The sequence below is a fragment of the Melospiza georgiana genome, chromosome 16 (assembly GCF_028018845.1).
Source record: "Melospiza georgiana isolate bMelGeo1 chromosome 16, bMelGeo1.pri, whole genome shotgun sequence".
NCBI lineage: Eukaryota > Metazoa > Chordata > Aves > Passeriformes > Passerellidae > Melospiza > Melospiza georgiana.
The window spans coordinates 3537602-3659497 of NC_080445.1; the positions used below are offsets into that span (position 1 = coordinate 3537602).

The 121896-nt window shown below is 50.0% G+C and overlaps 5 protein-coding genes across 10 annotated transcripts in view; 2 read left to right on the top strand and 3 right to left on the bottom strand.

The window, feature by feature from the left end:
• Positions 1-2190, bottom strand: part of WIPI2 (WD repeat domain, phosphoinositide interacting 2) — a 22784-nt gene extending 20594 nt beyond the window's left edge. For both annotated transcript variants that reach the window (XM_058035556.1, XM_058035555.1), the window contains exon 1: positions 2016-2190. In XM_058035556.1, coding sequence (XP_057891539.1) covers positions 2016-2089 — 74 coding nt within the window. In that variant the 5' untranslated portion in view covers positions 2090-2190. The remainder of the gene's footprint in view (positions 1-2015) is intronic.
• Positions 2191-6063: 3873 nt separating this feature from the next.
• MMD2 (monocyte to macrophage differentiation associated 2) lies at positions 6064-23065 on the top strand. The gene is made up of 7 exons (XM_058035242.1): positions 6064-6485; positions 17969-18050; positions 18693-18853; positions 18932-19006; positions 19278-19379; positions 19667-19736; positions 20200-23065. The coding sequence occupies exons 1-7, from the start codon at positions 6439-6441 to the stop codon at positions 20404-20406; spliced, it is 744 nt and encodes a 247-aa protein (XP_057891225.1). The 5' UTR covers positions 6064-6438; the 3' UTR covers positions 20407-23065.
• Positions 23066-25033: 1968 nt separating this feature from the next.
• On the top strand, positions 25034-50578 carry RADIL (Rap associating with DIL domain). 3 transcript variants are annotated; one of them, XM_058035317.1, is made up of 16 exons: positions 25034-25099; positions 28730-28920; positions 31898-32441; positions 37758-38059; positions 39062-39712; positions 39891-39928; positions 40906-41066; positions 41765-41877; positions 43139-43376; positions 43886-44058; positions 44296-44446; positions 44750-44940; positions 45745-46141; positions 46495-46634; positions 47375-47514; positions 48110-50578. In XM_058035317.1, exons 2-16 carry the CDS (start codon positions 28885-28887, stop codon positions 48213-48215), a joined length of 3381 nt encoding a protein of 1126 aa, XP_057891300.1. In that variant the 5' UTR covers positions 25034-25099; positions 28730-28884; the 3' UTR covers positions 48216-50578. The 3 variants fall into 3 exon arrangements, with proteins under 3 accessions (XP_057891300.1, XP_057891302.1, XP_057891301.1); XM_058035319.1 differs by having other exon boundaries at positions 25036-25099; positions 28816-28920; XM_058035318.1 differs by lacking the exon at positions 25034-25099 and having other exon boundaries at positions 28476-28920.
• Positions 50579-50669: 91 nt separating this feature from the next.
• Positions 50670-59875, bottom strand: AP5Z1 (adaptor related protein complex 5 subunit zeta 1). 3 transcript variants are annotated; one of them, XM_058035320.1, is made up of 17 exons: positions 59806-59875; positions 59520-59657; positions 59004-59190; positions 57915-58056; positions 56891-57003; positions 56252-56420; positions 55481-55603; positions 55110-55147; positions 54868-55030; positions 54429-54607; positions 53791-53933; positions 52902-53051; positions 52592-52703; positions 52120-52217; positions 51741-51873; positions 51429-51643; positions 50670-51181 (listed from the first exon to the last, which is right to left on the bottom strand). In XM_058035320.1, the coding sequence occupies exons 1-17, from the start codon at positions 59844-59846 to the stop codon at positions 50917-50919; spliced, it is 2409 nt and encodes an 802-aa protein (XP_057891303.1). In that variant the 5' UTR covers positions 59847-59875; the 3' UTR covers positions 50670-50916. The 3 variants fall into 3 exon arrangements, with proteins under 3 accessions (XP_057891303.1, XP_057891305.1, XP_057891304.1); XM_058035322.1 differs by having other exon boundaries at positions 59520-59599; positions 59806-59851; XM_058035321.1 differs by lacking the exon at positions 59520-59657 and having other exon boundaries at positions 59806-59835.
• Positions 59876-61546: 1671 nt separating this feature from the next.
• FOXK1 (forkhead box K1) lies at positions 61547-117588 on the bottom strand. Its single transcript, XM_058035343.1, has 9 exons — positions 117206-117588; positions 90990-91187; positions 80594-80750; positions 79187-79333; positions 77273-77466; positions 76008-76174; positions 75049-75330; positions 72698-72922; positions 61547-70458 (listed from the first exon to the last, which is right to left on the bottom strand). Exons 1-9 carry the CDS (start codon positions 117586-117588, stop codon positions 70232-70234), a joined length of 1980 nt encoding a protein of 659 aa, XP_057891326.1. The 3' UTR covers positions 61547-70231.
• Positions 117589-121896: the final 4308 nt, after the last annotated feature.

The following is a 121896-nucleotide window of genomic DNA, read 5'->3' on the forward strand; positions in this document are numbered from 1 at the left end:
ATCTGTGGGCCAGGTCAGTCTCACGTAAAAGACACATCACCAAAATTCTCAAGGTGATTTATTCATAAATCATATTTTTAAAAAATATATAATTTATTGACACAATGGATATTAGAATACCAAACACAAAAAAAACCCCACAAACCCAAACCAGCTATCAAAGAACATTTTTTGGTTATTTACAACAATGAAATAGGAAAAGTAGTGCAGTAGCACACCCAACTGAGGAATAAAATCATTGGCCAGGTGTCCCTTTTCTCTCCCTATAAACTCCAAGTCATAAAGGAATCACCTTTATGCTCCTTGAAGAAAGATTTCAAGTTGTACAAGCCAAAACCCACTTAGATAAGTTTATGTTGTATTTGCTTTCTTGTTATTTCTGCCTTGGTTTTGTTCTCAAGCCAATCTGCAACTCTTGTTGAGATTAAGTGTTTTTTTGGTCACAACTCAGGGATCTTTAGGTACATAAAGATCTCCACAAAGCTAAAGTGCAACTGAAAATGCAGAGCTGCCACACTGGAGAACAGAGCTGACCTTCAAAAACTTATATTTGATCCTTATAAACTGCAGAAGAAAGAGGTGACAAATCCCCTAGTTATTATGACTTGGGTTTTTTCCAGTATTAGGTAAAAAATGAATGGTAGCTGAGCAAAACTTGGGCATGTTTTATATTGATAGAATGAGCTCTATATGGCACTGAAAAAATGTCAAAAGCAGTTGCAAAGTCTCTGCCTTGAATCAATATAGGGATAATGATTTACTCCCAAACACACAGAGCACCACTGCTCCCCCATCATTTACCACAACTTATTTACTGCCAGAGCCTCTTGTCTCAAACCTATCCAGCTCCAATTGCCCATCTCTTCACCCCAGCAAAGCCTACAAAGGCAGAGTCTCTCCTGCTGTGATGAAACCGTGCCTGGCAGCCAGCAGAAATAACCTTCACAGCTCCCGTGTGCTACAGGAGCTGCTGACGACAGGAACAGATCTCCCTCGTGAGGACAAGATATCGCTGCTTGCAGAAAGAACGAGTTGTTAAAAACACAAACCCTCCACCACACACGTGGGCTACACTTTGTGATGCCAACCTGAGATCATTTCCTCTTACTCACTTCCTAAAACAAAACCCCTTTCTCGAGTACAAGCTTACTCCCTCCCCAGTTTCATTTCTCAGGTATTTAAGACAATCAAATTCTTCTTTAAATGAACTTTAGCGCTCCAATCCCAACTAATAGGGAGATCCTAAATTAAAAATACTGCTTTATAATACCCCATATAAAAACTAATATGCACTAATTGATCTAAATATGCTGCAGTGATTAAGTAATTTGTGAGACGTGCAGCTTGAGCCATCCCAAGCCCAAGGAAGTGCAGCTTCAAGGATCAGAGAAACGCCTGTTCTCTAAATCAAAACCAAAAGTAACACGGGCTCATAAAAACACCTTCAAGCCTAAGCCTCCCTGCTTCAACACAGCAGGTGCCAATAAAATAACTGTATGATAAGAAAACTGCAAGGAACTTTTGGGTGAAGTCTTTGCACGTCTGGGGTGCACATCAGGCCCTCCTAGGGCTGAACATCAGCGAGGAGCAGCAGGAGCCCTCCTTCCATCCCCTTCCCAGGAACAGCGAGCGATGCTCCCAAGCAGGAGCTCAACTTCCCCCGGGAGGGAGCGGCCACCAGGCTGCCACCACCCCCGAGCCGCGTGTCCCCGGCACGAGCGGCCTGTCCCTGTGTCTGTCCCCGCGGCTCTCCATGGAGCCGGAGGGCACCGGGGGCTGTTCCCGGCCCTCCTCCGTGCGGGGGACCCCGGCCCCGCTCCAGCCCCGAGGCCCCGGCACGGGCCGGCCCCATCGGCGCTCCCCGCCACGGGAAGGGGCGGCACCGGGGAGACCCCGGCGCGCTCTGCCCGCGGCCAGGCCCGCTCAGGGGCCCCCCAAGCCGCCTCAGGGCCCTCCCGGCCGCTGCCGCTTCCCGGCCCGGGCCCCCTCAGCCCGCCCCCCTCAGCCTCCCTTACGTGTTGTCCTGGTTGAAGTTAGCGAACAGCAGATGGCCGCTACCGGCGTCGCCGCTCTGCCCGGCCAAGTTCATGGCGGGACAGCCCTCGCCACCCCCGTCCGGCGGGGGGAGGACGAGGAAACACCTCCGGAAGGCTGCGCCCCTCAGCCGCGGCCCCCGCGGCCCCCGCGGCCGCCCCGACCCCGCCGCATCCCCGCCGGGCCCTTGTTTACGCGGCGGGCGGCGGAGCGGCCCCGCGCCTGCGCCCTCCCGGCCGCCGTACGGCCAGCGCGCCTGCGCGCGCGCGGCGGCGGGGCGCGGGTCGTGTTGCGAAGCTAAGCAGGGCCCGGCGCGGCCGGCGGTGGATGGGAGACTCGGGACGCGACACGGAGCCCCGGCTCGGCGCCTCCCCGCTGTCCCCGGGCTGAGCGCGGCCACCGCGGTCCGGACACGGTGGCTCCGCTAACCCCGGTCACGGTGGTGGCCCCGCGGTGCGGGCACGGTGGCTCCGCTATCCCCGGTCACGCTATTCCCGCGGTCCCGGTTACAGTGGTGGCCCCGCTGTCCCCGGTCACGATGTTGGCTCCGCGCTCCGGGCACGGTGGCCCCGTTCATGCCCCGCGCTGTGCCCGCCCACCCGTGCCTGTGCAGTTCCACTCCGTGCCACGGGATGTCCCCGAGGTTCAACGGATGACTTGGGAAAAAGGAAAAGTAAAAAGAAAGTTGGAGCTGTTCGGGATGGAGAAGAGAAAATTGCGTGGAGATATCAGAGCAGATCTCAGTGTCTGAATGGGCTCTTGGTCAGGATTTGTAGGAAGAGGGAAAGGAGGAATGGGATCACATTGAAAGGGGAAATAGATACACAGAGGAATTCTTTACTTTGATGGTGAGGTGCTGGAACAGGTTGCAGATACCCCCGCCCAGCCTGGGCAGTGTCCAAAGCCAGGCTGAACTGAGCATCCTGGTCTAGTGGATAACACAAATTGCAGGGGGAAAAATGAATACAAAACTCAAACCAACAAACAAACAAAAAAACCAAATCAAAACAAAATCACAAAAAAAAAAAATCAACAACAAAAAACCCCAAACAAACAAACAAAAAAAACCACCCCAAACCAACAAAACAAACCCCACCAAAACAAAAAACCTCCAAAAACCAAAAAACCCAAACTCACACACACACACACCCACCCACCCACACACCCCTAAAATACCCAACAAAACAAAAAAACCCTCACCAAAAGCAACAACAAAAAAAGTCCACTTAGAACTGAAAAAGTCGTTTCTGGAAATGGGATCAACATCAAGGGATTAGTACAGAAAAGGGTAAATCTCACAAATATGAGCCACCAGGTGCTGGGTTTTTATGCTTCTGGGGCCATCTGGCTCCAGAAGGTTCACAAGTGGAGCAGTGTGGGGTGATGGAGCCTCCCCCTCACCAGCCTGCGAGGCTGAAGGAGCTCCAGCTGCTGGCACAGAGACCCCTCCAAATGGCTCAAAGCCGAGTGCCCCAGCTCCCTGCTGCCCTGTGCCCACCCTGCCATGCCCACCAGAGCCAGTCCTGTCCCCCACAGCCACCTCTGCCTCTGCTACCCCTGCTGCCAGCACATCCATGTGTCCTGTAGCTCTTCCTACCCACCCAGAGCTTCTTTTCTCTGAGGAGACTTCCCCTCTGATGGCAGATTTTAATCTCAAATTGTCTCTTTTTGTACCTGTTGGCTCTGGCAGTTCCATGTGCACGTTCCTTCCATGGGGAAATGGGATCCCAGAGCTGCCATCCCTGTGGGTGTGGGGGCTCACACTGTCCACTGGGATCCCCCAAACCCTTCCTCAGGGGACAGTGCACAGAGGTGTCTCCAGATGTGGGAATCCTGTAGGGGATCACAGAATGTCCTGAGATTGAACACACACGAGGATCAGAGTCCAGCTCTTGGCCCTGCACAGACACCCCAACAATCCCCCCCTGTGCCTGGGAGTGTTATCCATATCCTCCTGGAGATCTGGCAGCCTTGGGGCCATGTCCATTCCCTGGGGAGCCTGTTCAGTGCCTGACCACCCTCTGGGGAAAGAATTTTTTCCTACTATCCAAATTTTTTCCTACTATCCCAACTTCCCCAGACAGCTCCAGCTGTTCCCTCAGGTCCTGTCACTGGTCACCAGTGAGAAGAGATCAGAACGAAGGAAGAAAACATCCCTGGTATTCATGAGCCATTCCTCATCTAAAGGAAAACCCTGCAAACTCCACCCTGCTTTGGTGGCATAAAAAAACCCAACTGTATTCAGGGTACCTCAGAATATTGGAATTTCTCCTTACAATTACTCAGATCTTTGCAAGGTGGGGAGTGCACCAGGGATGGGAGAGGAAAGAAAATCAAGTTGGGCTCGTGGGCAGCGTTGAGGAGAGCAGCTGTGCGGGGAGGGGACACATCCCAGTGGGGTACAGGTGCTGTGAGCATGGACATCTCCCCACCCCAGCTTGGAGCAGCCCCTGTGATTCCCTGTCTGCCGGGTTTGGAGGCATTGCTGGGGCTGGAGCCATTCCCCAGCACGATGCTCCAGGCTTTGGTTGCCATAACAACTGGATTCAGGCTTCAAAAATAGTAACTTATTTTTCATTCAATTTGCCTTTTGCCCTCTGAGATGGATCTATTTTGGGATGGATGGTTTGCTTCAGGTGTCCCTTGCCAGCGCCCTCGGCTGTGGGCTGGGGGCTTTGGGGATGGGGGTTATTTTGGTAAATGTGATTTTTCATCTTTTCTTCTTTCTCTCCTCTTCAGGCCCAGAGAACAGGTAGAGCAGGGCACAAGAACCATGACATAGGCTCTGCCAGAGCTCATCGTCTGGGGAAGGAACTTGAAAGAAACCCTTCCTGGCTAAGTGGCAGAGCGTGGGAGAGGTTTTCAGAGATGATCTCACTCTGCATCTCAGCTTGGACCTGCCACTCTCAGCCAGGCCTTGGCTGTCCCAGATATCCTGCTGAAAATGGGGTTTATTTGTTGCCTCGGCACCTCCTGAACCTTTCCTGGTCCCCACTGGTGTCTTCCATCCACAGTGGGAATCGTGCAGGAAGGCTGAACCTGTTGCTGGCTCCTGGGGTGCTTCTGGCGTGCCTGGGGGACACCCCACTATGCAGCTGCACCTGCAGCACCCCCTGAGGGATTGAGCTGCTGTTGGAAGGGCTTGCAGAGGGTGCAGCATTCAACCCCTTGAATGAAAGGATTCCTTCCTTTTGGTCTGCTTTGGCTTTTGGAAGAGCTGTGTGTGCTCCATTTCCCTTGCAAGTGGCCATACGAGCACAGCCCTTCTCGCCAGGATGTCCTCAGCTGTCCCATTGCCACAGCTCCAGAAGGAGAGGGGCTGTTGGGGTCACCAAGGCTCTCCAGATGTTGCTGACCTCTCCTTTCTGTCCCTCAGCTGCTGGCCTGAGGCTCCCTGTGTGAAGGATGACACCAATCTACCCCAGACAAGCCCCCATCACCTTTTGTATCCCCCCCTCTGAGCTGCCCAACCTCAGATGTTCCTCGGGATGTCACCTCCCGTAGGAGCCTGCTTGGAGTGATGAAGAGGAGGGAGGGGTGAAGGCTTTACCATGGAGATGGGCTGATTTTGGGGTCCTTAATCCTTGCCTTGCTGCCGTGCTGCTTTGTCCCCCTTCTCCCCAGCAGGGAGGGGTGTTGGGGTGCTGGAGCTGTGCCCCCTCCCAGGGGCACCATGCAGCGATGGTGGCAGAGCCACCCACCCTAGCCCCTGGAAAATAATGTGAAAAAAATCGTTGAAACCAAATAAATGAACGCAAAGCCAAACAAACCGGCTCCTTGGGGATGGCGCTGCCCCGGGGTGGGCACAGATGCCTCGGGGGGGACCCAGTGGTGGGCAGCGGGGCCGGGGGGAGCAGGTGGGTACCGGGGGGAGCGTCTGGCTGCCGGCGCTCGGCGCTCTCCCCCTCCCCGATGCTTTAATCACATTTTCAATTCAAATCTGCTGCTATTTGATCCCCCGGGGGTGGCAGCGGGGAGGGTGGGGGATATTTTTAGCTGTGCTTAAAGCTGCCGGGGGGCGGAGGGAGATCGCGCAGGTTGCTGTGGCCGGCAAGAGTTGGAAGGGATTCCCCCCACACCCCCCTTTCTTTTTTTCCCTCCTCCTCCTCCTCCTCGTTGCACATCTGAGGGCGGCAGCGGGGCTGGCTCCCCCCTCCCGGAGGTCGCCTTTGTTTTGCCCGTGTCGCTTCTCCCGAGCGGCCGAGGGGGCGGGAGGGGGCCGGGGCTGGGCTGTGCCGGGCTGGGCTGTGCCGGGCTGGGCTGGGCTGTGCCGGGCTGGGCTGTGCCGTGCCGGACCGGCCGCCCCTTCTCCCTGCCGGCAGCCGGAGCTCGCCGAGTTGGTGCCGTGCCCCCGGCCGGGGCTGAGCAGCCGCCGCTGCCCGGGACCCCCATGGCACCGCCGCGATGTTCGTGTCCCGGCTCCTGGATTTCCAGAAGACGCGCTACGCCAGGTAAATCCATCGCTGCGCCGGTCCCCGACCCCCGGACAGCCCCGAGCTCTCCCCGGGCTCGGCTCGGCGGGGATGGAGCCCGAAAGGATCTTGGAGAGCTGCTGTGTGCCTCGGAGCACAGGGCGAGTGCGGGCTCGGCTTTCGGCTACCTGCTTTTCTGCATCCCTAAAGGATTGTCAGCATCCTTGGGAGCCTTTCGCTGGCTCTAACTTCACCGCGGCTCTCCCATGGCAGGATCCTGCCTTCCCGAGGGGACAGACCACCCTAACGCTGGCTCCGAACCCCCATGGAGGGACCGATGTGATCCAGGGTCCCTCTGCACCCCGGTGAAACCCCCTCGGGGCGGCTGTGCCAGCCTGGACCCGCAGGCTCAACAGGGTCCCCGTGGGATGCACGGGCGGAGGATCCTTCTCTCCCTCCATGGAATCCCCAGGGAGCTTTTCCAGCAGCAGCCGGGGCTTGTTTGGAGAGCTGAGGTGCAGCAGGAAAGCTGCCGGTGTTACCTGTGCCGGGAGGATTGCCGGGCACGGGCCAGACGGCGCTCGGCCACACGCGCGGCTGCGGGATCAGGTGTGGCCTTTGGGAGGGAGGTGACACGGGGACAGCACCTGCCCGGCATGAGGCAGGTGGCACCGGCAGCTGCACAGGTGGGGACAGCGGCTGCCGGGGCTGTTCAGCCCTGCACCGAGGACAGGCTGTGCTCCCTGGGGATGTTTTTGTGCCTGTGTAGGGTCCCACGGGCTGGCACAGCTCCTGAGGGCACTGAACTCTGTGCTGCCACTTCCAGATTCCCCGTGGTCCTGTCAGGGGGTAGATACCAGAGAAAAAGTTGTGTGAAAAGAAGCGGTGAGGGTGTTTCTCGCCTGCTCCAGGCAGGATGATCCCTGAGGGATGTTTGTCTGGGCTGGGTAAGGACAGGAGATCATCCCCCGACCCCCTCCGGCCATCAGCTCCTTTCCTTACAGGTGTCCCGTGGGGAAAATCCATGCTTGCATCTCCAAAACCTGCCTGAAACGTGGCCACTTGCTCAAAGACCCTTTTGAGGCTGTAGCTCAAAACCTCCTGATAACCTTTGCTTGGGGGAGAGGCAGGAGGCACCCAGCAGATCTGCACAATGTTCCTGGTACAAAACCCTGTGAAAATGGAGAATTCAAGACTTTCACACCCCCACCTTTCACTCCCCCACCCTGCTGGCATGCAAAGGGCAGAGCTGGGGGAAAAGGAGCTGAGCAAACCTCTGTGCCCCAGAGCAGGAGGAAAACCACACCTGTACCCCAGGGCAGGGGTGCAGAGGCTCTTTGGGAGCCGGGCAGGAGATCAGGGGTTGCTCCATGACATCAGTCTCCCCCAGCAGAGCCCATCTGCCAACCTGTTGCTTGATTTGCCCTGAATCAGCCTGCTCCAGCCCTGTGCTGGTGCTTTCTGGAGACAGCTTGGTCAGTGGGATGGGGTATTACAGGGATGGTGCCCACATGCAGGGCAGGGGTGGTGGGGCACAGGAAGGGGCAGATCCACAGGGAATCAATCCTCCAGCTCTCACTGCGTGCCAGGGCTGCCTGGGGAGCAGCAGGAGATGGGAGCTCCCTTGGCTTTCACCCCAAGAAAATCACCAGCACATGATGTTAACCCAGGGCTTCCTGTATCATCGCAGAGATCCTCTTAGCCCAGTGCTCAAAAATAACAGTGGGATAATCCCAGTCCCCCCTCCCTCTGTGTACACCAGCTCTGCTCTCCATGGAAATGCTCTGCTGGGGCATGTCCCAAAAGAAACCCTAAAGCTGCTCCTTCCTTTGTGCCAGGGATGCTCTTTCAGAGAGCTCTGAGGTGGGAACTGGGACAAGCAGAAGCCAGGGGACTCATGGTGGCACATGTCCTTCAAGGCAGCAGAATCAAATCCTGTGCTCAGTTTTCACTACAGGAAAGGTGTTGGGGTGCTGGAGAAGGCCCAGAGATGGATAATGGAGCACAAGTCTGATAAGGAGCAGCTGAGGGAGCTCAGCATGGAGAAAAGGAGGCTTGGGGGGACCTTCCCAGTGACCACAACTCCCTGAGAGGAGGGTGCAGCCAGGTAGCAAGGGACAGGATAAGACAAAATGGGCTCAAACTGCACCAGGGGAAGTTTAGATTGGATGCTAGGAAAGACTAAACCAGGCTGCCCAGGGAAGTGGCTGAATCACCATTCCTGGAAGTTGTCAAAACCACATGGGGATGTGGCACCTGGGGAAGTGGTTTAGGGGTGAACATGGCACTGGAAGTGGTTTAGGGGTGAACATGGCAGTGCTGGGCTCATGGTCAGACTCCATCTTAGAGGTCTTGTCCAACCTTAGCAATTCTGTGATTCCATCTTGCAACATCTTTTCAGAGAATGTGGCCTTGCTTATGGTGTTCCTTGAAAAAAACAAAACAAAACAAAAAAGATCGAAGTTTTCCTTGTGGAGGAAAAGCCTGGAACAGGCTTCATTTTTCATGTCATTTTATCTAAATTTGAGCCAGGACCAAGAAAGGAGGAACTTGGCCATTGATACACCCACCAAAAGGAATAAATAAAACACAGTGTGGTGATGAAAGACCTGTTGTGTGAGAACAAAGAGATGAAAAGCCGTGATCAATGTGGGAACGTTCTGTGAACTGCCAGGAGAAAACTCAGGGCTGGAGGGACACCAGGCTGCCTCCAAATCCCTCCTGGCCGGGCTTTGGGGATGCAGAGCTGGGGCAGAGGGGAAGGAAGCAAAGGGAGGAGCCGCCACCGTGGTGGAGCAGGGTGCAGGCAGTGCCATTTGAGGTTATAAATGAGAAACTCAGTGGTCTCTGCTCTGCTCTGGGGCCCGGGAGGCTCTTCCATCATTGACACCGTGGGGAAATGGAGTTTCAAAGCTCGGTTGCTGCAAGGCTTTCCCTGTCACTCACAACCATGATAAGGAATATTCATCTCCTGCCCCACAGGGTGGATTTAACCACAACGCCAGCACAGCACCAAGTGTGAGCAGATGAGATTCCTCCTGCTTTATCCAGCCACCACAGGGTTATTCCTCCCTCCCAGCTCACCAAAACAGTGCTGGGTCCCTCCCAGACCAGCAGCTCAGACCAAGCTGCATCTTTATCTCTGGGCTCATTGGTCAGGTTACACTGACCTGGTAACCAAACCCTCCTTGACCCTCACCACCAGCTTTGACCCTCTTTTGGCCCAGTTTTAACTCAAACACGGTGTGGTCCTTCCTGCCCACGTAGCTGCCATGGGGCTGAGCAGTTAATTCCCTGAATGCTTCCCAGATCTTGGCCATGCAGAGCTGTAATTGGAAGGAAATGTGATTAATCAGGGAGCTGCTGTACCCAGCCAGCTTCAGCCTCCCTGGAGCAGCACTGGAGAGGGCTCTGCTGGGAGCTGCAGGGCACTGAATCATCCTCACAGACTGATAGCAGCTCCTTGGGTTTGTCCATGGTAAAGGCTCTAAATCTTACTGTGTTTGCTTGGTTCCCCTGCATGGGTAATACAAAGAGAATGGGAAAATCCACATGAATGTCTCAGGGGCTCTGTGGGGGTCTCTGCAGGTGCATGGTCCAGTCCTACCCTCCCTGTGCCTGCAGTGCAGGCATTGCCACCTCCTCACTAGCACGAGGGGATGGAGGTCTGAACTCTACCCTTGCTCAAACCCAAATCCTCTGAATTTGGGGAAAGGTAGCTGGGAAGACATTTGTTTCTCCCTGCACCTGTAGTTATTGAGCCAGGAGATCTTGATCAGCTATTCCAGCATCCCTGGCCAAGACAGGAAGAGGAGAAGCAGCAGGAATAGGAGGAATAAGAAATGTTGGGGTGCTCAGACTCCAAACACAAGGAAACCAATGCCAGGCTGACAGCCTGGACAGAGCAACCACATTGCAAAGACCTGTTCTCCATTGCTTTGCCATGAAAACATGAGCAGCCCTCTCCTGCCCACACACTCCAAGATGTTTTCCAAGAGCTCTGCTTCCCCCACAGCCCATGTGGGATGGAGCAGTGAGAAGGGAAATGCTTTCAGTGTTGATAGCACAGCCTGAAGCTCCTCCAGAGGCAGGGGCTGCTCACCTTGCAAGCACCAGCCCCATCAGGACCTGTCAGTCTGTCCCCAGCTGAGCAGACAGACTCCCCAAATGCAAAAGGCACTGCTCCAAGAGGTGGGGAGGCCCCCAAAATGCTGGGAAAACATGGATCAGCTGATATTACCAACCAATTCCATGCTGGTTGCTTTGTGGGGCCAGCTTGGCTCAGATACTCTTAAAATGGCACCAGTAGGATTTACCTCAGGGTGTGTAATGGGAGCCAGGTGTTTGGAAGGCAGCGAGCTCTCAGAGCAGCATTTTTGATGGGATATCCACTCAAACTGCCCTGTTCCATCCTCTGCAAGGGCTGGGACACCCAGCAGGGCAGGCTGAGGTGGGGAGCAGCACACTGAAGGTGTGCATGAGTGGGCAAACCAAGCCTTGTGCTTTTGGGGCAAGGACGGTCTCCTGGCTGCCTGGGAAACACATGATCCTTCCCCTCCTTCAGCTGGTGTTGGATATCAGCCTGATGTGATTCTTTGGCACAGTTTGCTGTGTCCAGCTTCACGAGGCAGCAGTCAACACCACCCATGGGAAATTCAAGCCAGTGCCCAGCCCTGCAGGTCAGTGGCTGTGAGAAATGGGGCTCTGCCAGGGCTGGCCTCCCTCCTCCTCCTCCTCCCTTCCCACACCCCCAGCTCCACAGCCAGACAAAGCCATGCCAACAAGTACAACTCCCAAAGAAAGGAAGGGAAAAAAGCACAGCTTATTCCAGCCCTTCACTCCTGAGGGGTGCCTGGCTGCAGCTGCACCAGGAGTTGTGTTTAATCCCCAGAGATGATGCTGCTGCCAGGGCTGGATCTGAGAAAGGCTGAGCAGACATGGCCAAACACACAGATCAGGTCTCTCCAGGTGTGACAAACTCAACATTTTCATGCAGAGGGAGCCCAGAGGGGCTCTCTGTGATAACACTGAGCCTCTCATGATAACACGATGGCACAGGTGTCACGTTCCTGCTGGATGAGTCAGGGACCACTGAGCTGAGCCAAGCAGTGCTGACCTTCAGGAGAATTTGGAGTCAGCTCTCTGCTCCTGTTTGAGTTTGCAGCCAGGTCTGCTGCTGCTGAGGAAAGGATTTTATGCAGAAAGAGATCATCAGGTCAGGGCAAGGAGCTGGCTCCTCTCTGTGCTGAGCAGCAGTATTAGACACAGCTCTGCTCTCTGTTGTAAGTTATACTAATGGAAATCTTACTATCTGCATGCTTGGCTGGTGAAATACATGATTCCCCTTCTCTGCCTTTGCTGTCCAGAGGCATTTACTGAATAATTTACAGATATGATTTGTACTTGAGCAGCATCTGGGAATCCCAAGTGAGAGCCTGGCTGTGTCTCAGGCCATGCTGTGGGGAGGTTTTATGAACCTGGGACTGCTCACCTGCCCATGTATTTCACAGTCACTGTCAGGGTTAGAGGCTGGGAAAGCTCCAGCCCTCAAACTATCCAAATCTTGTGCCAGCAGGCACAGGATCCAGTGGTCACATTCACTGCTGGGGCTGCTGCAGTTAAAGAGGCAGACCCAGCTCAGGATTTATCCCACTGCTCAAGGCAAGGCAGCAAGGAACATGCACAATGACTTTCCAAGCAAGAAATTAATGAATAATAGAGGATTTGCAGTTCTGGAAACAGTCCTTCCAACATTCACCAAACACCTGGGACATCAGAGTCACTTTGTGACTAATCAGCTGTTGTTGGATGTCTCATGAGTACCAAATGAAACAAGAAGTCCCAGCTCAGAAAGTAATTTGGGAAACACTCACCGATCCCATCTGTTGTGAATAAACAAACAGCTCTGCTGTGGTTGCAGGGTCATGAATTACCTTGGAAGACTGAGAGATACCATCTACATAGAGAGCTGGGGAGAAAAAGAAGTATCCCTGCCCACAGGGTGGCAATATGGACAGTTAGGAATTACTGCTGAGTTTCCACCACCAATCAAGCCTTGCTGGGTGTACATGGGCTCTGGTGGGTGCAGAAATGGTCAACGCCTGGCTTGGAGCATCCCATGGTTGTCCCTGAGCATGAAAGGAATTTTGGATGCCCTTGGTACTCAGGGGAGGAGCAGCACAGTCCCTCCTGCACCCTCTGAGGTGTGTCAGGGGTTGCCTCCTCAGGGGACACCTGTGCCTGTGGCTCAGAGCCAGGGACAGCACGGACCTGGCTGAGCACAGGGCCCCTCTCTGAGTCAGCAGCAGCCCTTGCTCATGGGTTCTCAGGGTGTGCAGGCTGTGTAGTGCCAGGGCATGGTCCTCAGCCAGCCCAGGGTGCTCAGAGTGCTGGGAATGAGCAAAAGTGGGATGGGAGGAATGAGGAGATGGGTGATGATTGGATCTGCTGCCCCTTTTGATTCACTTTGTGGAAGCAAGGCTTGCACCAGGAGAATCTGGGTGGGTTACTCCAGAAATCTGCTGGATTTACCCATGAGAAAGGTGGGGAAATGCTGGCTTAGATAAAAACCTTTCCATTTCCTACTCCTTACCCAAGCTGCCATCTCCTTGTGCTAGGAAGTGTGACAAAAAGAAACCCCTGAGCTGTCCTGCTCTGCTCCCCCTCTCCCATGGATGGGAGTCACAGGAGGGGCCCAAGGCCAGGCCTGGCCCAGGAGCTGCTCCAGCCCAGCTCTGCAAAGCAAAGAACCATCTGTGAGCGTGGGAGCAGGCAGCTCTGAGGAATGGGCATGGAAGGGAGGATCCAGCCCCCAACAGGTGCCACCCGTACCCGTGTGGGTGGCACTGCAGATGGCACTCCTGGGCAGTGCCAGCCTTGGTGTTTCTGCTTCCCATGGCAAACATTGCCATGCCAATGGGAAAAGGAAAAGCAGGGTTTAACAAGTGCTCCTGGGCTGGATAAAGCAGTAAAGTCTGGGGGATCTGCTGGGTTCAAGGTGGGCCATGGGGGTTTCCTTGTGCTCCTGCACCTTGTGGGCCCTGTGGTGGTGAGCTGGACACAAACAGCAGCCATGGCAAATGTTCCCAAGTCAATGGCTAGGAAGGAAAAGCAGGATTTCACAAGCTCCTGGGCTGGATAAAGCAGTAAAGTCTGGGGGATCTCCTGGGTTCCTGGGATTTCCTGGTGCTCCTGCACCTTGTGAGCCCTGTGGTGGAGAGCTGGACACAAACACAGCCAGGCCCCAGAGGACTCGGCTAATTACAAACCACACAGGAGCTCAGGGGATTGAAGCCTCTTACCAGGAATGCAGCTGGAGCCTGAGCAGATCCCAGAGCAGAGGCAGGGCCTTGCCAAGCCCCAGCTTAGGGGATGCCACCACAGCAGCTCCCACGTGAGCCCCAGGACCAAACCTGCCATCTGTGCTGGGTGTGCAGCCTCAGGGCTGTCAGAGCAACCGCAGGCCAGGCCCTGAGGAGCGAGAGAGTGAGATCTGCCCTGCAGGGACACGTCTGCTCCATCCCTGACACCTCAGGCATCACAACACTTGTTCTAACAGGGGACAGCCCCAGCAGGACTTACCTCCATTGCTGGTCAACATCCGCCAAACCCTTCCTCTCTGACCACCACCATCTTCCTCTGTTATTGTTAAAGCATCTGTGACATCCAGGCACAAGAGGAAGGAGAAATCCTCTTCCCTTGCAGCCAGACCCCCAGAACTGCCCAGCAGGGAACAGAGCTTGGAGGAGTCTCACCTCCTTGGGCAGGAGGGTGAATGCACAGCAAATCCATCTCCACAGGCTCCAGGCCAACTCCTGAGCAAGCCCAGCCCTTTTATAATCCATTTGCAGGTGAAACCTGTGGAGGTGAGCTGCTCTGGGGAAATTTGTATCACCTGGGATGACCTTGGGCTTGCTGACTGGTCCTTTGTCCCCGTGGCACCCAGCCCACAATGCACAGACACACAGACACATGCACAGCCTGATTCATGGCAGGTGTTGGAGCAGCTCTTTCCAAGGGCAGAAGCCCAGCTCTCACCTCCCCATCCACATCTTGTGGTGATTTTACACCCTCCTCACATTATCCACCACTGGCTTGCCTAAAGGATGTCAAAATTATAATCTTCACTTGGAGAGAGGGGAAAGGGGAGGGAGAGGGACTTGAGGAGATGTGGCAGAGGCCAACCAGGGAGTTATGTCAAAGGCAGGGCTAAATCCCATCTGTACCAAACTGCAGCCTGGCTGGGGTTTCTTTTGGGGCCATTCCCCTCATGTTTGCAGGGGACAGCTTTCCTGCAAGTGTCCCATGGCTCTGCTTGAGTGAGTGTGTGGTGACCATGGAGTGACTGATTCAGGTTCTCTTGGTGCCCTCAGGAGAGCTCAGAGTCCCACATGAGGAATAATTTAACTCTGTCCCTTTCTTCCCTTCTTCCCACCCTGGCAAAGCAAGAGCCAGGCAGATCTGCACGATTTTGGAGGCTGGAATTTTGTTGGTGGACAAAAGTCTTTTAAAAACACAGTAAGAACCCCTAAAGCCATATTAAAAAAACCCACCCCAACCCAAGAGAGTGGGAGAAAGAGCAGGAGAAAGGAGCAGGCCTGGGAAGGCAGCTCTGCACTCTGCCCAGGGACAAGGGGCTCATTGTTTCCCTGGCCAGAGCTGCTGTACTGGCCCTTTTCAGGCTCCCTCCCTGGGAAAGGGGCCAGGGCAAAGCAGGGCAGGCAAAAACCTTGGGATTGCTGTGAATAACCCCTGGGCAGCCCCCTCTTCATACAACAGTTCTATGGGTGTGCCAGGAGCAGCACCAGGAGGAGAAGGTGCCCGGGAACCCTTTGGTTCCCTGCTTCCCACACAGCATCCCTGGGAGTGAACATGATCATGATCCTGCTCTGCAGAGTCTTTGAACTTCTCTGGGTCTTGATTTGCCGTCCTGAAGCACCTGCTGAGCTGCACTGGAGCACCCAGCGGTGTGTGAGCACCTGCTGGTGCCTTCCTGCACCCAACAATCACCAGTGCTGCTTCCAAGTGTATCCATCTGTCTGTCCAGGCTGGAGCTGGTTCTGCACACTGCTCTGGCAACTATCTGCAGGCTGGGAATGCTGCAGGGCTCCCTGTGCCCTGCACCCACGCCAGTGTGCACAGGGATGGCACGAGCTGGTCCATAAAATCCTGGGGGAGTAGGGGAGGAAGTGACCTCTGCACCCCTGGGAAATAAAGAGGAAATAAGGGACTTATCCTGCCTTGCCAGGAGATGTGCCAACACCAGCTGCTCCCATTTCTACAGAGGGAGGTGACCATGGAGTGACTGGTTCAGGTTCTCTTGGTGCCCTCAGGAGAGCTCAGAGTTCTGCAGGAGCCCTCCTGAGGAAAAACTTAACTCTATCCCTTTCTCCCCTTCTTCCCACCCTGGCAAAGCAAGACCATAGGAGGACCACAGAAATGTGCCAAATTAGCCCCAAAACACAATGCAGGTCCCAAAAATGGGGCTCGGGCTGACCCACCAGATCCCACATCCCTGATGCTCCATTCCCACCATCCACAGGATGATGCTTACTGGAAAGCAGAGCAGGAAAGTAAGAGCAATCTCTCCCCAGGTTAATAAAAATAAAGGTTCCTCCTCAAGGCTGTTGTCCCTCTGAGAAAAGCAGGAGTTTGTGGGCACAGCTCTGGGCTGCAGGAACATAAATGCTCTCCAGCCTTGTGACATGGACATGGCTTGGGTGGTCCTTCCCAGCTTCTCTACCCTGTGCCAGAGCTAGGGAGGATATTTACACCCCAGAAAAACCTTCCCAAAGGGTCTGGGAGCCCCCCAGCCCTGGGGAGGGGGCTGTGGAATTGGATCTGTGTTGCTGCTGTGAACAGCACCAGCCAGAGCAGAGGGAAGAGGGAGCGGGCTTTGTTAAAATCAATAAATCCAAGGAAAAGGCCTTGAACGTGTTTCCTCAGCAACTGTGACGTCATGTGGACGTCTGGCCTCCCCTCTTCCCCCTCCTTCTGGTTATTAAAAGGGAAAATAAAGGGAAGCAGACAGTGGAGGGGAGCTGGGGACAGTCTCCTGGCAACGCTGGGGACAGCAGCCTCCTCCTGCCAGGGGGACATGGCTCCGGCACAGGCAGCCCTGCCAGCCCTTGTGCCTGCAGTGGTGGCATGGGGAGGGCATCCCTGGTGTCCCTGGGGTGCAGGTGACAGTGCCCTGGGCACAGCCTTGTCCCCAGGGGTGCCCAGGTTCTTCCCAGCCCTGCTGAGCCCCCTGTGAGCCCCGGGGAACAGAGCAGTGGCAGCTTGGCCCCTCCATCCCCCCCCCCCTTAATTCCAGACATTTTTTGCTGATGAGGACCAAGAATCTCTTGCCACAGTGCCAGAGTCTGGCCGGAGGCAGGGCAGGGGCTGGGGACAGGGCCCCTCTGTCATTGTCACTGTCACCTGCTGGGGCTCCCCTCAACCGCTGTGGTTGCACAATTCCCCCCACCCCAAATCCTTGTCATTTGAGCTATTTAATCCATCCTGGCTCAGTTTTAACAGGCAGTGGCTCAGGCAGGGGGGCCAAGCAGGCAGGAGATGGCAGGGGAGCCTACACAGGCGTGGGTGGCTTGGGGACAGGGAGAGGGGACATTTCCTGCCTTTCCAAGCATCCTGGCCTGGGGCATCACCCTGTGCCCAGCAGCAAGGTCGTGCCAGCCCCTGAGCCCCTTTGCTGGGCACAACTCAGCTGTGAAGGGCTGCAGATGGTGCTGGAGCTGGGGGCAAGCAGGGTCACAGAGCAATTAGCCCAGGTCCTGCCCTGCAGCTCAGCTCGGCCTCCCTGATCTGAGCCACAGCAGGAAAAGTCCTAAAATCCCTGAATTTGAGGAGCAGAGAAGGAACCCTCTCCATTTCCCTGCTCCTCATTCCCTTTGCTAAGGCTCCACTGCTGTCTCCTGCCAGAAGAGGGTGGTGGATGAGGCTGTGCTCAGAGCTGTTATTTATGCACATTTAATTTGTTGTTACACACCCAGAAATGCAGTGGCACTGTTTTTTATCTCTGTCTGTTGGCCCAGCAGGGAAATCGATACATTCCTGTGAACACCAAGAGCAAGCTGATGCCTCCTAAGACTGAGAAACAGAAATAAAGATGCAGGCTTCCAAGGGAGGGCAGTAGGCTTTTCACATGTGTGTTGGGATGTGCAACCCTGGGGGTAGGAGGAAGATGCAGGTGTTACCCAGAAACCAAAGGCAATGCAGGGATACCCTTTTTGGAGCTGGCCATGCTGCTGTGACACGAAGGTGTAACCCCTGGATGGGCTGAGGTCCCACCAGGGCTCCCAGGAGCTGCTTCAGCCTCAGCCATGGCTGAGCAAGACCTGGGCACCTGGGGACAGCCAGATGGACACGCTGTGCCCTGGTGTCCATTCTGCAGGGCACCTGGAGCACCTGGAGCAAAGCTGAGCCACAGTAGGGCTGCAGATCCTGTGCAGGCCCTTCCAGAAGGGTTTTGCTCCATCCCTGTGCCCTGAGTGTGTTTCTCTCCCCACCTCTCTCTGCAGGTTCATGAATCACCGTGTCCCGTCCAACTGCAGGTACCAGCCCACGGAATATGAGCACGCAGCCAACACTGCCACCCACGCTGTGAGTCCCTGTCCCTGGATCCTGAGAGCTCATCCCTCTGGGGATCCACTGAGGAACCTCAAGGGACACCCAAAACCATCTGTGTTCAGCCCTGGGGCAGTCACTGAGAGCCTGAGGCAGATGTGCTCTGTGTGCTCCTGGGGACTGGGATGCTCTCCCTCCTCCTGCCATGGGAATTTGATTTTCACCTCCCTTGCTCTCCCCCACTGTGGCCCCATGTCCCTGGGGAAGCTGCCTGTGGGCTTGGTGGGGCAGGATTATTTTCAAAGCTCCCTGAAAATGGATTGTTTCACAGCAAGAGCTGTGACAGGTGCCCATGGGGCTGCCTGGGTAGCAGTGGGAGGGACCTCTCCCTCCATCAGGGTTTCTTTTGGAGCTGACAGTTCCCACTCTGAGTCCTGGGAGATGACTCAGATTCAGTCATCCTCCTTGTGCCTTCCTCCTCCTCCTCCTCCCTACCTTCTGGACAAACTATTTTGGAGCTGCACCATGCAGGGAGGGACCCTGCCTGCCCCTTAGGGGTGGTAGCTTTGACCAGAAGCTAAAGAAACATCTAAAAAAAAAAGTGGAGGCTCTGTTGTAGCTACTCAATGGAAATGCAGAGAGTCAACAGTGGGTTTGCTTCCCTGCTTCCCCTTCCAGCTCTGGATCCTGCCCAGCATCCTTGGCAGCTCCATCCTCTACATCCTCTCTGATGACCAGTGGGAAACCATCTCAGCCTGGATCTATGGCTTTGGCTTGTCCAGCCTCTTCATTGTCTCCACCATCTTCCACACCATCTCCTGGAAGAAGAGGCATCTCAGGTACCATCCCTGGTTGCTTGGGAAAGGGGAGAGGGTCCAGATGTCCCCAGTGCTGTGACCTGTCTCTCTGTCCTGCAGGACTGTGGAGCACTGCCTGCACATGTTTGACAGGATGGTGATTTACTTCTTCATCGCTGCCTCCTACGCTCCCTGGTGAGTTGCTGCTGGCTGGGGGCCTTCACCTGGCACCAATGAAGGGGAAAAAATCATCCTGGTTCCAACAAAGAGGGTTTCCCCCTCTGGCTTTGCTTCTTCTTGAGGTTGTACCTCACCCCTTTCCACAACACCTTCCCATCCTATGGATTCCAGCCTCTTGAAGTTACAATTTGGGAAGACCCTGTGGTGGGACAGCACAGGGGTGAGGGGCTGAGCCCAGTCCAGGGTGCTGCCCCGGACCCTCCTCACCACAGCCCTGGTTTTGCAGGTTGAACCTGCGGGAGTTGGGTCCCTGGGCGTCCCACATGCGCTGGATCATCTGGATCATGGCGTCCATCGGCACCGTCTATGTTTTCTTCTTCCACGAGCGGTGAGTGCCTGCACCCCCGGGCTGGAGGGCGTGCGGGACCCGGGCCAGGAGCAGGGACTGCTGCCACGAGTTCCTTCCTTCTTCCACGTGGTGGCACCAAATAAAAAGCCAAAAGCCCCAGATGTCACTCCGCAGTGCCGGGTCCCAAGCCAGTCCGCTCATGAGGACATGGGACCTGCTGTGATGGCACTGCCACCCCTTCCCCCGTAGCACTGCTGTGGAAATGTCAAGCATAAAACTCAGCCTCCCTGCTCCAAGCTGCATCTCTGTCTGTCTGTCTGTCGCAGGTACAAGCTGGTGGAGCTGGTGTGCTACGTTATCATGGGCTTCTTCCCCGCCTTGGTCATCCTCTCCATGGTAAGGCCCTACTTGGGCTCAGCCTGAGGGACAAATCCCAGGAGGGGTTTGAAAACAGAGCAATTTGTCTCCTGTGTGTTGGTGCATTCTCCAGGCTCTGTGAGGGACAAAGCCATCCCTGATGTGAGTGGCTCACCTTGGTTCTGCGGGTGCTTTGGGTGCCTGGCAGCACCACGTGCATCCCTCCCAGATCTCCTTCCTGGGCTCTGTTTGAAAATTGTAGGATCACAGAATCATAGAATGGTCTGGATTGGAAGGGACCTTAAAGACCATTTAGTTCCATTTCAGACCATCTAGTTCCATTTCTCCCAGGGCTGCTGGGTCCCTGCTGCCTTGCTGGGGAGGAGGGTGTAGCAGCAGGCAGAGAAACCCAGAGCTGCAGCTGGACACCCCTTCTGGTGTCAGTGGGGTGGTGGTGAGAGGGCAGCCTGCCTTGGCCTCACTGAGCATTGCCTGCCCCCAGCCCAACAGGGATGGCCTCCTGGAGCTGGTGGCTGGTGGCTTCTTCTACTGCCTGGGCATGGTGTTCTTCAAGAGCGACGGGCGCATCCCCTTCGCCCACGCCATCTGGCACCTCTTCGTGGCCATGGGAGCTGGCACCCACTACTATGCCATCTGGAGGTACCTGTACCAGCCTGGGGCACTGGACACCAAAACCTCCCCTCGGTAGAAGCCTTAGAGACGTTGTTTGTGCCACCTGGCATGTGGGGACACAGAGGGCACTGGTGACACAGCGGGCTCGCCCCAAACCACCCCCTCGCCCCATGGACAGCAGCTGTTGGTGCCCTTCCTGCACAGACAGGAGAGCCTGGAGGTTGATTTTAAATGTTCTTTCTTTTTTAAGCTTGGGAACTGTTTATTTTTTTAGGCAAAGGTTTCAGAACACAGTGAGTGACTGGGCTGTGGGTGGTAGGAGTGACCACTCACTGGAGCTTTGCTCACTCACCTGATCTTGAGCATCCCACGGGGCTGGGAACCTTGGCCTCACATGCACAGTTATGACACCCTGGGTTTGGCTCCTGGAGTCCCTAGATGTGCCACTGAGGGGACTGGAGGAGTCAGGGTGAGGGGAGAGCCCCAATGGTGGAGAGGGATGTGGTGACACCCCTGCACCACCTGGTCTGGCTCCTAAATCATCCTGAGTCCTGCCAGCATCAACAGCTCCATCCCAAGCCCTTGAGGGGATGGTCCATACTCAACAAGCCTTACAAGAGATTGAAATTTGAATCTCTTCCAGGGCATCCCAGTCCCTGAGCACTGGGAAAGCCTTTCTCTAAGCCAATATGAAGTGCACAACTCATCCATACACCCCTGGGATCCCCTGCGGACATTTTCTCCCTGGAGTGCTCGGTTTTCCTCTCCAGCCTGGTGCCAGTGGCAGCCTGAAGCACAGCCCAGCTCCCAGGCCCTGCTGCACGTGTGCCTTCAGCAGGGAGCAGAGCTGGGATCCAGCTCCTGGCACCTCCCTGGCTGGGGTCAGCCCAGGAGAGTCCCTTTCTCCCGGAGGGAGGGAAGAGATCCTCCCTGGACTGGGATCACGGGGCTACCTGCCTTCTCTGCTCCCATTTGCTGATGAAACTATTGCTCATCAGATTTAATTCCACTTTTGGAAAGATTCCTGGCATTCCCAGGATTGCTGCAGGGCAGGAATGCATCCACACGAAGCCTGGGTGTGAGCTGTGATGGAGAGATCCCAGTGATGCTCAGTTTTCAGATGCCTAACCATGGAACATCCATCCAGCTGCTGGGAGCAGCAGAATGGCTAAACCACACCAGATCCTGCTCCCCAAACACCCTGGCAGAGCTGCTGGAGCCAGGAGGGTGTGGTGGTGTGTGCTGGGCTGAGCCTGCACCTTCCCCACCAGCCCCAAAGGAATCAATTGCCCATCTCCTCTTTTTGGCCTTTGATTAATCACAGCTGCAGCCTCTGGCACCATGTGGCAAGTGAAGGAGATTTGTGGCCAGCATCCCACATCTCCTGTCTCTCCAGCAGCATTGCAGGGAGCTGAGCAGAGCTGAGGGCCCCCAGCCTCTGGCACCCCAGGCCTGGCTCCCCAGGGCTGTGCCACTGTGCAGCACATCACCAAAGAGGAAACATCTGGATACTCACCCCCTGCTGACCAGGCTGGCAAAAATATCTGCTGGGCTTTCACTTCCACAGGCAGGAGGTTCCTGTAAAAGGCTCTGGGAGCTGCTGTCCCTGGCACCCCAGCCTGGTTTGGGGCTGCTGGGGCTCTGTGCCCAAAGCAGCCTTTGGGCTGGGGCTGCCCTGGGGTGATGGGGTGAAGGAGCTGGAGTGAGCCCAGACTCTGCTGCTGCTCTGCCCAGCCCTGGCCCTGCCACCTGCTGCAGGTGGAGAAGGATGAGCTGTGAGCAACCAGCAGCTGATGGAGCACACCCAGGGTTGGAACAGCAGGATGCAGAGCTCCCAGAATGGGAGATGCCATATTTCCTGTCTGGCTAGTCATTACCCTTCTCTGTGCCTCAGTTTCCCCATCTGTAAAATGGGGGTGCAGACCCTGACCTACCTCACAGGGCTCGTGTGAGGATCCCGTGAAGCACCTGGAGGGCAGCCAGAGCTGCACAAACTCCTGCTTCAATATTCCCTGGCTCTGGGGGAGCAGGTCCCCAGAGCCACCCCAGGGCACAGTGACAACTCCAGCTCTGCTCCCCCTGTGTCCCCAAACACCATGGGGAGCCACACTGGGGTCAGAGCAGGCAAACAGCACTGCCAGCCCCAGGCCAATGTCCCTGGCAGGGCTGAGGATGCCCAGGGATATCACCCTGGGCTTCACCCCAAGGGATTTATCTCAGAAACTCTTTTGCCATTTGTGGTCTTTGGGCCCTCAATCTGTCCCAAGGGCTCCTGAGGCACAGGGAGGTGCCAGAGGACCTTTCTGGGGCTGCTCCATCTCAGTCTCCTGCTGAAAATCCAGGGCAGGACTCCTGGGCAGGAATGGATGTCCAGGCTCTGTTGGACACCCTGCTTTCAGCCTGGATTTGCAGAGTGAGCTTCTCTGTAAGTGAGAGGCTCCCCCTCTCCTCTTGCTCCTAAATCCTCCCCTTGCAAAGCATGGGGGGCACAGAGCAAGTGATTGGATTGTCCTCCTGTTTTATACTAATTTTAAATGACTTGTAACATTCAGGATGTTTCTGGAGGAGGGCTCGAGGGATCTTTTTAGCATCTCATGTTTTTCACCATCCATCCTTGTTCAATCGGTATTTTATATTTAACACAGTATTGGGTCAAATACAAATGTAAGGAAGATAACTCTAGTGGATGTTGTTTCCTGTGGAGTAGGATCGAAATAAAAACTCAAGATACCTCACTCTTGCCTGCTTGTTAAATCAAAATTAGTTTCCCCTGCAGCATCTGGAAATAAACTCATTTTCTGTCTGACTCATCCCACGTGGCTTTGCTGCCTGGTGAGGAGAGGAGCCACTCAGCCACCTGCAGGGATGGCACTGGGGTGCTGAGCACTGACTCACCTTGGTGCAGGGATGGCACTGCCAGCTGCTGAACAAACAAACAAACAAACAAACAAACAAATCAATCAATCAGTGAGTTTGCTGGCAGTGCCCCTGTGCCCTGAGGGGCTGGCTGAAGGCTCAGCAGCAGCATCTCACCACGGCAGCTTCAGCACAGCCTGCTCCAGCCCTTTCCCCTCCTGGTGGCTGAGTCAGAGGTTGAGGCGTGGAGCCCCAGGGCTGGCACTGAGGGGATGAAGGATGCCAGAGCCACAGAGGAGGAGAAAATCTGTGGCAGACAGGGCAGGGGGTAGCACAGCTCCCTGCTGACCCCACCAGCCTCTCCTGTGGGCACTGGCTTCTCTTGGAGAGGGAGAATTTGCCCCATGCTGGAGCTGCCTGGCCTGGGCTCTGCACAAGCCCTGTCTGCCGTAATTACACAGGGCTGCATTCCCCCAGGCTCAGCAGCTTTCCCAGAGAGCCAGGGAGGGTTCCCTGCTTCCAGGGGCAGCTGAACTCACCCCCAAACCTGACCCACAACTTCCACCTCGCCCGTCATCGCTGTGCTGCTGGCAATTGGGCTGGACTGGGAGCATTCCTGACTCTGCTTTGCTTTGGTGCTGTCGTTCCCAGAGGGTGTCTGGGTGGCAGAATTGCTTTCCCACCCAGAGCACCCCTGGACAGGGAAACACCCTTAACCAAAAGGAGACATTTTCACTGAGGGAAGCAGAGCAACAGTGACCATCTCAACCCGAACAAGTGCCCAGTGCAGTAATGATCCATCCCTTACCCCTGCCAGGCACCAGCCTGTGTGCACCCCCAGCAGTCTCCAGGTCAGCTCTGGAGCTGCTTTGATAAAACCTGTTTGGCCAAAGCCAGCCTGTGCAGCTGAGGCGCTGCTGCCTGCAGAGCCTGGCCTGGCTTGCTCCTGGCATTTTCACAGAATCCTAGAATTGCCTGGGTTGGAAGGAACCTCAAAGCTCATCTTGTTCCAACCCCTGCCCTGGGCAAGGACACCTTCCTCTAGACCAAGATGATCAAAGCCACTTCCAATCCAGCCTGGAAGACTTCCAGGGATGTGGCAACCACAGCTTCTCTGGGCAACCTGTGCCAGGGCCTCACCACCCTCGCAGGCAAGAATTTATTCCAATATTATTTATTCCAATATTCCATGTAACCCTGCCCTCTGTCAGTGGGAATCCATTTCCCCTTGTCCTGTCACTCCATGCCCAAAGTCCCTTCCCATGTTTTTTGGAACCCCTTTAGGCAGGAAAGGGCTCTAAGGTGTCCCTGGAGCCTTCACTTCTCCATCCTGATAATCTCCTAGCCTGGCTCCATAGGAGAGGTGCTCCAGCCCTTGGAGCATCTTTCCAGCCTCACTCCAACAGCTCCACGTCTGTCTGTGCTGCAGACCCAGCACTGCAAGCAGTGCCCAGGTGGGATCTCAGAGAGTGGGGCAGAACCCCCTTCCCACATCCAGGCCCTTCCCACATCCCGAGCCTTTCCCAGCGCCAACCCACCCCATAACCTGACCCTTTTCCCAGGGCCAACCCTTCCCAGTACAGACCCTTCCCCAAATCCTGATCCTCTCCCTTATCGCGACCCTTCCCCAGATCCCGATCTTTCCCCCATCCCGACCCTTTCCCAGTACAGAGCCTCTCCCAAATCCGACCTTCCCCTCATCCCTTCCCTCTCCCCGATCCCGACGCTCCGTTCCCGGTGGCCGCGGGCAGTTCCGGTGGCGGCCGCGGGGGGGCGCCGCAGCCGCGCTCGCTCCGCCCCGGCGGGACGGGACCGGCCCGAGGTGGCCGCGCAGCCCCGGCGGCTCCGGCGGCTCCGGGCGGCTCCGGGCGCTGCCGCCGCCGGGGTCGCGCCGAGCCTGCCCCGCTCCGACGGTGAGTACCGGGGCCGGGGGGCGCGGGGGCGAAGGCGGACCCTACCCCAGGGACACCCCTGTCTTAGAGGGGACACATCCCCGCTGTGGCGTCCCCGCTGCACCGGGCAGCAGCGTTTGTTTCTCGTCCCCTGGGAAGCGGAGGCGGGAGGAGCTCGGGGCTTGTCCGGTTGCCGTGGGAGACCCGCGCTGCCCGCGGAGCCGGCGGGAGGGCTGTGCCGGGAGCCGCAGCGCCCGAGGGTCCCCGTCCCGTGGCCGGGCACACGGGGAGCCCTCCCCGCGCCGCCTGTCCCTGCGGGCCCGTGTCCCATCGCACATCCCTTGGGATCATCCCCGTTCCATCCCCCTCGGGCTGCTTCCCCCCACTGAACTCTCTTTGGAATGCGTGTCCCCATTCCGTATCCCTCAGGATCTGTCTCCCCAGATCCTTCTCCCACTCGCATGCCCCTTGAGATTCCTCTGCCCCTTGCACACTCCCTGGGATCCCTCTCCCCATTCCATACCCCTCGGGATCCCTCTCCCCATTCCACGCCCCTCGGGATCCTTGTCCCTTTGCACGACCCTTGGGATCCCACGTCTACCCCACACCCTCCGTGTCACCTGTATTCAGCTGCCTGCGACTGTGGTGGCATCCCAGGCCACGGCAGGGAGGTGCTGAGATGATCTGTGTCCCTGTGAGGCTGGAGCAGTTTCATGCTGAGTTGTAACTTTAGCAGGGAAAACTCAGGGGAGTTTGCTACTTGCTTGGGAAGTGCTTATTTTCAGCTCTCTCCAGGACCAGTTAATTATCGCTGGAAAAAAAGAAATATTATTGCTAAGGTCTTATAATTAGGCAGCCTACGGAGGCTGTGGAGCTCGGGAGGCAGCAGAAAGCAAATGCTTTTTGTGCAGGGTTTCAGGGGTGTGTGAATAGAGCTGCCCGGGCAGAGGGCTGGCATTTGCACTGCTGCATTACCAGAGAGCTGGGGCACGTTGGCGGCTCAAAAGACCCTGCAAAATAATTACAGGGGAAAAAAAAATCACCAAGAAAAGAAAACCTGCTAAAAGGACTCCTGTTGTCCTTGTGGAATCAGACTGTAACAATGTTTGTGGAGTGATAGGTGCCTTTGGGACAAGCTGTTGGTGTTTTTGGGGCTGTTTTCCATCCTGTTTGAGCAGTCCCAGGGGCTGCGGGGTCCGGGCTGCTGCAGGGTGCCTGCTGCTAATAATAACGTGGTAAGGAGTTTACCCGCCCTGATCCGGCTAAAGACGGCACCGAGAGAGCCACGGACATCATCAGCCTCCGCTCTGCCCCTAGATTAGGTGGATAAACTCGCACAGGGCAAGGCCGGGCTCTGGAGCCAAAGGAAGGGAATGGGGGCTCCGGTCAGAGCCGAGGGGTTCGGGCTCTGCCTGGCTGGGGGATGGCATCTGCAGAGGGGCAGGGTTTGGAGCCGAGGAGAGCACGTCAAAGCCACCAGGGCGTTCTCATTTCCTTTGCTCTCCAAGTTCTAATTTGTTCCACATTGCAGCTCCGGCCTCTCCCTCCACTTGCAGCATCCAGGCTGCGGTCACTGCCGCTACTCCGGGGCTGCCACTCCAGTGGTTTCCATTAAAAAAGGCAGAAAAAGAAAAATTTCCAGCAGAGATCTGAGGAAACAGCTTTTCTGGTTCCTATTTCTGGGGTGGTTATAGCTGAAATCTCACCACCCATCCCTGTGCTGGGATGAGCCCCTGGGGAAATTCCAGATGATTAAAAAGTGTTTTAATGGTGTTGTTGCTCTTCCCAAAAGGGAATAAGATGACCTGGTAGCTACAGGTTGATTGGCTTGATAGCATCCCCCCAGGGAGAAGAGGGAGAAACCTGGCTCAGGCTCCAATTGATTAAAGACTTGAACACCAGGAATAAATTCCTGCCATCCAACGTGGCTGTATGGAAAATAACTCCTGGCAAGAAATTATTTCAGACTCCAGCATGAGAGGTGACTCTCTGGCTGTAATACACTTCTGAGAAGCAGTTGAGTTATGGGAGGTGATATTCTTGTAAAAATCTGCACTTTCCAGTATTAAAAAAGTCAATCCAGTCCAGTATTTAGAGCTGACATTGCACAGTGTCAAGAAAGCTGGTATTAAATAAACGTGATCCATTTCCAAGGCAGTTATCAGGGAGATTATCACTGCTGGGCACTGCTAGCTGGTAACATGGACCCGGTGTTTTTATCACTAATCTGGAAGAAAGGAGATGGAAATGATTTCTGGAAAAACCTGGATCTGACCCAGGGCAGCTGAGTGTTAATGGTTTGCACAAATGCGGGTGGTAAGCTGAGTGAGAGAAAGGCATCCTGACTGGAACAGAATGGAACATGGAAATCTTTTACACCCAAAAATAATAACTGTGGCTGTACGTGGTTTCCTGTCCCTAATCTGGATGGTAAATTTTCAGCTGGAGCTCCCTGCAGATGCTGGGAGAGGCAGCACAGGGGCAGCAGTTTGGGGGGTGGCTGTCTGTCTGTCCTCATTTCTGCACTGGAGAATTGAAAATTTTCAGGATAATGTGAAATTTGGCTCTGGGGAAAAAAATAAATAGCAGTTATTTGCATTTCTGGTCAGAACCAAATTTGGGCTTATGGCAGCCAAATCTAAATTTTGCTTCTCAGCAGAGGAGATGTGGAGTCTGAGGGGAAGGGACTAAGGGGCTGCAGAAGGGGTCTTACAGGTGGAGAGGAGGGGGCCATCTAGTGAGTCCACCCATAAATCAAATCAAAGAGGAAAGAGGAAGGCTTGGCAACAGCATCTAAATACTCTCACAGAGGAGAAAATACCTGTTAGCCAAAATCTTTTTAATTGAGCAGAGAAAAGATGGCAAGAATCAATATCTGGCAGCTGAGGGCAGGGCAGACACACTGGAAATAAGGCATAAATATTTTACCAGGAGGAGTAAATCACTGGAAGAACCGTGGAGCGGCAGAGGTGGGGGCAGCACCTCTTTGCCTTTTGCATCTCCACCTGCAGAGTTTCTCCCACAGCCCCAAGGCTGGGCCAGCAACAGGGACTGGATGGAACCACACCAAGGCCCTGATTAGGTGATTTAATTAGAGGATGATGCATTTATCTTTAATCATGGTGGAGCCATGGAAAGGAGTAGCTCTTGTGCTCTGATGGCTCTCCCTGAGGAACACCCGTGACATCCCTGGTGGCACTTGGCAGGTGCCTCTTTTATCTTTGTCTCTGGCCACCAGTGGTTGTGCTCTCGCAGATCTGCGGTGGGAAGGTGAGGGGACAGTGCTTGGTGGCTCTTCTTGATGTCCAGCAAACCAGAGTGAGATTCAGGAGAGCAGATCTCAGTGAGCATGCCAGCATGCTGGGGCTGCTGGGGGAAGGAGCTGCTCCAGGGCTTGCTTGGCCACCTGTGAGTCAGAGCATCCCCAGCCTGGCATCCTTGGGGCCACGTGTGATTAGGAGAAAGACATAAAGGTCACAGGGCTGTTGCTGGTTCCATCTCCTCCCCTTCTCCTTTCCTTTCCTTCCTCCTGCTTCCTCTCCTCTCCTTCCTCCTTCTCTTCTCTCCCGGTCTCCCATCCGATGGGGTAGGTGCTGTTGGTTATAGATGTGGTTCAGAATCCCACATGCAAACATCAGGACCGTGTTGCAGAACCTCTGAGCCTTCCAAACCCACCACACTGTGAGCAGCTGACGTCCATGAGCAGCTCAGGACCTCTCCTCCTCTTCCTGTCTCAGAAACGTCACAGACGCCTGCCCGGGATGGTGCACAACGAAGGGCAAAGATCGTTTTGAGAAGGAGGATGAATGGAAGGGAAAAAGGCACGTGAGAAGGATGGCAAGGTAGGGTCTGAGCGCTGGCTGGGGGCCCTGGGGAGGAGCTGCTCACCCGTTCTGGGAGCAGGAACCTCAGGCTTGCAGGAAAGTCCCCAGTGGTGGCTGCAGAGTCACTCGTGGTGGTGGAAGGACACGTGGTGGCCACGTGAACACCGTGGGCATTTGTCACAGCCCTGCAGAGCTCAGGCAGAGCTGGCTGTGGAAAATAGCTGCTTTTGGTGTGGTCGGGCACTGCCGTGAAGAGGTGAAGGATCTTGCTGGGAGGCAATCCCAGGGTTTTTACTAATCCATGTGTACCCTTTAGAGAGAGAACGTCACTGAGGCTGGAGAAAGGGACTCTTGGGAAAGTCTGGATCATGCTGTGTCCTTCCAGGGAACTGTGGAGTGAGAAAAGGGCTCAGCTGGGCTGGGGATGTGCAGGAGCACGTGTCCCACTGAGCTGCAGGAAGGTGGGACACTCTTGCTGGCTTGTCCCCAAGCAGCTGGGGCAGCTGGAGCATCCCTGCTCCTGCAGTGGGGCTCAGCGGGATGGCACGTACCAGAGCTTTCCTCCTGTACCAGAGCTTTCCTCCTGTACCAGAGATTTCCCCTTGCATCAGAGATTTCCTCCTCACCAGAGATTTCCCCTCGTACCAGAGATTTCCTCCAGGGGAGATGCCCGTGTCCATCGTGCCTGAGCTCACGGATGTGGGAGGAGCCCCTTTCATTATCATCTTACCCCGCCCATTAGATCCTCAGGGGGATTAGGACGGGATGTGTCCTGCTGTCTCCAGGAGAATGTGATTTCTCAGGTCACCCAGGCTGGTGCTTGGTGAAATCACACCTGTGCTGCTCTAGATGCTGAAAATTGGGGTGACACCTCCTCCTGATCCAGGCTTCTGATTTTTTTCCCGGTGAAAAGTCTTTGCCCCTGAACTCTGTAGGAGCTGCATTTTATAGAAAGAGTAAAAATATAGCTGAGCTATAAATAACACATTCAAAACCAGGCAGGGACCTGCAAGGAGCAAGGATGGTGTGTCTGTGATGTGGGCTTGGAGGAATGATTTTGCCACCAGCAGATGGTGAAAGTTTTCCCTTTGTGCTGGGGGCAGTTCAGGGTGGAGGAGATAAAACCCACAAAACCAGTGATTTGATGACAAAGCCTTCTTTTGCATCCCTGATGACAAGGTCCTGCAGGGACTCTGGGGCAGTTTTCCTCGTGGCCAATGTTAATGAGGGCTGGCAGGGCCGTGCTGGAGCCTGGGGCAGCTGTTCCTGAGCCTGACTGTGCCAGTGCCCTGACCTGCTCCCCAGGTCGGCGCTGCCAGGAGGTGTCACACAGCAGACATCAAGGGATGTCCCCAGAGATGTCCTCAGCAGCTCTGGGCTCAGCAGGAGAGGGAGGAGCAGAGCCCCAGCCCATCCCTGCCTCAGTTTCCCCATTTGCAAGGTGGGAGCAGGAGCAGCCTTACCTGAGCCTTACCTGAGCAGGAGCAGCCTTAGCTGAGTGAGTTGGGGTGAAGTTCTGGGTCAGTGTAAAACACAAGGTCCTCAGCCCTGCTGTCCTGCCAGGACTCCTGCCCTTCAGCACTCCAGAGGTCAGTTTTGGAACCTGCAGCCTGGGGACAAGGACAAACCCCAGCATTTTCACAGTCCTGGTGGAGCTGGGAAAGGGGAAATGGGTGACATGGGGTGCAGCAGGGTTACACAGCTCCCAGCCACATCCTTAGCACCTGGTGCCTCAGTTTCCCATCTGCAGCATTCCCTGTGTCTCTGGCTGTGGGATGGGGGGATGCACATCCTGCAGCAGCCCTCCATGCACGGCTGGGAGCTGCTTTCTGGGTTAGAAGGTGACCTCTGCTTCCATTAGCAGCAGGGACGTTTTTCTCTCCTCTTTTCTCCTGAATTAGATGGTGGCTTGGAGGCTGTCCAGGCCCAGCATCACTCTGCTGACAGTGCTGAGTCTGCTCTGAGGCACGGCTGTGCCTGAGCCACTCGGGGCTGCAGCTGTGGAAGCTGCTGGCACCTCACCTGTGCCCAGCCAGGGACACCTGGGTCACCCAGCTGCTGCATCCAACTGTGGATGGGACATTTTGGGGTTCCTCTGTGTGTGCATGGGGTCCCTGCATGTTATAGATCTGGAGGAGAGTGAGAGCCCAGTTCTGTCCCAAGCAGGAATGCTCAGATTGTCTTTGCTGACCCTGCCAGCAGCTCACAGTGTGGCTGGAGGTCACCAGCACCACCCAAGCACCAGGTGATGCTGCAGCCAGGATGGGGACAGTGACAGCAGGCAGGAGTGCTACCCACCTAAATCCAGATCACTCTCTGTGGTTCCTGCTCCACTCCAGGGGATTGAGGAGCACTGGGAGCTGCCACATGGCCTTGGCCACATCTGCTCCAGTCACTGCCCACTCGGGGCTGCCCTGGGCTAAGGTGACAAGGGCAGCCTTGTCAGTGATGCCACCCTGGGCCTGAACGTCTTTCACAAACAAGCAACAGCCGAGAGATTTGCCAGAGTCAGGACATTTTTAGAAAGGCTAATTAGAGCCCATTTTCACCCTGTGCCTCTCGCTGAGCAAAAGCATTTAGCAGCGGCCTCAGAGTGAGCGAATTTGCACTTGAGCTTTCCGTTTCACCTCTAAAAAATGGGATTGCTCCATAAACTCGTTAGTGAAAGTAACTCCTGATGCTTTGGCTGCTGACCAGGATGGGCCCCGCCAAGTCCCGCTAGGCTCTGCTCTCCTGCTCTGGGTAAGAGGGACCTCTTGATGGAGAAACATGGGGCCTCTCCAGGCTGTGTTTTCAGGGACAAATCCATCCAGGGGTAACTGTGCTGGTGCCAAGGAGCTTGGCTGAGCTTTTCCTCTGTTGTTTTGGGTTACACAGGGGAAATGACCCTCCTCGATCTGCCACCTCGGAGGTGACAGCAGCTCCTCTGTGGCCACCTGCTGCACATCCACCCTCCAAACCACTCACCTTGCCCTTCTTGCTGTTCCCTGCCCAGCTGTGCTTCATGACGACCTCCCCCACCATGTTTTATGGGCCGTCCTCCAGCATGGCTCCGCCGTCCAAGAGCCGCCTGAAGCGCCAGAGCCGCCTCTTCTCGCAGGTGCTCTACCGCACCCTGAGCTACAAGGACCGCGGCTCCGCGCCCGCCGAGGACGACCCGGCCGAGCTCTCCACCCAGCTCTCGGCCCCTGGCATCCTGAAAATCTTCGGGGGCAACATCTGCGCGGGCACCAACTACAAGAGCGTGCTGGTGACGGGCAGCTCGGGCGCGCGGGAGCTGGTGAAGGAGGCCCTGGAGCGCTACGGGCTGAGCCAGCTCAGCGCCGCGCAGTACGCGCTCTGCGACGTCATCGGCCGCTTCCAGGGCCCCGAGAGGCAGTGGCAGACTGAGGGGCTCAGGGTGCTGGGCGACCACGAGAAGCCCCTGCTCATCCAGGACCTCTGGAAGCCCAGGGAGGGCTTCTCGCGCCGGCTGGAGCTACGCAGGAGGGCCGAGGTGGAGGAGATGGCGGCCAGGGATGTGGACACCACCACTGCAGGTCAGAGCTGGCTGTGGGGCAGGGAGAGGGGATGGGGGGCACCCCCTGGAGCCCTCCCACAGCAGAGGCTTTCACATGTGGTGTGGGTGCAGGGGTGGTGCAAGTGGGACGGTGGTCGTGTTTTAGCGGCGAGGCTCCTGGGCTGAGGCAGGCCTCAGCACTCTCCTGCCTCAGTTTGGTATCTGTCACCTCAAATATTCACCCCAGCCAATTCAGGGGTTAATAGCAAACCCTGCCCGTGGCTGGGGAGCAGCAGGCAAGAGCATCAGTGCTTCCTGCTCTTCCCATCAGTGAACAAGCACCATGGCATCCCCAGCTTCGTGCCTGGCTCTGCCCTGCTCTCCTGTCTCCCTCTGGGCATCCCCCAGGCCTGACACCCCGGGCAAATCTGCAGGAGCAATTAAGGAAAATGAAAAGCTAATGAAGAGAGAGCAATGTAGGGCAGGAGAGCTCCTGCAGCGGTGCCTGATGGAGGCCAGGGCTGGCAGGAGGAGATAAGTGCATCATTAGGAACCAGCAGCAGTAATGAAGCTTTCCTCCTCTCACCCTCAGATAAAAGTCCTGTGAGGATGAGGGCAGAAAGTTTTAAAATCAGATTTTTACTTTCACAATGTGCTTGCAGGGTCAGACCTGCTGACCAGGCCCCAGAGGTATCAGCCACAGGGTTTTGCTGGGATGGGCCCCAGCAGTTCCTCACGCCTGTTGGGAAGGGCTGTTACTGTCAGAACGAAAGTGGTGGTGATGCAGGATTACTCTGTGTGCTTGGCAAAAGAAGAGCCAAGTTTCTGCCCCATTAGCAGCAGAACAAATGGCCCAACCTGTCCCACACCAGAGGGACACAGTTCCTTTCCCACCCATCCTAACAAAGCTGGAAAGAACCCTGGAACACAGGGAGGGAATCCAGCCATGGGCACTCTGGGCAAAGCAGAGGCAGCTGGAGCCTGCCCAGCTGCAATTTTCAATTGGGATTTCACCTGGCGCTTGAGGACACAGGGCTGCTCCATGCTCACCATGCCCAGTCTGGCTGCTCAGGGAGGGGGTGCCACAGGTGCTCCCAGCTCATTGCACAGACACAGAGGTGGCTTCTGCCAGGGCCTGGCCCAAGGAGGTGGATGGAGGTGGATGGAGGTGGATGCTCTGCTCTTCTCTCCAGCTCTTCCTGCAGCCAGGATCAGAGAGATGTGAAGCACTCTGGGAGAGCAGTGATCTAAAAACAGCTTCAGCTGAATGGAGGGAAGGGCAAGAGCCCAGTGAGGGGTGCAGGGCCATGTGGCAGCTCCCTGCCAGCCCAAGGTCACATCCACAGCCTCACATCCTCCCCTCGGATGCAGAAGGGAACTTTGCTCCCATGGGCTGGATCCTGGGTGGGCTGGGAGTGTGGGAGTGCAGGGATCCACCCAGGCAGGGAAGCAGCAGGGTCTGGGCTGCCCAGCATGGGAGCAGCACTGGGCTGGCCTGGAGCTGCACCCTTGGGTCATTTCCATGGAGGAGCAGCTCCTGATGGGATCCTGTGCTCTGGATCAGGAAACAAGCCCGTTATGCTTTCGTTATCACTTCATTTGTTTCAGCACTCCTGGGTGGGGCTGTGGAAATTCCCCATTTTTTAACATTTGGGCATTTTCCAGAGCTGACCAAGCTCTTCAAAGGCAGAAGCTGCACCCACAGTCAGGCTGTCTGCTCTCAGGGTACACAGCCCATGGCTGTCTTACCTGGTAAAATCTCTCTCCTGCAGCCCTTCTCTTGGTGGCACCAGGGGCTCTGTCACCAGTCTCACCCTGTGCTACTGTGGGGTTGGGACCACCCTTTCCCACCTCATCTGCAAACTGCCAGGAATGGATGTGATTGATGCAGCACCCCAAAAAGACCCAAAACTCCTGGTGAGGGGGGTATTGACCATGAGTGCCCTCCAGCAGGGTCACCCTTGTCACCAGGCTCAGGCTGGCAGAGGTCCCCTTGCTGAGCTGCAGCTGCCTGCCCACGGTCCTGAGGCACTGGCCTGGAAAACACGACATCTGTGCAAAAGTAAAGGGACTTCAGGCTTGCAGCTCCCCCAGAGAAAAGCAGAGGAATGCTCAAACCATCCCCAGGGCAATACCTGCAGGCCCTTCCCCACACGGGGCATGGCTGGAGCAGCAGGACTGGGAGCACTGGGGTCATGCAGGTGCATCCCTGGCTGGGGGAAAGGCTCCACATCCACCCATGACCTGCTAGCAAATAGCTTAAGACTTTTATCTGCTCACTTACCCATTATCCTAATTAGTTTATTAGCTGCTTCCCACTGGGGAGGACAGTGCTGGCTCCTCTTGGCACTAATTAGCAGCACAGGTAGAGGCTCTGTGCAGCTAACGAGGCAGCCCCTCTCTCCCTGTGCCCCCAGCCTGCTCCTTTGGGGAGCACAGAGTCATGGAGATGTAGGGAAAACACCCACAAACTGGAGGGTGCTGCAGCCCTTGGCATCTCATTGGCATTCATTTTCCAAAATATCCCCATTTTGTACCAGGTCCTGTCCTAACTGGAGCTTTCCCAAAGGGCTGGAGGCTGAACTGCACACGCAGCTCCAAAACCTTGGGATTTAAGCCTATTATTCTAAAAGATGCTCTGGCAAGAGCCTTTGAGGATCTGGCTTTGATATACCTTAGCACCACTGCATCCAGGGAAGATTCCCTGCAGAGTCTGCAGAGCAATTACATTAGGAAGGACCAGCCTGGTCTTAGTCCCTCCTGGGTGCATTCAAAGCATTTCTTCTTTCCTGGGGCCCATGGAATTATTTGTTGATTTATTTCTCAGCCAGGAAAAGCCAACCTCTTTCCTCAGCTGAAACAGAGGCAGATCCCAGCCAAGATCCCAGGCTCCACAAGTGAAAGTTTTTCCCCTGGGCTGCAGGATGGGTTTAGAGGCAGCAGCTTGGTGGGGTCTGGGGATGCTGCCCAAGGGGTGCCCAGCTCTCCCTAAGGATGAGATCCAGCCCTGTGTTAGGATCTGATTAGAGAGAGGTGCCTCTGCCTGAACTGAGGTGCAAACGACACAAATGCTGAAGTAAATAATACAGATTTTATTAGCAATCAGTGTGAGGTAGCGAGAGAGAAAGAAAGAGAAGAGAAGAGAGGGGGGACAGAGACAGAGCTCTTGTTTTGAGCTGGTGGTGTCTTGTGTTGCTGGTTGTGAATCTCCCCTGCCAGAATTGCCTCTTACCCAGGCACAGCTGATTCAGCACAGTTGCTTAGTTGCTTCCATTAGTTTCTTCCTTATCTTGGGAGTGCTGCCAAGTGTCCTTGTGGCCTGTAAATTCTGTATTCTTTGTGCCCACTATCAGTGGTACATCCCTTTTCCCAAGCCTTTTTAACCCCCTAGGCCTGAGATCACTGGAGCTTGTCCAGCCCTAAACTTTAACAGGGCCTAACACTCCAACAGCAGTGCCTCCTTTCTACAGTCCAAGTCCTGGCTATCCAGGGAGGAATGAAATATTTGGGGATGCTCTTTGAATCCTTACGTGCTGTTCCCATCCCAATCTCCATGTGGGTTCAGCAGCCACTGGCTCTGCACTGGAGATGTTCAGGCTGAGTTTTGGGTGGGATAACCTGCACATTCTTGGGAGGACAAAACAGTACCAAAGGATGAAAAAACCTAACCCAGTTTTATGGAGGGACTTTGTTATGCTCAGGAAAAGAGCTGTGTTTATCTTTCCAGCACAGCCCTGGGGTTGGTGGGAGCCTGTGACGGGGGCAGTGAAAAAGCAGCTTTTTCCTACACAAAATAAATACAGAAGCTTCCTTTCCCCTGGATAAGGGGCTGGTGAGGGCCTGTCTCTGCAGGCAGTGGGACCCCAGTGCTGGCAGGCCCTGCTCTGTCCCACTGAGCTCCAGCTGCTCCCCAGGATCCAGCCCCACGGCTCCCTGCCTGCTCAGCCTGCTCTGGGATCTGCATTGTCCTTCATCCTCTGGCCCATTTCCATGCTGTGGGTCGGGGACAGGGCTCCTGGGGGGAGCTGAGGTGTCCTGCAGACACGTTTGGGGTGGCCTTTGGCACGCCCAGCAGTGTGGTTTGTGTGGGTTTGTTGTCCTCCCTGGATGTCCCATCCGTGCCGTGGCCGATTGCCTTTTTAAGAAGGACACAGGGCACGGGGCTGCTTGGGGTGGCTTGGCTGTGCCCTGCCCTAATCCCAAGGCATGTAAACAGCAGGGGCTATTTTCTCCCTGTCCCACCCCCCCTCCCCATCCTCATCTCTTTGATTTTCCCAGCAAAGGAGTGCTCCATTTAAAACAAACAAACAAAAAAATGTATTTCAGAACCAGCAGCCCATTCCTCACCAAATAAGGCAGATGATTTTTTTTTTTTTTGGGTCTGAGATTGTGAGTGTCCCTTTAAGCAGCCCTGGGCACCAGGCTCTGTGCTTTGCCGTCCCCAAATCCCGCTGGCTGTCCCCAAACCTCGCTGTCCAGAGCCGGGAGCAGGGCTCTGGCTCTGGTGCTGCACCGACAGCGCTGCACTGCTGCTCCTGCAAGCAGATCCTGTGGGGTTTTTCCCCTCTCTTCGTCCTCCCCGAATGCCAGTGACCTGCTCCCAGGAGGTGCCCAGCTGAGGTACGAGCATCACCCTCGGACACACAACTTCCAATTTCTCCTGCAGAGCTCCAGCGGCACGGAGGGATCCAGCGGGACCCGCGGCTCTGGGGCTGCTTTTGCAGCTCGGCCCGGCCTATCCATTCACTCCGGCTCCTGTTTGTCTCACGGACAGACAGCTCTGCCCGAACTGATGCTTGGGAGAAGTTAATTACGGCTTGTTCCTGCTGCAGCCGGGCTCCACTGCAGCTCCCGTGCCTGCCTGATGCTCCGGGGAATTGGGGGGGTCCCTGCGGTCCCCACTTGCTGCTGGCTCCCGACTGCTGAAGGGCTGAAAGCCAAATCCGGGCTTTTTTTTTTTTTTTTTCTTTTCTTTTTAGCAAAGATTGAGTGAAATTTCTTTTTAGCAGGGATTTCCTCTCCCCCCAGCCCTGCAGTGTGGCCGGGGCGGATGGGGGATGCTATGGACCGGCTGCTCTCCATCCAGTGAGGTTTGGGGGCCAGGGAGGGCAGGGACACCGCGTTTTAGCGGTGCCATTAGGACACTAAACTCCGCGCCGCTGTTTTGGCGTCACCTTTCGCGGAGGGCAAAGGAGCGGGGGACACCAGGGCACGGCGGGTGCGCAGCGCCGGCTGCTCCATCCCCGCTCCGAGCCGCAGCATCCCTCCAGCAACACTGGGGTGCTGCGGCGGGCGGGGGTGCTCCGGGGGGGCTGCAGGGGCTGAAGGCGGCTCTGTCTCCCCCCCATCCCCGCAGGCATCAACGCCCAGGCGCGGAAGCTGCAGCGGCACCGGGCGCGGGGGGCCCGGCGGGCGGCGGGCGCGGAGCGGCGCGGGCCCCCCCCGGCCCTGCGGCGCAGCCTCAGCGAGACCAGCCTGGGGAGCCCGGCTCGGCGGGCGGGCGGCGCGGCCGGGGCCGGCGGCGGGGCCCGGCTCCAGCGGCACTGCTCCACCCTGCCCGGCAGCCCGGCGGCGGCGCGGAGCGGCGGCAGCAGCATGCGGTACTCCCTCTACCAGTCCCCGCACCTCCTGCTCCTGCAGGGCTACAGCCAGCAGCATGTAAGCACAGCACCGCGCCGCCTCCTGCGCACCCCCGGCACCCCCGCTTCCCTCCCAGCCCCCCCAAAGCCTCGGGGAACGGGGCTGCTTGCATGGCCGGAGCTGCTGGGGTCGAGGGAGGTGGTGGTGGTGAGGATGAGCATCCTTTAGGAAACGGGCTTGGGACTCGCAGCCTTGTCCTCAAGTCTGTCCCCGGCCTGTCCCCAAGTGCGGGGAGCGCGGAGGTAGGAGCCGTGACCGCCTGCAATGCCCCACTGGCATTGGGATGGCACTGGCATTGAGGGATGCAAGGTGATCCCCGAGCAGCATCCCTGCCCCGGCCCGAGGGGGCACCGGTTCTGCCCCGTTCCCCATCCCCGGTCCGGCTGCTTCCTCAGTGGCAGATGGAATCAGAGGCTGTGAATAGAACAGCGCAAGGAGAACTGCAAAGGACAGGGTCGGCTCTTGCAGTTAATGGCTACTTTGCGCCCGCTGAGTGTCGAGCTGTTCCAAGTTTTTGGCAGGGTGACACCGGCACTGCGGCCATCCCATTAGTGCTGCTCGGGAAACTGAGGCACGGGCTGGTCCCCTGAGCTGCCCCGGGGTGTGCAGGCAGGCTGCAGGGAAAGGCAGGGACAGGAGTGGATGCTCTGTCCCACTGTCACCCCGGGCAGGGGGTGCAGGCATCGCTCCAGTCTGGGGGGAAAAGCTGGGAAGAAAAAGCAGCTGCAGAAGGGATGAGGGGGAGAGGTGGAAGGAGGGCTCCTTCTATCCAAAGCAGCCCCATTTACTGCATGCCCAAAGTCATTGTACCCATTTATTGCCATGCCCAAGGCAGGGATCACTGCTGTCCTGCTTGGCAGCGAGGAGAGTAAAATAACGAAATGTAAATGTGCATGGGGGACAGCTGGGGACAGCGAGGGGACAGCTGGGGACAGCGGGAGGCTGCAGCACTCACTGCATGGCAGCAGGAGGGTCCCGTCTCCCCGTCCCCGGTTCATGCTGCGTCTCCTCGCTCGGCAGGACAGCCTGGTGTACCTGCTGAACCGCGAGCAGCACACGGTGGGCCAGAGGACGCAGGCCAGCAAGCCCAGCATCAGCCTGTCCGCCCCCGACATCCTGCCCCTGCACTGCACCATCAGGAAGCTCCGACCTTCGCGGCACCGCTCGGAGGAGAAGCTGGTGCTGGAGCCCATCGCTGGCGCCGCCGTCTCCGTCAACTTCTCCGAGGTGTCCCGGACGGTGGTGCTGCGGCACGGGGACCTGCTGTCCCTCGGCCTCTACTACCTGCTGCTCTACAAGGACCCCATGAAGGCGCAGCCGCTGCCGGCGCAGACCCTTCTGAGGCTGCGGGCCCTGCACCCCGAGGCTCCGCACGTGTGCGGGGCGTGCGGCAGCCTGCTGAGGGACAGGGACCCCAAAAAGCGGGGCCCATCACCCGGCGGCGGCCCCAGGACGCCCCGCAGGAGGCTGCAGCTGGAGTTCGAGCCGGCGGCCGAGGATGTGCTGCTGCGGCGCATCATGAGCCTCATCGAGCCCGGAGGGGACGACCATAAGCTGACACCTGCCTTCCTGCTCTGCCTCTGCATCCAGCACTCGGCCACCAACTTTGAGCCGGGAGACTTCGGGCAGCTGCTGCTGAAAGCGGCCAAAATGATCCAGAGGACGGTGTGGGTCAGTCGGCGGTGGGACGGGGTGTTTTGGGGTGGGGGTGTTTGGGGGTGTTGCTCAGGCCCTCCCTGGGGGCTCCTCCTCAGCCTGGTCCCCGTGGCAGTGAGTGCTGATGGGGGTGCTGCTGGTGCCACCCCATCCCACGGGTTCTCACTGTGCTTTCCCTTCTCTCCCTGCCCAGGAGCGGACACGGGAGCTGGCTGAAAAGCAATCCCAGCAGTAAGTGTGACCCTCCTTGTTTTGCCTCAAAAAACGGGGAGAATTCAACCTGGTTCTTCCTCCATGAGTGAGGGCAGTCCGTGGCTGTCAGCCAGTGGTGCATGATGAGTTTTCCTGCTGAATCCCACACATTCTGCTCTCTGGTCCTTTAACCACATGCCTGCAGAGAATCTGTGGATTTGGAAAAGCTCAGGAAGGAATAGGACCTGCAGCAGCTCTGGGGTTTTCTGGCCGAGGCTTTGCACTTGTGGCTTCACCCTCGAGTGATACAGTAGGAATGTTCCTTAAGTGTGAGCCTGACCTTCCTCAGGCTGGAGACCCCTCAGTGGAGCTGAGATGGAACTGGCACTGCATGTGTGCATCCAGGGGTGGTGGCACAGCGTGTCCCAGTGCTGGGAGCACCATTCTGGGACAATCACAGTGGTGCAAGGAGCTGTCTTCCCAGTCACATCCAAAATCCCATCTCTAAAGCAGTTAGTGCTTGCTGTGAGCTCTCCTTTAGGATAAACTTCAAAGATGCTTCCCAGGCCCTTCCTATAGCAGGAAAAAGCAGTTTAGCAGTTGAGAAATTACCCAGATGCTTTTTGCTTTATTTTTGAACAGCCCAGGGCAGGTGAGCTGGGTTTAACTGTCCAGAGCTGGCAGGAGCAGCACATACCTCTGGGGAAGGGCTGCCTTCAGCCATGAATATTTAGTGCAGTTCATCTGTATTAGGGGGAGTCTCCCCCAAAAGTGGGGCCCCACAAAGGCCAGGTGGCCTTGGTCAGCCTGGTCCCACAGGGTCCCCTTTGCCACCCCTCAGAGCAGAAACCACTGATTTTTTTCCTTGTAAAGGGTCTTTCTAAGGGGAGTGCTGGGCTTGGGGTGTGGGGATGTGAAAGCTCTCTGGCATTGCCCCAAACTGGCTGTTTTCTCCCCAAAAGCCTGAGTGGGGATGCTGAGGGGCAGCAGGTGTAACAGCTTCTGTGTCTCCCCAGCCAGGACCCTGCCACCCTGTCCCGCTTCACCATCACAGACCTCCTCCCAGACCTGCAGCACATCATCTTCTGGATGGCCAATGCCATCGAGATCCTCTACTTTGTCCAGCAGAAATCACCCACCTACATCCAGAGCATGGAGGAAGAGCTGGACATCAAAGGTAGGTGTGGATGCAGCATCCTGCCTGTTTTCCCAGCCAGAGCTGCTCTGCTAATCCCCACTCACAGGTGGTGGTCAGTGCCCTCGAGATGCTCCATTAACCCTCCATAATCCTCATCAGCAGGGACATCTCCGTGCTGTGGGCTGGGGAAATCTGTGGGAGGAGCAGCCTCACATCCTGCCCTGGTGCTGCCCAGCTCCAGAGCCAGGTTGTGCTGTGTTCACACATGAGTATGATGAGTTTTCCTGCTGAATCCCACACATTCTGCTCTCTGGTCCTTTAACCACCATGCTTGCACAGAATGGGTTTGGAAAAGCTCAGGAGGGCATAGGACCTGCAGCAGCTTGTGGTTAATGCCCTGGGGGGGCTTTCTTCACCCTGGATTTGCAGGTAGCCCTCAGAACTGCTCAGTGGTGAGCCTGTGTTAATGCCAGCAAAAGGAAAAAAAAAAGATAGAAAGGTATTAAACCAGCCTCAGAAACTTTCTGGTCTATGCAAGAAGTTTAAATGTTCTTAGGCCAGGCGGGAGCTGTGGGGGACAGCAGGTGGGAGCCCCCCGGGCCAGAGGAGCCTCTTTGCCCTGTTGAGGGATTCCATGGGGATGATACAAACCTGGAAATTCTAATTACCCACCCCTTGGGAGTCTGGGGGCCTTGCTGCAGCAGGTTTGCTCCCCGATGCTCCTCTCCTCCCTGCAGGCTCCAAGGAATCTCTGTTCTCCTCGACCATCACGGCCAGCGAGGAGGCGATGACGGTGCTGGAGGAGGTGATCATGTACACCTTCCAGCAGTGTGTCTACTACATCTCCAAGGTACAGCACGAGCATCCCCAGGGCTGTGCAGGAGGGCTTTGTTTTAAGCTTTCACTCCTTGGCAGTTGCACCACGCTGAGGTGTTTTCCTTTGGGCTGAAGTTCCCCGAATTTTGGTCGCAGCCCAGGAAAAGTATTGAATTACTGCGGCGTGTTTCCTGCAGTGCAGCGGCGCGGGGGAGGCGTGCGGGGACGGCTGCTTGGCTCGGCCAGCGCGGCATAATGCTGTGATTCAGGGCGTGATGGAAAGGGATGGAAAGGGATGGCAAGGGGCCCCTGGCCCGGGAGAGCCGGGCGGCAGCGGGAACAGAGCGGGCAGTGTGAGGCACAGAAAGGCTGCCCTGTGCACCACGGCTCCCTGCCACCGGCACGGGGCACACGGGGCTGCTGCTGCTGCTCCTGCACCGCTCCCAGCAGCGCCTTCCTCCCCTGCGCCCTCCTCCCCTGGAAGGAGTGAGTGCGAGGCACTGCTCTCCCATGTGAGCAATATGGAAAATCATCCCCATCGATCCTGATTCCTGTCACCTTCGTCACCAACTGATTGGTTGCTGCCCTGGTTCGCATTAAGTTTTGCAGATTTTAGCTGGCGTCACGCACCATTTCTTCCAACTGCTAAAAGTGACCAACATTAATTTTTATAATTTTTTAATAATATTTATAATTTTACAATACTTATAATTTTATAACAGTTATAATACTTATAATACTTATAATATTTATAATTTTTATAATTTTAAACATTTTGCATTATTTTTATATTTTTATAATATTTCTAATTTTGCAATACTTATAATTTTATAATATTTATAATTTATAACAGTTATAATACTTACAATACTTATAATATTTATAAGTTTTATAATTTTAAAACTTTTGCATTATTTTTTATATTTTTAAACTTTTGCATTCATTTTTATAATTTTTATAATATTTATAATTTTACAACACTTATAATTTTATAACAGTTATAATTTTATAACATCTATAATTATAATTTTATAATATTTATAATTTTTATAATTTTTAAACTTTTGCATTAATTTTTATAATTTTTTAAACTTTTGCATAACTTAAATAATTTTTTAAACTTTTGTACAACACTGGAGCCCATGGAGGCGGGGGGTGAACAGGAGCAGCCCCTTGCCGGAGCAGCACTGGCAGGGTTTGCTTGGCTTGAGGAGGTGAAGGAAAGGCTTGGCTGGTGCAAAAACAGAAAAACCCCAACAAACCGAGTCAGCTGTGACCTTGCTGCTGTCCTGCAGTGTCTGTACGTGTCGCTCCCGGCCCTGCTGGAGTGCAACCCCTTCCAGAGCGAGTGCCGGGAGGGCTGGCGCGGGACTCCGCCCCTGCCCGAGGAGCTCCGCAGGGTCGTGCTCATCTACCAGGCCGTGCTGGACCTGCTGCACCAGTACGAAGTGCACCCCGAGATCACCTCCCAGATGTTTGCCTACCTCTTCTTCTTCTCCAACACCCTGCTCTTCAACCAGCTCCTGGATAAGGGTCAGTCCTCCTTGAATTGGGCAGCACATAGGGGACTGAGTTGTTGGGATGATCTCCAGTCCATCCCAGTGCCACCTAGAGGGGTACAGGAAGGGGCTGGAGATGGGCAGGTCTCAGCATTGCTACAAGCAGGCCAAGCACAGATCCAGCTGCTGGCCCCTGGGTCCCCATTCCCAGGAGAGGCAAAACCCCACAAGGATCCCATCCCATTCCATTGCCCCTTTGAGCCTGAGTAGAGGAGGCTGAGGGCAGTTAATAGGGGCAGCTCATTAATAAACTGCAGCAGCCTGAGGTGCTCATTAGCCCTCAATAACACAGCTGCCCCCTTGTAAGTGCCAGCAAGACCCAGCTGCCACCAGGAATTACAGCCACAGGATGCTGGGGACATTAACCTGGGGCAGGGGCTGGGGGACAGGGGGGCTGTTCCCTGATATGGCTGATGGATGCTTTCCCTGATATGGTGATGGATGCTTTCCCTGATATGGCTGATGGATGCTTTGCCTCCTCAGGCTCCTCCCTGGGCTGCTTCCACTGGTCCCAGGGGGTGAAGCTGCGGGCCAGCGTGCGGCTGCTCCTGGAATGGCTGCACGGCGCCGGCTTCGAGCAGCTCTCCCAGCAGTTCTTCTCCAAACTGTCCAGCGTGGCCAACCTGCTGGCCATGCCCGGCTCCCAGCTGGTGCAGGTGAGGGATTCCAGCCCAGGGCTCGTGGCATTGGGATGGGCATGGGCAGGAGAGCACCTGCTCAGTCTAGGGGGTCCCTACACTGATGTGCCCCTTTTGAACCTGCCCTCTCCCCGGGTCTGTGGTGGGCAGTACCCAGGAGAGGATGCTCTGGTTCTCTCCATCTTGCCCGAGCTCTCCCTCCTGTGCCCCTTGAAGCTCCTGCTCCCCTCTGCCATGTGCTGTCCCCTCACACAGATGACCTGGCCATCCCTGCGAGCCGAGTTCCCAGCGCTGCGCCCCGCGCAGCTGCACCGGGTGCTGAGCCAGTGCCAGGCTGTGATGGACGTGGGCTGCATCTCAGCGTGGCAGCCCAGTGAGGAGGAGAGCCCAGCCACCTTCCAGCCTGGTGAGTCCTGCCCAGCCTGCTCCACTCACATACAAACCTACAAACAGGTCATTTCCTTCCCCTTCCTGGTGTCCTGTAGTACCTTCAGCAATTGGTAATAACCAGAGCCCCAAAATTCAGATATTGCAAAGGATGCAAAGTGCAGGAGCCTTTTTCTGCTATCCCAAGTGAGGGATGCTGCTGGCTCAAGCTCTCTAAATCCCTGATCCCAGCTGGGAGACTGCACATGGCTGAGAGCTGGGAGGCAGCACTGGGGTGCAGCCTGAGCCAGTGCTAACCTCCATCCATCCCTCTGCCTTTCAGATGAGGTGCTGGAGTCCTTCGACAACCACCCACCCATCATCCTGCCCAGTGGGGGCTTCAAAGTGGACCTGGAGGTGGAGACATTGGACGACAACATCTACAGACACCTCCTTTACATCCGCCACTTCCTCTGGAGCCTGCAGAGCAAGAGCCCCCACAGCAGTGAGGGGCTGGGCTCAGCACTCCCTAAGGTATCCTGTACCCCACGGGGGGGTTGTTCCTCTCCTGGCTGGGCAGGAGGGGCTTGGGTCCCTCTGCAGACCCCTCCAAACCCAGTGCCAAGGGCTTGCTGCCCTTGCCTGCAGCCTGGAGCTGTGGCAGTGGCCTCATGGAGAGCTCCTGGAAGGATTAGTGCTGCTAATCCCCCAGCACGGGGGGCACGGGAAGCTGAGCTGGAAGGACAGGATCTTCCCAGCAATCTCGTTAGGGAGGGAGGGGAGATGTCTGTGGCAGTGCTCCCCATCTCCCTGTGTGTTCCCTGTTCTCCCTGCTCTGCACCCTGCCCGTCCCAGCAGCCAGGCTTGCACAGAGGTGCTAATTAGCTAATGCCTGTAAAGCACAGGGAGGGTGATACGTGCTGTGGGTGCTAAGCTCAACTGCCATGTGGAAGGTCCCCTTCTCCTCTCCCATCCTGTCCCCATTCCCTGCAGCACTGACAGGCCCTGCTGCCTCCTCCTGTCACCCTGGGGCCACATTGCCCAGCCCTTGTGGCACAGGAGGAGCTGTGCTCCCCAGTGTCCCATTCCAGTGGGATGTCCCAGCAGGGACATGACCACGAGTCCCCTTCTGGCTGGCTGTAAACACCCCCAGCACAGCCCTGGCCACCAAACTGGGCTGTGGGAGCTGTGCTGGGAAGTCAGGACAAGCCTGGCAGTGTCTGGATTGCCAAGGCTTTGGATACATCTGGCAGCCAGGAGAGCAGCAGGGTGCTGGGGTCCAGGTGGGGAGTGACAGTCACACACAGGGGGTCCCATAGCATTTCCCTCCTTCTCAAGAAAGAGGCATGCCCGACGCCGGAGGTGCTGGAGGTGAGCGAGGCCCCGGTGCCCACCCCGGGCAGCACCATCGCCATCCAGGAGGATTTTTGCTGCCTGGGGGGCTGTGCTGAGCCACAGGGGAACCCCAAACTCTGCCTGGCCACCAGCACCTGCCCCTGCGAGCCCCCCGCCAGCGAGCCCCAGCTCCAGGAGAAGCTCCAGCAGCTGCAGCTGGGCAGGAGCCCGGTGCCCAAGGGTGGCACGGTGCCCCCAGACCCCTCCTGCCTGCTGACACCACCCACCACCCCCCTGAACTTCGACTCGGGCAGCCCGGAGTCACCGCAGGGCACCGGCAAAGGGCTGCAGGACACCCGGAGGAACGGCATGAACGGCACCAAAGGCAGCACCCCTGAAGGTACCGAGAGCTGGCACTGCCCCGGGGCTCTGGGGCTGGGCAGTGCCAGAGCTGCCCCAGGGCTGTGGGGCTGGGCTGGGCAGTGCCAGAGCTGCCATGGGGCTGTGGGGCTGGGCTGGGCAGTGCCAGAGCTGCCCTGGGGCTGTGGGGCTGGGCAGTGCCAGAGCAGCCCCGGGGCTGTGGGGCTGGGCTGGGGCAGTGCCAGAGCTGCCATGGGGCCGTGGGGCTGGGCTGGGGCAGTGCCAGAGCTGCCCTGGGGCCGTGGGGCTGGGCAGTGCCAGAGCTGCCCCGGGGCTGTGGGGCTGGGCTGGGCAGTGCCAGAGCCCTAACCCAATCTCTCCCTCCTCTGCCAGGCTGTTCCCCGACCCCCTATGATTACCCCACGCCGGAGTCCTCCAGCCGCAGCTCTGCCACCGATGACTTCTGCTACGTCTTCGTGGTGGAGCTGGAGAGGGGACCCATCGGGCTGGGGATGGGGCTGATCGACGGCGTGGTGAGTTCTCAGCTGATGCCCTCACACAGTGGAGTGGGATGTGGGATGTGGTTTATACCCCCAGAAAGGCTGATGGCTTTCCATGGGAGCTTGGCTGCTTCTCCTGGGGACAAGGAGGCACAGAGGGATCTCGCAGTGGATCTCTGCTTACAGGTCACTGTGCTGTCTGTGCAAAGTCCACAGCTGTCCTGCAGCTGTGGAGAGCAAACAGGCTCAGCTCTCCTGTGGAAAGAAAATGACTCAGCTGAGGTCTTTCCTCCACCCTTCAGTGGTGGCAGGAGAAGCAGAGAGGAGCAGGGAGGCTCACAGGGTCACAAAACAGCTCCTCCTTTGCATAAGGAGGAATCTGGCATTGTGGGGTGGACCATGCTTTTAAAAGGCCTTTCACAGCTGTGCTGTTGGTCAGTAGGGAACAGAGCATCACTGAGCCCTGTGAGCAGAGCTCCCATCCCAGCATGGCTGCAGGCTAACAGTGCTTTACTCTTAATTAAATTGAACAAGAGCAAGTTGCCCCCACCTCTCCTTTCTGTGTACAAATTAATATAAAACCAAAGGATCATATTTCCTTCCTGTTATTGTTAGCACCACCCTCATCATATTCCCAAGCATCTCCAAGATCCCACTTGCCATCAGGCTTGGTGGTGAGCCCTGGGGGAGTTACCCTGCCTGGGGAGGCAGGCCTTTTGGGACCACAAATCTTTGTGTGCCTTTTTTTGCTCACTGCCTTCCCCTGCCACCAGCACACCCCTCTGTGCTCCCCGGGGATCTACATCCGCACCCTGATCGAGGACAGCCCCGCAGCTGCCGACGGCAGGCTCTCCATTGGGGACAGGATCCTGGCTGTCAACGGCACCAGCCTCATCGGGGCAGACTACCAGAGGTGAGTCCCACCTCAGCAGAGGGCCTGGGGTGGCAGCAGCACTGGAGGAGTCCCTGTCAGCTCTGTTTTGCTGTTTTGCTCCAAGAGTTGCCAGCACTGCAGTGCTGAGGATGCTGCGGTACCAGCGAGCTGCAGGGAGAGGAGTGACCTGCACAGGACATCAGGGACGGGGAGAGGCTGTGGGTTTGGGGAGGGATTATGGAGCATAATCCATATTTCCCTCCCCAGCAACTGGGGAGCATACATGGGAAATAAATAAGAGCTCCAGAGATGAGTCTCAGCAATGTAGAGCTGCTGCAGCCCCATCCCACCCCAGGTTTGCTCTCCAAGGTGGTGGGATGAGACAGCTCAGAGGCAGAGCCCAGGTGCCCACAGCACAGGGCAGCTTTGGGCTTGTGTGCCCTCATCCTCGCACCCTTAACCTAGAGGCCAAGCCCTCCACAAAGATACAGGCAGGAGAGGAACAGCCCCTGCTTGTAGCCCTGAGCAGGCACAGGTGACTGGCAAAGGGGGGTGTTTTGTGAATGCCCATGACTGGGCAGGCTCCTGAGGGGCTGCCAGAACTCACCTCTGTCCCTGTTGCTGCTCCCTGCAGTGCTGTGGATCTCATCCGCTCCGGGGGGAAGAAGCTGCGGTTTCTGGTTGCCAAGTCGGACATTGAAATAGCCAAAAAGATCAGTTCCAGCTCCTCTTCCTCCTAGTCCTTGTGGAACAAGGATCCTGCAGCAGCTTGTGGCTACAGCTCTGGTTAAGGCTGACCTCAGGGAGCCTGGAGTGCAAGAGGGAGGACCAGGACTCCACAACAGCCCTCGATGTGCTTTTGGACACTTTGCCCCTGCACTGCAGCAGATGAAAGGACATGCAAGGATGGTGCACGCTGCTCCCACTGCACTGCCTGGGAGCATCATTCCTGATCCATTGCCCAGCCTCACCTCATAGCCAGTGTCATCCTTCTCAGGAGCTTTCCTGTTCCTTTGTCCCCTCTGGCAGGGGGAGGGAAGGGAACGCTCCCACCATGAGGACTTGTAGGCAGGCTCCTCTGTTCCTCTAGGCTGGCAGCTCTGTGTGATATTTTATGCTGACAGGCAGAAGGCTTGAAATACCTTTGGGTTTTGAAGAGAACACATGAGGCAGGCCTGGGCTTCACTGTGGCAGTGGCCACCTGAGGTGCTGGCACATCAGGCTGGAGAAGTGTGCCCAGCTCTGGGGGTGGTGAAGGCAGCACAAGCACCCAGGAGTGGGATTCCACACAGGATGCAGTGCCAGGAGTCAATTCCCCTGGTGGGATTCCACACAGGATGCAGTGCCAGGAGTTAATGCCCCTGGTGCCATACACTAGCTCAGGTGCCTTTTGGCTGCTGGGCTACAGCCCTGCCTCAGGATGGGAAGCAGCCACAACAAAGGGCTGACACCACCAGCAGCTCCTGAGTCCCAGGGAGAGCTCCCTGCAGAGAAGGACTCCCTTGCCCTTGCTCTGCAGATTTACTGCCCAGCTCTGGCACCACGATCCCGGCTGAAGGCCACCAGGAATGATGAATGTCCCCACAGAGGGTTGGTGCCACCAGGAAGCTGAGGGAGCCCAGCAGCACTCGGCACTGACACCAGCCCAGGCAGACAAGGACAGCTCAGCTCCGTGTCCTGCTCCTCCTGCTTCCATTGCAAGGCCACCCTGCTCCGTGCCCTGCTCGGAGCATCTCCCGGGCGTGTGCTGCTGAAATGCCGACAGGTGGTGATGGACAGCACAGATTCCCTTTGGGAGGACTCGTGAAAATGCCAGGAACCGCCCTGCTCGCGGCTGCCGACCCTGCTGTGAGCTCAGCCGAGGGTTCAGCTCCATCGTGTGGCTGCCCGGGCCCTGCACACCCGGCCTCCTGCTGCCTCTGCTTTTAGCACCATTAACGGGATAAACCCGACCTGATTTCCACATATAGACAGATACTGAGACCTAGTTTAGCTGAACCCTATTAAAACAGCCTGCAGCAAAGCCCTGCATCACACCCTGCACGGTGCAGGCTCTGGCAGGGGATCAGGTACTCACATGGCATCTCACAACAACAGTGCTGAGGATTGTGATGCTAAAACAGGGCTGGCTTTATTTACACCTCACTGCTGCAGTTCTGGTTCCTGTGCTTGGTCTTGCACGTCGCAGGAGGAGATGTCAGAACGCTCCATGCAAGGGAAATGCTCCACTACTGGATTTCAGTGCAGCCTGGCCTGCTTTTCTAGGCAAGATGGACCAGGCACCTTCTCTGAGACACGAGTGCCTTGCTGCTCTGCTGGGCCACGCTCACAGCCCTGCCCTGGGGTGCTGCCCCAGCAGGGACTGGGAGCAGTGCATCCTCCTGCCACTGACTCAGCCTGGTGAGCAAAGGCTCAGGGCTTCTGGTGATTCACTTCACTTTCAATCAAGTAGGTATGCTGGCCTGTCATCCTCCACAGAACTTGAAATGGGCTGCCTAAAGCCTCTGAGCAAACTGCATGCACTCCTTACTCCCCTCTGCCCCGGAGCCAGGGCTTGGGGTGAGGCTTGGTTTGCACTAGGCAGTGCTGGGGCTGCATCCTGGCACGTTCCAGCAGTACCAGTGCAATCCACTGAGCACTCCTGGAGCTGGAAAACAGCCCCAGAGCTGTGTGTCACTCACAGTGCAGTCAGGCATTGAAACAGACTGTAAATAAACCCTGCTATTTACTAGTGTGCATGAGGGCTGGCTTCTCCCAGGAGGAGCAGGGGATGGACTGACTTCCCTGTGTGTTAATATGTACAGTGAGATGTGAATAAAGCTCTGGTGCAGATACTGAGCACAGCATGGCGCCTGTCAGACACGGTGGATGTTAAGAAATGCTCTGTGTCAACAATAAACTGGATCAATAAACCTCTCTAAGCCCTGCTCTGGCAGCTGCCTCTTGGATCTCTCCATGTTCACTCCAGTGGTGAGACACAAGAGCAGTGGGGGCTCCCAGATGTGATGGAGCCAGTCCTGCTTCCTCCAGCTCAGGCCTTTGCCTGCTCTGCTGCAAGAGAAGCAGCATGTGCAGGTGTAGTGAGAGCAAAGGGGAGGGGAAACAAGGCAGAGAAAGGGAGGGAACAAATCACATCTCCAAAGGGACAGGGTGTGCTGGCAGGGTATTAATGCACCATTCACTCTCCTGCAACATTTGCACAAATCCACCAGGATTTCAATGCATACTCACCACGAAGGGATAAGACAAGCTTAGGAGATAAAAAAGCAACAGGCACTAGGACAGAAATACAAACAGTCTTAGACCAGAGGAGCAGCCTCAGCTCTCCTTATTCCTGTTCTCTGTTCCATTCACAATCATTTGTTCCTCTTTTCCAGTTAAGATCAGGGCCTCAGCCTTGAGTGTCAGTGTCCAGTGAGTTACTCCAGAAACCTCCTGCCCTCACACTGGCATGGAGCCTGCAGCAGGCTCCAGGAGCTGGGTGACCATCCTCAGGGCCAAAGGGAGAGAGTCATTCACCTCCTTCTGAAACTGTGTGCTGGCCACAGGTGGGCTGAACACAAACTGAGCCACGCTGGGCATTTTCAGCAGGTTCATGAGCTCAGTTGCACGTATAAGGATCTCCTCAAGGTCTTCCTCGCAGTAAACAGAGGTGACAGCAGGGCTCTGCACAAATGTCCTCATCTTGGACAGGAACATGGACACTCTGCAGGAAAGAAGGACATGGATATAAGCTGGCAGGACCTTTTAGCCCAGCCAGGTCACTACTTCAGTGTGTAAACTCCAACAGACTAGTGCAGGTGACAGAGATGAATCCCACTCCTCCAAACTCTGCCCTTCCACAGCTCACCTCGGTCCTTTTTCAGTTCCATGACTCAATTATTAATTAACACCAGCAAAGCCACATTCAGACCCCTGAGATCTGCGCGTTTCAACCCTTTGCCGGTGCTCACCTGGGGATCAAGTCCTGGCTGCGGGCTGCCAGCTTGGTCAGGGTGGCCATGAGGACAATGATGGCTCGGGGGGCACAGCTGGGGGTGCTGGCCTGTGGCCTGAGCTGGGTGATCTCAAAGAGCACGGCCTCCAGGGTCTCGAAGAAGCGCGTGATCTGCTCCACCGTGCAGCGCTTGTCGTGCGACACCGACAGGAACTCGCCGACAGCCCACGCCTGTGCCAGGCCAGAGGGGAGCACAGGGAAAGGGAAATGAATCATTTTCAGGGAACAGAAAATCAGGTGAGAGTGCAGCTGGAGCAGCCCCGCTCACCATGTGGGTGAAGATGGCCTCCTTGCTCTGGATGTTGCTGACTGCTCCTGAGAACTCCAGGATCTCCGTGGACAGCTCCACCACGAGCGCAGGGCGCAGCCCGCAGAGCATCGCCAAGTTTGAGCCCAGCACCCTGGGGCAGAGACAGGGGCACAGCTCAGAGCAGGGCAAGGTGGAGATGCCCAAGGCCAGGAGGGGCTGGCAGCACCCAGCCACTGGCACAGGGCTGTATCCTCAGGATGCTCCCAGCCAGGATGAAGGTGCAGCCCCCATTCTGCACCCTTCAAAGGTAAATCACAGTGGGGACTGGGTCAAAGCTGAAAAGGCTCCTCCAGGAGGAAGGGCTGGGAGCTGGGCTGTGCCTCCTGTCTCCTCTCACCTGTACACATCCTCTTTGAACGCTGAGATCTCATAGAGCTGGTCACTCCTCTGCAGCAGCAGCACCACCAGCTGGTTTATCAGAGAGCCATCTGCAAACTGAAAGCCAGCCCTTGTTTCAGCAGTACCTGTGACATCCAGCAGTCAAGCCCCAAAATAACCAGCCAGGTGAGACAGCTGGCAGAGAAACTGCCTGGTCTAGGAGGGGAGCAGTGCACAAAACAGGTATCAGGCACTCCCTGTGCTCTCATCTCTGTCCTTTACAGCTGGCTGAGAGCACAGAATGAACCTGACACTGCTCCACAGAGCTTTTCTGTTTTTCTGGATCAAGTGGCCAGCTCAGTGTTGGTTCATGCCAGTTCCAATCCTACCCTCCTCTTTCTCAGAGTGCAGCATTTTCCCAATTTTGCTTCTACAACTGCAAGAGATCCCTGAAGCCCAGCTGGGAACTGAAATCCCCTAGAAGGACCTACCTCTGCCACCACCCTGAAAAAGAGCTCCAGTAAGACAGGGACAGTCTCTGCACACTGCACCACCCTGGGGCTGCCAGCCAGGGATCCCAGCAGCTGCCGAAGTGGAACCAGACTGTGGGCAGAAGAAGAGTTACTGCTCAAGGTTTGTTCCCAGTTGCCCTTCCCTATTCCCCACAAGGCCTCTGAGTGCTGCCAAAGCTGACAGAGGGAAGAGAAATCCGCCTCAGCCAGCTCAGAGCAGCTGTGCCTTTCCCAGTAACCCCAGTGCTGCCTCCCAGAAGGCTGAAGCACACTCCAGGCAGGCTCCTACCTGTCTGGAGCATCCTCAGGAGCAGACCTGCTGCGGAGGAGATACTGGAACATGCTCCTGTAGAGGGGATGGTGGAAGGCCTCCAGACACGTGGCTGGCTTCCCAGCTGGGTCAGCCCCAGCCTTCTCAGAGGCAGGAAGAGCAGCTGCCCTAGCAGGGAACACAGAATGTGCTGCAGTGTGAGAATGGGCCAGGGCAGAGCTGGGATCCTGAACACTGAACAGCAAGTTGGTCTAATCTCTGCCTTCCAGAGAGCCAACCTGATGAGCTCAGGCCCCCCATATTCAGGCAGCAGTTCCAGACTTGCTTCTGCGTCAAACCTGGGAAAGGGGAAAATGGCACTCTATCCCTCAGTCATCCAAGCCCACCAACATCTAGGATGGCTCTCTTTTCTAAGCACTCCAGAAAGAGCTGTAATGTCAGGAGGACAAGGAAGAGCAGAGGTACAGCCAGTTCCATCCTACCCCATTTTCATGGAAACTCACAGGTCCTAAGATCTCAGGAAGAAAATTCTTTGTGCCTCCAGGAGAACAAAGCCAAAACCAGGGCTAAGAGCAGGACAGGAAGAATAGGATTTCACCTCTGTATTGAGGTGGTGGCTCATGGAAGCCTCAAACATGTGGCAATGATTTGGAGCTGAAAAGGGAGAGGGGAATGGCAACAGCTCCCTGAGCCCCAAAGACAGTCCAGGACTGAAATGTGAGAGCTGGGCACCTTCTCTTCCCATGTACAACACATTACAAGGAAAACTGGGCTGGCATCTATGCAGCCTTGTGTTAACCTGACTGCAGTGACTGCTCTGTGCCAGCTGAGGCTCAGGAGTGTGCACTGGGCTTTGGTCAGTGCTAAGATGCTGATTAACAAGTGAAAGGAAGGGAAGGTGCATTACCTCAGCTGGATGTCCAGAGCTGCTGTCAAACAGGGCAGGTCAAGCAGCAAATGGAAGATCTCAATGGCTGTGCCTGGATCCAGCAGAAATGGGAGAAGGTCCACAAACTCAGAGATTAGAGATGGGCTGTTCCACGCCAGAAACTGCAAGGAACAAGCACAAACTGCTGCACTATCCCTGCTACTCCATCACACACCCTGACAACTCCACCCTGTGGACCAGATGGGATGGGAAGGGAAAGTCACTTCTGAAAAGCAAAACCAGAAAAGTCTGAGGGTTTGGTCAAAACCCAGGAGCTGTTAGAAGCTCAACACAGGCCTCTGGCAGCTGGTTCAGTGGCTGGCAAGCTGCAGCTTACTAAACTTTTCCAGAAACAAAGTGCTGTGTCCTATGTTCACTGTGCTGCCCTGCCCTCCACAGTCCTGCCAGCCCAGACTCTTCTCTCCTGGCAGTGCTGAACACACTCAGAACCCTCCTCCCCTTCAAAATCACACTTGTTTTGTAACAATCCTTGCTTGTGCTCTCCCTAGCACTGCCATGAAGGCACATGGAGGGCTCTAGGGTGCAAAAACAAAGTTCTAGGGCACAGAAGGGGATGTGAAACAGGCTCTCCCCTCTGCTGCTCCAACACACAGTACCTTAAAGAGATTTGGGAAGCTCTGCCTGAATATGCTGGAGGAGTCTGTGAAGAGCTGGCTATTGTCCTTGCAGAACTGGACAAATTCAAAGGCCAGTGATGGGTTGTGGAAGAGCTGAGCTGGGATATCACTGAAGAGGTGTTTGTAGATGGCATCCGAGTCCACAGCTGCCAGCTTGCCTGGGAGGACACAGCACCCTGCTGAGCACAGCCCAGCCCAGCCAGCAGCCCTGCCAGGGCTCCAGGGGCTAACAGAGATCTGGGTTACGTTCCCCTAAAGAGCAGGGGACGCCCCAGCTCCTGGGGTGGGATCATCCATACCAGAGCACAGGCAAGGTGCAATTACCAACTCTGGCAGGCAGCAAAGTGCCAGGACAAAAGGCTGTGCTGGAATAGGCAAGACTGGATTGTGGAGGAGGGGGTGGGAGCTGAAGACTCACTGTGGTTCAGGAAGAACTGGGCAATTGGCAGCAGTGCCCTGGCATAAGTGGCATCCCCACAGATCCTGCTGTGCAGGACTTTCAGGAAGGGGACAGCACGGCACACGTAGGAGGAGTCCTGTTTGCAGATGATGTCCATGATTGTCACTGCCTCAATGAGACACTGCAGGAGAGCAGAGATGAAGATTGGAATGGGGCAAACCACAACTCCCAGAGCTTGAGCCCCACCTCTGTGTACTTACAGCTTTTTGCAGGTCTCCATCTTCTTTCTTCAGGGGTCCTGACAGAGAAATGAGTCCAAATTAAGCTTTGAGCCCACACAGGAACATGGGCTGTCAGCTTGAGCACTAACCCTGGCTTCAGGGCAGGCAGGAACACACACAGATCCTAAATTCAGGCCAATGAGAACCAAGTTTCACAGCCTCCCCTGCAAATCAAGGAGGCACAACATGACTGTTGCCTCCAAATCCTTCCCAACACCCCAGCTCAGGGCTGGTCAATAACTTGTCTCAGCAGCTGCAGCAGGCCCTGTCCCTAACAGAGGATTCCAGGGGGTGAGATCCCAGCCCAAAGATGCAGCAGTGTTTCATTTCCCCTCCCTGGCAGGACTCACGGCGGGTGCTCTGCTCCACCAGGCGCTGGCAGTACTCGAAGGCTTTGTCCCGCAGGCGCTCCCTGGGCGTGGCTGCAGCAGGGACCAAGGATGTCACAGAGCTGTCCCCTCCTGCTGAGGCACCTGCACAGTGAACAGCACACGTGTCAGCTCGTCACAGGCCATGGCACCCACACAGCAGCCCAGCAATTGAAAGGCAGCTGATTGTCCCCAGGGGCAGAGTGAAGAACAAAGGGAATGTTACAAGAATATTAAGGAGATGCTGTCTCCCATCACCCAGGCTTTCCTTCCTAGGAATCCATGGGGCTTTGTCTGAAAACAGGAGACTCACCCAACAGGTAACTCCCCAAGGAAGGATCAATCAGGAGGTTTAGTGATATTCCTTCCCAAACTTTCCCTGCTCCTAGTGCAAGATCTCTGAACTCTTGCCCATATTACTGCCACTCAGAATGAGAGGATGGTTTGGGCTGGAAGGGACTGAAAGCTCATCCAGTTCCAAAGCCACTGCCATGGGCAGGGACACCTTCCACTATCCCAGGTGGCTCCAAGCCCTGTCCAATCCAGCCTTGAGCACTTCCAGGGATGGGGCAGCCACAGCTTCACTGGGCAGCCTGTGCCAGGGCCTCCCCACCCTCACAAGGAATAATTTCTTCCTAATATCTAATCAGTTTGAAAGAGAGGAGATTGCTGGGTTGCTGGTGTACCCACCTCAGATGGTATCTGAGAGCACACAGCCCTCTTGGGGCTGCAGACCACACCTTCAATCCCTACCTGGATTAGGGGTGTCCAGCTCCTTGCCCCCATAGCACAGCAGCCAGTTTCTCAGCATGGAGAAAGCCTGCACGTTGAGCCACTGGTCCTGTGTGTAGTGCTGAGCCACTGAGAGCACTGTGAAGAAATCTGTGGCAACAGCACCATCCACCTCTGTGATAGGAGCAGGCTGAGAGAGAAGATGCAGCAGGTCAGAGCCCCAGGGAAAGGCCAAGTGAGAGGGCAGGGAAAGCCCCACTGAGCCCATGGAGACCAGCAGCCCTTGTTTGGGGCCCTGCAGGAGGGCAGGCATGCAGAGAGAGAAAAGCCAGCTGTGCTGGACCCTTCTCCCCAGCTGAAACACTCAGCTTTGACACTGCTCTCATTTGCACCTTCAGCTCTGAGGTACAGGGTCACTAAAAGACTCTTCTCTAACAACTGCTTCAAGGATCAAAGCTCTGGGTCTACAGCTGAACTCCTAAATCTCAGAGCTGTAAATCCCCTTTGCTTTCCTATGTGTCTCAACCACATATCCCACAAAAATCTAGCAGCACTTCTAGACTACTGTTTTCCAAAGGAAGGTGATTCTGGGAATCCAAACCAGCAGGTAACAGACTAACAAATGCTTTTGTGAGGTCACCATGGCAACTCAGCACTCACCTGTTTGGTTCTGGGACTGGAGAAGAAGCCTCCAGAGGGTTGAGCCATTCCTTGCTGAATGCTTGCATACCTCAGCCAGTCAGCCAGCTTTTTACTGACAACATTGGTCTGTTCTGGACAAGGGAAGTGACAGGGTCATTGCTAGATGGGGCAGAGAAGAAACATCTGCAACATGTCCCTGTTAACCCTAAATTGCTGTTCTTTTTCTCCAGGCTGGATCACTCTCTGACCCAGCAATCCATAAAGAAACTGGTACCCCAAGGTGGATGTTCTACACTCCTCATACCCCCTCAGCCAGGGAATGAGTGCTGCAGTCAAGGACTCTGCTACCAGATCACCCAAGAGATACTTGTTCCTTTGTGTCCATCCACAGCTGCTGTTAGGAGGAATGTACAAAACCACTGTCACATTATTCAGGCAGTGTCTGCCTTCAGCTCTGCAGCCAAAGCACAATTCCCTCCCTGGGAACTCACAAAAGCTGGGGCAGGTGATCCCTCCTGCTCTGGCAGCCCATGCACCCAGCCCAGCATCCTCCCCAGAGCTTCTCTGGCACTGCATGGAGCACACAAACCTCACAGGAAACTCCCAGAAACTCTTGCTTACAACTCCCCAGCATTTTAAGCCTGGAATGCTCTCCTAGGTTAACTCCCCACTACCCACCCAGTGCTGCCCCTCTGCTGAGGAGCACCTCTAGTTCTTCCTGCTGCTCTCCTGCCCACATGCACAGGCACATCTCTGTTTCCTTCTCTCCTGGCTTGATGCTCTTCAGGATAAGCTACAATTTCACACTCCTGCTGCATGTGGAGACCTCAGCTAAAGCACATGTTCCTGTTATACAAATCCATGGCCAGGATTTGACTGAAGGCCCAGTCCCAGTTCTGTGGGGTGGAATCCATCTCACCCAGTAAGTTCCCTTTCCTCATAGCAGAAATGTCACTTTTAACAGCAGCTTCCAACTGAGAGCCTTCTGATCAGTACCCAGACCACAGCCAGGTGGCAATCTCAGCCCTTCCTACAGATTTACCTTCTGTTAGGGATCCTGGGGAAAGGCTGGTGACATTTGCCAGGACAGGAAGAAGGAACCGAGCACTCTGACCCTCGGGCAGTCTTCTTTCAAGGCCCTGCACAACACGCTGCCCCACAGCTGCCACTTCACCCCTACTGCCCTGAAAAATAAAGCAGAGGGAAAGATAAATAATCTACCATCACCAGAGACCAATCTCCTCCATCAGGCATCAACAGCAAAGTCAAACACAAAAGGAACTGACAGCACAGGGGATTTTAGCACATTTTACAGAGATTTTCTGCAATTTGAATTCACAGATCCCAAACTGTGGGGCTGCTTATGTGTGTTTTTATACTGTGGAACTGCAGGACAGTCCCAAGGCTGGATATGGGAGAGAGGAGCTCTGTGAGGCAGCACATAAATAACACACTGCTGGTTTCTGTTTCATTTCCTTTAGTTAAGCAGACTCAGATGAACATCACAAACATTGGAGAGGTTTCTAAGCACACAGTGAAACTCAGAACGAGAAGTTTCACAAAAATATTTTACCTGTAACAGGCACAATACAAGTAAAAGGAGAGGAAAAAGAGAAGTTTGCAGCTTGTTCCCCAGGCAGCACTCAAAACAGGGAGATCCTCATGTTTGCTTCTCTTCATGGAGAATCTGAACCTTTGAAGTGTCATTTGCTTTTACAGTTTTACATGTTTTGTAGGTTCTGTGTATGTTCTTTACATGTGAACATGAAAGCCAGTATCATAAGCAGAATATCTAAAATCTTCCCCAGGTTCAAGCAACCCTGATAAGAAATCTATTCCAGCAACCAGCTCTAAAGGGTTCTTTTTGCTTCCAGGACCTCAGTGACCAAACATGAAAATTTTAAGCATTGTTTCTAGTTAAGTGCTAAACACAAAAATTTGCTACTTTTTGCCGTACAAAGCAGAATAATGAGATCCCTTAAATAAACATTGAAATACCTCTGCTTTTTTCTACACACTTACAATTGATTTTCACTCTCCTTGAGCTCAGGGAGGAGCTCAGGAGCAGGGAACAATCAAAAAGCAAATTCATATTGACAAGGGAAGATCTCTGATTTGACAGGTCGTTTACCTGAGCCAGAAGGACAGAGGAGACCAGGCTCAAGAGCTTTGTATCTTGAATCTCATCACAGGAGAGGCCAAGATCGTTGCAAGGTGACATCTCTCTCAGGATGGCAGCACACAACACCTGAATCTGCTCAGGACTTTTGGGTGAGCACAGCACTGTCTGCAGCTGCTCCACAAACTTGCCATCGAGCCTGCAAGAGTCACAGCAAACACCACTGCAAGGCAAGGAAAGATCCAGATGTTTATTTCCTGTGTATTTTTGGCTTTGGGATGATCCCCTTGACAGTGACTAATGCCACGCATCACCTTCATTTCTGAGTGAAGCCTCAGCGACACCAACACTTGTTAACCTTGCTGCAAAAGGAGATGGGCACTTCTGCTTAGCAAGGAAAAGAGGGGCTTTGTGTTCAACGAGAACTTAGGGTTTTCAAGGCACCGTGTTATTTTAAAGCCCTTTCTTTCTGGTTAGAAGGTAACGCTCTGCACCTCGAACGACCGGGCGCACAGGGCACTCACTCACTTGCGGGGGTACTTGGTGGCGGCCACGCTGAGGTGCAGCCTCTGCAGCCCATCCACGGCCTCGGGGCCGGCCTCGGGGCCCTGCAGCAGGGCGGACACACGGGCGGTGAATCTCCGCAGTTCCTCCTCCTGGATCTCCCTGCGGGCCGGTCGGGGCTGTCAGAGCCCGGGCCCCCTCGGGAAGCTCCGGGCGGAAGGGTCGGTACCCACCGCCCGCCCCCCCGGTCCCGCCAGCACCCCCGCCCGGCCCGAGGGCTCCGTGCCGCTGTCCCTGTCCCCTGTCGCACCTGGCCTGCCGGAGGAAGCTCTCGGCAGCCGCCGTGAACATCCCGGCCCCGCCGCCGCCCGGGCCCGCCGCGCCACGGTACGCGGCCAAAGCTGTCCCCCATGCGCGGGCGGTACGCGCGCGCCGGCTCCGGGGGGACGCGGCGGCTGCTGCACGAAGGTTCCGCCCGGCGGGAGGGGCTCGCAGAGACGCGGGGTGACCAAAATCCGAGCTGGGGGCTGCAAAAGGACTGTCCGAGGGGCTCTGTTGTTATCTGCAAAAGGACTGTCCGAGGGGCTCTGAATTATCCCCCACCTCAGGAGACCGAGAACAAGCTGAGTGCTGAGGCCACCCCGCCCCAGGCACTCAGACCTACGGAGAATATCATTACATGGCAGAGATGAGAGCTGGGGCTTCTGCAGGAGTGATGGTAAATAAAAAACAATAAATCTATCAGCCTTTCCTGCAACCTGTTCATAAAACAGCTTTCCAAAACAGTACGAGATGTTAAACCAGCTGCTCAGTCTTCAGCACTCCCAGAAGTTAAAAATCCACCAGGACCTTCTCTCCTGACTGCCAACACAGCTGGAGCTGCCAGCACCTCGCTGAGCACTGCCCTGCAAGGAGGAGATGCCAGGGGATGGGATTTGGCACTTTGCCTTTGGTAATTCCCTGCCCTGTGCTCTCCTGGCATTAAGGCTCATTAGCACCATGCCTGGGCAATCAGCCAGCAGAGAGCAGCACGTGGGGAGCCAAAGGCAGGATAATGTTAAAATACACCCCCAGAAAGGGCTCTGGATTAATACATTTGCTCACTGTGTACTGTGTTATTAATTTTTTAATTAGTCAGTCAATTAAAAATAATCCTCCCTGTAGTAGCTGAAGGGAGACTACAAGGAAGAGAGGAACTTTTTACAAGGGCATGGAGTGACAAGACAAAGGGGAATGGCTTCAGAGAGAGGGCAGGGTTAGATGGAAGACTGGGAAGAAATCCTTCCCTGTGAGGGTGTGAGGCCCTGGCACGGGGTGCCCAAAGCAGCTGTGGCTGCCCCTGGATCCCTGCAAGTGTCCAAGGCCAGACTGGACAGAGCTTGGAGCAGCCTGGGATAGTGGAAAGAGCCCTTGCAAGGACTGGAATGAGCTGACTTCTAATGTTCTTTCCAATCCAAACCATTCCATGGTTCTAAAATTCTATGAATTACAGCTACTTGACACCAATTGAGGCCTTAAAAGATATTACTGTTTAATTTTGGAGCTAAGAATGTTTAGTCAAACGCAGAACTTAAATTGCAGCTGCGTTAGGAAGAAAAAGGAGGAAAAGTCCAACTACAAGACAGATAAAGTATTGTTTTCTGATCTCACAGGCTTAAATGAAAACAATTATTATAAATTACAGGGGAACACACTGGAATAGTTTAACTTTCAAAATAACAATGTTTCACTTCATGACAAAACAAAAGCTGGAGCTGGAGGAATCCTTTACAAGCCCCAGGGGAAGCATCACAGATCTCAAACACACAAGTCCATATGTTCACTCTGCTGTGAGCCAACAGCTGCCCAAATAACTGACAAGGGATCAAAAGTGGGGAGCCTGAACTCCAAACACTGCAAGGTGTGCACATACACACTTCCTTCCTACAGGAAAAAAAAGGAAAAAATATTAAACACACTGTCCCCTCACTGCTGCAGGAAACTCAACCTCCCTGGGATGTTACACTGCAAGGAGCCAAGTCTGGCACCCAAAAACAGCAAAGCAATTTCAGGGCGTTTTCTCTTTCATATATAATTTTATTTCTGGTTATAGAAACAAATGCTAAGAGGAGAAGCAACATTCCCCAACCACATACATCAAATTAAGGTAACAGAACAGTTAAAATAAATGAAAAAAAAAAAAAGTAGAAATTTAAACCTTTGTTATAGCTTTAAAATATTAACGTTCTCGATACATTAGAAATCACATTCAGATCTCAAATTACTTAAAAAAATGTATGGCTCTATATTAAAAAAACAAACAAACAAAACCACTGTATCCCATCTGAAGTGGAAATGCAGGATCCCACACCCTGCTGGGGGCCAGGGCTGCCTCCAGCACCTCACAGGAGCAGCAACATGGCCAGAGAAAGAACATGAGCTTCACATCCACTGCCCCTCGGGATACACACCTGCTTTTTAAAAAGCACTGATAACGAAAACAAGTCACAAAAAAACCCCAAAACAACTTTTGATATCAGCTGTAAAAAAAAAACAAAACAAAACAACCCCACAAACCCCAAAACATCTGGCTGGAGGTGTCTTGCACAGGCAACACCAGGAACTGAAATGCAAGCACGGCTTTAGTTTCCCCTTTCCATCACCTTCTTATTTTATAAAATAAGTGCCAAACCGAGGTGAAAGGGGTGAGGCTGGCCCAGATCTCTGTAGCAAACCCTTCTGTGAAGCCACTGAGGTATTTCAGATTCTCCTCTCAGCCTTCCCCAGGGACTTGGGGGGAATGAGCATCTGCAGAACAGGGGGAAGAGTTGGACTTTTCTGAATTTGTTTTTTATTAGAGCAATTATTCAGGGTTGGATGTGAATTTCCAGCTTTACCATCCGTTGCTCACTCACAGCTTTTGATTTATGCCTAAACAGCTTTTAACAGTCCTTTGGATAACAGTCCTTTGGATAGCTACAGACTCTCAAAATGCTCTTTTTGGCTACGTGGAGGTTGGCTGGCAGGCTGGGCAAGGCCAGCCCCCTCAGCACAAACAGCATGTCCAGAACCCAACACAACACATGGTCTTATAAGATTTTCATGTTTTAAAGCCATTTTCTGTATCACTATATTTGACTGAGTTTGGTTTTGCTTTTGTTTTTTTTTTTTTCTTTTTTTTTTTTTTTACATTCTGTTTTCTATTAAAGCAAAAAGATCTTACAAACAATACTCTGGTTCCCTCTACTTCAAGCCCATTTGAGGGAGAAAAAAAAAAAAAAAAGAGAGATTAAGAAAGTTTAGGTTTACAGTAATTCAATTGCTACAGAGCCAACTTAGCAGCCTGCCCACCTCCCCAGAGCAGCATATAAATCAGCAGAACATCAGGATGTTCTGCACCAGACTTTTAGCAGCAAGACAGTGAAACAGAAGGGATTCTCACTTTTTCTGCTCCATTTAAATCTCATTTTTCTTCAGCTAGCACACATTTCTCCTCACCGTTGCCCTTAGCTTTAAGGAAGGCTCTGTCTCAGACTGCTTTGGGTGGAAGTGAGGTGGGGTAGAACAGGACAGAGAGGTCCAGATCACAGCATAACCTGGCAGCAGACACAACCAAATATTGGGCAAGTCTGGGCTTCACAGGGGCTGTTTTCTGCTGGATGAGGAGGAAAGCTGCTTCCTTTCACCGCTCCTATCACCAGCCCTGTCCTCCCTGAAGAACTGAAGCCCCATCACCAGGCAGGGATTGCTGAGGTGAAGCTTTCACTCAGATCCTCACAGAGAATTTCTGGAGGAGCAATTTGGATTAGGAAGTCAAATACCACTTGCTTTTATTCTCAAAAGATCCAAGTGGTTCAAAATACACCCTTCTGTGAATTTAGTGATCCCTGTGGAATTAAATCACAACTGAACTTTGGCCAGTTCAGTAAAATTTACTCCCTGTGAATGGAAACATTAGAAAAACTCTTCTGTGCTTGTTTTTAAGGGGATATAGACACACCTCACCCCAAAAAGAGACAGAAGCGTGACAGAAGGAAAATAATCTCACCACAGAGGAAAAGAAACAATTTTCTAGTGCCCCAGTGTTAGCTTAGCCACCTGACAGAGAGGAATTCCTCAGCCTTACAGCACCCTCGTGGGCCCCCCATCAATCTCCCCTGTTAGAAATCAGGTCCCATTACTGACAGAGCAGAATCTGTAAAGAACTCCCTGATACTGCATCCAGAGACAACTGCAGACAAGAAAGGATTCCAGCTTTCATTAGTGCCATTTGGGAGGGGTTTCTTGCCAGAAAAGCAGCGTGGGCTGGGGTTGCTGCAAGCAGGACAAAGGCAGAAGCAGGGATCCTGCACAAGGAAGATGCAAGTACCAACCTGCCTCTTCTGCTCTGTGAGAGGAATGAAAGCAATCACTGAAGTAAAGCTGCTTCCACTGGCTGCTCACATTCATTACAAAAATAGGTTTATCATTCTTTCAGAGTCAGTGCCTGGTGCAGGAATTACCAACACACTGTATAAAAGTCTGTGTAAGTACCATTCAAAAGAAAGAAATAGTCATGGACCATTTATATATCTATATTGACACACACGCTCACACACTCACACATTAATAAATATAAATTTTATGTCTACACAGATCTAATTTAATATTCTCTGAAAAAAAATATTTAAAGGGTTTCTTCCTTAGCTGCCACCCATGAATTGTCAATGGTTTTTTTTCTGTCTTGAGGGCAAAGGGGTAGATTTGGCACAACTACCCTCATGCTCTGAAACTTAAAGTGACACATAAGGAGAGGACCAACCATACATTCTGAAAGGTTTTAATTCAGTGTTGGTAAATTGAAAAGGTATCAAAAGAATTTTCCAAACATATAAATACAAATGTCACAAACTGATTCAAAATTTGGAATTTAAATATAGTGCTCCAAGAAAACCAAGTATTTTTCAAAATGTCTTGCTCAGGCCAAAGTAAAATGCTCCCTGGTGTATTGCTGCCTCATGAAAGACACCCTAAAACAGAGAAAGCCCACAGAATTCCCACTGCTGGTTATGGCATGGGAATCCACCCAAAATGCATGCACAAACATGTGCACTGACCTGCAAACAGCAGAGAGAGGTGCTGAGCTAACACATCCCAGCCCAAGACTGCCAGGCAGCCCAGAGAGAGATTCCCCAGCCACATTTTGATCAGATCAACATGCAAGAAGGCATCACTCCAGCAGCCCCATGACCTTGTAGTGTACCTGTTCTCTGCAGCACAGCTGGCTCCTGTGGAAGCTACACTTTCCAGCAGTAGTGTAATGCTATAGTAGCAGCAGCTTGGGCATCATTTTTCACACAGAAGGACACAAAAAGTTCTACAACAGATTGTTTACTCGTGTAACTGCAACCTAACATGAGAATCCTAGCCAGATGCAGACCTTCAAGCAATGGAATTAAATTAGGAGTTGGATTAAAGGACTGTGGAGTTGACAGATGTAACTACAAATAGAGGGGGAAAACTGATGAAGAGCAGAAACAGGAGCTGCCCAAGAGACTGGCTGGCAAGAGAAGACAGATCATTTGCTGCAGGATGGCATCTGCAAACTCAAAAACTCAGTGTGCAGCAAGGGCAAAATTATGAAGCAAATCCTGTTCCTTTAGAGGTTCATTCTTAATGCCCTAGTCCAACACTTATTAGCAGCAGGACTTAAAAAACCCTCAAAGATTTTGCAGTAGGTAGAAACTCAAGGCAGTTTCCACACTGGATTGAAACTATCACTTGATAAGATTAAGCACAGGTATCTTTAAAAGTGATCAGGATCCTTCAGTGCTGCTTCCTGCTCAAAAAGACCCAGGCTAGGACTGTTCCTTGGAAGAGAGGGACAACATGGTTGCATCTGCACAAATGCAATCCAGTTCACTCTGTGATTTGTTCCTTACACTTGTATTGCAGCAAGAGACCAAACAGGTACTGGGCCGTACTGGCAGAAGTGGAGCTACCAGGCCAAGGGAAGGGATTCCTTTTCCAACCCTTCCAGCATTCACAGATCGTGTCTGCAGCACTGTCTCTGCCTTTGGGCTCCCCAGCATAATTCCACCTGATGGACAAAAAGAGACCAAGACAACCAGGCTGGTTCAGCCTTAGGAGAAGGAAGCAAACTGGAAAAATCTCACTGGAATCTTCAAGTTCCTATTTGCAACATGCAGAGGAGGCAGAGCTGGGTTCTCCTCAGAGGCAAGGAACAAATGCAGCTGCATGGGAAACTCTTCTTATGTTGCTGACAAGTTTTCACCTTGTGTGGTGAGAATGGATTCTCTAAGGAGAGGTACAGAACTACCACTAGGTGAAATCCAAGATCCCCAAATCCAGGGAAACACTCCTCTTTCACCCTACATTTTGACATTCACTTACACACTAGCATGCACCAGTGATACCAAACAAATACCCCCTTCCTGACACAGGTGAAAAGCTCCAACACCAACAGAACATCCCCAGCAGGCAGGGAGAAGTGTTCCACACCACACTGCAAGGAGTTCAGGTCAGATGCTACCACTTGCTTAGATACAGCTCCTTAGCCTTCTGTGCTCCAAATCTGATTCCATTGTGGGCTTTTCACTACTGAAAAAGGATATAAAAAAAGTAGAAATTAACTCTGAATGACAATTCTAAGTCAGTACAAAAGACCAAACATGCAAGATCAAGTTTACTCCCCCTAAAATCTGATGCTAGACCATGACATTGATGGCAGAAGCACTGTAAGAACTTGAGCTGTTATTTCTTTCCTTACAAAGCTTTAAGATGTCTCTGAAAACACTCTCCTGATTATTCTCTGCCCAACAGTAACATGTCTAGAACAGCATGAAAATTCATACAGGGTGACCAAATTGACCTTTCTCAACCTGTTCTGCAGCTCCAAGTATTCCACAGGTATTTTCATCCTTGAGTCCTCAGGCAGAGCTTAATTCAAGGTGCTGCTCCTGTCAGTGGATAAAAATGACTGGATATGCTACAGGGGACAGTGTTAATGGTATGGGGGAGGGAGGAATATGAGAAGGAAAAAGAGTTGAAAAGAATATATGAGCTAATCATGAACTTCAATTTTGTGCTCAGCACTGTGCTGTGTTATCACTAAATCAGATTAAATTGATCTTTCTCTAAAAAGCTTTCTGTATCATAAGAGCCAAGGTCAAGACAAACAACATGGAATTCCAGTGGAATAGAACAAAGAACAACTGCATTCAACTCTTGCAAACTGGGGCAAAGAAAGTTGCTATGAACTAACTGTGATCAAAGTAAAATTAATCAATGTCATTGCCTAAGGTGAAAAAAAAATCAATAGGGAATGGTGGAAAGTGAATTCACACATGAAGAACTTGCCTTTACAGTTTTCCCAGGTCCAAGTTATTGCAGTTTAAATATTCAATATGCCTTGACCTTCATTACACAGAGAGCAGAAAATGCAGTGAAGCCTCCACCTTCACTTCCCCTCAAACCTTTAGTTAATGTAAACAAAGATGAGATGCAACTTTTTAGACAATAAAAACAAGTCAGATTATAAATTTAAAATAATCTGAGTACTGCATATAACCATTAAGGTAAACATTTTCTTCCTAGTTGAAGACTTAATTCTACCACCACACCTCTGCAGCCTGGAGAATCAGGACTGGTATGAAGAAAGAATGGTGCTGTCATCCAGATTGATCAGTGCTGAAAGAATTCATCTGGAGGCCTGAAAGAAGATGTCTTCATCTCATATGTTCTGGATGAGGACCACACTTTTCCACAGCTCTCAACACGATTTAGCAAGAAAAGATATTTTACCTGGTACCAGGCAATGTTTAGCCAAACCTACAAAAAAATCTGCAAGTAGCAGGACTGCTTCCTACAGCAGCAGAGGGATGCAACAGACTGATAAAGCAAAAACCCCCTGACAGGGTGAACTGACAAGCTCCAGACATCTCAAGCAGAAAAGGTGAACAGAACAAAGATATTTGCTCATCCTCAACTCCCATTTGAACCAGCAGGCATTGTGAGCCACAAAAAGAAGAGACAGAAAGCGTTATTCTGTTCTAAATACTCAGGAGGCAGATCTACACATGCAACCTGAGGATGGACTTTCAAGAGGTATCTACAAAGCAGCAGCTTTATGGTGGATGAAAACATTGCCACTCAGCTGATGTCCTTCTATAGTGCTGGATTAGTTTACAGAAGTTCAGGGCTTAATTATTTACTCTTCAAGAGAAAAGCATCAGCAAAGAAAAATCCACAGAATCTTGGCAGCTCCACATCCTGAACAGTTTTCTGTTGGTTTTTCATCTAGCTCTGACTCACCCAACATTCTGGAAGCCCAAGGAGTCCTGTGCTTCCGGAGCGCTCCCGAGCCCCGCGGCTGTTTCGCAGGCGTGCCTGTACCTCAACCAGCAGTCACCCGAAAGTAGTGATTCATCACAGACACTGTGCTGCACTCTCACTTGTGCCTTCTGCCTAGAAGTTCATTTTATTGACTCCTGGCTTTGAAAAGGCTACAGACAACAGAGCTAATCTCTGTGCTTTTCCGCTGCGCCACACCTCACCTTCCTAGCGGGAGAAGGGACAGCTGGAGGCCAGCCTGCTTCAATTACTTTGTGGTCTCTAACAATCCTCCTTCACAAAACCATTTCAAAGTACTAAAATCCCATCTAATAACTTGTCACTAAGGGCACACACCTGAATTCTGAAAGCCCAGCTGAGATAAATGATCTGCCATGAATATTTTATGTGCCTCTCTCCGCAGAAAGTAACCGCAAATCATGAGAGCAAGAAATTCTTTCCTTCTTTCAGTAATATTTCTCACAAAATAATGGACTTGAGAATTAAACATGTCTGGATTTTATTCAAGTGGTGGGACTTGGTTATTGAATAGGATTTGGCAAAGACAAAGGAAACCTAGAAGGGAACAAGTGATGCCAGCTGTTACCTTGTGGATTTTCTCCCCAGATTCCAGCAGGCACCAAAGGGCTGTGCCTTGCCCCTAATCCCCATGGATATGCTGACAGTATCACTTACTGCACACTGGGGAGGGCTTTTTGCAATGTTTCTGCAGTGGAGTTTGCCTGCCTGCCTATTCACAGGACAGCAAATCATTACAGATGGGGGATAACCCACCAGAGGCACAGCCCACCACTCTTAAGTCTCTCTTGCCATTACCAAAGCTTTAACATTTGCTAAATTAAAAAATCTCTGCTGTGCTGCCAGAAGACATGCTAGCCAAGGGGACTGCAAAGGGTGTGAAGCCAAAGGGGTTTGCTGGAGGCTACAGGCAGGGGTGGATTTCTTTGCCAGGTATAAGATGTCAGAAGTCAAATCTGCCTTCCCTGAAAGACGTCCTTGTTCTATGCGAGGAGCCTGGAACACAGTTTGAGTAAAGGCCTCCTCCTACTGGCCAGCCCAAATGCTCCTCAAGGCAGGAGAGATGGGAGAGGGAGCCAAGCAATGAAAGCAAACCTCCAAATCAATTCTGGTAAAACTGTTTGAAGAGCTCCAGTGAGTTTTGCCACATGGAAAATAAAAGAGAAGTCTTTTGCCTTGGTCTGCTACACCCTGCCAGAATTTGAACGAACCACGGTATGACCTTTGCTGCCTCTCATCCAAGCCCTAAACTTCCCTCTCCAAAGAGTAACAGGAATTTTGCTGTTAGCCATGAAAGAGGGTCAGCTCTGACCTCCTGACCAGGGTCCATCAAGCTAAGGACCACACCACCACCCAGAGGTGAAGGTGACAGCTTTAGTGCAGAATATCAACAAGTATTTTCTCAAGTTCACAAAGACAGTGGCCATGCCTTCACCTGCAGTGCTAATTTCAACAAAAGCTGGTGCTTCACACAAGCTGTGATCAATCAAATGCACACAGAGCCTCCTGGAGACACCCTTCCCCATGGGATCCTCAGGCATCAAGATACTTTGGCTGTTGTCCAGAGCAAGTGATGAATAATTGTAAGAAATTATTTGTAAAGATACAAACCCCTTTGTTTTTAACATCTTTACAGGAACCAAGTTAATACAGTTCCTCTGTCATCCTATTCTGCCTCAGAGGGAATGGAAAGAAATTTAATCTGGAAATCCAGGTGGCTGAGCCCAGTAACTCTTCCTCCTGAATGCCCACATAAATAAACATTTATATTCAGAATTTTCTATTTTAAAAAACCAGAATCATTTGCCTTTTTTTTTTTTAAGCTTGGTACCATGTTTCTTTAATGTTGTTGAGAGATACTGCACCCATCTTTCAGCATTTGATTGCCTTAGGTGACCTTTTAAAATGGTCCTATGGTTCAAAGCTCTCAGAAGTGTGGTATTAAGGCATAGAACGTGAGGAGTTTTCTTTCCAGGGAGCAGACTGTATTTGTATTACATTCTGAACTGCAAATCCCATCCCCTTGGAGCCAAAAGGGGAAAAGATAGTTAAAAATATCCCAGCAGTCATACAATCAGTTGTCTGTATTTTTTTTTTTGAATCTTAAAAAAAAAGAAAAGAAAAAAAAAAGAAAAAAATTCCCATAAGTAGAGACAGAACAGAGTTCCAGATATGGGTTCTTGGGAGGGATTTTCCATTCTTTTTGGCACCTTGTGATTATAACAGCTGTTGTCCTCCCATTGCAAAAAATCTGCCTTTAAAAAGAGCTCTTTATCAGCTGTGTTTTGAGCTGTTACAGTTGTGGTTGGTTTCCTGTGAAAGCTGCTTTAGGGCTCCTGCCCTCCCATGCCCACCCCGCCATCGCTCCAGCTCCTCCCACCGCTTCTTCATTCACTGGTTGCCTGTCCCTGTGGCACTGTGGGTGTGATGACAGCAGCCTGGGCTGGCCCTGCTGCACTGGGCTCCTCCAGCCGTGCTCTCTTCACCTCGGGCTCGCTGCTGGAGGCTGCTGCTGCCGCCGTCTCTTCGGTCCCTGCCTCGCACACCCGGCTCACCACAACAGGGCTGGACGAGCTGGCCTGGGCTGCAAGGAGCTGCAGAGGGTTTGTGAGAGCTGGCAAGGAAGATAAGAAAGAGAAGCACAATTAGTGGGGTGAAGCAGAACAAGTGTTTGCTACTCCAGGCAATGCAAGAAAAGAAAATCCCACTGTTCAATCCAACAGCTGGCACAGGGTCAAGTGTTGCTTCCCAGGGCATTTTGAAAGCCTGGCTTGCCTTGTCATTCCCTCTCCCTCCACAACCTCAGCTTTTCAAGTTTACCAAACCAGCAAAACTCCTCTCACAGGAGAACTTCCGGCTTCCCCTGCACTATCAAACAAAGCATTGCTAGCTAAGTATTCAGGGGAGGATCAAGCTCTAGCTAAAATTACAGCACATCTCTTTGAGAGGTAGTTCTGATTGTAAGTGGCCAGAGAATTTCTCATGAACTCAAACATCCATGTGCTGGGCTTTGTATTTGGAGGTTTAGAGGCTCTCTTGAGCCCTGCTCACACAGGAAGAACAAACCAGGCTGTTGGGAAATAGAATCCAAATATTGAGTGTACTGACGTCCCACTTGTAAAAGGGGCAGGAAAAAGCTTACCCTGGACAACCACATGTGTTCCCATCAGAACTGGGATCAGAACAAAGGAATTTCTGGCTTCCAATCTTCTATTGCATTACTGACACAAGGTCTCACCCTCCCATTAATAAAAGTGGTAAGAAAAAACATTATTTAAGTAGCAACCCTCTGTAAAAATGTCTACAATTCCTAGTTCCAGACAGAGAATGTGCTTACACACTGACTTTGGCACACACCACTGCTTGGAAAACAAAACACATGCAGTTTTTGGACTCTGCATCAATCAGAGAGGAAGCCAAAGGGGACTCAGGAAACAGCACATCCTCTGCCCTCCAGACTCATTTGCAAAGGATGGAATGACTGAACATCAGTGCTGTGTTCACTGCTAAATGCATGAAAAAGGAGCCCTAGGATAAATAAACAAAGCCAACAGAACAAAGGCCCTCAAAGCCCAATAACTTCTACCAAGGCATGAGAAGAAAGCTGTAGACTATCAAGAGGATGAAGGGATAAAATAGGGTATAGATGAGGGCAGTCAGCAATTACAGCTTAGTGACTTAGGGAACCTAAATCATGCAATTGAAGAGAACTTAGTACAGATGAGAGTCAAGAGACTCAGGCTTTGTTTTGTGAACTAGAAAATTTACTGCCACTTACAAAAAACCTCAGATGCAACTGGAATACTTCCCATTTGGTGAGAGATAAAAAGTCTGGTGAGATTAAAATATTTTAACATAAAAATGTTAAATAAAAAACCGTCTGATTCTATATTAGACAAATGCTAATGCTGGTTAGCAGAAGCTTGACCTATCTGATCTATTAATATCGTCTAATAATTGGAGAAAAACCTTATCACTGTATTTTTTTCATAGTTCCAATGAGATTCTTGCAATTGAAGAGCATGCCAGGTGATAACCGTGAAGAGATATGGCAAAAAAATCTGTGGAAACATTCCTACCTTCATGAAAGGCCTCCAAAGCCCAGCAGTGCCCTTCATTTCAAACTCCCAAAAGCACCACCCTGAGGCAACAGAAGTGCTTGGCCTCTCAGAGAAAAAAGCCATAAGAAACCTGGATATTCCCATCCCAACTGAATAAAATCTGAGGTGCTGAGCAAGCAAGAGGAGGCTGCCAAGACATGGCTTGTATGGAATTTCAAAAAGCCATGCTTGACAAATGACTAGAACACATCCTGTGTATACAAAAATCCTACTTTCATTCACCTGGTGAAACAGATCTTGTTTCTCTCAAGCTTTAAGACTGTAATATGGGAAAGTATGTTATTTTCTTTTTACTTTACCGAGTCATGTTTCACAAGATCTAAAGAGCACCATGGAAATTTTATTATTTGGCACGCTGCAAGCAAAGGCTGTTGGTCAGAAGAAAATAAATGAAAACAGGCTCTCCACAAGAATCACTAACACTTTCAACAAGTAACCTCAAGAGGTGGAGAGTTTCAGTACTAACAACTGCATAGCCAAGGGCAAAGGAAGGACAGTGTGCAGGGCTTTTCCCCCAGGAAAGGCAGCAGAGTTGGACAGAAAGGAAGGGAACCTCCCACTGATTTACAGCTCTAGAAATGGAAAAATTGCAATATCTTTGAGCTGGACACATGGAATAAATTGACACACAGAAACAAGAGGAGAAAACCTTGCAGCTTTACAGCCTGGCTGGGGCAGGCAGGGGCTGGCAGGGAGCAGGGGCAGGCAGGGGCTGGCTGGGGGCAGACCCACCGTAGGTGCTGCCGGCGATGCTGTTGGTGGGCACGGCGTGTTTGCCGTTCTGGGTCACAGCTCTCACTGGGAGCTGGTGCTGCCCCAGGGCCACGGGGGCTGCCTGCTGCAGGATGGTGACAGTCTGACCAGGGACACCCTGGGCCATCTGGCTGGCCACTGTCTGGATGACACGGCTGGCCGTGGGGATGGTGGCAAACGCGATCGTCGGCTTCTCGTCCATGCCTGCGGGAGGGCAGAAAGAACAAGGATCAGTCACTGCCCTGGCTTAGAGGCAGGTTTTATTCTCATTAACCCAGGGATTAATGAGAATTAATTAGCAGGGATACACACCCCAGGATTACAATACCTCAGGCACCACAGAAGGTCAGGGATGGGTATTTGGAAACATTAAAATATTCTCTATTGTACATTTACTCCATCAATATTAAAAACGTTTTTCCTACAGCACAAGCCACAAGAAAAATTGAAAAAAATCAAACCCATCAATTTGACCTTTTGCCCTAAAAAGGCATCACCTCCCTTATTGGCACATCACAGCTGTGATATGGACAGCAAGCACTGCAAATCTCATAGCTTACTTTGCAATTTCAAACAAACCGGCCTGACTTTCAATACCACACAGCAGGAGAAGGCATTAAGATCTTAAACAATGCCTGGAGCCAAAAGTCTGCAGCAGCTTGCTGTCAGGCCTGCAAGGAGGCTGATTTACAAGGAAGTCTTCCCACAATTGCCAGCTTTTGCTGTGGAAGTACAGAGAAAAAACAGGATGGAGAAAAAATAAAAAGGAGAGCAGAGTTTCTGGACAGAGGTAACTGCTTGAGAGCACTAAAGCACTTTCCTCACTTCCCAGTATAAGTAAGGGGTCAGTTCAGCAGGTATGCCACAGACACAGGACAGCATCCTGCCAGGCAGCAGGAAAGGAGAGGAACCACTCTTCCAGGGGCTCTGTGGGTCTCAAAGGAGAGAGGGCAGGAAGCACAATCTCATTAGCCCTGTAGGAAAAGAAGGCCTCTCCCATTTGAACATTTGCACACAACAAGAGGAGTTGGATGTGACATCAGCACTGAGGTGAAACCTGCAGGCAAGCTGATGGCAATGGGGAGAGAAAAGGCAAGGAAAGTAAGGAGCTCAGGAAGGAAAATGCAGCAAAGAGGGAAAGTAGAGACAAGAAAAGGATACAAGTGAGACAAGCAGGGAAAGAACAGGCAACAGCAAGAACCAGGGGATGAAAGAAGGGAGCAGGTGACAGGCAGCTGCAACTTAGTGCTTCAGGAACATGCATGGGATCCAGACAGGAATTTCTACAGAATGCAAGTGAAACTCAAGCAAGATAACCAGTGCTGAACTAAAAATGCCAGGGGTCCTGCTGCTGCAAGAGGGGAAGCTCTTTGTCATTTTTGCCTTCCCTTAGAGAGAGAGAGACCATTGTCCCTCTGCCCACATAAAAGCAGTCACAGAAACCAGCCTTACTGCTGCTACAACAGACACTGCCCTTGCAGCACTAAAACCTTCTGAAATGGGGAGCAGACAAGGTGTTGTCTAGATCACAGCAAGAGAATATTTAACTCACTAAATCCCCCAAGGCTGGAATTTCCAGTTTTGGGACAAAAAAAGGGCTTTGTTCTAACTGGTTTTTGAAGACTGCTTTAATGGGGCACTGCCTGCACTTCCAGAAGCACATGCTTTCCTCTAGGAATCCAGGCCTGCAGAAAAGAAGGGCTCAATCATTTATTTACAAAACCATCCTGAAGCAGAGCTGCAGCCTTTCCCAGGTTTTGGCTGGAAAGTGCACATGCTTTCATAGCCAACACACAGGCATAATGCTGGTATTGGGGATAATTACAAAAGCATGGAGAGACAGGACAAAGGGGAATGGCTTCAAGCTGAAACACCAGGTATAGATGAGATATTGGGAAGAAATTCTTCCATGTGGAGGCCCTGGCATGGGCTGCCCAGAGCAGCTGTGGCTGCTCCATCCCTGAAGCGTCCAAGGCCAGGTTGGATGGGGTTTGGAGCACCCTGGGATAGTGGAAGGTGGCCCTGCCCATGGCAGGGGGATTGGAATGAGATGATCTTCAAAGTACCCTCCAATCCAGATAATTCTGTGATTCTATAGTAATAAGCAAATTTTAAGCACTGCACATTTCTCAGGCTCTGAAGTCTGTTAGTTTTGTTCCTCAGGAGACAAGGGAACACAGTTGTTCTGCTCTCTGGTGGAGACAAAAAATGGATGAGCTCTCATTTGGTTTAAGCTTTACCTGGAGAAACATCTTTTTTAATGGCTCAGTGCCCAGTGAGTGAAAACTTTCAAGACTTATTAGCAGAGTAGCAAGGGAGGTGAACGCTACCTCGGTGGTCAGCAGCTAAGTCCAACACTGCTCCTGCAGCTTCATGAGCTCCTCCTGCTGTGCCCTGGTTTGTGAGGATGTATCCATTTGCAGAGTTTGCAGAGGAGGTCACCACTCGGACCATGGTGACAGTGGGGGCTTGCTGAACGACGTGGATTGCGTGGCACGGGGGCTGCTGGGAGGTCACTATGGATGCTGGCATGTAGGCCACTGGCTTGGCCACCAGGGTGGATGGTCGGGGAGGAACAGCCATAATCACAGGCTGGGCACTCACTGGAGATCCTGGACAGAAAAGAGAAGCACATGCTAATAGGAGAGGCAAAAAGACCCCCATTTCTTTCATCTGTGCACTTACAGCCTTACAATGCTGCAGCATTAGCAGGAATGGAGGTAGAAACAAGCAAAAAAAAAAAATCAAATCTTCAAAAATACCACCCTCTTCTGCCTCTTCACTAATGTACAAAACCCCTACTTGTCACCTGAGCACATTTCTGTGAATAAAAACCATAATAATCATAAGAAAATACCCCAAACCAAGCTTTCTTTAATGAGCTTTGCCTTCCAACCTCACCCTACACCCCAGGTCAGCACAGCTGACAAGCAGATATTTACCAGGTCCTGGACACAGCACCAGAGCTTGGTGTAGCCAAGCTGATCTTATCCAGAGGCTGGTAAATGAGAGAAGTGAGCTGTGTGTTGCCATGGCTACTCTGCTGTCAGATCTTTACAGCCACCTAGCTCAAGGTGAGATCAGCTGTCTCTGCACATTCTGCCCCTCATCCGAAGAGGAGTCAGGAAAATGGTCTGAAGTTGTACTTGCACCATCAGTCTCTAACAACAAAGTGGAAAGAGAGTCCTGGATCCTCCAAAAAACAGTGCAGAAGCCTTCCTCTGCATGGTGTCCTCAGCATGGCACGTGGGGCAAGTGAACAGCAGGCCCTGGAACAGGAGCTACTCACCGGGCGCGCTCTGGGAATAGCGATACTCTGGAACTGAGGCCAACTTAGACCCAAAGTCGTGATCGTGTGGAATGGGTGAGCCCTCCCGTGACAGGCACTCTGGAGTCTGTAGGCCACTAGAGTGAGGGGACAGCAGGCCAGGGTGAGTAGGGGAGGCAGGAGCACTCCTGAAACACCAAAACACAGCGTTGGCAAGTGCAGATGTATTTTGACCACGAGACAGCAGCAGAGATCCAGAGCTATGTCCAGGAGAGGATTCTCTAGGAAGGACAACCTTTCCTCCACACCACCCACTGCAGTCCTGCTGGGAAGAGCTGAAAGGTACACAGGGACCCCACAAACACTCCAGATCCAAATATTGTTGTGTTATTCCTTGCTGAAGGAAACTGGACCCTTCAGATTTCATTGTTAGACCCACTGCTGACAGGAGAATCCCCAAATGCTGCATGTTCAGAGCAGTTTTACAACTTCAAGTCATTCTCAAATAACCTGTGTCAGAGTTTGAGAGTGGCAGGGAGAAGAAGAAAGATGGAAGCAGAGGCAAATGACTGGCCCTGCATATGCTTGCAGAGCAGTTGCTTCCCCTTCTCCCTGTTGCCTCCCTTCACAACCACTTGGTTCCCATCTCTGGTCCCAAACACGTGAGGAATTGTACATTTCTTTATTGACAAATCAGAATAAAAAGCTGAAAAATTCTCCTCCTGTTTCCCCCACATTTTAACAGAGAAAATAGGAGGTGTGGGAGGAATGTTCCATGAAACAGCTAGTGCTGAATTCCAAGTCTCCTCACAGCTACAAAGAAGCTGTCATTGCACAAGGCAGTGGAGCTGACTGGAGCAGCCACACAGAACTCCTGCTGCTCCACTGCTGACAACCACCATCAACCTGATCTCCCTATAGGAGACTGTTTTAAATACCACAGAAGTTATTCCCACTATGATCTAATCCACATCTAAACACAGCTTTCCTGAAATCAGAGATTGGCATCTGAAAACACTCAGTCCAGTGATAACTGCTTTGAATTTCTTTGAAATGATGCCAAAACAGATACGTTATTTGATGCATTTTTGTAGTTGGCTTCTGGATTTTTTTTCTGTTAAACACTTAAGAAGTCAGAACAATTTTCAGATTATGCCTCAGGACTAACTATATCACCTCTCAAACTATAAACAGAAGCCAAGTATACTCACTGTACTTCAGGGGAAGTTCTAGTTTATTTTCTTTGTAATGAGTTTGGCAGAGACATGAGAGGAAATTGAAGTTACCTGGAGGAGAGAGGCCCAAAAGGTGTTCGGAAGCAGGACACTCCTCTTTGCCTTCTTTTTCTAAATGCTTGTTCTACAAGTTTGGCTTCAGAGGCAGGGTCAATCCTCCAAAAGGAGCCTTTTCCAGGCTCCTCTTGGGAGCGTGGGACTTTAATAAAGTAACGGTTCAAGGAGAGGTTGTGCCGAATGGAATTCTGCAGGAAGCACAGGAATGAGCTGATTATTTTGCCACGAAGTAACAAAGACAAATGAGTTGCACCACACAGCTTGGAAAAATAAATCCACACTGCCAGAATCAGTGTTGAAGGTAGAAATAAGTCACTCAACTCACACAGCTCCAAAGTCACAGGAGAACAGCAGGAGGAACCTGGGGGAAAGTGTCAGAATTTCTCCTGACCAAGCTGAAAGATAATTTTGGTTGGTGCCAACCATTATTTAAATACATCTGGAGCCAGAGCAGTGACTTCTCTGTGGAAAGCCATGAAAGCAGAGCTTTTGCTGAGGCAGGGGGAAATCACTGTAAACCACATCAGAACTCTCTCAAAAGACAGGCTTTATTCTTGGCAAGTGGAAAAAGTTGCCTGAGCCTGTGCTAACTGCTCACCTGCCAAACGATTACCAGGGTGCCCAAACATGCCCTAGAGGACACTGTGTCTCACAGTAATCACAATGCAAGGCAGCCAACGTGCCCTCAGCAAGCTCTGGGAGGAATCCACGAGCTCTGTGGCAGTCTGCAGCTCTCTGGATGATGACAAGACTGTTTATCCTTTCCATTGTAACAGCCCATCTCTTACAGGGTGCAGGGCTGCCTTTTGGGCTGGGGAAGGGCTCAGCAAGCCTCTGTGTGCACAAACTCATCCCTCTTCCACTTTCAAACAAAACAGAAGCTTTTCTAGCAGGTTTAGACAATCTCTACACTGGTGAAGCCCTACAATGCCACTGGAGGGGGGAGAAAAAGGCAACTCCACTCCCTGCTGAAATGCAGCTCTCTGAAGCAGGATGCAGCAAGTGGTTCACAAAGCACAACTCTGCTGAGCAGGTTAGGGCAGGAAGTGAATTCCACAATTAATTACAACTGCAGGGAAAAGCCAGGGAGGCAGAAATGTATTTATTCCAACTGCACTCAAAGTGCACCAAGCAGTGCTGCTCCTGCCAGTTGCACACAGTGAAATCAGCAGCTGCAAGAGCCTTTGCAGCTGTATTAGTGCATTACATTCAAATGGCAACACCCATGGCAGAGGTGTGATGCCAAGAAAAAGTCTGAAAGCAGGTGGAGTTGAGGTTCTTGAACCTTTGGAAGCAGCCCTCAAGTGAACACTGAAGTTTGATTTAGCATGTGTTAACTACATCCAAACTCTCCTCTGAAGCTGGTCAGGTTTCCTTGAGTACCACAAAGAGTCCATGGACTCCCATTTTCCCAAGTTCCCACTCAAATTCAGAACTTGCAAACTGTGACTTAGGCAGTGCAGCTGATACACTGGGAAAACAAAACATCTGTAATGATTTAAGGTGCTATGATTAAAAACTGGAGCCTCAGTTTTAGGCTGGATATCCTCTGCTTGGAGAAATCATGTCAAAGATGAGGTGAAGGATTAAGCAAATATCTGGGCAGAGGAGTGACTGATAGCAAGGATGTAGGGAAATAAAATACAAAATGAAAGACATGACTACAACATTAAAAGAGGAACTAGTGAGCCCAAGAGTAACACACTACATTGCCCTACAAAGTATTCAAAAAAACCCCAACAAAACTAATCACCCACAAATGAACTAGTCAGTTTGTGTTAAACAAATTCACTCTGGGAACAGTCAAAGCAGCTCTATTCCCAGTGCCCCAAATCTTTAATAAATGCATTTCAAAGCAGATAAGCCATGTCAAAGTAGTTTAAAAGCATGTCAGTGTCAAGAACTCACCTGCCAGCCTTTGTCAGCAGTCCTGTAATATGGATAATGCTTGGTAATGTGGGCATAGATCCCACTTAGTGTTAATTGCCTGTCCTGTGCTGAAGATATAGCCTGCACAATTAGCTGAGCATAAGAATAGGGTGGCTTGGATTCATCCTAAGCAAGGAAAAAAACCAAAAAAAATTAGTTACTAACAAAGAATTCCTACAATGCAGTGTACCACAATCCAAACTTAAAAAGCACATTGGGCTGTAATTTTCACTGATGCCAAGAGAGCAGCAGGGCAGCTAAGAGAGCATCAGCTCTCCCACTGCTGTTTTATGCTGCCAGCACCCCATTTAGCACAAGCATTTGTGTTCAAACAGAGCTACAGGGCTGAGTCAGATCAAAGTATCTCCTTCCATCTCCCCACAAACACACATAAACCCCAACTTCAATCTAATTCCATACCCCACTGACTGTCCCACACATGCCTGCACCAGCACAAGGAAAGGGGTCAAGACAGGCAAATGGAATCAAGAAATAGAGTACAGGTACATTCACTGCTTTCTGTGCTCATGAATTAAAGCCTTCAGTTCTGCCCAGCTGCAGCTCCACTCTGCTAGAAAGGTTTGAGGCTGTATGTTATCAGCCCTCCTCCCAGCAACAAGCCCAACATGAAACCTGATCCCATCCCTTCCCTTCTCCAGCAGGATTTGTTTCATTCTAGGAACTTTAATTTGTTTGCTAGATCTCGTATTTCCAACTCTTCACATTACTCCATCAAGAACAACCCTTCTTGTCTCAAGGGAGAATTAACTCGACAAAAAAAGCCACCTAGTAGTGTGCTCCTCCACCCAATCCCAAATCAGGTGGTTTTGGATATGGAACTTTTAACTTTGATCTGAAGATCAGCTCACCAAAATTACATTTTATCACTCTAACCAAGTTATTTTTTTAATCTAGATTCCACTTGCCACTCTCCTTGTTTAACGCCTACTTGACAGGCCTTCATGTTTGTTTTAAAGTCTGACTACAGACTTCTCATGACAAGGATCTGGTTTCTTCCCCTGCTTCTGCTTTCTCCAACTGTGTTTTGCAAAATACCATTAATTAAAAGAAGAAAATGAGATGCTGAATTTTATGTGCCTCTTTATGGGATCTTGATTTATCAAATAAGCAAAAATATTATTCTTGCTTAAACACTTCGGTGAGTGATTTGAATACATTTTAGGCAGCTAAACAAGCAGAGACTACCACTAAGCCAAGCACAGCTGGAAGGAATGACCTCCACCCCCTGCAGGACACTGTACACAGCACCCTTATGGCCAGAGTGTTCTCAAACCCCTTTAAACTCTAACCAGGACTAGCAATAAAGCCCCAGGCTTTAATAATCCTCCCAAGGAGCAGTGCTGGGTAAGAAATGTTTGTGTGAACCTTTGGGCTGTCCCCGCCAGATGCGTCTGCCTGCTGCTCTGAGGCTGCCTTCGCCGCATACTCTGCTGCCAGCTGCAGATCCGAGGTAATGTTGTGAACAAAACGATATCCTGAGGATCCAGCACCACGTGGACTGGCTGGGCAGGAGTTGGGAACACTGGAGAGGCAAAAAAACCCCAAAATAAATACAGTTGTTATTTCATTTATTAGCAAGGCATGCAGTTGTTACTCTCGGAGGTACAGTAAAGCTCTCTGGTCATGGAGAAGCAGATGCAACTTTTGCCCCTGTGGCTTATCCAAAGCCCAGACAGATTGAGAAAAAATCCACCAGAGATAAAATTGGAATTTCTACAAAATCCTGACACTCCCTGCCATATACACGTCCTGCAATCACGACACAGCAGCGTTTCAAAGTATTAAACAACTCCTTTGTGTTTAGAGAAGCACTTCAAACTTCAAACATACAGTGTATGAGGGATGAATATTTAAGTAAATGGATAGTTTGTTATTATGACTTGTTAAGGAACAACACACCAATCTCCTTGTAACACAGATCATAGTTCATCAATCCTTCTAACAGACACTTCTACAGCATCAGAGCTAAGGCACCCAGGGCAGGGATCTGCCATGAAGGTCCCTGACACCACATCTGAGCTCCACAAGCCTTTCCCTGACACCAAACAGCCGGAGCCAGGCGTTTCCTTGATTCACCCCACACCCATGCAGCCAGCAAAGGGGAGCTGCACCCACTGCCTGCACACAGAGGCAGCCCAGCATCAGTTCTGGCTGGAAAAGGCACATTCAGAGTGGCAGGGCCACCACAAGATGGCATTACAGGAACGGTGACTGAGCACCACAGGCTGTGAAAGGTGATAAAATGCTACAAACACATAAAACGGGGCTATAATTTGCAACATCACTCAGGCACACAGAAATGAGTGCTGCAAGATGAGAACTAATTAGAAAGGCTTGTCCAGGGATCACACGTCCTTGATTTTTAGGGTTAGAAGAATCAAAGAATGGTTTGGACTGGAAGAGCCCTTAAAGATCACCTTGTTCAGCCCCCTGCCATGGGCAGGCACACCTCCCACTGGACCAGGTTTTTTCCAAGCCCCATCCAACCTGGCCTGGAAGGATGGGAGGGGAGGGATGAGTCTGGAAAGCTGAAGTTCCCTTTCTGTGTCTCTCCCTGTCCTGTGCTGTCCAGAATTGAGGGACTCAGAGCCAGAACAGCAGGATGCACAGCCAAATCCCAGGATTACAAATGTCTTCTAGGAGCAGAGAAACAGTAAACAAGAAAGCAAACCAATACACAGAAGATTTACATAGCAAAACAAGCAGTTCAAATGGTATGAAAAGATGCAAATTGAAGCTCACAGCTGGAACTAGAATTCAGTAAAACTGGCATAAACAATCCTCTTACTGGTGAAATGCCCAATAACTGACAAACAAATGCTGACACTCATCACAGCACTGCACCAAATGCTGTAGGAAAAACCCCTGAATATGGTCCCTTCCTCAAAAGGTGATCTCACATACACACAGGGATGGAGAGGAAGCAGTGAGACAACCCCTGTTTGCTCAGTGGGCAATACCTTGGGTGCAGAAGCAATTTGTCAGTGTAAGGAATGAGCACTTCCTACCACAGTCCAGCCTGTAAACTGAGAAGTGCTGCTACTCCTTGTGGTGTCTCTGCAAATGGCTGCAGTGCTGAGCTCAGCACAACCCAGACTGGTTTCTTTTAAAAGTGAATTGCAGAATGGGGGAGGTGGGGGCAGAGAAAAGCCAGCAGAAATATCCAGCAACAACAAACCTTTGAAACAGGGAACTCAAGCCCTGTACAGCCCCTGGTAACCCTTTCAGTGCCCCCCAATGGGGGGCATTCATGGGTGATGCTGTTCAGAGCACAGCAGAAGGTAAAGCCTTCAGGTAGTGCAAGGTATAAAATGTTGATGAGCCCATACTTACAGATCTCCCTTTGCCAGAGATAAAGGCATTTCTTGCCCAGCCTTTCAAACAGCAGAGACCTATTTGTGCAGGAAAATGAATGAACATTTCCTACTCCAAGCTTTGGAAGTGGGTAATACTAAACCACAGAAGACACTCTTGATGTCTTAGTATTCACATGAGGAGCTGGTGTGAATTTAATTATTCTGCTGTCATTTTTCCATAGCTTCTTCACATACACACTTCTTATAATGTGCAGATAATTACAACTGAAAGCCATTTTCATACATGAAACAATGACAAACTAAAACCACAGTGATTCTTTTTGTGTTTGGCACCCAAGCAATTATTGTTACACACGGGGTAGAAGTGGAATAGGATGAAACAGCTTTCTGATTTTGTTATTTGTCTGCAGAAATACACAAACAGCAAACCACAGAGACAGCAGCCAAAACTCAGGACAAAGATATGGAAGAAAGAAAAGTTCTCCAATAAATCCATGCTCTGCAGAGCTGTATTTCTCGCTTTTTCTTTTTAATAAATACATAAATAAAAATAGATAAAAGAATTTATTCCTTTATTCAGGATCAGCAGAGCAAGCAGCTCAGTTTTTGCCTCTCCAGCTGTAGCATCTGAATTTCAAGTATGATCTCTTTCTAAAAAAATAAAAACAAACAAAGCAAAAACCAAAGGGAGAAACCCATTCCTTGCAGGGCTGTGATTCTCTGGAGTGTTGACAAAGCCCTTCCAAACAAAAGTGTTAATAACTTGTAGAAAAGCCAGGCTCTCCCAGCAGATATTCACTGAAGAACAGGATCAGGATCATCCCCTAAAGAAGCAGCTGCCCCCTGGGACCGCCACAGTGATACCAAAGATTTGGAAGAGATACTAATCTTTTATCAGAATGAAGCCCTTTTGTCCAGGCAGATCTGCTTCCTTTCAGCCTGGATCAATGATCAAATCAAGAGATGTGGGGACAGAACAAACACCAGGTTCAGGCACTCCAAGCACAGACAGGGTAACACATGCTGCTGAGTGCTCAGGCTCTCAGTCAATCATCACAGCTCTTCAGAGGGGAGGCAGAAAGAGCTGACTACTGGAAAAAACAAGGAGACACAATCTGTTCCCCTCCCAACATGGGACAGAAGGAGTGAAGAAACAGTTTTACTAAAAATACCCCTCTGAGGGTTAAGTTAAAATTAAACATTAGTGCAGTCAAAAGAAAACAAGCAAACACAATGCAGTGACATCAGTTTCCTGGAGTTCCTGGAATTCTCCTCACCACCCAAAGCCAGGGGCTGGCCGGGGATGCTTGCATGTACTCACACCCCCTTTAAAAATATTATGAAACAAAGAGTTTTCCCTACAAACACCTGTTTGTGCTATAAAGCAAAAATCAACTGCAAGGATACCAATAATGATTTGTTGCATATTAACATGGCATCAATACTTGGCCATAACTTGATCCATGTTGATACTATAACCTTTCACTGAGAAAAGCACCCCTAGGTCTGCAATTTCACCCTGCTCTGACATCCCACCACACTGCTGTGATCCATGCTCACTGTCCAGGCTGGCAAACTCAGCTTACAAGCAATCCAAGTTAATTTGGGTTAGGCTTGCTTGATATTGAGGAGAGCATTTTGGAGAGGAACCAAGTGTTTTGCACCACTGAAAGGCACACAGAGCATGGAAATAACCCAGCTGCAGTTACCCACAATCTTAATCCTATGGTACCATGGTTAATGCCCCAAGTGCCAGAGATCTTTGATATCCATTGAGGATTCAGCATCTCAACGTGAAACAGTGACTGCAGGCAGCCACTGAGCCACAGCTCTCTAAATACCATGCTGAGAACTCAGCTTTAGAATCAGACTACAACCACGTGCTGAATCACACCAGTCCTCTGCAGCATGTTTTCCATTTCAGACTTAACCCTTCTCTGGCAGGAAGGCCAGCAAGATGAGGGCTGAAGGCAGTGTCTGCAATACACTCACCCATGTAAGTGGCAGGATGCCTTTAAAACACGGGGCTTGAACGTTCTTTGGAACACCACAATTCACTTTCAACTCCTGCCAAGAGGAACCCAGCCTGCAAGTTCACAGCACTTGCTAGCAGCAATTAACTCTAAGCTGCTGGAGAGTGTGTACAATGTGCTGCACTGCTATTGGAATGTCCACAATCAGTTTGTTTAACCAAAGAATCAGCCTGCAAAAATAGGGCGTACCACTGTGTGCATGGGGCATTCCCACCAGGACACTCTGTGTTGCTTGTCTACTCTCATTAAAGGAAAAAAGAAAGGAAAAAGGATAGAGCAGATCCAGAGAAGGTACTGACAGGGATAAGCAGGATGATTGGAGATATGGAATGGATTTCATACAAGAAAAAATTGTTAAAGACAGAAGCTGAGGTGCAAAGTGACAGAGCTATAAAAACAAAGCCAACAGGAAGTGTTCAGCTCTTGGCCTCTTGCACCTGAAGAGATGGTGAGCACAAAATGAAACCAAGCAGCACTTCCAAAACAAAAGAAAGTGCTTCTATTTCTGTGGCTACACTGTGGGGTGACTGTGGGGTAAGACAGGGCTGATGAGAAAGTCTGTGTGAATGGAGAAGGCCAGAACACAAATTCTTGGGGAAAGGGAAGGACAGAGAAACCATTTAGAAGACAGCCATAAGTCCCTGGTCCAAGGCAGTCTCCTATCCAAAAAAATGGAGGCAAACTACACCTAAGTCAGCATTACTCTGGTTTTTATGTTACACAATCCCCAAGATATCCATGTCTGAGGCAGAACACTGCTACAGGGATCTGTTCCCTGGGCACATTGAGATTCTCACATAAAGATTTCCACAGTCTCTCAATACTAGGCACGTTTTATGGACTAGGCAGTAATAAAAATAAAAATGAAGCAACAAGTACTTACATTATTTATTTATGGTCATATTACAAGTCTGTGAACAATCTGGAAACCAAAACACTCCCAAATTCCAGTGCCAACTTCCCCAGAAGGAGAGGCAGTAGTACAATGCAGGAAAGTCGCCCTATTACTCAACTGAGTGATCAAGCTATGGAGGCTAAATTTAAACCAGGTATATGGAAAAAGCACATATCCTCTCTAAGACAAAGAGGAAAGATTACCTGGGGTCCCATAAAGAATTGTTCACCTGACTCGGAATCTACACTGCTAAAGAGGAACAAAACCAAAATTGCTGGTTTAGGATATGATATGCACATGGTAGTGCCTTTGAAAAATTCCCATGTGCACATTTGTGATGCAGGTAAAAAACACAGCAGGGATAAGAGTTACAGCCTTGGCAACACTGCCAATACACAGATTCCAGTCTGAATGGGCATTTTTAAAGCCCCTGTTGGGTACAGAGAAAAAAAAAATAAAAAAAAATCACCATTTCTTATAATCCTCCCCAGTCTGTTCCTCGAATGCAAGCTAGAAGTGTGTTGCCCTGGGCACAAGGACTATGGTTAGAAAAATAGCACAAACCTCTGACAACCACAATACTCCATAAGCCTGCAAAAAGGGGCATGAAGATACAGGGACTCTTTTCATGTGCAACAAGCAAGAATCAGGTCAAAGTACAGCCCTTGGACTTGCGAAACAAGCCTTTCCACGATACACCAATCAGCAAGAATGGCTGAGAATCCTCCACTGCTCTCACCTTCCCCAGCCCAGCCCCAAAATTGTAACTCAAAGAAAGGCAAGTCCTTGCACGTTGCATGTTTCAGACAGGTTTCAGAAGCAATCACAAGTGGTGAGACTGCCAAAACCAAGCTGGATTTTGATGTGAAAGGAGAAATCTGAGAGCTCCCCTGCCTGCTTAATGCTGAAGAAAACCAAAGCTGTCGAACAAGCCACAAGTGAGAGAAAGTGAGCTATCCACGAAAGGTGAAATTGTTATTACTCGTCAGTGCTCCAGTGGTTCCCCTGGAAAGGAAGTGACTTCACTCCAACTGTGGATTCAGTGAGCATTTCATACTCATTGGGGAAGAGGAAGTGCTCCTGTAGCTGGTGACATCTGCAACCCTTCCTCCAGCACATGGCTTGGCACATGTCCTCTAGCACACGGTCCATTATCTGCAATAAACATGCGTAGGAGCTCCCCAGCCCAGCACAGGCTGCTGCCTCTCTTATGTGATGTATATGCATCATCCTCCTTGGCTTGTGGTTTGGAGACTTGGGTGATTAAAAATAATCACCTCTCTGTCCAACCGTGGGAGTTGCCTGAGCTGTGCATTCTGCCTGAGTGCAGGAAGTAATGTATAACTGAGATGATGCAAAAGAGCCTGCAAAAAACCTGCCTTGGAGCTCTTCAGCAGCGCTTCAGTTCAATGGCTCACAGAGCTCTGGGAAGAGGCAAAGCCTCAACGAAATGGAACAGGGAATATTTATGCATCCTGCTCCAGTGAGTGAAGGCATCCACTGAAACGAGGCTTCATTCAGCCTCCCCTACACAGAGCAAACGTGCAAGTGCAGGCTAAATCCCAAGGGTTGTGAAACAGCAGTGCATGGCTATCCTAGAGCCTATAAAAAAAACCCCTCCTTTTTCCCAGCCTAGTCTGGATCAAAGCAGAGCCATGGAACATGGCTCACACACACTCATGTCATGCTTTATGGAATAAGAGCTCAATACATAATTTATCTACTACACACGCCTATGAAGTAGTAATTACACTATGCATGCATAAAAATCAGACAATGAATTTAAATGACCTGTTAAAGGCCACAAAACAAGTTGGTGGCTAAGTCAAGATAATTGCAGTTACCTCTGAGTAATCCACTATCAGAGCATGCAATGTGCTACTGAACTCATTTCTCTCAGTGAAAAAAGGACCATATGAAACCAAACAATTCAGCTGACACCTTCTGGTTTACTAATCAAGCTTATAGAACAAAAGAAGTTGATCTTTCATTATTCATGCCATTAACTGCATTGCAACCTAGTTATCAACCCTTCTAGTAACAGCCAGACATGGGCAGGCACATTAAGAGCTAACAGTTAAAATACTAATCTGGCTTCACACACAAATATGTACCAGTCTAGCTGGTAACACTGACCCTCACCAGGCACTTTTCAAGCAGTTCTCACAGGACCCTAACGACTCTTACTCCTACACGTCAGAAAACTTTTTTTGCTGATAAAGACTTTGTTTGTGAGCTAAGAATCCGTGACCTTTCTGTGAAAAAACCCAAACAAGTACAAGACAAAACGTTCACGCCCCAAGTTATTCTAGTGCAGAGATAAGGCAGAAGTAGCAACTGTAAAATGTGAATAATACTACTGACCTCCAGAGTAGGACATTCAGTATTTCTATACTGTTGTCTGTGTGTGTGTATATCTCACTGAGAACATGTGTAGAATAGGGAAGCAATTAGAAAGAAAGAATTTAATTTTCACAGATATTAAAACCACCCCAGCTCTGAGGGGCAAGGATGCAGAAAGATGCTATTTGGTAAACTGAGTTAAGTTACTGCTACAGGGCCATTAACAATGACTAGACCATAGTAAAAAGGAAGCTAAACATGGTAAATCTAAACTCCAAGTCAGTAAGACTTTGAGACCAGGAATAGAGTCCTGCATCACACCTTGTCTCTGTAGACCTGATAATAATCCAAGCACAAGCCACTCTGTGGCATGGGTTACAACAGAGTCACATATATGCAGATATTGTGCATTTATCACAAAATCAGGCAAAGTGAAGTGTTTGCAGTACAGGTGAGAAACTGTGTGGAACCACTGTCACTCAAAGAGGAGCCTCCAAATCCAAGGTGCAGAAGCTTAAAGCCATGTACTGACAGACAGTTCCTTAACTCCTGAATTTTATCTCCAAAAAGTAGAGCTGAATTCAAGCAAACCCCACATGATTTTCACAGAGCTTTTCAATGCCTTGAACCTATTGAGGAGCAATTCAGTGCTACTCTGCCCTTTCATATGTTGTGCAAAATGGCAGGCTGCTTCTACTGAGCTCCTACAACCACAGTGGCCTTTTCCTTTCTGCAAAAGGAAAGAAAAATGCAAGTCTGATTTTTTTGAAAAGGAGTTTTGAACTCAAATCAGGAACAAATAATCCATGCCTGCTTGCAGCCCTCCCAGTATGCTGCCAACCAACATTTTCCCTTACAGCTGTACAACAGCACTCAAAACACATCCACACACAGCCCCTCCTGGAGACAAAACACCTAGCTGAGAAAACAGCGAGCACATTTCTCCCCAGGAATAAGCAGGAATCTTGCTTTGCAAAGCTGCTGAGGGTGGCAGGTTTGGTTTTGTTTAACTAAAGCTCATTCCCTCTCTAGGCACTGCACTTTGCAGAGGGAAAATAAATAGGCTGGAAAAAGCCCAGAAGCTTGCAGGGGAGAACGGGCAGGGAAGCAAGCTGCAGTGTAAACAGGGAGGCAGAGCAGGGCTGGGGGTCAGCAGGGCAGGGCTGGATCTGGGGGGGAGAGCAGGTACAGCCCCTGCCCTACACCAGGGTGGAGGCAGGAAAAAGGGGCCAGGAGCCACTTTCCAAAAAGGAAATTTCACGCTGCCCAGGATTTCCAAACTGCAATAATTTTCCATGGGCCAATCAGGGAGGAGCAAGGCAAACGCACCAAATTAGGAAAGTAAATACTAGAAGGGGGAGAGGAAGGAGGAGGAGGAGAACCCAGCAACCACCTCCCAAAGGCAGCAGTGGGAGAGGGGTCTGAGTTTCATGCTGAGCCCCACCAGCCCTCCCAGCTCTGCCTCTGGGAAGGAGGAGAGGACACTGTGCCAGCCTCACCCAGCGCTGTGAAGCCACCAAGAGAGCAGAGAGCTGCCCTGGAAGTCAGAGGGCCAGAATGCACAGCTACATGCTCCCAAAGGAGCATTCCCTTCTCAGGCAGAAACACCCAAATCACTTCCCAAGCCTGGCCCACAGGGGAGAGCTGCAAGACCCTGCTGGGGGAGAGGGGAAGGCTGAAGGGGCTGAGCAGGGATGTTTACAAACGTGCCAGTCCCTCCTCTGTAAGAGGAACTAGGAAATGAAAGGGCTTCAGCAAGCGAAACCTCAGATGTCTTTTGAGGTTTTCTGAAGACTTGGCTGGCTCAGCTTCTGCTCGAGACAAACGGATGCAATCATTAATCATCCTCAGTAAACACTGCGTTAGGGGCTGAGCACAACTCAACACTACTATTTCCACTTTCTCCTTATGCAAAAGAAACATTCCCAGGGAATCAAATATCAGTTGCAGGCATATGCCAGAGTCAAAAGATACAGCCTCTGTTAGTAACACAAACCACACTGTGCTGCTTTGCACAAGATGACTGAATGGAAACTAACTACCATATGTTGGCAAAGGAAGCATCCCCCTCCCCTCCCAGCAACAAGCTTCATCTAAAAAGAGAAGGTTAAATATAAACCAAAAGCAGTGCCTGAACAGAGGACTAAAACCACAGCCACCTCCAGCCCCCTCTTTCTAGAATATCTGCACTGCACATCTGTGCAGCTCTGTAAGGCGGTCGGAAAAACCCAAACAAGCCTCTGGATCATGCAAACCCAAACCAGCTTCATTGTGACTCTGAAGTCTCAGTCTCAGCCATGCAGATTTGAATACTACTCACTGAATTAGTGCTGTCAGAAGAGATTTGCATATTATACCTTTTTACAAATGTACAGACAAGAAAACAACCCAAAGGCTACTACTATTACCAGGCACACTCTTGCTATTTTGATGCCCACATGTTTTAAAATTCTAATGCATCATCCTATACCATAAAGTCTGCTTTACTTTACAAAATGCATGATACTTCAAGTAACAGATTTAACTTTAAAAGATTTCACTGAAACTCTGTAACATCAACTCTTTGCTGAAGAAGAAAGAAAATATTTCATACAGTAACTTGATGTTCATCTTATTTCTAATGCACATCCACTGATCAGATCATTTACAAAACAGGATACTCGCCCAGATGTACATTTAGATTGCTCCAGCCCCTCAGTACATGGTCAGCATCCTACCCCCATTTCCTTCCACTCCCAGGAAACCACGTGCCAATGGCCACCCCGTCCCTAACTTCAGATAACAGCAGCACCACCCAGCAACAACAGAATATTGCTGGGATAAAAATAAAACAGGCAGTCTTAAGATAGAAAGTATATGCCTGCTTTCTTTTCTCCACGCATATAGGTAGCTCTCAATAAATATTTCTAATTCCACTGCCAAATATAGACTCTATATGTAACTCTATAGTGTGAAACCAACACTCAAGTTTACCCTTGAACCCTCTGTGCTCTTAAACAAAATCCTTGTGCCCTACTGCTGGCCACCATAACGTTTTTTAACAGTCTCCCATCATTTTGAACATCAGAGATTTAATTAGTTATTTTTAATGGGGCATTTCTTGCACCAAGGATACCGAACAAAGCAGAGCAGACAGACTGATGTCAGAGAAGACATTTTTGAGAACATCTTACCTGATAGTGCCTGTGGGGGATGGGAGGGGGCTGACCACGCTCCGGAGATCCGGCTCCGGGATGTGGATCTTCAGAGGTGATATCTGAGGGTAAAGTGGCCGAAGGGGATGTGTTGAGGCTTCCTCTTTTACTTCCTCTTTATGGTATAAAGATGTGAACTGGATTTTTATAACCGTGCTAGGGAATCGGAAAGTACATCTGGAAGAGAAGGAAAGGGAAAAGTCAGATTCACACATGATACTGAATGTACTTGAGAGGTTTTATATGCAGTTGAAGCATCATTAATTAATTCAAAGTCCAACATTCTTTACTGATCCTTCTGCCTCGTGTCTTGGGCAGAATTACTGATCATTCATAAAGCTCTGTAAATACTTCACAGTGAATCATGGCCACCTAGAGATGAGATGCAAGCTGAAGATTTGGATAAATTCAGTGATTTCCTCAAGGCCATGTATTCAATCAGTGACTAAGCAAGATGCACTCCTGTAACAACAAACTCTTGGGTTCCTGCAATGTATCAAGGACTAGGATCTATTTTTTTATTAGCTCACTGTACCTATCTCAGCAAGATCCAAGTCCCTAGAAAGAATCAAACCACAAGCAATAGGAAACAAAACAGCCATAAAGTCCAGATAGAGCAAGAAACAGCCTCCAGGTAAGATCAGAGAGTACTATTTAAAGACTTGTCTCTATATATTGTATAATTGATATCCATTTATATTTGTGCACATGATTTTAAAGGATCATCTAGCAGGTTTCAGATTAAAATACATTACTTTCGAAGCGCCTCCCTTTAGGGTTACAGCTAGCAGGTTTACAACAGGGCCCCTGCAAGCCTGTGGGGCCTCATTCCTTCTCTAAGTAACATTTCTTCCAAATTGTTATTTAGGAAAAAAATTAATCACACAAGTGCAGCCTTCAGGAGATGCTTGGAAATTCAAAAGGAAATAAGCACTGACATATTCCATATTTGAACAGAAAGCTTTCTAATTTACAGTGTCTACAATGAGCACAGGGCTGTAAGAGTGAGTGTTCTGCAATTCTTCTTATTGCACTTTAATTAGACAATCATGTGCAATCAATAAAAGCTTTCCAGGAATCATTTCACTGATACTAAGGTTAAAGCAGCAGGAAATAAAAACCAGGTTTCACCGTGGGAAAGGCCAGCAGAGCACAGTAATTGTGCTGGATTCCAGCATCTTGCCTACAGAAGGAAAGAAAGGGATTTGGGTGGTGTTGTTCTAGCACTGTGAGTGCTGGTGTGGGCTGAGCAGAATTCTTTTAACCAGCACATTATTGAATCCTGCCAGGTAACCAGAACAAGGTGACAAGCAAGTCAATCTGCACCTTATCTTAATGGTGCTATTGACAGAAATGCAGCTCTAAAACACACTCACTTGCTCTTGGTTCTTTGGCACAAGCAGATTGTGCTGTAAGGTAATGCTCAAAATTATCATTCAGGCATGGGCAGCTCATTCCCATCTCCCACCCCATCTCTCAAATGAGCTGGCTCAGCATTCAGTGGCTCTGCTAGCAGGAGTTTGCATTGCATTTAATTCACTTCAGAGGTCCTGCCACCTGCACTCATTAATGCATTAAATAAGAACATCATTGCTGGCAATGCAACCTAATTGTGTTTATCTAACCCTTCTAAACAAGGTTCCCTGCAGACTCAACATGAAGGCACAGCTCCAAACAGCAGCGTCCATGCCTTGCAGTGTCTGCCAGCAGCAGGCACCAACCTCCTGAGGTGAACCTGAAACAAGGATGTTGAGACACTGCCCTGGATTTTAAGCTTTGTACTGCGACATGGATTTGCTTAAAGAGAAAAAGCTCAAAGTCCATATATTTGCAATGAGCATCACATGGACTCAGGCTCAAAACCAGTACAAGCAAAGCTTCATCATTTCTCAAGGCCTTATCAGGGAAACCTAAGCTGCCTGTCACAGAGTGATGGAATTCTCTGCTGTAACACCAACTGCTCAGCATTTTCCAACACCTGAGTCAAGGACAAATCAGTCCCTGCTCAGCAGTGCAATCCCAGCCTGCTGCAGATCAACAGGCCTGACTACACGGAGCCCTAAGGCAGTTCTGCAGCACGGCTGAGGCCAGGAGATCCCCTCTGCAGCCTCAGAGCAGCGAGGAGCTCTATCCCACTGCCACTCAGGTCTTCCTTTTCAGAAGGAGCCAGCAATGCAAGATCCATATCTCCTAAATTGCTCTGAGGTGATGGTAAAGTAACTCCTTAACTCCTTAACTTTACCCCACTGATGCTGCAGCAATATAATAGATAAAAAGTGATAGCTGCATCCAAACCACTGTGAGAGGCTGTCCCATCAGCCTGTGAGTGTGGGCAATCTCAAGAAAATTGTTACTTTTCCAAAATCATGAGTGAACCTGAGAAGTGAAGTCTAAAGTAAGGCAGTAACCGTGCTGCCAAGGCCCATCCAGCCCTGCTTTCCCTGCCAGCCTCCCCAGAGCCAGCCATGTGATTTACCCACAATCTCAGCCTGCAACCAGGCACAGAAACACAGCCCGGGCTGGGCTGACTACACCAGCAAACAATTCCATGGCTGCTGAGATTTTGTTTTTAGACAGACAGGCTTCCCAGTTCACTGAAGCAGAACCCAGGATGTACAAGCAGCTTTTGTGGATTATGGTAATGAGCATGAACATGGCCATTTTGTAAGAAACCAGTCCCAGGAAAACCAGGATATATGGATATATGCAAGGGTGTTCACAGCTTTACTAAGTCCTGCAGCCTGCTCTGTGCTGGCTTCAGTACTGACACTGCCTGCAAAGCCAAGCTGGGGTAACATGGCTGTATTTAAGCTTTTCCTGATGTAAAAACCTGCGACCCAAGAAATGGAAATGCAATGCAAAGCAGATTGTAAATTCCTGCGGAACTCCTCCCTTCCCCCAGGGGTGAGAAGGTGCCTGGGATTAAGGTTATTGTTCCAGTCTATCACAACCACCACAGCAATGCAAACAGGGCCACCAGCACAGCCCAGGCCACTGCTTCAAATCCACACAGCCTAATGCTGGGGAACCGTGTCACTGAGAAATCAGAAAAACATGATTTTGGGAGCATCTTGTCACAGGAAGCTCACTTTTCACACCATTGAACCTGAATGCAATTTTAATAAGCTTTCCTATTGTTCCCTTAATTACCCTCTTTCCAACCAAGAGGATAAACTTTAATTATATCAGGTAGTCCTAATTGGGAGTGAGGCACATTAGTGCAGGACTTAAACCTCTGAGAACTACACTTCTACAGAAGATAAGCAGGACAAGACAGACAACTCAAGCAGAACTGAGCATGCAGTCCTTCAGATTACTGTATATATTTCAGGTTATTTAAACGGAGTTATACTATTTGATCCATGTTGCATGATTCCTATCAAAGATGCAACAACAACTTTTACTCCTGCTTAACATTTTCATTATGAGAAAAAGATCAATCTGAAAGCAAAGATTAGACTCAACATAAAAAGCATAATGAAGTTAACTGGCATTTTCAAGGGTGCCCAAGAGACAATTCTTTCACGCACCTCTGAAATTTCCAGCTGATTAGATGGATGAATTAATGGTCTGCAAAATCTTTGGTCTTGTTATGGGCAGGAGGAGCCTGCCTCAGTTACAGATCTGCTGAGTTTACTCAATAATCTGCTACAGACAGACAAGTGCTGCAATCAATGCCTGGCCACAGCAATCATATGGACTGAAATCACATTTACAGTAAGGCACATTCATCAGTTCCTTGTGGGTTCCAGCTTCTCTAGGATGCCTTGCAAGGTAGTGAGAATAGAAAGCTTTTCTCTTTTTTTTTTTTTTTAGTTTGTGTTAAAACTAAAAACACACAAACAGCCTCCTCAACCTCCACAAACTGGCACAGAAATTCTTGCCTTCTTGGACTACAGGCAGGAGAGAGTCACAGAAAATGGATTGTTGGCTCCATGCTGCCTGCTGGAGTGCACAGAATCCATACAAGTGGCTGAATGCATGCTATATATACATTGGAGACCAAGGGGGAGAGGAGGAGTGCACATTCCACACATGGCTACAGTCACATAAAAGATGTTGCTAGAATTTTGTTTGCTTGTTTTACACAAGACAGATTTTTCCAAGAGTTTCCTGGGTGAGCTCCTCCCACTGACAGCACAGCAGCTCCCATGCTATTAGGCATCCTTCATGTGGTGAACCAGTGACAGTGACCACAAACATTTCATCTGCATAAAGTCTGAAAATAAAGTGCTAGGAAACACTAGACTTTACATAAACAGTCACCCTACAGCAGACTTCAGGAAAGATGGTTAGGGGAAAAAACCCAACAAAATGACTGCATCCCCTGCATGGCTCTATTAAGAGCAGACATTTTCCTCCTCCTCAAAGCACCTTTTACTCACAGATGCAAAGGGAATGGAGATGCATTTGCCAAAACATAGTACCAGGTTCAATAGAAGCTATTACAGTCGCTGACTTCTTTGTTAAACCACCCTGAGTTCTGTTAGCACCAAATGACTTCTGCTAAGATATGCTGCATGACAGCAAGAAAAGGCTATTTAAAGATTTTAAAAGGAGGCAGGAAACTGTGCTGGATTTATGCTTTTACACTCACACTGAGGAAAAGCACATTGACAAAAGAAGACAAATCATGAGAAAGCCAAGGTGAAACATATATATAAAATATACATATAACATGCATATATAAAACTTGGAATTATATTTATATATACTGTTATATATATATATATAAACATAATGTAGTATGTTATGTTATATATAAACATCATTCCAGTTCATCATGCAAAAGCAATAACCAGAAAAGTAAGCTGGAACTACAACACATGTGTTGTAATCAGCAAGTTGGTACCATCTTTGTCTACTTTATCTCACCATAATTTATGAAATCCTGTTATTCCTGAATGTTGGGGGTTTAACTGCACCAGGAGCATCTGTGGTAGAGTGCTGAGATGCAGGTCGAGCGAGAAACATTGTAGGAGGTGCTCTGTTAAAAATATCACTTTTTACAATTTGAATCAGACAGCACCACGGGCCCCAGGTTTCATTCAAAACCTGCTTAAGCATGACTGTCTGCAAGAGCCCTTTTCTTTTTCAACATGCAGATACTGTAACCACCCTGCTGACACTCAGTATCTCAAGCTTTCCCTCCATCACCCTGACTTGGCATCAGCACCGGTGTGACCAGCAGGACCAGGGCAGGGACGGTCCACACCTCAAACGCTGTGTCCAGCTCTGGACCTCAGTTCAGGGAGGAATGGAAGGGCTGGAGCGTGTCCAGAGCTGGGGAAGGGTCTGGAGCAGCACAAAGTCCATGAGGAGCAGCTGAGGGAGCTGGGAAGGGGCTCAGCCTGGAGAAAAGGAGGCTCAGGAGGGACCTTCTGGCTCTGCACAGCTCCTGACAGGAGGGGACAGCCGGGGGAGTCGGGCTCTGCTCACAAATAACAAACAACAGGACAAGAAATGGCCTCAGGTTGTGCCAAGGGAGGTTTATATTGAACATTGGGAACCATTTCTTCACCTAAAGGGTTGTCAAGCACTGGAACAGGCTGCCCAAGGCAGTGGCAGAACCACTGTCCCTGAGGGATTGAAAAGATGAGTCAATGTGGCACCTGGGGACATGGAGGGATTTAAAAGACCTATGGATGTGGGACTGGGGGACATGGAGGGATTTAAAAGACCTATGGATGTGGGACTGGGGGACATGGTTCAGTGGTCTAAACCTGGGGACATGGAGGGATTTAAAAAACGTGTGGATGTGGCACTTGGGGACATGGTTCAGTGGTGCCACTGGCAGTGCTGGGAGAATGGTTGGACTCAGGGATCTTAAAGGTCCTTTCCAACCTAAACAATTCTGTGATGTGAGGGGACAGTAGTCCAACTCTTGAGGATGGGGCAGTTATCTCTACAATCAGTAAATACCTTGGATTCAGCAGAAGTGGCCAGCCAGAGCTCTAATCACAGCACATGTCATGATGATACAGAACTGTGCCATTACTGGCTAAAGTTTGACCAAGAGTGCCCACAAAAACCCTTGTGAAAGTAAAAAAAATCCCAAACAACCCTCATGAAACAGCTGTTTCTCTGTTCCCTGTAATTTCTCTGAAAATCATTAGTTTTGTGCCAATAACACATAGCTCACCCCAAAGAATACAGCACTATTTCCATGCACAAAATTCCAAAATCATGTTGGGTTTCTCAGAACAAGTGAGAATTTGCTGTCAGTCATCTCATGGTCAGACTATCACCCTTACCAGCTATTTCAAGATACCTGACATAATTCTATGGAGGGCAAGATGGACAATTGTCACCCTTTCAGTGAATGTGTACCATAAATACCAACATTTCAGGCTACAATCAATGTGCAGGTGCTGTACAGAGCAGCCATTACAGAAAACTGCCCAATTACCTCCTGTAACCCATTTTTCTTTCTCTTCTGTAACCAGCTAAGCAAAGAACCACAAGCCTGCATCTATGAAAATCCTAAATCCACTCCCTATTCACAAAACCCTTTGAAGCAATGTGAAAGGACGTGCCTTGGACAACATAAAAGACTCACCGGGAAAGTTTAAGCACCTGTGCATCAAAAATGAAACTAAATTTGGTTAGAAAAAGATAACAGTTTGCTTCACTTAACTAAACATATATCTAAGCCCTGAAGGTCTGCCCACAGAGAGATAAGCAGACTGAGATAAGAATTATTACCTGAGATTCTAATTTCTTCAAAAACAAGGCTCTGAGAATTGCTGTGACCTCTGCAACAGCTGAGCTGGGAGTATTTATTGACCAAGACTTGTTGCTTTGTGGTGCTGCACTCTGCCCAGGGACAGCAATGCTTTTCAGAACTTCAGCTTTTCTATAGCACAAAACCTCACTGCATCAACTAGTACAAAACAAATCACTTCAACTGCAAAATATTGAGAAGGATGTCTCCCATTTCAGTAAGTAAAATAACCAAATTAATGTTCTCTACCTTCACGAAAATAAAATAAACCCTTACATCCCAAGGGGAATAATCAACACAAGTATTTTGCTCAAAATGATTATATTGCTTGAATTAAGCAGCCTGAAGCAGCAAGGTGGGCAAAAACACGAGTACAAAAACCACCTTTCAATCACAAGTGAATTAAAATGAATATTAGTTTGAACAATTGTCATAAAACCATACAACAAGCTCTGCAAGCTGTGTGAGCTGTCACTGGAGATTAGGTACTATTCACCCCTCCCTTGCAATAAAATAATAATAATAATAATAAAATCATCCAACACTTCCTGTTCCACTCCCTACCCTACAATTTTTCCCCTAAACAGCTTAGTGAGCAATTCCAGTAAGAAGCCAGTTATATCACCCACTTGGGTAGTGCTACCTCCACCAAACAAAAAACTGCACTGAGGCTACAGAGAGTTCTGGAGGAAAGAAGACAGATGCATTTTACTCCTTTTAGTCTAAATACACATCACAAGCATGTGCCTATCACCATGGTAATTTAAGAGTCACTATAATGCTTTTCCTTACACAACTCTTTGGCTATGGGACACAGACAGTGTAAGTGCCAGAGTTTTGAGAGTGCTTGGTTCATTTTGGAGATTACTGCAGTCTAAAAGTAAAGGGTTTTCAGCATTTGCTATTTCCCTTTCAACTGTTCTCCTGCTCTGAGCAGTTTAAGCAGAGAAATCATATTGAAGACCTGCCCATAAAGTCCTTTATCAAACACACAGAGAAATACCTCATGGTTGGTAAAAATCACTTGTATACATGAAGAGATAAGCAAAGGGTCTGCAAGTAAATGGTGAAGTCCAGAACCCACATTTGTTCTTCCTGTAATGAATCAACTCAATCTGAAGAAAAGCAAGACATGCACTTGGCCAAACAGCAGCAGGATAAGGAAATAAACTGCAGAGCTGCCTGCAAAAATGCCTCTGGCATTATCCACTATTGTTCATGAGAGGAAAAGCTAGAAAAATCACTGTTACTCTTTGTAACATAACTGACAGAAAACTAGATTTAAAAAACACTGAGATCATCTGCAAATAAAGGAGCACAGTGATCTCCCCCACTGCTCCAATGACAGAGCAACCCATTGTGATGTTTGGTCATAATTAATCTGTAAGTCACCACATGAGTTTAGATCTGGAGGACTGGTTCCTAACCTCAGAGTTACCCTGAGCTCACAAAACACTTGCCTTGCATGCTTTGCAGCACACTCACTGTATTTAATATGTGCTGTCATGTTTAACACTGCAGATACACAAAGGAGTTCATCTGTCAGCCAAGACTGAACCAGAACTGCCTGTGTGCATATGAGAGTGAGCTCATGTTTGAAATAATTAGTTCAATTCAAAGACAGTGGTCTTACTTCTACTTCATGAATTTAAATTTTCTTCTGTAGGGAATTTCTTAGAGAAAAAGTTCCAGCAATTATTTCTCTTGCCATGTTCCACCAGATGCACAAGTAGCTGAACATCAGTGTTGTGGGATCCCTGGCATTGCCTCAGGTATTGTTCCTGTGCTAGGAATAATGTAAATGCAGTTTTAGTAAAGACAAACTCACACTGAAGTCATCAGGAACTCCTCATATCCAATTCGGTGGAATTTTTATTGACTACCCTATAAATTCCAGATTACTGGAAGGATTTTCTGTCTTTCCCCTGAAATACATCTGAGTTAGCTGGAAATCCTAATCTTTCCTGGACTTGCTGGGATGAGTAATGGGAAACTGGGTAAAATTCTGTGTCTCACATGGATGGCTCACTGGTTTTGTCTGCCTTAAAAACAATCTCCCCAAAGAGATATCAATTGTATCACTCAATCTCATGTAGATTTATTTTAACACAATCTAAACCTGATTCTCTGCTGTGAGAGGCATTTCCTTCACTCCACCACCATTTCTTCTCTTCTGCCATTTCCTCTCAGTCTCACCCTCGTGCCAACAGTACCACCCCAACCTCTGCACAGCAAGGCAAACCAGGTGATGGAATATTCATACATCTCCTTTTTGGTGGGACTAAGTTGCCAGGCAGATCAGATCCCTTAGCTTGCCTTCCAGATGGCACCACCAGCACAGAGAAGGTGGAGGGAAAAATATCAAGCAGAGAAAGGAGAGAAGAAGGTACCAGCAAAAATGTTGCAGGTTTGTCATGGACTATGAAAAAGACAGAGCACGTAACCACAGACTCAGATTTAAGCATCACATGATCCAAAGACTGCATTCTCCTTTCAGAAAACAAACTGCAATTCATTCATTTTGAGAAAAGCTCTGGTCTTTATCAGGCAAATCACATCAGCCACATGCTGATACTCTCAGGCTGGAAATTTTCAAAACTTCCTGAATCAGAGAAGTCACCATTTAAAAAAAAAAATTCAGCCTAATTATTTCAAATCCCAAGTCACTCAGCTGTGTTCAAGGGGACAAAACAAAGATCCAGGATGTTTTCTGCATTCCAACAGGAGCCTCCCGTGGCTGTGTACCCATGGCAATCCTCCCATGGCAACTGGCAGGGCCCGTCTGCAGGAGCAGGAGTGGGTTTGTGCTTATCTCAGATGGGATACACAGGCTCTGCACGCTGAAAAATCAATGCTGTTTAGAACCTTTGTGCTTCCTGAGCTTATTCACTGAATAACCTTGAGAGAGCAAGTGCAGTAAGATGGCTGAACAAGGATGATGCTTCAGGAAAATTCAAAATTGCCATTTCTTGATCACGGTCAAGACCTTTTCTTTATGCTCCTTGTTACTGTTTAGCTGGAATTGCATGCACAATAAAGGGTTTTTTCCCTTAATGAGAAGGCACCCAGGTTACACTGGGATTTGCCTAACACTGCAGATCACCAAGCTTAAAACCAGGTACCCAACACAGCCAGACAAGATTTCAGATGGGCAAAGAGCGTGTGCAGGCAAGTGTATCTACTTAAAACAAATACTACCAGCAGCATCAGGCAAAACCACAACTTATGAATAGCTACATCTCTTAAAAGTACCAAGTAAATTAGCTGTAATGAATGTTTCTATTGAGCACAGTTGCACAGGGCTTCCCTCTATGCCATTTCATCAAGGTTCAAACAAATTGAGAAACACTTCCACACAGAGGCAGATTTTCAAGAAGACTTTAGCAGACTCCTTTTGAAGACAGCAAAGCTCACAGCAAAGTTTGGCCAGACTCTGGGATTCTTCTCCCTGCCAGCAGCAGGCACACACACAGATGTACAGAGAAAATATCTGTGATCCCTGAGTCCCTGCAGACATCCCCTGACAGCAGCACTGCACTGCGCAGCCCAGGAAAAGGCAGCGAGTGAAACTCAGCCAAGCAGGTGCTGGGGGGGAAGGAGCATAAACACCCCCAGGCTGGTAAGAAAAGCTAAAAAGGAAAAGAGATCCCAGAAGCACAAGCCAAAGAACTACAAAATGCTGGTTTGGTTCATGTATTATCTTCTTTAAAGCACGCAGAAGATGATGAGCATTTTGGTTTTAGGCTCCAACAAATGGATGCTAAAAGTAAAACCTTTAGGAGGGTTTGCTCTGTAGATATCGTGCTGTGAAGATTCAACAGTCATTTTATTCTACACATCTTTCCCACATTTTCTTATCTTTTTTAGCAACCCTTTCAATTGCTGTCAGAGAGCTAATGGATAAATTGAGTTAATTTTTCATTCAAGTGAGAACATTGGAGGCTGCTTCACACTGGAGAATTAGCAGTGAAGATTCAAGAGCTGTATTTTTGTATATATGTCTTTATTTTACATTCCTTACATCTCTTTATTAATGTTCTGATTTCACTCTTTGAAAATTATTTGAGACATCAAGCACAGCTTCACTTTCAGATTCTCCCCTTTGAGTAAAACAGCACAGAAAAGAGAAAAAAAGAGCAAACCAGGTAAGATATTATAGGTGCTACTTCTTCAGTGTAATGAAACACTGCAACAAGGTCAGGGAATAAATTCATGGAGTATCAAAATAGCAGCTCACAGAAGAGCAGGGGAGAAACTGCCAGAACTGCTGAGAAGGGTGTTTCAATCTGCTAATGGAGAGCCAGCAGGAATAGCAGGAGGCTCCCTCTGAAGTTGCCACCCTGCCTGAAGATTACCATTATTGACAGGTTTTCTCCAGATTCCACTATCCTCAGCTTGGCAGGATGCATCTTGTAATAATCCTGCTCATCCCAATGCCAAAATAACCCCAACTAGAAGCTGCTCCAGTCTTCTCCAGAGAGCCATCAAAGTGCAAATGGTCAGGAATGTGCATTTTCAAAAATGAATTTTCTGAAAGTTTTTCAGCAGCAACTATAAGCCAGCCCTAAGTGTCTGCTCATTCACCTTATTGTCTGCAAAAAAAGCTGAAGGGTATTCTCAAAATACCATCACTATCACCAGTTATTTACAAACTCAATCCACACCTGACTAGGATTGATTCACTTATCTTTTTAAAACATAAAAAGCCTCAACTACTAAAACTTCTATTAAAATTGATCCAGAAAAATCTTGACAATTATTTCCAGACAAATTATGAGCATGCTGATGTCAGAAACCATGGTATAATCAAAATAATGTAATAAGTAGGCTTTTATGACAACACCATTAAGGTGAAGGGTGTTGAAGCCCACCACAAAAGTCACCTCTGAAATACTGATGACAACACAACATGGTTATTACTGGGTGCCCATCCACTGGGCAGAGAGAAACAAAGAGGTGGTGCTGTAATTGTACCTCCCTCAGCTTCACATTTCAAAACATTGGAGTCAGCTTCAAAATATGCCATTCATTCCAAAGCAGGAGCACTGGGCACAGGGCTGGCTATCAGAACACAAATTCCTGCTCCCTTCCCAAGTGCTCCTGTTGCTTTGCACACCAGCACACTGCAGGTCAGCAGCACGTAGGGCAGATTTCATGGAGTACAGCCAGGGAAGAGCTACCTCAAGTCTGCCAAGGTGCTAAATGTAGGAGCCTCAGGTCTTGCCTACACCCACAAAAATCAGCTTTCAGATCAAAATAAATTAATCTGCATCAATGACATCTACCTTTTGATCAATATTGGGTAGGGGTTTTGTTTGATTATTTTTATTAAAGGCTCCCCAGGGTGAATTCTGGCCCCACTTCCAGCACAGCATTACAGAAGCTGCTCTGTTCTGCTGTCTAGTCCTTACTATAAACAACTTCATGTCTCTGAGCACAGTTAAGTTACAGTGAATTTTTTTTCTGTGTGTCATATGGCAAACCACATCTTCACCCAGCACCACACTCTGCCAGACAATTCCACCCTCTCATTTATTCTGCCTTTCAGCTTTTCAGTGCTGAAAAGCCCTGCAGTTGCATTCCCAGGGGTGTTAACAGACCTGCAGAGAACATTTAGTAAGATGTCCTTAAAGGCTAAAATTAACCATAAAGCTGCTGTTTATTTTGAAGCCTGGGAACAGGGAGGTGTTTTATGTGTCAGAACGAGTGGCCTGACATCAAAAACCTGATATGAAAGTTTGCCACCGAAGAAGTGGGCTGGCACAAAGAGCAGACGAGGCTTTTATTTAAATGAAGTTGGCTGCCTGCACCAGAAAGTTTCACTATCAGCACTGCAGATGCCTGATACCATCTGTAACACACAGCAAGCCTATTATGTTATTTTGTTGTGTGTGTGGTTGTATACATAAAAATAAGGAGAGTTAAGAGACTTTATATAACACACAACAGCCCGTGTACCATGGCTGCTCTAATCAGGTATTCCAACCTGTGGAGGTCTAGATCCTATCTTAACCATTTCTGTACCAGCCAAGAAATATTTATCTTCAGAGAAAACGTAAATTACGTGCAACACGTGTGTGTATCTCATTTGTATAATCAAATCTTAGAAGTGCAAGAATCCCTTTCCATGTTAGGCTGATCAATCTGTTGATTTTTTACTATTTTGTCAATATTATGTTTTATTTTTTTTTCCTAAAACTTAAAAATTATCAGTATCTGTGACTTGAAAATAAATAACCAGAACTTAACATGCTACATATAGACACTCCAAAAGCTAAATAGTTATCTGGTTTGTACATAGCTAAGAGGGGCCAGGAAACAAATTGTTTTAGTTCCAAAAAGGCTTTTTTTAAATGAAATCAGTCTCTTTTTGACTCTAATATTTCTGTATTTTAATTTATTTTCCTAAATAATACTGACTTTCCAATCTTCCATATAACCGCATTGTTTTTCAAGATGTCTTTTTTAAAGGATTACCACTTAAAACTCCCGTAGGTCACACCCCCTTTAGCATGTTTCAAATCCTGACTTCTCCCTGTGGAGACCAGCAAGCCTCTCCCACCAAGAGAAGAATAGAGATGCCCTCCTCAAGAGCCAAGGGGTGTTTCCAGAAGGCCAAGCTGAAGGGAAAGGAGTGCATCACCGACACAAACCGCCTTGCTCGAGCTTTTACTGTGTCACACAAAGGGAAAAAGGCTGTGCTGCCAGGGATCAGGCCCCTGGCAGTGATTTTGGCCAGCAGCCTCTGGGACACACCAGGGCCATTGCACAGACACGTGGACAACGTCAATAACATCACTATCAGCTGCAAGTAGACACAGATGACCAGCCAGCCACTCCCTCCTCCCAGCCTCCTTTGTGTCAATAAATCTTACCCTGGCTGTTTGAGCAATGTTTAATCATAAACAGTTGGGAACATGCTCCAGAATATAAACAAAGGTGAGTAGGAGAAAAATGGAGAGTGCAGTACTGAGAATCACTGGCCACTTGCTGCTGAGCCAGGTAACAGAGAGCAGAGAAACAAAGAGCTGCTGGGGAACAGCACACAAGCACCTGGTGCTCATTTAAAGCAATGACCATGCAACAACATTAAAGTATCCAGGACTGCAGCCACGGAAGGATTTCAAGGACTAAATGCATTAACATTCTTGGTTCTCTTAAAAACAAACAAAAAAGCAAAAATTAAATTGCTTAGAACACCCACTCAGATGCATGGAAATAAACTACCCTCATTGATCTCATCCCACTGCGATTTACAACAGTCATCTTGATTCCCTTCTGTGTTGCTAATCAAGCTAAAATTAACTCCTCTCCTGCTCTCCTGCTTACCACACATGCTGGAGTGACAAACATCAACACAGGGGCAGCAGGATCAATTGTTTCTCTCTACAAGTGCAGCCCACCTTGCTCATGTGGTAAATGTGTATTTAGGATTTACAGGATCTCTCTCCAGGGATTTTAACCACATTTATCATGGGGCTGGGCAGCTGTTTAGACTGGGTGACAGAATAAGTAGCTCTACACTTCAAACACTCCTGAACAACTTCTAGTCATTACTGGCCTCTATGGAACTCTAAAATAGGCTGCAGGGAAATGGGGATTTCAGTCCTGTTCAGCCAGTGTCCATCCTGGAAGAATCAACATCACACTTCTCACTCCTACTCTGACTAAGAGCTGAGATGTGTCTTAAGGCAGCATCTCCACACAGCCCTGGAGGACTCTTCATTCCCAAAAGTTTGGGGCTTATTCAGAGGACACAGAGTTTTGTTTATATGGTTGTCACTCTAACAACACTGCTAAAAACAAATATCATATCTGAGTGTTCAGTTCTAAAGCAGCTTCATTTTAGATCCCAATGTTTCAAGGGAAAAATGCCAAAGCAAAACTAAATCCCAATCCTACCAGATAACAGCCATTAAACAAAGCTGAAGTACACATCAAATTGGCAGGACTGTGGAGTGGAACAGAAGTTTCAAAGAGAAAAGCACTCCATGGAGATAAATATACTTCAAGTGTGTGCTTGACAGCATCCTAGGTTTTATGGTATTGGAAAAACACAGCACAGTGATAAACAAGGTTAGTCCATCCACCCCCACGGTAACTAGTGACCCACTAAGTAAATCCAAGTGCACAATGAAAGGCAACTCTTATGAAACAATGCAGGATGACATTTAATTCTGAGTTCTGCCCTGGCCACCTCATCCTGCACTGATCCTTCCTCAGACATCAAGTTCTGCACTGTAAGGCTGAAATGGCAGACACTGCACAGCCTTGGGTCAGGAACACGTTTTGCTCAGCCCTTGCAAGGGCTCAGAGGTCTGACGTGCAGGATTCCTCATTTCCCACTTTCCCCAGTCCTAAGGGAGCTCTGCCAAACCACAGCTCCCAGTCCCAATGACAACACGTAGCCCCTGGCTGCTCCAAGGCTCCTGGACTGTGGCTACAATGGCAGCCCCAGGCAGTGAGTCCGACACTGCTCTCCAGAGATGGCACAGAAACACTCAGCACCAGCTCTGGAACACACACACACATACCCATTTTCTGCTGCAGTGAACCAGAAAAGGCTGCCTAGCCCCCATTCACACTCAATTTTTCCCTGCTCCAAGATAAACCTTAAGATAAGAGCCTATGTCTGGCTTCCATTCTACCACAGCAGAGACCACAAGAGTGACTCAGCCTCCGCCACCACCTCTCATTCCTTCCCTGCTTCTGTGAAATTCAAGAGCCCTTCTGAGAGTCTTTCCAAGCCTCTGCTGGTCCCACTGATCTTGGTTAAAATGAAAAAGGTCAATATTAACTATTTTCCTTCTTTGCTCATCTTGGCAGAAGCACTCAACTATGTTTCCCCCTCAATCATAAACCACAATTAACACCTACCTCAGTGCCAAAAAAAAGCCCCATCTGCACCCACGTTCAGAGGAACTTCCCTATACCAGCTTCTACACAGAGTTCTGTTTTCAATAAGAAATTAAACAGTACACCTAGAATTAAATATGTACTGACAGAATGGAACTAACTGCAGGGCCACAGTTGGCCTCTACAAGAAGCACTGGTTATTCATTTCCATACCTCACTCAATACCAAGAATTTTAAATCTTTGCTTAACTGCCATGGAACTTTCAGCTGGCTGCAGATCCTGCCCCTTTCACCACACAAGCCTGGCCAACTTCAATTCTACCCCCATTTTCATCCTAACTCCCATTTCCTCGAGAGGACCCCTCCTTATTACTACAAGCATCCAGACTCTTGGGGAATTTTTGCACCCTGGAGAATAAGGGGAAATTAACTGTTTTAAAATAGCAGTTCATAAAAATCTCCTAATAACCTTTCCAGAGAGAGGCACTTGTTTCAGCATCTTTGCTGGATACACTAGAGCAGTTTGATTCTCATGTAAAATCTCATTTACAATGCCATCAACTTTCTTCTAATGGGCCATTCATCATAGCAGGGTTTGCTATCAAGTAGCCAGCCCAATACCTTGAAAGGTCTCACACAAGTCATTTAGCACACTCACCCTTCCAAAGCCAGGGAACTACCTATAAACACATTAGGAAAGGCTGTGCAAAACAAAATCACCTCAGTAAAGCTCAGGAAAAACCTCCTAATTTCCACATATATATGCCAGAAAAAGCCTGTGTGTGGGATGGTACTAACCTTTGAATTCAATCAGGCTCTCTGAGAGGGCTCGAACACGCAGAGCATGACTGTGATGTATTTTCCTTTGAGGCTGGTTCAGTTCATTTAGAAAGTGATTTGGAAAAGCTAATGTACTATTTATGTATGTTATAAAAAACTACCCATATGGAGTTAAAACTTTGCAAAATGTTCACATAAGTCCGTTCCACTCCCTCTGAAGACATTTCACAATCCATTCAATACCCAGTAGAGGAAGCCAGGATTACTGTTTTAAAACAGCTCTGAGGGTAGTTTAAATGTTTTAAAAGCTGACAACTTCTAGACTCAGAGCCAAATAAACATTTGGGGCAACAGTCTCTTACACAAGTGTCTACAAACTGACATCCACCTGCATCCTTCCAAATACTGACATTTAAAATGAAGGATAAAAGAGAATCCCAGGATAAAAGAGAATCCTTCCCTCCTACTAAGAAAGAGAATAATTTTACTATGATTCAGATGATGATGATGTACTGAATTGGCTTGTGAAAGACCACCTAGCAGGACGTGGTTAAGATTGCAAATAATAAAAACAATCACAAGATTTCTAAGGTATTTTAAATTCTGGCAATAAAACTGTGCTGAGGGGTTTAGTCCTTGAAAAGAGTTTAACCAACTGTAGTGACAATGACTCTTGCAAAACACAGCACATGTGGAAGTTGTCACCCCAGTGGTTTCATTATTTTTAAACTACAAAAATTTTGGAGAGTTATCTTGTCATATTAATGGCATAGTTTAATGCTCCCTTTGCTTCAGGAGAATATACAGAATTAGGGAAACACTTTAGTGGATGTACCTTACGTGGAAGATTTATATGAACTTCACAGTTTGCAGTATCAGCTTTTTGGGGAACAGAATTCTGGCCATTTTCTGCTATAGGATTTGAACAGGAATTCTCATTCTTGCAATAGAGAACAAAGCAGGAAGAAACTGAGAAGAAACTGCAGTCTCTTGGAGAAGAGGAGGTACTCACTTTGTGACAAGAGACCTCACATTCAGAATCAATATCCACCAAAACAAACTTGTTTCCCAACTTCATTCTGTGGCTGTTTGCAGCGATTTTTACACAATTGTAAACAGATGATGTGCAAGTCTAAACTACTGGATTGTGCCTATTTTCAACAGCCAGTCTGCATATGCTTTGTTTACACAACATACACACAAAAAATGATAGCAGCTCTTTTACTGAACCACTGGCCATCAGGAATTTTCTCCTAGGAATTCCTATGCCTGAAGGAAACTTCAGTGCTTGCCTTAATATTCCATAAAGGCATTAGCAGCAAAGCATGTGCCAGCCTTTGACTTCCTTTGCAGGTCTTCCCAGGACTAAAACAGTTTCATTATCTTGTCTCATTAGACAGTGTCTGAGGGAGAGACGGGAAAAGAAGAGCTATAGTAATTATCCAGCTGAATGGACAAGGCAGAAGGAGGCAAAGCCACCCAATTGCCAGGCTTGTTGAGAGCCAACACCCTTTACACACGGTGGGCAGGCAGCCACCAGCACCACGTTACAGCAGCCATGAGACAATCACAAAAAGGAATGAGATCAATAAATAAATAGCAGTTGGAACATCTCCCACACCAAGAGCCTACCCTTACTGGCTTGGGCTACGCCTCAAACTGAACATGAAAACCAAAATCATTTTTGGCCTACCCATCAGGTAGAGACAAAATTTGCTTTCTGTTTCTAGTCCTTTCCTCCTCCCACACAATCAGGATTCCGAGCATGTAAGAGTCCAGAGTTCTTATGCCCTCGAGAGAGGAAAGGCCTGAAGTTGCTCAAGAACAATTCCTTTAGCAAGTGCACAAACTGGCTCTGCAGGGAGTCCAGTCCTGCTTAGACAAACTGTTGGTGGCTGCTGTATGTGGCCTAAAGGGAGATAGAAGATTAAAACAGTTTGTGTGGGAAGATTTCCCAAGGCTCTCCTTGAAGTGGCACGAAGCAGAAAAAAGGGGTACAGCTCCAAGGTTGTATTTCAGAGAGAGGGGGAGGGATGTCCTTTTCCACAGTGCTTACACCACCTCTGCAAGGCTTTTTGTCTCCTCATTCTGTCCTGAAAGCTGGAGTGGATTGTACTTGCACATGAAATCAGGCTCTTATGCTGGAAGATTCCTGGGGCAGGATAATAAGTGGTAACAATGTGCTTAAAGTTTCCTTCCACTTCTCCTCCTATCCTAATCACACAGCATATATTAACAGAACCAGACAAAGACTGTCCATCTTTGCTCCTTCAGCTAAGGCAGAGTTCCTAATTAACTTGTACATTATTTCTCCCCAACTGTCAAGATGTCCTCAAAGAACATGAAAATTACATATCTGGTACATTTAAAGGAGGGAGGAAAACCACCAAAGTAAATTGCACACGCACAACAAAGGACAACCCAAGAAATTAAACTCGCTTTTAAGTTACTAAAAATAGACAGGATGGGAGGAAAGGGACTATCAATCAAATCTTAGAGTTGCTGAATATTCAAAGAACAGCCTTGTAATAGACTGCTCTCTTAAGACTGCTTGAAATTTTTATGATAAAAAATGCAGGAGGACATGAAAAAAGGAGCAGAAGGATAACGAAGAGCAAAATACACATGACAGAAGTGGATACAGAGTATTAATTAGGCCATTAAGATACTTAAATGTTTTACTGTCCAATAAAATATGTATTTCATAAAAATTAAGTGCCATGCAGAAGGAATGCACACATGCATTTACTGAGCTGTTCTGAAGAAACCAAATATGTGAATTACTAGCAAAAAACATTTGTGTACAAGAGTGAATAGACATCAGTAAAACTGTATTTGTACTATGAAAACAAAGAATATACAATTGGATGGAAATTTTCACTCACATTTACTTAAGGGAAAAATTCATCTGCTCTATAAGCATCTCATCAATCTGCCTTTATGAGGAGTCTGCAGTCAACTGAAATAGGGAGACTTATAAATACTTGAAACAACAGTTCAGTGATTAATACTGAATTATTGACTGAAGTGAATGCATTAAGACCAGACAATAATTTGTACTCACAATTAGTCGATTAACCACGTCTGGAAGTACATCAAGATGCCTTTCCATAGCCCACATTCAGGAGACAGAAAAAAAATACTTCAGCTTTTTCATCTTGCAAATTTGTCAAAGAAAAAAAATCACTGCAAAAATGACACCTCCACATTTTTTCTGATTTCAGTTTTGCAGTCAGAGCCCATCAGCCATTTCAGATGCATAAAACAACATTTTAACCTAAGTTTACCTGTCAGAAAACACTGCACAAGCTCAGGGGACTTCTTAGGCATTTGCTGCAAAGCATATTCAACTGTAAGAGAACAAAGACCTTCAGTACCCAATACCCTGTGGATATTCTTTCTTTACAGTGGATATTCTTTCTTTACAGTGGATATCTCAGTCATGAGTCTTTCAACCTCAGGAAACTCCTGGATGTACAGGGACTGAACCAAGGATAATGAAGCAAAGCTGGTGTTGGGCATGGCTACGTGTGAGAGAAGCCTCTGTGCTCTGGACAGCTATTAAAGAAAAGGAAATGAAAGAATCTGTACTAAAAGCAAAGGAGAAATTTTCTCCCTTTTCATTAACATCACCAACTCCAAAGCACATGATTTTTCTTTTTTTAACCACAATTCCACTTGGATTGGAAAGGAAAGCTGTCTCATCCACATCCAACCAGCAGTGAGATGAAATTGGTCTGTGAAGCATTTCTGGAGACGGAGCCCCTCGGCTCTGATGGCAGAACACCCAGACCCTGCTCAGACGCTGAGCTGGAAGGAACTCAGTAAATCACCACATGCCAGAGGAGCTGATACGGAGCTGAGTGCTAGCAGAGATCCCCCCAGAACAGGAAAGCCAGCTGGAGGGAACTGTCAGCTCTCTGAGTGGTTTAACAAGCACCTCACCAGCCTGTGTCCCCTGTGTCACCCCAGGCTGTGACAGAGCAGCCCCAAACCCTCGCTGGCTCTGCTCTCTGACATCGCTGCACAAACTCCTCTCAATAACAGACACTCATTACCACACCTGGGCCAGCAATAAGCCTTTATTTGCATGGCATAAGTGGCAAATTCAAGTAGTTCCCTCTTCTCTACCAACATCCTGTTGCCACATCCACTCCTCCAGGAAACTGCAACACCGAGAGAGAGAATTTGGTGTCGCACAGAACGGCTCTGGTGCCAAATGGCCAGTGGAGCAGTGACTGGGAGCTTGCTGACAAAGACAACAGGCACATCAATCTGCTTGTCATTTATGCCCTCAGTTATTCAGTGCAAGGCTGCCTATCACGTTTTCTGGAGAGGGAGGGTAAAAAACAAAGCAAACAGCATTATTTTGATTTGTTACCAGGACAGATGCTCTACTGTGAGTATGCTCACACAGTTGGCACCAAAATAACTTGGATATGAATTACTACAGATTTCATCATTTTTATTCCCCATTTTCAGAAAGCAAAAACTTTCACACTCATTCATCCTCTAGATTGACATGAAAACAAAATAGTACCCACAGGAAGGAATCCACAGTCACCTAAGGATACATGCCACGATTAAGAGTTTGCTAGCACAAAGAAGTTACACCAGCACAACTTGAATCCACATTTATGACTTTATAGCTGAGACTCCACACAAAACTGTACAAGACAAGTGTGGCATGTTCTCATTAGATTAATCTTTTCATAATCAACACATCAGCTAAGCTGAACCAAGCCTGGTTTAAAAGAATCCATAAGGACATACACTGAGTTTTGCATAACCTTAGTTTATATTCACAACCTGACTTACAGCGCAGCTATTTTTGAATCAACAAATTGAGCAGCAGTTTCACATGAGAGAAACTTTCCCTTAAACGTTTAATATAAGTCATGACAAATTGAGCTGCTTAGCCAAAAATTATTACTTGACATGAATTCCATAATTAAAATCAGGTAATCCTTTATCACATCTTGCTGTGCAACAAAAAAACCTGTTCTCAAAGACAGTCTTTGAAATTAAGTAAGAGCATGAAAAATACAAGATGAAGCACTAAGAAAGCAAATCTTTAAAGGGTTTCCAGCAAGAGTAAAACCACCATCCACAAGCTGTAGCACGGCAAACAACGTATTTCAAACAAAGAACAAAAACACGAAAATTGCTGCAAACGCAGATAATGCAATATTTAAAAAGCAAAACTACCTGAGGAGTTACCAGAGACAACATACATATGCAGCACTTCAGAAACAACTAGTTCTGCAGTGGTGGTTCTGTGGTCACAGCGTTTCCTTGGTGTGCACACAGGGTGTGCAGCTGCCCCAGCTGTAAGGACACCCTCCCCTCGCTCGTACCCACCGTGATGGCATCGCTGCAACCACAGTGAGCTCACCAAAACACTGCACCGTGCACATCTCCATCTCCCCAGAATATGGCATCTTTCAAAACTCGAATTAGTGCCTGGAGTTTCTGGCTGTCAGACTGTGCAGCCACATCCCTTAAAAATTGGATCCAATTCTCCATTTTCTGGTTGCTGAGACACCCCCACTACCCAAACACCAAAGGGAACCCGTGTACTCACCATATGAAAAGATTAATGCACGTGTAAAATTCTGCAGGATCAGCACCTTGGTGTGTGGTCAGAGTATTGGACTATTTATTTCTGTCAAGTTTATTGAGCACCTAGAAAAATCCTATTATAAATAAAGCAGCATGCTCTTAATAAAACTTGACATGCGTGGTAAGTTTTCAATTTATTATGGGGCATATATACATAACGTTTTTATTTTAACTCAGTGTTTTAATTTGATTTCCTACATCCATATATTTACTTCCCTTGAATTTATTCTCAAGCTAAAAAAGCTCTTCCATTTATTTCCAAAATGCTAAAAAAACTACAGGTTTAAAAACTTGTTTTTATGCTTAGAAACCTCATACTGAAAGAACTCATTTACACTGAAAAACACCAACTTCAGGCTCCATTTATTATGCTACTGCAAAAATTCTAAATGGTCACAGCAGCAATAAGCAAATATCCCATGAAACATTCCCAGACAAGCATCATTTTCCAATCTATTGAGCAGTTCAAAAAGCTCAAGGGCTATTATCAGGCTATGCTCAAGCAACACTTGCAGGTTTAGTCAATAGAACTTTTGTATTTAGGAGCATCTGAAGACCTGACTCATAGCTACTTAAAATTCAGGTTAGCAAGTTAAACTTTCAACTGCTACAGCTCCTTCTGTTCTGGGGGACAAAATAAATAAATAACTAAACAAATGCTTATTTTAGTTACTGAAGTGTCTAACTTATTACTGCCAATTATTTTTAAAACAGAGTCAATTTTGAAGAAAACAAAGAGCAAGTTAATAATTCATCATTAACCTGATCCTGTAAACACCTGATCACACCATAAATTTGAAGAAATTACTGTTTTCAACAGGAAAAAAATACTGCACTTAATGGTTCCTGCTCTATCTCACACTTTTGTTGGTATCAAGAGTTTTTAAAACCTAGTGCATATTCTACTGGTAGTTTTGAGTTCCTCTCTTATAGAAAAATACCCAGATATTTATCTACAGATTTCCAGCTCCCATCAGCACAGCTAAAAAAACATCACAAGCCATAAAAAGAGCTTCTAACAAATCCTTAATTTGATTTGAAGCACTTATTTTTGATGAAAGTACTTCCATCATTTCATCTTGATTTATATTTGTAATGTCTGCTGTAGTGTGGCACTTATTAATTAAACTGATTAAGGATCTTCAGCTGTACCATAGGCCCTCCACTTTCACCCACTTTGCTCCTAACTGTCATTAACCTCTAGGAAATGTCCTCTTTGTTGGTTATTACTGTTTAATTACACTGTATAGTTATGTCATCACATCTGTGAAATACAACCTCCCATAACAACACAGCTGTGGAATATGATACTCCTGCCCAGCAGTAAAATCCTGGTTACAGCAGAGAATCCACACACACCACGTTGATGGAGGAAGTGATAGAAAGCTTTTCAAAAGCCCTTGATTTTGAGTAGGGCTGTTGAGACAGGAGGTAAGTACAGCCTTCAAGAGAGGTCTCAAACTCCCCCTCTTTCCTCCCTTCCAAGCCCTCCTGACAAGATCCTCCACACATTTCAGGAATTACTTCTAAACGTAGAAAACTTAGAAAAGAGAAGTTCTACACAGAAATAGTAAAGTGAGAAGGAACCTCAGAAAACAGAATTTATGAGCTCATCATCTATTTTTTGATGAATAGTATGAACTACAACTGAAAGACACTTTTTCCTGGAACCCTCTGCTTCCATTCATGATCTCATGATGCACAAGCATTTCCTCTGCTTGTAAAGTAACAGCAGCAGTGACTGCAGTGGTCCAAAGAAAACAGCACTTTGTACATTTCTGCCATTCTTTACAGGTGTGGGGGGGAAAGGGAGGACAACCACTCAAACAACTGGTTTTTAGAATATTGCCAGTAAGAGCTCCCCACATCACAAGGACTTCTCTCTAAAACATTGGATGGGATGGTCACTAAATCCTGATATTGAACATAAACTGTACATTCTGCTGGTACGCGGAAAAGGTGTGGCTGTATCAAACACAGCAGGAGTGTTACCATAATATGCACAAAACATTGTGTAAAATCTGTGTACTTACAACCTGTCCTCACTTTGTCCTTCTTCTGACAACATTAGCTGGCAGTAAGCACACAGGCTTCTCTACAGGAAAGAAATGGCACTTTGTGTTTACTGGGGAGAGATTTTTGTGTGTGTGTGTGGAGAGGGTGACTGGGAGAGAACTGCCTGATTTTTCAAGAGTGGAGATAATGAGATAACAGCAGACAGTTTCAAGCCTCAATCAAGACTCTGTGTGCCAAGCCTCAACAAGATTTTCTTTTTCCTGGTCTGAGTTAAAAACCCTTGACTGGCCTGTAAGGAGTTGTTTACCTGATAGAAGCAAGGGGGCAAATTCCTTTAGATTGATGCAAAACATTTTCCTACTCTGGAAGTCAGAAAGGGAGGAGCACCAAGTTTATTTATGTAGCTCAACCAGCAGCCAAGCTATGAGGATGCCTTATTGTGTAGAGTTCAGAAGTGTACATTAAACTCCTCCCTATAAAGCAACGCAGAAGGAAAGTTGCCATTCCCACTCCAGGAGTCAGGAGCAAAGGGGAGAGAAATAAGCAACGAGGTTGCTGTTTGACATAGTTTTCTGTCACAATGCTTATGATTAACCAAGTGAAAAAACAGAATGACAGGGAGCAGAGAGGTTGCACAGATACCAGAGCCAGAGGGAACGACAACAGAAGTGCCCAGGGCTTCGGGTGGTCTTGTTTTACAAAGCCAGATTAATTAAGCAGACACTAAAGGACATCTCTTTTAGAAAATGAAACACGTTAGAAACCAAAACGCCTCAGAGAGTGAGCAGCTAGGGAGCTATAAGTAAATTACTAAGTACAAAATGAAGCAGCCTGCAGAGGAAATGAGTAATTAAAAAACCTCCCCTGAGCGACAGGCTGGCGAGAGAGGGATAACTCCAGGACCCTGGTGCTGGAGGTAAACAGTACCTAAGCCAAAAGTGACAGATGAAAACAGATGTTTTATACAAACAACAACCCCCAGTCTCCTGCCTTTACAGTGCACTCAGAGATGGCATTAGGCACAGTCAGTCTGGAACAACCTGAGGAGATGCACACAGGAATTACATCACCCACCCCTATCACGCTGCTGCCCTGGGGTGAAGCACTGCAGTCACTGGACAGCACTCAGCAACCATAAACAATGTTTGCAGAGGAAGAAATAGAACAACATCAACCTCATTCTTCTTGCTGCAAGAGAATTAACAGAGCACAGACCCTGGTGGCACAGCAAACCCTTCTGCACCCCTCTCCCATAAGGAAGCAAAGTCACCCTTGGGCACCTTCTGTCCTGGTGAGCAGCATCACTCCCAGCCTGGCCTGACTCCTTTTCTTCTGCTGCTCCAGAGAAACACCAAGAACAACACCTAACTTGCCAACCCTTAAGTAAGCAATTCTGGCAAAGTGGTTTCCAACTTTTTCCACTAGATCTCTTCCAAGGAAGACAAGCCTTGGGTGTAACAAGTTTTAGCTCACTGAGAGTCTCTCCTTCTTCTCTTTCTGAAACCCTTAAGAGCCACCAGTTGAACATGAGTGTGTCTGCAGGCAAGCATGGAGGATGATGACCATGGGGGACATCCTCCAGTGAAGGGCTTACACTTCTTCACACTTTTCCTCTAGACACGGCTCACTCAGAGGGAGCAGCCCCAGTCCCAATGAACACCATCCTCTTTCTCAGCCACAGATGGCAGCAAGGCTGGGAAGGTGAGCACATCCCGTGTTGATGCTCAGAACCTCATCAGGCAGATGTCCCTTAACAGCACCTCAAGCCCAGACGAGTGTTCTTCACCCACTGTAACCAACTTCAAGTTGGGACCTTCACTGCCCCCTGAGGCTCTCTGTGAGCAGAGGAACGGTATCTCAAGCCCTCCACCTTGTTCAGAGGCAGACCCTCACCATCCCCCGAGACCCCTGCTGGGCAGGGGGACCCTTGACCCCTGTTTCCTTCATCAGCTGTGGACCTTCACCATCACCCCAGGCTCTTCTCCTGGCAGACACACATCCCCTGCACAGCACACGGGCAGCTCACCGCCTGCTCCGTGGGTCGAGGGACCCCTCCCCGTGCCCTCCTGGAAGGAGCCCCCGCTCCGCCCAGCCCCGCATCCCCTCCCCGGGACAGAGGGTCCCTCTCCGCCCGCCGGGGCCGTTCCTGCCCTGCGGAGCGGGCCCGGCCCCGCCGCCCCCGGCCCCCGGCACTCACTGCGGCGGGAGCTGCAGGGCCGGGCCGCCGCGGCGCTGGAAGGCGCCGTCCACGAAGACGCCGTTCTTGCCGAGGCAGCGCAGGTAGAAGTGCGGCTCCTGGAAGCTGAGCTGCAGGTGCCGCCGCGAGATGAAGCTGGAGTGCCCCATGTTGACGTCCACCGAGCCCTGCGAGGAGTTGCGGCCTATGGTGACGGCCGGCTGCCGCATGAGGAACTCGAACTCGCGGCCCTGCAGCCGCGCCAGCACCGGCCCGGTGCAGGCGGCGGGCGGCGCGGCCGGGGGCGGCGGCCCGGGAGGGGGCGCGGCGGCGGGGCTGCAGGGCGCCGAGCGCAGCGCCAGCAGAGCCCGCGCCCCGCTACTGTCCTCCCCGACTTCGGCCATGTTCCCCGGCAGCGAGCGAGCCAGCGTGCCGGCCTCCGGGGCGGGGCCGGCGGGGCGGGGATGGCGGGGACGCGGGGTGGGGCGGGAGCCGCGCCGGCCGCCGCCTCCCCCGGCAGCTCCGCCGGGCGCGGCCGCCCCGCCGCGGTCCGGGGCGCGGGGCGGGGGCGGCAACGGCGGGCGCGCGGCGCCGCCTGCGGGCCAGGGCGGGCAGCGCGGCTCGGGCAGGTGTGAGGGAGCGGCCCCGGCGCGGCGCTCCCGGCGGTTTAACCGCTCCGGGCCGGCCCCGGCACCGCCGCACCGACACCCCCGAGCCGCGGGGCTGCCCCCGCCGCACCGGCACCCCCGAGCCGCGGGGCTGTCCCCGCCGCACGGCAGTGCGCTCCGCGCTTTCTGCGGGCAGGGGTTCTGGTCACTGACATGGGCTCGCTTCAACGGCCTCGTGCTGCCTCTCCATGGAATCACGGAATGGTTTGGGTTGGAGGGAGTTTAAAGGTCACCCAGTTTCTGCCCATGCCATGGCAGGGACACCTTCCACGATGCCAGGTGGCTCCAAGCCCTGTCCAACCTGGCGTTGAACACTTCCAGCGATGGGGCCGCCACAGCTGCTCTGGGTACTCTGTGACAGTGCCGCACCTCCCACAAAGGGAAGAATTTCTTCCCAATATTTCACATAAATTTCCATTTTTTCATTTTGTACCCATTACTCCTTGCCCTATCACTGCAGTTCCTACCAAAGATGCTCTCTTCAAACCAGCTCATAAACAGCTCCCTGTGCTGGAGAGACACCCCAAGCCCAAACCAACCTGCTCCAGGCGTTCTGTGGGGCACAGGCACATCCATCCTCTGGCTGGGGTCTGGTCTCTGACACGAGCTAGGTTCAGTGGCCTTCTGCTGCCTCTCTATGGAATCAGAAGAGACACTAAAACTTATCTGGTTCCACACCCCTACCATGGGTAAGGACACCTTCCACTAGACCAGGTTGCTCCTAGCCACATCCAACCTTGCCTTGAATGCTTCCTTAATAACCCTGGACTGTTTGCCAAGAGGGAGATTCATCCCACATCCACAAAGGTGTGAGGTTTAAAACAACCTTAATGAGGTTTAAAACACCTTTTGTAGAGTTTATGTATATATAAAAATATATACACCCATATATGAATGTACATTATCATATAGTGGTTTTATATAGCTTTATGCTCATACAGTTTTTCATTATAAAGGACTGTGTAGGTTGTTTATCTTGCATTACAGCATTTCTTCAAATTACTTTTTATATTTCTGTATGATTGTGTATTGCATTTCTATCTATGTTTATATTAATAATAAAGGTCACGTCCTGTGCCACAACAGCATATATTTGGCTCATGTACAGTTTGTACTATACATATCTATATATACATATATCCAGATTAAACAAAAAATGTTTCTGTATAGGTGAGCTGGTGATATTTTGCAGAATTCTCAATAGTTAAGTAATCAGAAAATACAATGAATTTGAGAATCTGGGAGAGGGAGCAGCTGTAGGTTTGTATTGCTCAGCTTGTGTGGGGAATGTGTCAGCTCATAGCAAGGCTGCTCAACAGCTTCAAGGAGATGGGGAAAAAAATCCCATAACTGGTCAAAAGTGCAGAGCAAATTTCAGCAATGAAAACTGTAATTAAACGAGCTGGAATTGGTCCAGGACCACAAGGTTAACATCCCTCTTCCTGGAACATCTTCCCTGAGATGTTTAATGACTGCTGAGCAGCTGGGACCTGCGTTAGACATCTCACCCGAGACACCGTCTTCAGTGAGTGCTCTTTGCCTCTGCAGCTCAGTACCAAGTGAGGGGAAGAGAGGAAAGCACAAAACACCAATGCCACTTCCTCTGCACCAGTGTCAGCTCTGCAGAGAGACTCAGCCAAGCTGGGCACAGCACAGGGCTGCGGGAGAGGGAGGAAAAGCATCCAGGGGGGCATGGGGAGGAGGGAGATGGTCTTAGCTGAGACCTGAGCTCCTCTCCTGCCCCAAGCTGCTCAGCATCAGCAAAGCTTGTGGCCAGAAAGCAGAATGGGCCATCAGGTAGAGCCAGAGCCACATGCTGCCTGACAAGAGCTGGCTCAGGCTTTTACTGCATCCACCCCTGGATGAGAGTGCTGTTACCTGAGCTTAAAAATGGACCCAGGCTGGTGGGCAGGTGAGTGGCAGCAAGCAGGGTGAGACCTTGTATCAGAGCAGCCTGACCTGCCAAAAAAAAAAAAAAAGATTAAAAGAGAAACCAGTGCCAGGGATTTTAGTTCATGTCTAAAGCTTTTCTAAATCCCAAATTTGACCAGGAGGACCCTGAAAGGACCAGGAATAGGGTGAGGCTGTTACCAGATGTTGTCAGTAACTGTTTCTAGGGCTGCCTGAGAAAACACATTTTGGGCAGGCTGGGTCAGGAGAGGAGCCAACCCCTCATGGGCAGGAGCAGGGCCCTGGTTCCAAACACAGGAGGTGCATGGAAGCCTCGTGTGGCCCTCTGATGTGGGGCCAAGAGACATGTCACTGCAGGGCTGGGTCCTGTTACTGCTCCCACATTCGATACGGGCTATGGAATTCTGCAGCTCCAGTTAGGGAATAACCCGAGGGCTGACACGTGAGGCTGGCTGGGAAGATCCTTGCCCTGCTCAGAGGCTCCCCAGCTGCTCAGGACAGAGCTGATGCAGCATTGCTGCTCCAGGGCTGTGGAGCTGGTGATGTCAGTGGGCACGTCCCCATGTGTCATGGTCATCTGCAGCCACTGGGACACTCCAGCCACACCAATTGATGAGATTTTTTTCTAACAAGTCTTTTCCTTTCTACTCAGAAATTTCTTCTGAGTGGCATTTGCTGCTTAAGCCAGCACCACTGCTGAGATAAATCCCAGCTTCATGCACAATGTGATCAATTGGTGTATAGAAACAGGATGCCTCTGAGCTGCCTAGTGGGCTGTGCTTAGCACCGTGTCTCAGCAGCCCGTCTGCCTGCGGCATCCTTTCCCTAAGCTTCTAACAGAGGGCTCTGCTGGCAGCCTGCAACGCTCTGCTCAGCTCTAATCTGCCCTGCAACAGCACCAAACCAAGGGCCCTTCAGCCACAGCAACGCCTTGTGCTCCTCCAGTCAGCTAATCCTGCTTAAAGCCAAGCCGGCTGCCCCCGTGTAAATGCCTGATGTAAACGCACTCGAGATTGTTTGAATTAAGTTTATCTCGTCCTGCATGGCTGGACTTTATAGTTGTTCCTTTTCCTCTGCAGGGTTTTAGATGGATGTGTCAGCAGATGTGCCCAAACTTCTTAACTCTGTGAGTTGCCTACCAAAGTATTTGGATGGGCAGGAGATGCCTGTCAGGTTTCAAGAGGTGTAGGGAGCTGAGCACAGACCTTGTGCCTCCTGATATATGGATGTGGCACCTTAGCCATCCCTGGCCATCCAAACTGTCCTGCTCCAGCCAGAACTGTGCTCAGGCACTACCATGGTGTGACACCCACACAAGCACATGCAGAAATAATCCCTCCTGGCAACTTTGCAGAGATGCCTTAAGCCATTTTGAGATGCTGCCCTGCCTCACCTCTCTGTGCAACAGGAAAACCTGAACTGGGAGGAGAAATCAAACATTCAAACAAAGCAGCTGTGAGAACAGAAAATAGCTGGGATGGAGTCAGGGTTACTCAGAGAGTGGTGTGAAACCCAAATGTCCTTTGTCAAATATTTGTTTGGCTGTGTGTCATTGCTGACTGTCTCAATACAGCAAGAATCTGTTTCATGCTATCAGCTGTGGGCAAATGAATGTAAGGGGTTGTTATGGTCACCCAGATACCACTGCATTGGGCAAACATAAATCTTGCAAGAACAGTGATAAAAAGGCACATTTCTGCTTTTATCTGCTGGATGGTGTCTGCTTAGAAACACTGAGTTTCTAGAAGAGAAATGCTGCATTTCTATAGCATTTCACATGGCTGTTGCTCACCGTTCCGATTCGTGAGACTCAATACATATTTATCAAGCTCCAATTCAGCAAGGAATCTGCCCAGCTTCAGCACTGCAGGAAATCTGTTCTATCCCCAGACCAAAGCATCATTGAAAAGCAGCTTGGACAGAAAGGAATGATGAGAGCTGCACACTGGGCGTGAGCCACTTGATGTATTTACCCAGCAGCCAGACAACACATTGATGCTCACAATGAAAGGCAGCCTAATGTGTGCAGCCCTGACCTGGGAAGGAGGAGGAGAAGAGTGAAGGAAAGCAATTACTCTAAGGAAAAGAGAGTCTGCTGTCTCTGTGCCAGCCCAGTCCAGCATTTCTCCTGAG

Coding starts and splice junctions, on each gene's coding strand:
- RADIL (XM_058035317.1), top strand. CDS start 28,885: ATGGAAGGGAAAAAGGCACGTGAGAAGGATGGCAAG. Junction 38,060..39,061: donor AGGGCTACAGCCAGCAGCAT/GTAAGCACAGCA, acceptor CTCGCTCGGCAG/GACAGCCTGGTGTACCTGCT. Junction 39,713..39,890: donor TGATCCAGAGGACGGTGTGG/GTCAGTCGGCGG, acceptor CTCCCTGCCCAG/GAGCGGACACGGGAGCTGGC.
- AP5Z1 (XM_058035320.1), bottom strand. CDS start 59,846: ATGTTCACGGCGGCTGCCGAGAGCTTCCTCCGGCAGGCCAG. Junction 53,934..54,428: donor GCTTCCCAAATCTCTTTAAG/GTACTGTGTGTT, acceptor TGTTCCTTGCAG/TTTCTGGCGTGGAACAGCCC. Junction 53,052..53,790: donor GCTCTGGACATCCAGCTGAG/GTAATGCACCTT, acceptor GTTCCCTGCTAG/GGCAGCTGCTCTTCCTGCCT.
- MMD2 (XM_058035242.1), top strand. CDS start 6,439: ATGTTCGTGTCCCGGCTCCTGGATTTCCAGAAGACGCGCTACGCCAG. Junction 18,051..18,692: donor CCAACACTGCCACCCACGCT/GTGAGTCCCTGT, acceptor TTCCCCTTCCAG/CTCTGGATCCTGCCCAGCAT. Junction 19,737..20,199: donor CCTTGGTCATCCTCTCCATG/GTAAGGCCCTAC, acceptor GCCTGCCCCCAG/CCCAACAGGGATGGCCTCCT.
- FOXK1 (XM_058035343.1), bottom strand. CDS start 117,588: ATGGCCGAAGTCGGGGAGGACAGTAGCGGGGCGCGGGCTCTGCTGGCG. Junction 91,188..117,205: donor GCCCTGCAGCTCCCGCCGCA/GTGAGTGCCGGG, acceptor CTTCTCTTCCAG/ATGTACTTTCCGATTCCCTA. Junction 70,459..72,697: donor CATCGCCGGCAGCACCTACG/GTGGGTCTGCCC, acceptor CTTCCTTGCCAG/CTCTCACAAACCCTCTGCAG.